This window comes from Polyodon spathula, chromosome 26, assembly GCF_017654505.1.
Source record: "Polyodon spathula isolate WHYD16114869_AA chromosome 26, ASM1765450v1, whole genome shotgun sequence".
Classification (NCBI taxonomy): Eukaryota; Metazoa; Chordata; class Actinopteri; order Acipenseriformes; family Polyodontidae; genus Polyodon; species Polyodon spathula.
The window spans coordinates 17,027,355-17,154,854 of NC_054559.1; the positions used below are offsets into that span (position 1 = coordinate 17,027,355).

General features: G+C 42.5%; 7 protein-coding genes across 17 annotated transcripts in view; 4 read left to right on the top strand and 3 right to left on the bottom strand.

Annotated features, from left to right (window-relative positions):
- LOC121300513 (testicular haploid expressed gene protein-like) overlaps nucleotides 1–2,114 on the top strand; it is a 2,873-nt gene extending 759 nt beyond the window's left edge. The window contains exons 2-4 of the mRNA XM_041229081.1: nucleotides 1,150–1,231; nucleotides 1,533–1,744; nucleotides 1,940–2,114. Of these exons, the coding sequence (XP_041085015.1) occupies nucleotides 1,150–1,231; nucleotides 1,533–1,744; nucleotides 1,940–2,114 (469 nt within the window). The remainder of the gene's footprint in view (nucleotides 1–1,149; nucleotides 1,232–1,532; nucleotides 1,745–1,939) is intronic.
- A 2,695-nt stretch (nucleotides 2,115–4,809) lies between these two features.
- On the top strand, nucleotides 4,810–18,898 carry mier2 (mesoderm induction early response 1, family member 2). Of its 3 annotated transcripts, none has more exons than XM_041230024.1 (13): nucleotides 4,810–5,084; nucleotides 7,660–7,799; nucleotides 8,982–9,107; nucleotides 9,485–9,608; nucleotides 9,936–10,030; nucleotides 10,193–10,262; nucleotides 11,538–11,689; nucleotides 12,084–12,165; nucleotides 12,874–12,968; nucleotides 13,057–13,184; nucleotides 13,626–13,768; nucleotides 14,491–14,600; nucleotides 15,868–15,950. In XM_041230024.1, the coding sequence occupies exons 2-12, from the start codon at nucleotides 7,668–7,670 to the stop codon at nucleotides 14,568–14,570; spliced, it is 1,227 nt and encodes a 408-aa protein (XP_041085958.1). In that variant the 5' UTR covers nucleotides 4,810–5,084; nucleotides 7,660–7,667; the 3' UTR covers nucleotides 14,571–14,600; nucleotides 15,868–15,950. The 3 variants fall into 3 exon arrangements, with proteins under 3 accessions (XP_041085958.1, XP_041085957.1, XP_041085956.1); XM_041230023.1 differs by having other exon boundaries at nucleotides 4,811–5,084; nucleotides 14,488–14,600; XM_041230022.1 differs by lacking the exon at nucleotides 14,491–14,600 and having other exon boundaries at nucleotides 4,823–5,084; nucleotides 15,868–18,898.
- Nucleotides 18,899–43,776: 24,878 nt separating this feature from the next.
- Nucleotides 43,777–48,044, top strand: LOC121301035 (sphingosine 1-phosphate receptor 3-like). 3 transcript variants are annotated; one of them, XM_041230121.1, is made up of 3 exons: nucleotides 43,777–44,067; nucleotides 44,242–44,312; nucleotides 45,895–48,044. In XM_041230121.1, the coding sequence occupies exon 3, from the start codon at nucleotides 46,066–46,068 to the stop codon at nucleotides 47,197–47,199; it is 1,134 nt and encodes a 377-aa protein (XP_041086055.1). In that variant the 5' UTR covers nucleotides 43,777–44,067; nucleotides 44,242–44,312; nucleotides 45,895–46,065; the 3' UTR covers nucleotides 47,200–48,044. The 3 variants fall into 3 exon arrangements, with proteins under 3 accessions (XP_041086055.1, XP_041086054.1, XP_041086056.1); XM_041230120.1 differs by lacking the exon at nucleotides 44,242–44,312; XM_041230122.1 differs by lacking the exons at nucleotides 43,777–44,067; nucleotides 44,242–44,312 and adding an exon at nucleotides 44,338–44,586.
- Nucleotides 48,045–51,595: 3,551 nt separating this feature from the next.
- LOC121301063 (semaphorin-4E-like) lies at nucleotides 51,596–72,595 on the top strand. Of its 3 annotated transcripts, none has more exons than XM_041230172.1 (16): nucleotides 51,596–51,864; nucleotides 54,390–54,476; nucleotides 62,915–63,292; nucleotides 63,692–63,837; nucleotides 64,089–64,151; nucleotides 64,323–64,421; nucleotides 64,735–64,834; nucleotides 65,958–66,068; nucleotides 66,382–66,533; nucleotides 67,233–67,405; nucleotides 67,764–67,920; nucleotides 69,926–70,148; nucleotides 70,291–70,406; nucleotides 71,178–71,344; nucleotides 71,467–71,519; nucleotides 71,742–72,595. In XM_041230172.1, exons 3-16 carry the CDS (start codon nucleotides 63,178–63,180, stop codon nucleotides 72,515–72,517), a joined length of 2,451 nt encoding a protein of 816 aa, XP_041086106.1. In that variant the 5' UTR covers nucleotides 51,596–51,864; nucleotides 54,390–54,476; nucleotides 62,915–63,177; the 3' UTR covers nucleotides 72,518–72,595. The 3 variants fall into 3 exon arrangements, with proteins under 3 accessions (XP_041086106.1, XP_041086108.1, XP_041086107.1); XM_041230174.1 differs by having other exon boundaries at nucleotides 51,596–51,766; XM_041230173.1 differs by lacking the exon at nucleotides 51,596–51,864 and adding an exon at nucleotides 51,896–53,736.
- Nucleotides 72,596–80,151: 7,556 nt separating this feature from the next.
- On the bottom strand, nucleotides 80,152–87,853 carry LOC121300932 (cactin-like). Its single transcript, XM_041229925.1, has 10 exons — nucleotides 87,140–87,853; nucleotides 85,302–86,340; nucleotides 84,874–84,969; nucleotides 84,211–84,356; nucleotides 83,717–83,879; nucleotides 83,360–83,474; nucleotides 82,628–82,820; nucleotides 81,986–82,108; nucleotides 81,386–81,729; nucleotides 80,152–80,941 (listed from the first exon to the last, which is right to left on the bottom strand). The coding sequence occupies exons 1-10, from the start codon at nucleotides 87,610–87,612 to the stop codon at nucleotides 80,451–80,453; spliced, it is 3,183 nt and encodes a 1,060-aa protein (XP_041085859.1). The 5' UTR covers nucleotides 87,613–87,853; the 3' UTR covers nucleotides 80,152–80,450.
- Nucleotides 87,854–89,795: 1,942 nt separating this feature from the next.
- LOC121300967 (secretory carrier-associated membrane protein 4-like) lies at nucleotides 89,796–95,010 on the bottom strand. 4 transcript variants are annotated; one of them, XM_041230007.1, is made up of 8 exons: nucleotides 94,922–95,002; nucleotides 94,202–94,292; nucleotides 93,924–93,985; nucleotides 93,102–93,230; nucleotides 92,664–92,820; nucleotides 92,205–92,306; nucleotides 91,412–91,529; nucleotides 89,796–91,302 (listed from the first exon to the last, which is right to left on the bottom strand). In XM_041230007.1, exons 3-8 carry the CDS (start codon nucleotides 93,928–93,930, stop codon nucleotides 91,093–91,095), a joined length of 723 nt encoding a protein of 240 aa, XP_041085941.1. In that variant the 5' UTR covers nucleotides 93,931–93,985; nucleotides 94,202–94,292; nucleotides 94,922–95,002; the 3' UTR covers nucleotides 89,796–91,092. The 4 variants fall into 4 exon arrangements, with proteins under 4 accessions (XP_041085941.1, XP_041085937.1, XP_041085939.1 ...); XM_041230003.1 differs by having other exon boundaries at nucleotides 93,924–93,988; XM_041230005.1 differs by lacking the exon at nucleotides 94,202–94,292 and having other exon boundaries at nucleotides 94,922–95,010.
- Nucleotides 95,011–96,789: 1,779 nt separating this feature from the next.
- On the bottom strand, nucleotides 96,790–110,018 carry LOC121301064 (nuclear receptor ROR-beta-like). 2 transcript variants are annotated; one of them, XM_041230175.1, is made up of 10 exons: nucleotides 109,688–110,018; nucleotides 103,145–103,230; nucleotides 102,518–102,659; nucleotides 101,704–102,072; nucleotides 100,487–100,608; nucleotides 100,186–100,318; nucleotides 99,657–99,764; nucleotides 99,397–99,507; nucleotides 99,204–99,316; nucleotides 96,790–98,951 (listed from the first exon to the last, which is right to left on the bottom strand). In XM_041230175.1, exons 1-10 carry the CDS (start codon nucleotides 109,692–109,694, stop codon nucleotides 98,790–98,792), a joined length of 1,353 nt encoding a protein of 450 aa, XP_041086109.1. In that variant the 5' UTR covers nucleotides 109,695–110,018; the 3' UTR covers nucleotides 96,790–98,789. The 2 variants fall into 2 exon arrangements, with proteins under 2 accessions (XP_041086109.1, XP_041086110.1); XM_041230176.1 differs by lacking the exons at nucleotides 103,145–103,230; nucleotides 109,688–110,018 and adding an exon at nucleotides 103,023–103,119.
- Between the last annotated feature and the right edge of the window lie 17,482 nt (nucleotides 110,019–127,500).

Consider the following 127,500-nt stretch of genomic DNA (forward strand, 5'->3'; position numbering starts at 1 on the left):
GAACTCAGAGGGGATCGGCCACTTCAACGCATGTTTCCTTTATTTTTTTTTTTTATTATATGTATTTTTTTATTACTTTATTAGCAATACTTTATTACTAATATAAAGAATAGTGAGTTCTTATTAATCTCAAAGGATGGGACACCCTAAATTAAAAAATCTATAAAACATATATATGATTCACAATGTGCTAATCAAATCAAAATATTGTATATAACACAAAACACAGGAACAAAATAAACACGGCACGAGGGACAAAATAAAGACGGCATGAGGGACAAAATAAACACAATATGAGGGACAAAATAAACATGGCATAAGGGACAAATAAACACGGCACGAGTGACAAAATAAACATGATATGAGGGACAAAATAAACACGGCATGAGGGACAAAATAAACACTGCACGAGAGACACAATAAACATGGCACGAGGGACACAATAAACACTGCACGAGGGATAAAATAAACACTGCACGAGGGACAAAATAAACACTGCACGAGGGATAAAATAAACACTGCACGAGGGACAAAATAAACACTGACGAGGGACAAAATAAACACGACACAAGGGACAAAATAAACACAGCGTTAGCCTTCACTACCACGCTAATAAACAATACAAAAATCAGAGCACAAACACTCAGGCTTTCTTTATACACATGTGGCCACTCCCCAATTACCTAATTGTTGAATGGCCACACCTGTGATTGCTGGCAGGGACAGATTTAATCCCATCCCTGCCAACCTTACATTCCCACACACATGCAATTTACAGCAGCAGGGATTCTGCCACAAGGGGGTGTCGTGCCCTGCCGTCTCAAGATCTGGTTTATTGGTGGAGAGTTAGACTCTCTAACGCAGGGAGCATGTGCTCTTCCAGATTACCTGTATTGCACCTAAACGCTCCAATTAAAGGACTCTGATTTTCTTCAGTCTTAGTTTCCATAGTCTGACCTTGCAACCGTCTCAGCTTTTGATGTTATAGCATCGGTTTTTCTTTAAATTTTATATTAAATTGGCCTTTGCAGCTGTTTTGTTGCCTGTGTTTTTTTTTAGTAGTTTTATGTTATAAAAAGGTATCAAGTTTTTTCAAAATGGAAAGCGCTTAGAAATTGGAAATTTTTTTTTTTTTTTTTCACCCGTTAGATGCTCCCCCATATGGAGCGTGAGTGCAGCTGCTCTTAAATCCATGGCTACCAAAAGACTGGAGGAGCTAGCTCAGCCCAAAGCACTGAGCCAGGAGTGGGAGCCAGAGCACTTTGATTACTCACTTAAACCACCATGATTCCCTCCTCTAAAACCTCACTGTAACCCACCATTGTTATTTTGCAGTTATCCTCCATGCTTTCCCCATGGTTTTGCATTCATCATACTTTGCCATGTTTTTTAGTATGCTTTATTAAACAGGGATGGAAATAAGACTCCCATTGCATAGCAGTTTGATCCATTCCTGGTTTTTCTGTGAGTTTAATAAGACACACCTGAGCTTGTAACCTATAGTCAGTGACTAATCAAGCTCGTAACAAAAGCTGGAATATGAGAAACTGCAGGTGAGCGAGGCTGTGAAGAGTGCAGTCCCCAGCCCATGCATTCTCCAGCTGGCCCGGTCCAAGAGGCGATACCCCACTGTGGCTCGTGAGTCTCTGATCTGGAGTCCAGAGCAGGGAATCAGCATTGTCACTGAGGCAGCACGGAGCGCCGTCGCTACTCCCCGGCTCCAGGTCCTAGCAAGTAAGCCATCGTTGCGTTAACTACTGACTTTTTTTCCTTTACAGTAAAATTGAATTTAGCCATCATTTTTCTGCTATTTATTTTTTCATGTTTGAAAACTCTGTTTAGCAAATCCTGCATTTCCTTCTTCTTTTCCTCCAGCGGCCAAAAATGTGCACTCCCTGTTCCTCCCGGAAAAGCCCATGGCGTGACCGGTCCTTGAAAGCGCCATGAAGGTCGTGGCTAGCAATTGTGTCCACATACTGGCCAAACCCAAAGTAAGGAAGGGAATCTTCGAGGGCTACGACCCCTACTTAGTGACACAGACCGCCAAACAGGCCCAGGCGTCTTCAAGGGTCCTGGAGCTCTCCACGCCACTCCCACGGTATAAGAAGATCTAGGAAAGCACCCGGGAAGGGGCACATTCAGTTGCTTGTTTTTACAATAAATTTTTGTATATGAAAAGCCAGGTGTCCAGGCTGTCTCACCTCATGACTGTGCTATACAGTGTTTCAGTTCTCACAGGGCCCCAGTTGGCATTAATATTGGACTACCTTGTGTTATTTTAAGGGTCTTTGAAACCAATGACTAATGTTTAGGTAAATTACTCAGTGCTACTGATACCAGTGCTAATCATGACAATGTGAAACCAACAGTTCAGCTTCAACTAACATTATAATTGACATATTCTCAAATAAAACATCTCTCTTTTTCCAGCCCAGTTTGAATGTTTGTTAAGCAAAGTGACAGCTCTGACAGTGTAAGCCTTTTCTCTGCTCTTTCATAATTTTGATACTGTAACAAAAAAACAAAGAAAAAGTTTGACGGGTAAACATCAATAATCCGTTGCGGTATTCTTTTTTTATTGTTGATTTATTATATCAGCTTGAAACGTCAGCTGTCGTGCAGTGGAAAGCACAGTCAAAGCCTGGCAAAACAAAGGAAGCACGGCAAAGCCCAGAGAGGTGTGGTAAAGCATATTTAAAGACTGGCAAACCAGGGTACACTGTTAAATACACAGTACAACTAGTGGAAAACTGTGCACATTATTTTATTTTTTTTATATAACGGGGGGGGGGGGGGGGGGGGGGGGGGGTATTATTTCACATGGGGCAGTATTATTTCACTTGCTAGTATTAAATAGTGACATGTTGATCTTATCGCCCCATATACACTCTACAATATATGAAATATGATGCATTCAAATTGAACCTGAGAATTCTAGGCTACATCGGGTTTTTTTTTTTTTTTTTTTTGTAGTTTTTTTTTCTTCATATTTTTTAGATAAATAAAGTTCGCCAGTGGAAATCAGCGTGTAACTTTTCACGTGTTCAACATTATATTTTATTTCGGCAGGTACTGTGTTTCAACCTTTGATAAATGCCGTTAGTACATTTAAACAGAAAACACAACCAACCATTTCTTAATTTGCAGAGTTTTAATTATTATTATTAATAATAATAATAATAATAATAATAATAATAATAATAATAATAATAATAATACAACCTCAAGGATTATGATGTGCTATTACTAACTCACTTAAAAAAAGAGTATAAAGTAGCGTACCCTATAAACTTCAACGTCAACTTAAAATGTACCTACACAAATAACACTATTGTTGTTGTTTGTTTTTCTCTTAAAAGTAAGGTGTACCCCGTCCTTTCGCCACACCCTGCAGTGGAACATGCTATGTTACATTATTATAACATTAGTTATCAGCCAAGAAACATCAACGCCTATTGTAGCCCTCTGCTACATCCGGGCATTCCACTCAGCCTGCGTAGAACGGAATGGCGGAGGTAAGTGAGAGGAAAGGCTGGGGGTGAATAATAATGCTATATATTTTTTCTAAAGCAGCCTCGTCTTGCCGGGTCTCAACCGGCACAGGCTGTCAATTAGATGTTTCTCTCCCGGCTTCGAGGGTTCCGGGTGGTCATTTCGGTTTTAGCTGGGCTATTGAAATGAGTAAAGACGGGGTGTTCACAGCGCTCTACTCGGGTCTGTTTTCACGGCGTTCTTTAACACAGCCATCCCCGAGCTGCCACATAGTGAGCCATAAGGAATAGCGGCGACTGGGACCGCGGTGCTGCTTAATAGTGTCCAAGGTGCGCCTCGATAAGCATGCGCTTTTAAATGACTAGATTGTTTGTAAACTAACTTGACTCATCGGGAGAACCAATGCAAATAGCTGTTGTCTAGAGCCAAGCGTCTTTGCAGCCGTTGTGTCATTTAATATGGATTTATATGAAATTTCAGCACTAAGACGCTTGGGATAGCATCAGTAGCCGAATACGTACATCACGTAATTACCAAGACAGCGAGAAAGTTAAGGAGTTGCCAGCGGCTTTAATATGATTATTATTGACAGTTGGTAGCTATATATTACTATAGTTATTAATAGTTTTTTTTTTCCTGCGTATGAAACCTTAAACATATTGTAGTCTTTAAAATATGTTTAAGAATTTGCATTAGATTTTATTAGTTCTACTGTACAGTCTGTACGGCAAAACGACACTCTCTTGTCAATCTCGAGACACTAGCGCTGCGCTGCATGTACAGGTGCTGCTGTCCTAGTGAAGTAAACGCACGCTACGTGTCATCGTGATATACAGTGAAGGAGGCTTCTCCGCTGCTGCTTTATTTTTTAGAGACCAGAAGTTATGTTCCATTGAGTCGTACTGAAAGGTAGAATAATACTAGCAATGTATGTTTGTGAAGCATGGTCAGTACCAAAACATATGCATGTTGGCTTGCCCCTTCCCTTGCTTGTAAGGGGGGGGGGTTAGAGTTTTGGTAGTATTTCCCTACTTTTGTCGTTTTAATGCCAACCCTAACTGATCCATTAACAAAGTTGTTTGCAAAGAATATATATATATATATATATTGTGGGTGATAGAATATATATATATATATATATATATATATATATATATATGTATCTATGTGTGTGTGTGTGTGTGTGTGTGTCTAAAGGAAGAATGTAACTGAAACGAGAGAAGATAGATTTCACATGAAAAGCTCTTCTGTATTGTCAACAATATGAAACATTGGTCCCTATTATTCACAGATCTTCTGTCTTTAAAGTGTATGGCCACAGAGGACCACTGCAGTGGTTGAACTGTATCTTAAGAGAAGGCGTGTGATCCAGACTGGTCTAAAGACAGTTGACCACTTTGGAATGCTTCTCTAGAGAAAACAGTAACAAACGTTCCAGTCCTGCAGGGTCGAATGCTCTGTCGTTATTTGCCTATGTGCTTTCTCCTTTGTATCTCCCCTAAAGACCTCCGTCCGAAGACAGAGCCCCAGGGTAGCGTTGTTTCGAACTCGCAATCCATGTCCTCTACAGAACGGCCTTCAGACTGCAGGAGGTACTGCCCCTTTTACTGGTCTTCATAAACCATGACGTCATCGCCAGCCAATCCAGCGGCTGGATTCTCTGCGCTACGATGTGTACAATGCGCTAAATCATTCTGTAGGGGCGTAAGGATTCACTAATCTCACAGTACCTATTGTGATATGCAGGTTGACTACGATATGCATCGGGATGCATGCAGTGGCCCTGATGGGCTGCCTGTATGATGCATAAGATCAAACGATCACATAACTATAATGTTAAGGCTAAAATGAAATGGTTTGGGAGAGTATGTATCCCTCCCACTTAGGGATGGGACGGTATAACATTTGCAAGGTATGATAAAAACAATACCGTGGTAACCTTAATATCACGGTATACAGTACATCATGCAGGCTATCAAATAAAGGCTCAAAAGAAGAAAGACTAATGTAAATCACTTAAATTACTTGGTGCGTTTCTTTTATAAAGACAATCGGAATAATAATTAAAAAAAAAAAAGTTGTACACTCTCAACGTTATACTACAGCAGTATTAATATCTGTTTTTTGCTCAAAATGATGTGGTGCTGTAGTTTGTATTTTAACATATACAATTAAATAAATAAATACTTTGTTTAGCTGATGGCAAACAGAATTGGAAAATGATCAGTCTTTTGCTTAAAACACAAACATGCACCACAGGTTATTGTCTAAGAGCAGAGATGGGTCGTTTATTTCTTCAACCAGGTAAATAAAATATGTATAGCAAAAAAAAAAAAAGAAGGATTTTGATACTAAAACGTGTTATTGGATTTACATTTACGACATTGCGCAAGCAAGCTTCCTATGATTATTACACGTAGATTTCTACACTTACCTAAGAAAATTGGAATACTGTTACAACTAGTTTAAACAAAACTACGTTGATAATAAGTAGGCTATCCTGCTGCAGTCGCGGGTCTGTGCCAGTTTTGTTTGAGACATTGGTTGCGTTCTTATAGCGCAGATTTCCACAGTTCTGCACATAATCTCAGAGATGCGCTGTAGACGTCATTCAACACCCATTGAAATCTGTGCAGATTCAGCATAGCCCAGCGCAGCGGGAGGCTGGCTGTGGCTGTGAACCAAAGGGACGATGCAAAGATCACGAGTCACCTGCTAATCGTAATGCAAATAACCACTAAAACTACTGCTGCACCTTGTTAGCTGATGCGAATGACATTTTATCATTATACAATGAAGCCGTGAACAGCCTTGTCCAAGCTATATTAAATAAATAAATAAAAAACATAATGTACTAAATCCAAAATAAGTGATGTATAATTTTACAGTAAAGTTAATGTTTATCTATTACATTAAACTGACTGTTGATAATCCAGACAAATGTAAATATAGCACGTTGAAAATGCGGGCTCTGCTGCAAGGTTTGGAGAAGGCGTTTTTCTAAAAGCTGCGTGTGACGTTAGAAAGACAGCAGCTGAGAGCAGCCGGCACAGCAAGCTCTGGGTAACAGAACGCAGCCATTGAAACGTGTATTCTGTGTCGTTGACCGTTTCCTTCAAAACCATTATCAAAATACAGTATCAGTTTACCAAGATCTTCCTCAGACACTTTGCTAAGGCTGCAAGTACCCTCGCTTGATTTTGAAGAAGCGTGTTTGCAGTTGACAAATGCGTTAACCGGTGTATAACCGAATTACGATAATTGCTGTTTAGAATAAAAGCAACGGTATTAATACCGTAATGTACCTAAACCGTGGTAAACCGAAAAACCAGTATACTGACCCATCCCTAATCCCACTTATAAAACCTTCTTATTCTTCATTCAAGAGCACATTGGTGATCTACAGTGAGCTCTGTTGAGATCAGTTGGGGAGAACTGCTTGAGTTATAAAGTCCTAATCCGGTATGTCACCCTAAAAGTTACTGCTAGCAAGCACAATCTTGGATTATAATTGGGGCTTTTCAGTTTTTTATTTTGTGTTGAGTTCGAGGGTGTTTTTTATTATGATTTTGCAAACTCGGTTATTCTCGGTTATTAAAAATAAACAACACTCAAACGCATCAATTTTCAGCTTCAATAATATATTGCGTGTACCTTTTACTAGTGCATATACACACGCTAACTTACTGTGAAGTGAGGATGTCCACATTAGCATTCAAGAGTCACAAGTCGCTCAAATGAGTGTAATTCTGTTATTTAGTTCCGTGATTACATTGAGCTCGATAGCTTTTGAATGCACTACTATTGAATATGTGTTATGAGTACATGGTTACTGCAGACTTTTTATCTGTCATCCATTATTGGCACTTGAAGTTACTCAAATTAAGTTTGCCCTCTGACTGTCGTAAAGGGGCTGTGTGCTGTGAAAATGCACATTCTAACACTGCATTTGTTGAACGCCCTTTAACGAATAGCCATTGGCTCTTAATTACCATTTGGTTGGCGCATAAGGTAAGTTAATGATATGGGCTAAGAAAGTGTGAAAAGCATGGTGGCCAATTCTACCAAACCAGCTGCCGAACCTGCTTGTAAAGGAGTGTCAACGTCCTTGGCTAGAGCAGATTGCAGACGTTGATCTTGTTTTTTTTCTCCTCCACACTCCGCTAGCTGGCTCAATGGGCTCTGATGAACACAGATTCAATCTAGCTGAGATCCTGTCGCACAGCTATGGCTCCCGGGAGCACCAGGAGGAGTGCGAAGCTCAGAAGTCCCTAGACGAGCTGGAGAAGAGCCTCCACGGCTCTCAGGTACTGTGCTGCCACCCCGATTGCTTTTAGCAGCAAGCTGCAAGAGACCGCAGCCACTTCCGCTCGCCTGGAAGCTTTTCAGCAGCTAATGTAGGGCAGCTGATAGGAGACCCGCTGAATTTGGGGAGACCGTAAAGGACAGCAGGTACAGAACCAGAATCAGTAAAGGCTGGTTCACACTGGTCATACGATTCAGACTGAGCGATCCCTGCGTTAGTTCATTCTGATTGGTTTTAAAAAGACAACACTCTTCTGGAGGTTTGGGGAGCCGTGCACACAGAACCGCAGCGCCTCCTTATTATAAACAGCTGGTCCAACAAAATTATCATTGTGTGATTGACAGCAAATGCCACCATTCAGTTTCATGGTAAAATCACTGATATTCGCTCAGACCTTGTTGAGCTGACCTGCTCAATATAACCACCCCACTTTCAGTAAACACTGTACACAGGCTGCTGAGAGACACACATCAAACACGGTTTAAATTCCTGAGTTGTTAGTTTTCATTGTGATTATTTCATTGTGTTTATTTGTGGTACCGTACATGCTTAATTATTAGTTCTTTAGGCATTTTCCACTACGTCTATACAAGTATAATTTATTTCAAATAATAAACTGTAAATTGTATTATGCTTGTAAAATTCTAAAGGAAAGAGAGACATGTGATTGGTTAAACGCGAGTGACGTCACCAACTTGATGCTGAGAAGTTGAAATCTAGCAGCTCCTCCGCATCGTCTATGATTTGAATCTATGATTTGAACGCAAGGTGGTGCGTTTGTAGCGTCCGCCTGAGTCATAAGCCCAGTGTGAACCAGCCTTTACTCTGAAACAAGCATTACGATTACATTACGATGGATCGTTCACCTGCTCTGTACCTTCAAAACAACAGGTTTTTTTAAGATACGCAAGAGTTTTTCTCTTGTTCTGGACTGAATTTTTAAGCCAGACGGGTCAGCGCTTGCAATACAGTGTGTTTTGACCCAGGTGTGGAAATAACTCCCACTGCATAGCAGTTTCACCAATTCCCGGTTTTACTACGAGCCACAGTGTACAGGTAACAAGCTCATGTGTGTCTCATAGTAACCAGGAATGGATCAGACTGCAGTGCAGTGGGAGTGTTATTCCCTCCCTGGTTCCGTCCCGTTGTTTATTAACCCTCTCTGGCTGTGCTTGCTCCGCAGGGAAGCGAGATGCCTCTGGAGGAGCTGCTGGCGCTGTACGGGTACGAAGCCTCCGACCCCATCTCCGAACATGACAGCGAGGGTCACGACCTCCCGCACAGCCTGCCCGACATGACGCTGGACAAGGTGAGCCTGCCAGAGAAGCGCTGCCGTCTGCATTGTCGGACATCGTGACGCACGCAGGGTCATTGATAACAGAGATGTCATCTCTTTGCAGTTAGAGGAGAGAGGACCGAATCGGCAACACAGTGCTGAGCTGTATTAATAAACACCCTGCACGTCCCGGGACGTCTTCTTAAAATGAAGGATTTATGGAAGGTTTAAGACATTGGAAAACGAGGCATAATGTATTAATACTTGTAAATGTGTGTTCAGTGTACAGGATGATACCTCTGTACATTTTGACACAGTGAGACCTTCAATGAAAACCCTTCTTCATTTTAAGGAGACATCTCAGGGTCAACACCTCGTAACATATATCTTTTGTATTTATTTTTCTGTAGGAGCAGATTGCTAAGGACCTGCTGTCAGGAGAGGAGGAGGAGGAAGCCCAGTCCTCCGCAGACGACCTCACTCCGTCCGTCACATCCCACGATGCATCTGACCTCTTCCCACATCCGCTGCACGGTACGTTTTATACACGGGTTTGATAAAGGAGGTAGCTTCTAACATCAGATGATTGTCCGCAGTATACATAGCAGAACTAAAAAGAACTGCTTTTATCATTTAGGCTGTAGAATAGTATGACCTCTATAAGAGATTGTAAAGATGAGAACAACTAATATGTGAACACGTGTCAATATTAAAATGTAATACTTCTTAAAAAACATTTGTATTGGTTTATTAGTTAGCGATCTTTCTGCTTGATCACAATCTCTTACTTGGTGTCTGGGCGTTGAGTGAATGTTTTCCTGGTAAATGTGAATTAACAAGAACCAGAAACTTGTTTTCTAGCAAACTCCATCGTGGACGAGGATAAAGATTCATCTTCCAGCTCCTCAGAGGAAGAGTCTGAGGACAATTCCGTTCCCTCAAACGAGTGCAGGAAGGTGGGTGCAGCCGTCGAGCGTGTTCTTGAGACAGGCTCTAATGCCTTGTGTGTTCCCACAGAACCGTTTCAGCTTTTCTTGTTTCAAAACCTTTATGATATTAAAGCAGCATGCATCACAAAGCGGCTATTCTGTGTTTTGAAGCCTTATTTTCTGCTTTAGGACATTATGGTGGGATCTCTGTACCAGGCAATGATACCTCCACTGATCCTGTACACGCACCAAGAAAGAGGTAAGGCAGTGCAGGGCAATGCGCTAATGATGTGATTCATTGAGCTGATAAAGGCGACTGGCCGAGATCATTAACTGACCAACTGATGATCCATTCACAGAGCCTGGGTATCGTTTCTTTAACTCTCTTCTCCTGCTCTGGATACAGGTGCGGTGGAATTACCTGTTGTGGGCGGGTTTACCCAGTGTGGGCGGAGTTACCCAGAGCAGGTGGGGCTACCTGGTGTGGGCAGGGGTTAATCAGAGCAGAGGGGTTACTCGGTGTAGGCGGGGTTACCCAGAGCAGGTGGGGTTACTCGGTGTGGGCGGGGTTACCCAGAGCAGGCGGGGCTATCTGGTGTGGGCGGGGTTACCCAGAGTAGGCGGTGCTACCTGGTGTGTGCCGGGGTGTGGGAGGGTAGTGGGTGGAGCTTTGGGGAAGGACCAGAAATGACAGCACACAGGAGCCGGAAATGGAGTTTAGTCCTTAGAGCCCTGTACCATCAATGGTATCAGGGCAGGGTTTTATTTTACCAAACAATAAAAATAGAACAGTCCAGTATTGCAAGAAATAAGCAAGAAAACCACCTGGAATACCAGCAATGGTAAACTCAGGTTTGAAATAAAAAGAGTAAACAAAAAAATGTCGTGATTACAAATAACAACAAAGGAAGCACTGGGTTTCTTAGTGCTACTGCGGTGGGTTTCCTCTCACCGCCTCTTAGCTCCCTTCCACAGATTAATGGCCAGTCCTCGGTTTCTCATTCCGGTAATCCAACATAGTTTCCAAGGTTTTCAAGCTTCTGTGGGTAACAGCAGTGAATAAAAGCAACACAACAAGCACAGCATGTGTTTTCAGTTCAGCCCAGGGAGACCGAATGGCAAAACCATACTGCTTAAATACTGCCAAGTCCCACCCCTGCAATCAGCACGCTGCCCCACGTCAGCCAATCAACGAGAACAGCACAGATGATTGCAATGATGGGACCCGACGGCGGCATGGTTCTACCTTGGGCCAAGGTGGCCGCCTGACCCGGAACTTCCTGTATGGTCAGAGTTCAGCCTCCTGATCCAGTTACGATTAACCCTACACAGCACTGCCGGTGGTTGGGAGGGCAAATTACTCCTTTCAGTCCTGTCACAGGGGGTTAATCAGAGCAGGCAGAGTTACTCTTGTGGGTGGAGTTACTCAGTGCAGGTGAGGTGACCCGGAGTAGGTGGGGCAACTCATGTGGGCGGGGTTTCCCGGCATGGGTGGGGTTATCCAATTGTGAGTGCTTGTTTCTCCTACGGGCAGCGTACGAGAGTGAGGACCAACTGCTGTGGGACCCCCACGTGCTGCCGGAGGGGGAGGTGGAGCGATTCCTGTGCAGGGCGGAGAGGAGGTCCTGTGAGGAAGCCAGTTTGGAGAGCCTGCAGGAGGGAACGCTGGTCAGGGACAACGAGCAAGTGAGGAGGGGAGAGGAGAGAGAAGAGGACACGAGGGGATGGGGTGGGGTGGAAGGAGGGAGGAGAATGGGGGGAAAAAGGGAAGGTGGAAGATAAGGAAATGAGGGAGGGAGAATGGGGAAGAGAGGGAGTGACTTTCTAAACCTGACTACACCACCCAGGGCAAACTCAATGCTAGGACATTTTATCAGTAGAGTGTAGTACATTGTATACAGTGATTAAAAGCTACAGGCATTTCAGTGTTCCAGACTTTGTTTGTTTTTTGCTGTATTCATATAAGGGCGATTTACTGTGAACTAATAGCTATGCTCATTAAGTAGAACATCCTTGAGTTGCTGTAGACTTCCATTATCTGCGTGCTCTTTGATGAGAACGTCCACTCTGTACCCCACAGGCCCTGTACGAGCTGGTGAAATGTCATTTTAACGCAGAAGAAGCGATGAGAAGACTGCGGTTCAACGTGAAAGTAATAAGAGGTAACACCTTGCTCTTTTTTTCAGCCATCGTTTACAAGTTTAAAATTTAAAGAAACCAAGTCAAGCAGACAAACGTTTTGGCTAGTGCCTTGTTCGAGCGGACACTGTGACCGGCACCGTGGCCAAAAGGTTTTGTCAAACAGACGAACTTTCCAATATAGTATATAAAATGGACTCTTCAGACTGATCCATCTCTCTCTCTCTCTCTCTCTCTCTCTCTCTCTCTCTCTCTCTCTCTCCCCTCCTGTATCTCCCCCTCCTCTATCTCCCCCTCCTCTATCTCACCCTCCTCTCTCACCCTCCTCTATCTCCCCCTTCTCTCTCACCCTCCTCTATCTCCCCCTCCTCTCTCTCTCTCCCTCCTCTCTCCTCTATCTCCCCCTCCTCTGTCACCCTCCTCTATCTCCCCCTCCTCTCTCTCTCACTCCCTCCTCTCTCTCGCTCCCTCTGCTCTCTCTCTCCCCTCTTCTATCTTCCCCTTCCTCTCTCCCCCCTCCTCTCTCATCCTCCTCTGTCTCCTTTCTCTCTCCCCTCCTCTATCTCCTCCTCCTCTCTCTCGCTCCCCCTCCTCTCCTCTCTCTCTCCCCCTCCTCTATCTCCCCCCTCCTCTCTCACCCTCCTCTCCTTTCTCTCTCCCCTCCTCTATCTCTCCCTTCTCTATCTCTCCCTCATCTCTCACCCCCCTCCTCTCTCTCTCTCTTTCTTCAGATGAGTTGTGTGCATGGAGTGAGGACGAGTGTCGAAACTTCGAGCACGGCTACCGGGTTCACGGCAAGAACTTCCACCTCATACAGGCCAACAAAGTATGTTGATGCCGTTTTGATGCATAATGCACCAGGTTAAGCCTTGCACACGGCAGAGCCCTACCTGACCCTCTCTCTGGCTCCCCAGGTGCGGACTCGCTCGGTGGGAGAGTGCGTGGAATATTACTACATGTGGAAGAAGTCAGATCGGTATGAGTATTTCACGCAACAGACAAAATTTGGGAGGAAAAAATTCAGCCTACACCCAGGGACAATGTAAGTAGTACTAGAAGCAGTGCCCATGTTTATTCGTACTCCCTGCCAATGTGCTGGTGTGATGCTTCAGTAACAGTTTGCACTGACATAGGTGTAACCCCATATAATCAAACCTATTAATTTCTGTGATTTATCCTTCGATTATTATACCGCACAGGACCAGATTTATTATAAAAATAATAATAATAATAATAATAATAAATAATAATAATAATAATAATTAACATGAACTTGGTTTTCTGTAAGTCCCAGTACAGGGACAATGGTAACTACTTCATCCTGGCAGAAGACCATCGTGCAACATGACAGCCGTGGCTCTTGAGGACCAGTGTCACTTGGATCGCCAGCCACACGACTAGAGAAACTAGAAATTGCCCTCTACACTTGTGTCTGTCTGCCTGTCTGTCTCCTGCTGTGACCCCTGCTTTGTTGTCCTCACAGAGACGATGGTGATCAGGACATGGACGCTGGCGAGGGGGACAGCGCAAGCCACTCGCGGAGCTCCCCTCCCACCCCAGTGCCCTCCACCACCAGCCAGCTGGACTCCCAGTTCCTCCAGGACCCTCTCCACTTGGGGGCCACAGGTAAGGGCCGCTGTGCCTGTTGTCAGTATGCCGGAAGCACAGGGATCTCAACCAGCTGGCTCCAGGGCTGAAGTGGCAGCTCCCAGACCACTCTGGTAATTATTCAGGACATTAGCATGTCTGTTCCTTACCCCACACTGCAGCTTCCACGGTTTCCACCAGTGTAAGACCCACACTTTAGCCTTGGGATGAGGCTTATGGGATTCAAACTCACAGCCGTCAGGCTCCGCTAGGTAAGCTAAGAGAGTAGCTCTGGCAGCTTATACTAAATTCAGTTTAGTGACAAAAACACAGTAACTATGGAGTTTGTAGCCGGCATCTTTCCCCGTTACTGTTAAAGAAAGTTGCGCTATCCATCGCAACGGTTCAGTGTCACCTTTCAGTGCACAGTGAGTGGGGCAGGGAGACCCGCAGGTGATGGGGTACGGGAACAACCCATTGCAGAAACGTTTAACCCGCTGCCTACGCTCCATGTGCACATGCAATAATGAACATGCAGGACATGCGTGCCAGCGACGGAAAAAGCGTGCGAGTTTAAATTTATTTTGGTTTATCATTGGATTCCATCTTCAGATGGTTTCTTAATTTCTGTGATTTCTGGAATTTTTGTTTAATCATTGTGTAGTGATTGTTTTGTTTAATGTGTATATGTGTTGTTTTTTTGGTTTTTGTTTTTTTGCCATTTATTTTGTTTTTATGCATTTCATTTATTCAACCAGCAGAAGAATCCTTGAGCTATACATCTCATGTCCAAGGGGGTCGTAGCGGGAGGCGACAAACACGCATACAGTTAAAACCATAACGAGACAGTTGAGCTTTAGCACACATTCAGGTAAACCACACGATTACCGTGCAGGAGCGATCTGATCTGAAAAATGCTTTATGAAGGTTAACGGTGACTGTGCAGGAGCAATCTGACTAATGCTTTGTGAAGAACAGCCAGCAGAAATACAAATATTTCTGCTCTGCTTTTTTAATTTCATTTTATTGTCTAACGCATAGAAAATAAATAGTTACAGCAAAGCAAAAAAAAAAAAAAAGAGAGTAACACTCTCCAAATACATTACAAACAGTTTGAATATTCCAACTTTTGTCCCAGCACCAGGGGTGGAAATTAGACTCCTATTGCATATTGATTAGATCCAGTCCTGGTTTTACTAAGAAAATATTAAACATAACTGAAAAAACTATTATTTTTCATAGTTTTGGATACATAATAAATGTATTAAAGATAACTCACTATCTCCTCACATGAGGTCATCATGCAGTTTTATTCATTCCTGGTTTTACTGTGAGTTTAATTAGACACAACTGAGCTTGTTACCTAGACGCTATTAAAACCTGGAATGGGTGAAACTGCTATGCAATCGGAGTTTTATTTCCATCTCTGGATCACTGTAATGTAACACATGTTATTAATATGGTTGGAGTTCTGTACCAGCAGCTATGCAAGCTGTAGTTGCTTTTGTAGACAATAAACCTGTCTTTTGGGTCATTTTTAGCTGTTGTTTATTAATACATTTGCATCTACTTGTATTCAATTTTTCTTTCTTTCTATGTATTTATGTATATTTATTTATTTATTTTGCACTTGCAAAAGCGTTACACATCAACAGTGAAACTGATTAGCAAAATGAGGACCTTAACTCTTGGGAAAAGAGCTCAAATGTAAAAGGAAGTCCTTGTGTAAGAGTTCTATGTCTGTACAGAACTAGTTTAACAACCTTTTCTTGGCTCACGTTTTCAGAATTACATTTTTTTTTACAAAAAGTTAGTGGCAAACATTTCATGGCAGAAAAATTTGAGTAAATCTAGCGATGTGTTTAATAAAATAAAATTATAATAATATGACTTTACCTGCTTCATGCTTGTGCTCCCCACGTGTCTGATTGCTGCTGGCAGTGAGTTTTGGTTTACACTCTTAAGAACAAATAAAAAAAAAAAATAGAACAACATGCATACCCTTACATACAAAAAAAAAGTGTTATTTTATCAGATGCAAACGCACAGGGGGACATAATACAAATAAAACCTGGTCAAGAACCACGGCCTCTACCCATTCCCGTCTCGAAGATGTAAAGTTTTATCTGTGTTCCCAGATGCAGAGAGACGGGAGAGCAGAGAGTTCATCATGGAGAGGAACACGAGTGAGACCAACAATGACGAGGAGGAGGAGGAGGAGGAGGAGGAGGAGGAGGACAGGGAGCCCTTGTACCGACTTAGCCAGCCTCCCTCCTCGGCCTCCAGCACAGACTGTCCATACAGCAGCCCGACCATGGAGCCCTCTGCTGGGCAGTCTTCCAGGAGCCTTGCCTCCACCAGCCAGGAGTTGAACCTGCCAGACAACGTGTTCTACCAGCTGCAGCTGGACCCCTACACTACGCACACACCCGGGCCTCCCACAGACCACGCCGCTGCCGCCAAGAGGTTAAAGGTTGGGTTTAGCCTCCCTGAAAGTTTCCCCGTGGAGCCGTCCCGATCCGTCTCCCCACCAACGACGACGGGGCAGGTGTCCATTTCCTTGACTACCGACTTTGGACCAATCAGTGTTAGCAATGTAAATAGTTTTCTCAGTGGCCAGGTGCCCATGTGCCCCCCAAGCGCAGTGCAGCAGTCTGAACCTTTATCTCAATGAAATCAAAACTTGAAATATATGTATATTTAAAAAAAAGCTGAGCAAACAGTATTGCAGGGCTGGAAATAAGACTCCCATTGCACAGCAGTTTGATCCATTCCTGGTTTTACTATGAGTTTAAGAAGACACACCTGAGCTTGTTATATACCTATAAAAGGTGGCTGTTCAAGCTCCTAGTAAAACCTGGATGGGGTGAATCTGCTATGCAGTAGGAGTCTTATTTCCATCTCTGTATTGGCTGTGTTAGTCTTTGAGCCCCAGATGAAATCACAAGCAATAGTTCTTCTCAACTCGCTGTACACCTGTCAAACAAATACTGTATTGCCATAGCAGTTGAAACACAAGAGTTTGAGCAACCTGCTACTATTGACTAGACTAACACAACACTAACGTCTTTAAACGACGATAACGGACAGTAGGTATAAGAAACCTAAGTGAAGCACACAAACGTTTCGGCTGCCGCTTTCTTCAGCGTGATTCTGAAGAAGGCGCTCGCTGGAGCGTTTCTCTTACAGCTTCAACTCGGAATTCTGATCCAGCGTTTTACATTTGTTTTGGTGATTTGCCCGGGGTGTGAGAATTCTACGTGATTGTAGCAGGTTTGTTTGTGATCATCAGACTTTTTGCGTGAGCCTGTATGTTTCAAGTCAAAGAAACACATTTTCTTTATATATACAGTATATATTTGTACTTTTTTATATATTTTTTTTGTAAAAAAAAAAAAAAAAAAAAAAACTAAGAAAAAAATGAACGAAACCTGTTTGCTCACTTCCAGCACTCGAGACTCCATCGCTGTGGACCAAAGCACTTAAAGAAAGATAATTTTGTCTTACGAGAAGCAAATACCAGACGCTTCCAAACTGGAATGTAGAGGGCACCACCAGTGTGTTGTTTTGTGGTAGCCTCATGCTGGAAAGCCTGGCCCTATGTGCTTCACGCCACAAGGGGGCAGTCTTATTACGTCACACACTGGGACTGGAAAGCACGGGACAGGCTAGGATTATACAACACAGCAGAGATTTTAAAAAATATAGATATTTAGTTCCTCTCCCGCTACATCATTATTGCAGTACAGCTTTGAGAGACCACAGCAGTATAAGGGCCAGCGGCCAGGTGCTGTTCAGATTCCCCGTGGCTTTACCCTTTCTGTGATGCCTGAGTTTGTAGGTGTTGCAGAAACTAACGTATACCCTGGGTAAGGGAATGATTATTGTTGTACTTTAAACTCAGTACTGAACCCATCTTTCTAAGCTTTCAGCTTCTTTGGTAGTGGCTGTGGTAGATGGATTCACTGTATTCTATGTTGTTAGGGATGTATTTCTTTATAAGGTGCCAGTGCCTTGCTGATGCAAGTCCTGCTTTTGGGACTGACCTGCCTTGTGCCGGGTCCCTGATTTAACAAGAGCAAGTCGGGCATTTTTACACGGTCAGCTCGTTCATGCTATTGTTGTGTTGAAACGTATGTAGTGAATTACAAAGAAAAGCACAACATTCTGCTCCAGTGTCCGTGTCCGTGTTGAGAAGCTGGACTGTGAGACAGCATGCCTGCCAGTCTAAACCCCTGTATGATCTTCTGTATGTCTGTATGATCTTTATTAACGTGACTTTGCATTTGATGTTTGAACGTGCAGACTTGTGTGTGTGTGTGTGTGTGTGAACCACACCAAACCCAGCCAGGATATTGTACTTTGTCTCCATTGCTCCATTTTGTCAAAGCTGCCCCACTCTGTGTTTCCACTGCTGGGTAGAACTGTGCTCAGATGTGTGCTCAGGTGCTTCCAATTCCAAGCTAGGATGCTTTTAAGCACAATCCCCTTAATCTGGGAGGGAAAGGAAGTTGCGCTGGGCGTTGTATAGGCAGTAGATAGAGTGTTGCAGCGCCTACCCATGTGTGACGTCTTTTCCTCCTGTGTGCCGGCTCAGCCTGCATTGGGAACGCTGTACTGACTCCCTGCAGGAACGCTACATTATCCGGAGGGGTGAGGGAGCCGGAGCGTGCCGAGTGCAGTTTCCAGCACAGTAGAAACGCAGTTCTGTGGGAATTTCAAAGCCACTACGAAACCCAGAGTGTTTGCTCAGCTTCTTTTAAAAAATCTATTTATTATTATTATTATTATTATTATTATTATTATTATTATTATTATTATTATTATTTTAACAGTTCCTCAGATGTGGCATTGGTGATGTCATTTATTTATTTTTCAGCACTACTTTTTTTTATTTTTACTGAATAGTTTTAAGAAGAAGAAGAAATATTTTTGTTTACAATTTCTGATGGGATTTTAAAGGGTGGGGGGAGGTCTGGAGATATATTCAGTTTCTTTACTCCACAAAGAAACCTTTTTAAATATTTTTGTTTGTTTTTTATGTATTATAAAAACAGTATATTGAGCCATTTATTGACACTGGACTATTTCTCTCTCACAAACACACATACACTGCAATATCACCTTCTCATGGACAATAAACTTGTAAATCTTTGTGAATACCTGTAACTGATGTGTCTGTTATTTATTGATGAGCAGCAAAAAGATCGCTGTGGATTACTGCGGTGTCCCACAGTAAAAACAGGGATAGAAATAAGACTCCCATTGCGTAGCAGTTTGATTCATTCCTGGTTTTCCTATGAGTTTAATCAGATGCTTGTTACATGTACACTGTAGCTAATCAAGCTTGTAGAAACGTTTGAAAGCAGTGCAGTATTAGCCTCCAGGGGGCAATACTAATATGATAACACCATATAGTAACATATTTCATCTTTCGTCTCCGTGCCAACGAGAGGCAGAGAATGTCCTCCATTCCTTGACTGTTACCCCTGTTTATATTATTATTATTATTTTATTTTTTGAAAGCATCCTGTTCATTTGATCTAGATTCTCATTCTCACGTGAATCTCTACAGTAACCACTTGCTAACTGCACAGCGCTCTGCAGGCCAGCCCCAAAATAACCTGCAGATACAAATTAGTTATTGCTGATTTTTTTTATATCGTTTAGGCATTACCTGAGTTCAGATCAAATGAATGTGGCCTTGCTGTGCTGCTCAATGCATTCAGCTGGAAAGCTTGACTGCAGACACGAGACTCGTCTCACCTTGCAGCTACACCACATCCAGATTGATGGTGTCAGTTTGATTTGTTTCCCACAAGCTTCCCTCCAGTTGCCAGGAATGGGAATGCGGTTCCTGGCACGCACCGTCCCTTTCCGGGATTCAGGAACGCTGTGCAGGGAGCTGGAATTCGCCTCGGACTTCCCCCACTTGCACAGCCTCACAATGGAAGTGGGAGCCGTCTGGTTTCCCTTTCAACTTATCGAGGAGCAGGAGTTAACGGGCTGTACCTTTTCACTGTGTACAATTCTTCATGAATATAAATGAGCCTGGCAAGGAGCTGGGTCATTGTGGAGGGGGTTCAACCTTTTCTGACAGTCCTCGACTACACTGAAGCAAACTCTGAATTGTGTGGCACGTTAATGTACTCTGTGTTGGCTAGTTTTAGACCCCCAAACTAATTTCACTTGAGCCAGATTTGAACCCTGCAGGGTAAGTGTAGGGCACGTTGGGTTATCCAGCTGCCTCCCCTTGCTCTGGATGAACCTCCTGTTGATGGGTTGGTAGGAGCATTTTTGCTGAAACTGGCTTTGTGTGTAAGCTGATTGTGTGGACTGCATGCAAGTGCACCTGGGCTGTGAAATGGTGGAGATAAAACAGTCTGCAGCAATTCAGATGAGCGTGAAGGCTGTGCACGATGGCACGCAGAAAACGCAATACAATCAAGATGAGAGGATAGCGGGAGGAAAGTTAGAATTACACCAGATTACCTTTGCGTGTGTGTTTTTTCCATAATACGATATCAGGGGAATAGCATTTAATTGTTGAGGGGTGGGTGGCTCTGTTGCCCAGGCTTGAGGTGCTGGGAGCTGTGCAGATTAATTAGGAGATGAACGAGGCAGATCCACTGTGTGCCGTGCAGCAGGCATCATTGTCCTCGTTTGTATTGACCAGCGCTCTGCTGCGTTCGCTATCAATTAAAATAGGACGGTTTCCCATCATAATTTCACATACAATTACAGTGCTTGTTGTGTGGTGCGCTGTTCCGTCATTCCTGCTCTCTATTCGAAGCACACTCTGTTGACGGTCCAGTTTGTTAACGAGCAGTTCAAATTCCGTTTCTTCCCCCTCCTTGGATCCTGCTTGTCACTCTTGTCCCACGATCAGGCACGCTGCCGCTGCTACAGTATCTACAGCAGCTGCGCTGGCTTCAAGATAACCTCTACTCTCATGAACAAAATCGGTTTTTAAACAAAACAGGAAAGGAGTTTCATTTTTCCTAGTAGTGTTTTTGTTTAACAGGAATTTTTTTTTTTTTTTTTTTTTAAATCCCCTGTGTTGGTGACATCATTGTTGAAAAATGCCACTTTTGGTCCGGGTCCATTCCAACAATATCAGCTTGGTGTGATTCCCCTGTTCCTGTGCCACACGTCAGCCTCGTGGCTCTGTATTGAGAGGGACGCAGGTTCTATTTAACAACACAGTCCTGCTTGGTAAATCAGTACCGCAGCAAACAAACATCTATAAAATGGAAAATTTTGCTTACAAGTGACGACAAAATATGCAGTATTTATTACAGATGTTGTTTATGGTATAGTGGGCCCACAAAGAACTGGGCAAAAATAAGGAGTCAGTAGACAAGTTCACTTATTCAAGTAGAGCCTACGGTCATCCTCTTTCAAGGCGAAATAACTTTCACAGTAAATGTTTCATTTGTGGTTGTTAAAATTCCCATCTCGGAGACCCTTGTCCTTGGCAGCAGCATTGTGACAGTAAAGGGAGAATTGAAGCCGTTTCTTGCAGTTGAAACTTGCAGCCCTCCCTCGGAGTGCAGACGTGCTGGGCACGCTGGTTTGCATGTCTCTGCAGCTGCACTCCCGTCGGGGGCGATGCAGTGCACGATAGCAAGCCCGATCGCGCCGTTTCAATCTGTTCCAAGTTTAAAGGATGTAATTATGTTCATTTGCTGGGCATTGCACTGGCTCCTTTCCCAGACTAACTTGTTTCCAGAAACATGTTGATGTTGGACTCCTAGCTTCTCCTGTCCGCTTTTTTTAAACGCGTCGAGTCGGCCAGTCCCATCGGTTGTGATGCAGGAGTGGCAATGTGCCGTTTAGGGGAAAGTATTTGTCAGGGGGGCGCTCCTTCAATAACATTCCCAAGTTATGAAGCACAGGCTGCCTTTGCCAAAATAGAAGTGAAAACAAACTGAAGATTAGTAGTGCTCAGATCTAACAAAATTTACGATCGAGCTCCACCGGTTCCTAGTAGTCGATTGATCCTTAAATGTTGTCTAGTTGGGTGTTGATGGAGCCCCATGATTCAGCATCAGCACCATGGCTAGATGCCCTCACCACTCCCTCTGTGAAGAAGCGTCTCCTTCCCTCCGTCTCCACTTCCAGCTGTGTCCTCTGGTCCTGTTGTGAGACGACCGCGTGTTTTACTGCTCTTAACCAGAGCAATGCAGCAGGGCTAACAAACGCAATACATTGCATTTAAACAGATTAACATGCTGCGCTGGCACAAGCAAATCGGACTTCGGATATGTCTGTCGTTTATTTGCAAGTTACTTTTCAATGGAGGGGCTGTGCCAGACCACAGTCACTTTAAACTGAGGGAGCACAAACTGGTTTTCAGGCCACTGCATGGCACTCCAAGAGAGCCTGGGTTTCCTGGAGCCAGGTTTCAGGCCACTCCTGAAAAAAACGACTTTATGTTCCCTCGGTTTTATAGAGGGTCCCGGCTTGAAGGAGGGAGTAACTTAGCAGTAACTTTTCACAGCTACACTTTTCTAAATCTGCAGTTGCAAAGCAGCGGATGGAATTGTGCCCTCCTCCTAGTGGAGCTGGCTCCAGCTGGAATATTCTAAGCAGGATGCTCTCAGATTGAGCAGCATCGATGAGCTGACAGCGAGCCTCTGTTTTTGTGTGGGGTTTTTGTTTTCAGAAACCTTGCTGGCATCTTTGAGTGCGTTCGGTCATCCGTGCTGCGAAACAATCCACATCCAAGTCAAAACAACGTCACTTTGAAAAGAAAAGAAATTCTTATCTTGCCTCGTTGTTGGATAAGGTCTCTTGTTTTGTGTTTAAATGGATTGTATATATATATAATATATATATATATATATATATTATATATATATATATATATATATATATAAAAATGTTTGTTTTGAAGAAAGAAATCTCTCGTTAAACAGATTCGAGGAAGTGGTTTAGAAACAATCCATCAGAACTGTGGTGCGTGTATATTTGTGTGTGTATGGTGTGTGTGTATGCGTCATTTACATAAGAACAGAAGAAAGTTTACCAATGAGAGGAGGTCCTTCAGCCCATCAGCGCTCGTACAGTTCAGAGCAGCTGACTGATCTCAGAACTTTATCAATCGGAGTCTTAAAGGGTCCATGTGATTCAGCATCCACAGCGTGACTTCACCTCTGGCCAAAAATTCTATCAGGGGGTGGTGCTGTGTGCGTGTCCTTTAAACCATACATGTGCGTGACGTTCCCTGTGTTCATGACTCCAGCTCACTTTCCTAAACCGTTCCGTGCCGTTCCTCGCGTTCCCAGTTTGTGATGACTCTCACATGCGATGCGTGGCCGGCCCGCGAGATCAGAGCCTGGGCAGGAAGTCTTTAGGAAGCCTGGCTGTGTGAGTCACAGTCTGACCTTTCCAAGAACAAGGGAAAACCTCTCGGCCCGGAGGCTCAGCGTGCCCCGCTCCCGGGTTTGCATCTGGCTGCTCAGGAAACCAGAGAATGTTACAGGTATCCTGAAGTGTAATTCACTGTAACTGAGCCACCAGACAGAGTGTAATCAGAAACCAAACGACACACAGTTCAGCTGGAACGGATTTCAATATTTGTGTATTTGAGCAGGGAATGAAAAACGGAAAAGATTTTTTATTTTTTGTCTTTTTTGGCATCGCTCCCAACCTTTGTTTTGACAAGGACAAGCCGGCAGCTTTTATTGGCCCCGAAAGGATTACCCACCTTTATCCAAACAAGCCCTCTGTTATATAAAGGCCGCGGGGTGGTCACACTGACAGGGGGGTGATGGATAGCTCTGTGTGTGTCGCTAGAGCCCTAGACTCTAGTGGGTGGAAAGTTCTGAACACCTGCAAACTTTTTCTGTCTCGTGATTCTTGTGAATCATGGTGCTCATACAGAGAAGATCCCCATAAAAGTTTACTATATTATTTCTGCATGGCATTTTTGCATTTTTTACCATCCTGTTTCCCATAGTTTACCTGGTTTGCCATGTGTCTTTTGTATACGTTTTTACCTTGCTATTCATTGCAAACCTTGTCTATGCTTTGTTCTGCTTTATTACACTTTGCTATGCGTTTACTATGGGAAACTTTTATAAGGGATACACAGTGGGTAATGCAAAACTAATCAACGAGTAGGGAAGACATAAACACAGCGAGCCATGGGGGAAACAAACACCATGGTGATAGAATTGAATTGGTCATCTATTTTAGTTTTACAGAGTAGACATTGCTGCTCCCATGAGGAGCTCTGAATTCAAACCTTGTCCTTGTTGTGACGCTGCTACAAGTTGGCTGTTGAAATATAAGCATGCTTTGGACTATGTATAGGAGAGGTGGTGAGGGACAAATCACTACCCCTCACAGCTCTGCAGCCTCTCCTGACCTGAGCTGCCCCTCAGTACGTCCTGTCTGCCACCAGTTAGTGAAAATAGGAAAATGTTACCCATGCTGTGGTTCTGCTGTACGAAAAGCAGCCTCGTCCCAATGCAGCTGCCCATGTGCTGCTTCAGTGCAGAGCCATGTCGCTAAAGATGCAGTGCTCAGGACTCTCTCTCTCTCTCTCTCTCTCTCTCTCTCTCTCTCTCTCTCTCTCTCTCTCTCTCTCTCTCTCTCTCTCTCTCTCTCTCCAGAGCGGTCTTATCATGTTCTGTGATGTAGATGAGATGTTGTACTGTAGTCACAAACCCTGCAAGGTACAGAGAATATATAGATGACAGGCAGTGTATTATTTTCACACTGTACTATTATAGCTGTGTATTATTGCATCAGCAGGGTCTTTGTCATTGTCTTTTTAAAACCTTTGATTCTATATATCTCAAAAGACACTGTGTTCAGCAACTGCTTTTACAAAGACTTTACAAATATGTATGTTATGGGGCCGTGTTGAATCAGATTTACTGTGGGCTTCGACAGTCACATTCAATTCTATTTCATAATGGTTTGAAGGTCATAAATAGGACTGACGTTAACAGTGGAAATAAAAGAAAACCCTAACATTGCCCACGCTGTTCCTGCAGAGTGCAGAGCTCAGAGCCCAGGAAGCACCCAACTCCTCCGCTCACAGCATTCCTGAATGTGTCATGGAATAAAATGTAAATCCACATCGGAAAATGATTTCACAAGTGCGGTTAACTACAGTCTTTGGCAGCCAGTAATTTACAGCGATTCTTCAAGAAAGGAAATATTTTTCTTTTTTTACCTTAAATATACCAGACCTCAGAAGCTTCCATTTGCTCCCTGTGTTCTGGTTTGTGTCTCTCCATGCTGTGATTTGATTTTCTGTCCGTTCAGCAGAGCTTTGTCCCAGGGCTCAGGCAGGTCAAAGGTCGTCAGAATGCAGGTCTACTAGACTTCTTTCTTTCATCTTTCTTTAACTTAGCAATTTTACATTGTGGGTTATTCTACACTGCAGTTTGCTTTACCTTGCAATACCACTTATCAGAAAATGAAAGGGTTCTGCTTGATTTGCATAGCCAGCATTTAAAGCAAAACAAAAATTATATAAAAAAAGAAATAAAAGAAAAGCGTTCACTTTCCGTCTGTACATCTTTCCATCTGTACATCACATTTGAGATTTTCTGGAAAACTGCATTTGAAATTGTGCTGAAACTTGCAAAGTTATTGGGAGTATCAGGTGGTGGTTAAGACAGAGCCGCAGTGTCTCTGTCTACAGCGGTCCTGAATCTGGAGCACACCTGGGAGGGAGCGATAGAGATGAGCTCCTTCACAATAACATTCTCCACCTTGCCGCAGCCTCCTCTGAAAGGACATTGTTCCACTGCCTCCCGAAGAGCGAAGGCTGTTTATTTTCACGGAAAACGAAAGAGCCAGCCGCCATTCCTTGGATGCCTGCGACGTGACCTTTTGAAAATTCCTCTTTGTACCGAATTGATTCTGTATCAATAAACAGCGGGGCGAGGGGCGAGGGGGAGCGGTGAAAAAACTTTCTTCATCAACCATGGAGGCCTGCGGGCTCGATCGGATCAGGACGGTTCTGTTGCTGAGCCCGGCCAGATGTGGCATTTGCACAGGTGTTGAACGCAGTGGGGTGTTACACCGGTCCACAAACCATGACTGGACGTGCAACCCTGCGCTGTGAAGCATGTTGAGAACATCTTGCGGCACAGTTTTGATGAGCCAAGGCGAGCGTGTGGAAGAGTAGCTCTGTGTACAGGACTTGTCACCAAGATGTTATTACCCTGAAGAAGTGCGGTCAATCAATCATTACAAAGGAATGAACCAAGCAAAATTCCTCTATCTTATCTGGCTTACAGATGTCAATCCTTGTACAGAACACTGCGGCACGAATCTAAGGTTAACACCTCTATGTTTAATAGTAGATCATTGGAGATCTGGGCTTATCTATGAAACTAAAGGATCTGCTGTATTTTCTCAAAAGTCTTACCCAAGTATAGACTCACGCATCTATAATGCGTGATTATAGAGTACTGCTCTTGATCTCGATGGGGTCAGCTGTATCTTGCTCCATGGGTAGACTGTGCCCCACAGTCCCGGTGTCCCTTTTCCCTTTCTCTGTGGAGCTCACAGCTTTATATCATTGATCCTATCTTTCTGTTGACTCCTGGCAAGTACACACAGACAATAGATTGTATTCAGATGAACGAATGGGGTATTTCAATGAGAGGCAGCGGGCAACAAAAGCACGTTCTCATCAGCTTGGAGACATGGAATAAGGTACAGCAGGACATGAATCAGATTCTGAGCCGAGAACTAATTTTACCAACTTGTTATCCAAACTTATGAGTAAGTTCCCTGTTCTCTAACCTTGTTACCGCATAGCTACAAGGTCACATCCAATTGCATTAAATACACTACATTTCCAAATAATTATGTGGTCGTTTCTATGTAGCATATGCCCTGGAACTAAAAGACTTTTTCCAAAGTGCAGCTCTGGAACCCTCTTCACTACAGCTATGTCACTATGTGTCTAGTAAGCACCCTGTCTGCAAAGTCTGATGGAACTCCATAATGACTCTGCAGTTTTAACAAGCAAGCTGAAATATCTACCAGATGTTTACACAGAGTGTGTGGAGGTGGTGGTGGTGGTGGTGGGGGGGGGGGGGGGTCTATATGATATGGGTGAGAATCCTGTAGCTCTAAACATATGGAATCAATTAACCCACAGAATTCCACTTTGGTATTTTGCCTTCGGCGCAGCAGTCTGTTCTTGTTTGCATTTTTGTCGGGTCACTGACTGTAGGGTACGTGCCTGTGAAGCTGCGGCCCCTGTGAATGGAACTCCATTCTGGGGAAGGCTAAAGCACGGACTGTCTGTTATAAAGCCAAGCGAGGCACGTCTGCCATTCGACTGCCAGGGAGACTTGGTCGTTCCATAAAATTGTTCTGAGAGACGGTTTGAGTTTTATGATTTCCCCCTTGTAATTTTTTCCGCAGGTAATGGGTAACTTGTAATAAGTAGTCTTAAAAAGCGACCACACACTGACTGGTGGAGAGCAGGATAGAGAAAGTTTATGTGTGTGTGCCAGGCAGAGCACATTGTTTACTGCTATAACAGAGAAGTCAACAGGAAACAGATGGGATGCGATCTCCAGTGACTGAGTCACCAGCAATGAGGTGCGATGTACTGGAGGGGGAGGGGGCGACACGGCTCTATCCTGCGCTCCCTTTACAACATGACCCAGATAGGGAGACTGGAAAAAGGGGGGCGAGGACCAATTGCTCATCTCCCTAGGGAAATAATTAGGAAAGACATCCAGAGCCACAGACTTCATCTGGATCGCGAGGTTGTAGTTTGAATCATTTAGGAGAAATTTGCTGACGTTCTGGGAACTTGTCTCTCTTATCTGTTTTGCTCAAATGGATATAGTTTGCCCAGCCAGAGGTGGCTTCACTCAGCTCTTAACCCTAGTAACCCTGTTACTGTATTGGGAGCCACAACATTTCATTTTAGGAACTTTGTCAATATGAGAGACTATTTTATTGTAAAAAGGTTGAGCCTTAGGAAATACTGAATTCAGTCAAATGAAATGCGTATGGGACACAGAACACAGACTTCCAATTGCATCAGTTAGATGTAAGGCACCCTACAGGTATGCTTAGGATAGTTTTAAACATTCAATAATAATGCAAAATATATATTAGAGCTCCTGTCTGTGTTCCAAGGCACAATAAAAGACTCCCATAGCAAATTAATGACGTAATCAACTCACTCAAGTCTTAACTAAACAACACAATCCACAGCGAATGGAAAAAAAAAAAAAAGAAATGCAGATGTGAGTTTCCGACCGAGATGATTTCTCTTCACAAGTTTATAGAACTGGATTCTCCAGCTGGCCTGTCATTAGTTTTTTTTTTACAAGGCTCTATGGAACAGACTCATATTTCATTCTGCACAGTATACAGTCAGACATGTAGAACTTATTTTTCTAGTCTACTCTAAAAACAATCCTTCACCATTGCTTTACAGTATATTGTCCAAACTTTAAACAAGTTTTGCATTGCTGTCTATATGCTCTTTGGTCACTGTGTGTATTATTAGACTATGATAAGTTTCCTATCTACACTGTGCAGTATAATGCATATCTGTTTTTCCGGTGAACTTCTCGTACCCCATAGAGTTCACATAAAACGTTAAAAAAAGATTCTAAAATGACGAATAAGAGTTGCGTGTGGCCCTTGATTTTAACAGGCATGGTTTAGCAGAACACCTGTAGAACCACTTGTTTTTCCAGCCTGTGATTTTACAAAATAAATAAATAAAAGAATGACTTATGTTTATATTTTGAAAAGCTGTGCTTTTGAAATGTGGCCTACGGAAACTTCATCCAGGGTTTGACGCGAGGGCACTTAAACTACGGGCAGATTCCCACAAACCCTCAAGAGATAGATTGTCCCGGGAATGGGCTATTTCGTCATGTTGTCGTGGCAGAATCGCTTGGATCCTTTAAGACCCTCGTTGACAAAGTTCTGAGATCAATCAGCTGTTAGGAACCGGACCAGCTTAGATGGGCTCCTCTCGTTCGTACATTTTCTTATGTTCTTATACATTATTCAGCCTGCTAGTCAACCCACATTCCTCCAGATACATCTGGAGATGACACGTCTACACAGCGCTTCCTCCTCACAACTGAGAGACATCCAACCCAGTATGTGGCGCTAAAGACCCATATCTGTTGCTCAAAGATACAATAACCAGTTTGTAAAGGATAATTACAATTTTGTTTTTTTTTTAAATGTATTTATTTATTTACCTAAATGCAGTTCATTAAATTTCCCCCGGCTCTTAATTTAATGAGTTGGCTTCAGTTCAGAGAACAAAAACTTCTGGTTGCAACAGGGTGGAGGCTGGGAGAGTGAACTAGAAATCCATAATGCATGTGAATCACACAACATGAGTAAACTCTCGGCTCATGACTGGGGCTAAGTGTGGGTGGTAATTGGCCTGTTGATCAGGCCCCTCTGGTAGATGATAAACAGCCCTTTATATTCTTCTTTGGAGAAATGCGATCTGAGGGCACTAAATAATTAAGAATAACCCAGAGTCTTCTCTGAAAGAGTGCTTCAGGATCTGTGTAGCCGGTGGGGCTGCAGTCTGTTTGAAATATTCTCTCCGTCGGCTTTCCAAAATCTTGTATTTCCACTTCATCTCAGATTTGTAGGTTTGTTCCACCCTACCCCTAACTATTGAGTTTCTACAATCATAGGTCATCCGCTGCCTGTACAAAGAAGGCCAGTCCATTAGTGCTAAACTGGATACTGTCAGACTACGTTGATTTTATGAGATCTTCTATAATTTCTTGCTTTATTTGGACTGATGAGCGACGAGTCCTGACACACTACTGCAGTAGACTAGGAGGAGGGGAGGAGTCCACTGTCGAACCTTCATTCCTTCTGGGCCGATACACACAGGACACTCAAATCAGCCATTTCAGATCGAGAAGAAAGCACAGAATTGGGCAGAATGCAACATCTTGAAAAGGGACTCAAGGCACCAGGTGGCATCTTTTCAATTTGGTAAGTCAATCAGCAGCAGAGCCTAACTGCATTGAATAGTGGAAGGAAGCCGAGTCTCATTTTAGGATGAACCCAGGCTGTGCTCTGTTCAGATCTCCAGACTCCCAGGAGCAGGAACACAGCTTCCAATCTGGGAACACAGGAGTGGATGACAAAAAACAAATAACAGAGCAGAAGAGCAAAGCTGCCCAAAGCCATACCAGCTTTCTAGCTAGATGAAAGCTGACTGTTCGGTGTGTTTGCTATTTTTAGTTATTATCGAAGGTTCAGTATTTCTATTTATATATAAAACCTCTCTCATTGACATCAGTAAGCTAGCAGGCACTGGGGGTACTTTTCCGATACCTGGATTGGTGAGGGGACAGTTCAGTCTCCATGCCTCAAGCCTGCCCTGGACTGGAGGGAGTACCCTTTCTCTTAAGGGGGCGAGGGAGGGAGCGGTTCAGTGTATATATTTGTGCAAACTGTGCACTGAAGCAAATGCCATGTAGATCAGACCCATTGAAACTTAAACTGTATAATAGGAAGCTGGATCAATAGCAGTGTGTGGCAGAAGCGAGGTCAAGGTCTCATCCTGACTCCTCTCGCTCTTTGTTTCCCATTGCATTCCAGCCCTATGGTGTCACAACCAATGCAGACAGCTGTGGAAGGGGGCGGGGCATCCCTGAACTGTCAAATCTGCAAATAGATTCCCATACTTTTTGAATGCGTTGACCTGAATTTATCAAACGTTAGAGCCCCACATTTAGGGCATTTGTAATTTGTTCAAACAACAGTAAGAAAAATAATAATGAAGATATTGAATCATAAAAACCATTTAACCAATCTAAATACTTGATGTGATGCCTTTCTAGGCTTGGTGGTCCAGTGGTTAAAGAAAGGGTCTTGTTACAAGGAGGTTCCAGGTTCCATCGCAGCTCAGCCACTGACTCACTTGTGTGACCCTGAGCAAGTCACTTATCCTCCTTGTGCTCCGTCCTTCGGCTGAGACGTAAAACCACGTAACGTAAGTGACACCAGCTGAGACACCAGTTCACCCCCAAGTCTCTAAATCACTTTGGATAAAAGCATCAGCTAAATGACTAATAGTGTGTTTTTTTTTTTTTAAACTTAATCTTTGAGAATAAAAACTTTTGAAAATAGCTCCCCATTGTTTCTCCGTCCTTTTCCCATTATCCCCAAGCTATTCCTGGTGTCCAGGCTGGCTCCAGTAACCAGGTCCCAGTTGGTTACCAGGTGTGGGGAGATGAACAGTGACAGATGAGCCACCCAGATGCGATTCATCGGCTAATTGAAACACGACAAGGGCCAGCCAGCTCCGGTTGTCACCCTTGAAACGATAAAGGCCATTGAAACTGTCACAGGAAGAAAGAGAAGCCACGCCACACAACGTCATGAAACACTGTGTCAGAGTAGCAGCTTATCTGTGCTGCTTCCTGTTTAGATTAAAGGCAAAACATCCTGCAAAAAAATCTTCATGAGGCTTTGAACAGGACAATAGGACAGTAATATACAGCTATGGCTAAAAGTTTCGCATCACCCTCTATAGAATTAACCAACGTTACTTCATAAAGCTGAATGAAACCTGCTGAATAATGTTACATTAACATATTGACTTGCGTACCGCTTTGTAGTTTCCCATATACTTAACAACAAAACTGACAAAAATTGAAATATGTGACATTTTGAAATCTAACATGAAATACTGTACTACTATAATGGCTTCTGGTAGACTTCTGCAGCTTATTTGATTACACGATGTCAAATAAAAGATCTAAATTATGTTCATAAAGGAAGAGGGTGCATAGTATACAATAGGACCAGTTCTGAGTGTATCCAGAATAAAAAGGGTTAACAGAGTCAGCTCTTCTCAAAAGTCTAGGGATGGAACATATGGGGTTCTAGAGCTTTGAACTGAGGTCTTCATTGTGTTCCAGCGCTATGATAATCCAGCACCTACCAGTGCATGGTGTGAGTCTATCACAATATCTCCAGAGCTCTTATTTTTGATGGTTTAAGTAACATCAGCATTATGCAGCCTGGAGCAGAGTTATTACTGCTGTTCCCAGTGTTACTTATCCCTAGAGCCCCGTCTGTTACACTGCCTTCCTGACGCAGCCTGCCCATCTCCTGAACCAGTGCAGGCAGCTGATAGGGGCTGAGGGGGCTCCTGTTTTAATTCACCACAGTGTCTGCTAATCACCAGCAAGATAAGAATTCCTATCGTACCAATTCACATGTCTTTTGTAATCTATTTGTAGTGCAATTCACGGCTATTTTTAGTTGGCTGTAGCCACAGCCATGCCAGCAGCGTTGAGGAGTCTCTAATTGCTCTGGTCATGTAGACAGGAACTCAGCAGTTAACATCCCTACCATCACTTAGAGCTTTGACGCAGTGGAACTCGCTTTGTCTCTTTCTCAAGGTCCAGAATTATTGAATTGAACTTCTAACAAGGTTCTGGACTGGAAGGGATTGATAGAGACACCCAACGAGAACCTCAGCTAGCTGAACTAAATTTTATATAATATATATATATTATATATATATATATATATATATATATATATATATATATACAGTAAAAACCACTTTATACAACAATCGGTCCTGTGATTATTCTCTACCATACTACATACCTACTTGTCCGGTGCTCTCCTCAGAGCTGGAATTCCTACAGGACTCGATGAACGTTCATGGGGTATCATTGTATTCCTGTACATAACTCTCGAGTTTAAGCTTTCAGCAGTGAGCAGGAGCCAATACTGTAACTACAATGAAGACCTGTTTGCTACTTGAGTCTGATCGCTGTTGTCAAAGGGGGGGGTGGTCATGTCCCCGTTCCGGCACGTGGTTTAGACGTCTGCCCCCCCTCAGGGTCTCGTGTGCTTGTACTTTAAAAAAAAAAGTTTTCTTGGATGCTCTAGAGGGCGCTGGGATTTGTAGTGTCAAAGCTGCTTCCTGTCGCCCTCTGAGTCACTTCACGGGGGATCAGCCCGGATCACCGAGGGTATTTCCTGTCGCGGTGGGAATTCAGCGAGGATCAGCACTGGATTCAAAGCCAGGGAAAAAGAAAGAGAACATGTCTGTTAATCCTCTGCTAAGCGCAACACTTTGCAACCTGTCTCTGCTGTGGAACTCACCTGCCAGACACTTCCCAGTAGAACAAAGCCCTGGACAGCCCTGGAAGCACCTCTAAGGGCAGAGTTGGAACCACTGCTCCTGCCTGGTTCAGCGGGTCACCAATGGGAAGCAGACCCATGAGGAGAGCAGGTGTCAAACCCCCCTCACCTGGAGATCATTTGAAAAGAGCCAGCATCCGGAGATCCTTTGGCATGAGGTTACCATCAGCCAGTGACAACTCGATTCTCTCAAGGAAAGAAAACCATGCAGCGGAAATAAATATTTGCTCAAGGGCGCTGTTCTTCAAGGCACCTCCTAGCCTTGGCTGCACAATGAACAATGCTTTCATTCTTACAGTGTTGCCCAAATGTTGGCAATGACCTCCCACCAACAGACTGTGAACGTTAGGAGAAGTATCAACTCTTCAGAGAGGCAGTGCCACACAGCCCTGCCAATGATCTGATGAACTCTGTGTAGCACTAGGGACCCTGCAAGAAGCTAACACTACAAGTCAATGAGTGCCAATGTGCTCACAAGAGGACACTGTCCTACCATAAGAGACCATGGGCTCGATTCTCAAAACTATTAGCTCCTAATCGTCATTAGCACAATTATTTTCTGAATGGAAAGAAAAACAGCAGTTAAACCTCTAAAAGGAATAAGAGACAATTCCAGCCACTGAATTAGACGTCTTAGTTGTTTATTTCTGGTTTGGTAACTTTAATTGGTGGGTTTCTCCTTTCTTCAAAAAATTGTACTAATGATGGATTAGGTCAACCGCACATATGAACTTTTCTATAGTTTTTAATCAGTTTGTAGTCTAGCCTGCACGGGACGACACGTCTGAATATTCTGAAAGCTGGCGTTTTGATTGGTTGACTGTGACAGAATATGTAATGTTACTGTGGCTATGATTGCAGTTAGGCATAGTATAGAAGTGGCAGAAGTAAATAAGCAGTAGTTTCTGGTAAAGGGTTTAAATATCCCTAGTTCTGTTATAGCAGATACTGCTTTGGTAAAACCGGACAGTTGTGTATCACTCCCTGGGTGCTCTTCTCGTCCAGCTTCTGATCTTAACTTGCATTTCCTCTCTCAGTGACAGTGGTTGGGTCTTCGAGTATCTCGCTTCTAATTTCCTCACCTCTTTGCTGATAAGACCTCCCAGCCACGAAGCACGCGTGTTAGTGGCTGCACCCAGCACTTTGCTTTCACATCTCGTAATGCTGAACAACACACCGAAGACAGAATCGGTTTAAAGTAAATACATGCCTTTGTTTCATCTAGAATTGATTATTGTAATGCACTTTTTTCTGGTGTCCCAAAACGTGTGGTACCCTGCTTGCAGCTTGTTCAGAATACCGCCGCTAGAATTCTGACTACAACCAGGGAAAGTGAACATATTACCTGTTTTGGACTTTATACACTGGCTCCCTGTGCAGTATAGAATTGATTTTGCTGGTACAAGGACCTGAATGGATTAGCACCTAGTTATTTGCAAGAGTTACTGACCCTGGAGGGCTTTTTCTTGTAGCGCTCCTCAATTATGGAATCCTCTGCCTTCGTTTGTCATAGAAGCTGGGACCATTAATTTTCAAGTCAAGGCTAAAAATGCTTTGTGATGGTGGTCCATTATGAAAGGCGCTATATAGAAAATGAAGATTAAGACGCACTTTTATATAATGGCTTTCTTATCTTAGTGGATTTTAATGTAACTTTAAAATTGCTGCTTTTGCATTATGTGTATACTGTTTAAATCTGATTTTAATGGGCTGAGTGTGGCAGTGGTACGTGTGACATGCTATATAAATGTATTGTGGTTCGTTCTTTTTTTCTGCTATGTACTGTCTAGTGCTTTGCGATACTTTTGTATAAAAACTGCTATATAATTGCAGTAAATAAATAAAATAAATATAAAGATGGGGCTTCCATTAAGGAATGGGGGCAAAGGACCAGAGCAAATAAAGATAAATCCACATTGTGCACAAAGAAGGAGCAGTTATATTTCTAGACTGCGCCATGCAAACATTGTACGGATCCCTTGGGCAACAGCAATTACGTCCTTCAAAGTTTAGTAAACATTCCAAGTGGCTGTACATTCCTCATGCAATAAAGCACTCTGACTGTAGATCTGTTTATCATTACAGTGTGACACTCCGCTGGGAAAGACTGCAGAAAAGCATGTATAAAAAGAGCATGAAAAAAAAAGTGCATTGGTGTGTCAGTGTGGGAAGATCGTTCTGGGAGATTACTGTACATGCAGATTGAAAAATGGAAGTCAGGGCCCAGGCTATAGTTATCCCAAGAACCAGGCTGGGTGATCCCTTATTAACATGCCCCGTGGTTGAGACCCCTTAAAAAAGTTTACTACAGTAATTTTTCAGTTTCCCCCCATGCGTTTCCCATGGTTGTACAATCCATTTACCTTAGTGTACCATGCTTCACACTATTTTTAACATGCTTTACCATACCTCTCTGGGCTCTGCAGTGCTTCCCTCTGCTTTACCATACCTCTCTGGGCTGTGCAATGCTTCTCTCTGCTTTACCATACCTCTCTGGGCTGTGCAACGCTTCTCTCTGCTTTACCATACCTCTCTGGGCTGTGCAACGCTTCCCTCTGCTTTACCATACCTCTCTGGGCTGTGCAACGCTTCCCTCTGCTTTACCATACCTCTCTGGGCTCTGCAGTGCTTCCCTCTGCTTTACCATACCTCTCTGGGCTGTGCAATGCTTCTCTCTGCTTTACCATACCTCTCTGGGCTGTGCAACGCTTCCCTCTGCTTTACCATACCTCTCTGGGCTCTGCAGTGCTTCCCTCTGCTTTACCATACCTCTCTGGGCTGTGCAATGCTTCCCTCTGCTTTACCATACCTCTCTGGGCTGTGCAACGCTTCCCTCTGCTTTACCATACCTCTCTGGGCTGTGCAATGCTTCACTCTGCTTTACCATACCTCTCTGGGCTGTGCAATGCTTCTCTCTGCTTTACCATACCTCTCTGGGCTGTGCAACGCTTCCCTCTGCTTTACCATACCTCTCTGGGCTGTGCAACGCTTCCCTCTGCTTTACCATACCTCTCTGGGCTGTGCAATGCTTCACTCTGCTTTACCATACCTCTCTGGGCTGTGCAACGCTTCTCTCTGCTTTACCATACCTCTCTGGGCTGTGCAACGCTTCCCTCTGCTTTACCATACCTCTCTGGGCTCTTCAATGCTTTACCATGCTTTCTCTGTGCTTCATTGCACTTTGTTGTGCTTTAACTTTAGTATATCTTTGTAAGAGTTGCCATGGTTTTGGTTTGGTGCCAGATGTTTGTTTATTGCGCAGTGGGTGAATGGTGGGAAAGGGGTGATGGAATAGCTAAGAGGTGACTGGAAATCTTTAGCCTCTCTGTCCCACGGAGTTGAAGTATCTTCTTTCCCTGTCATTTCCCACCATCTCTGACTCTGTTTAGAGCAGCAGACAGACAAACAGACACACCAGGCTCTTTCTAGCCACATAGTTTAAAATCTCCCCTCTCCCCTTTAGGCTCTGTGACTTTGAAACAGTGTTTTCGTTCGTTAATATGCTAGTTTTATACTGGTGTAGAGGCTCTGTGGACGGTGGTTAAAGCAAAGGGTTTGTAACTAGGAGGTCCCGGGTTCAAATCCCAGCTCACTCACTGTGTGACTCTGAGCAGGTCACTTAACCTCCTTGTGCTCCATCTTTCAGGTGAGACGTTGTTGTAGTGACTCTACAGCTGATGCATAGCTCACACACCCTAGTCTCTGTAAGTCATGATGGATAAAAGTGTCTACTAAATAAACAAATAATAATATGCAACATCTGTGTGACTGGCTATACTGTTTTTCTTTTTTAATTGACGGCAAGATATCTCTTAGAAAAGTCTGCCGCAGTAAAAGCACTGCAAAGTGAAAAGCACAGTGAAAGCATTGTAAAGCATGGGCAAGAACTGTAAAGCCCAGATAGGTATGGTAAAGCATATTATAAAACCAGCCAGGTAAACTATGGTAAATGCATGGTATAACTAATGGCAAAACTGCAAAATTACTGTGGGAAACTTTTTAAAAGGACTACCTGTTCTCAAATATAACATACAGGACCTAAGAGCAGCTGTAGCAGTTTGTGTCAGTGCTAGGAGTGGAACGATCCCTTGTGTATCCTAGATGTGATTTATAGTTGGTATGAATACACGATCGCCCTTCTTTAACTTCTAATAGTCCATCATCACCGTGCCCTTATAAAAGTTTACCACACCATTTTTGCACTGCATTTATCCCATGCTTTTCCTGCTCTTATACTCTGCATTTACCGTTGGTTTATTAATATGCTTTACCGTACCTTGCTACTCTTTACAGTGCTTTCACTGTGCTTTATTACACTTTGCTGTGCTTTTACGAGGGGGGCTTTTTTTAAAGGATATTACAGCATGCTCATGTTTATAAATGTATTTATTTGAATATGAAGTGCTGTATATTTTGTTGCAGCATCTGCCCTGCGGCACCAATCTGTCCTGGAGCAGGTACAGCTCACCACACAAAAGGAAATGTCTCTAATCTGCCTCTGTAAATACCTGAAGCTCTGATTGTTTTGTGAGAGTGAGAGAGCGAGAGTGTGTGTGGGTGTTAGGTGTTAGGTAGGAGGTGAGGGGTGTGCTACAAAGTTTGCATGCAATCCATTGTTTCTGCCAGTAAATAAACCTGCATTTGTTTTCCAGCTGTTGGTCAGCTGATCTCTAAACACATACCACTACATTACAATTATCCACTTCCTGTGTTACAGGTAATAGGGTCTCCCCTGAACCTTTTCTGCGCTGCAGAGGAAATCGATCAGAGGTGGGGTCCTATTAGCTGAGACACAGGAAGGAAGTGAATGGGGCGAGAAGAAGTTCGACAGTTTATACAGTTGGTTTCACCTGCCATCATAAGGTAACATTAGGTAATAAGGTACAACTATTGGAAACCAAGTCAAGTAAATATACTAAGTCCTAAAGCACATGAAAGAAGGCACTAGCCGAGGTTTACTTTGCTTCTTGTAGTTTCACCTTAGAATTCTGATTTAGCCATTTGAAGTAAGATCAGTGTTAAACGGCATAAGTGGGGAACCAGCTGATAGTTTAGAAAAACCGGCTTGGCTCAAGGTGGCAAAACTGGAAACAGGAACCGAGAGTATGCTAACGAGAGTGAAGCAACCACCTCTAACTGCAAAGGCTGCAAGTCCCAGCATGATGGGGAAAGTCATGGCAACCCCCGCCAGTACAAAGAGTAGTTGCAGAGTTACCCACAGGGCAGACATGTAGCTCATGATAAAGAGTTAACCCTGGCCACCAATTTACATCCTGTTTGCAGAAGCACTGTTTGTGTGCACATATAAAACACACCTTCCAAAAACACTACCAAGCTCCATAATGGACTACAGTATGTACTACAGTACTACAAACAACTGTTGTACCTATAGTGATATTTTTTATATAGGAGGCTAGACTCAAGAAAAGTGGAGGCAAGGACAAGACAGCAACAAGAACAACAACAAACATGCTTTTTTTTGTAATTTTTACAAATGCTGAGCAATGCAAATGCACGCATGGCAATACAGGGGTTCTGTGATACCACTGTGGGAATGTTTGCCTGTGGTGACATTGTACATAACCTATCCCAGCTGGTAATCCACTGCAGTACCGTGTTTGTAGCTCAACTGAGCTTGTGTTACCAATCCATTCTTGCTGTAGCTGGCAATGCTATGGTCTGCCTCCCTTATAAAAGGTATTTTTGCAGTTTCCTTCCATGCTTTCCCCATGGTTATACTTTGCATTGCCCATAGTTTACTCCTGCTTTGTGTTTTGCTGCTGCGTTTTCTGATAAATGTTCTGTGTTTGACATTGGCCAATTTATATTATGGACTGCAGTAAACAACGGAATCCTGCAATTAGGCAATTATAACCCTTAGCAAACAAGGTCAGGAAACAGACGTCACGCCAAACCACCTCTTATACTGGGCTATTATGGCGTGGGGCTCGTCCAGCTGGTTCGTGCACTGCATGGTATGTGGGTTTGAATTAGTTTAACACTCACAAAAGCAACAATAACAACAAAATATATGGACGGAAATGTATTATTTAATGCAGACAGGTTCATTGTTCACAGTAGACATGGTGCCTTTTCAAAAGCACTAATGCCAGCTGCTTCTCTTTCTAGTAATTGGTGCTCATGATTAACGTATCATATTCAGAGCATGTACAGTGCCTATAGAACATTTTTTTCATTTATCTACACATCCTACCCCACAACTTCCAAGTGAAAAAAATATTCTAGAAATTTGTAGAAAATCAATTAATAATAAAAACTGAAATAGCTTGGTTGGATAAGTGTCCACCCCCCTTGTAATAGCAATCCTAAATTAGCTGAGGTGTTACCAATCACCTTCAAAATCACAGACCAAGTTAAGTGGTCTCCACCTGTGTTAAATTGTAGTGATTCACATGATTTCAGGTTAAATTCAGCAGTTCCTGTAGGTTCCCTCTGCTGGGTCATGCATTTCAAAGCAAAGACTCAACCATGAGCACCAAGGCGCTTTCAAAAGAATTCCAGGACAAAGTTGTTGAAAGGCACAGATCAGGGGATGGGTATAAAAAAATATCAAAGGCCTTGAATATCCCTTGGAGCACAGTCAAGACCATTATTAAGAAGTGGAAGGTGTATGGCACCACCAAGACCCTGCCTAGATCAGGCCGTCCCTCCAAACTGGATGACCGAGCAAGAAGGAGACTGATCAGAGAGGCTACCAAGAGGTCAATGGCAACTTTGCAAGAACTACAGGCTTTTATTGCCAAAACTGGTCAAAGTGTGCATGTGACAACAATATCCCAAACATTCCAGTACCTGTATGGTAGGGTGGCAAGAAGAAAGTCATTACTCAAGAAAACCCACCTTGAATCCCGTTTGAAGTATGCAAAAAAACACACAGGAGATTCTATATCCATGTGGCAAAAAGTTTTGTGGTCTGATGAAACAAAAATTGAACTTTTTAGCCTAATGCAAAGCGTTATGATTGACGCAAACCCAACACAGTGCATCACCCAAAGAACACCATCCCTACTGTGAAGCATGGTGGTGGCAGCATCATGTTATAGGGATGTTTCTCATCAGCAGGGACTGGGGCACTTGTCAGGATAGAAGGGAAAATGAATGGAGCAAAGTACAGAGAGGTCCTTGAGGAAAACCTGCTGCCCTCTACAAGAAAGCTGAAACTGGGACGGAAGTTCACCTTCAGCATAACAACAACCCAAAGCACACAGCCAAAGCTACACTGGAATGCCTAAGGAACAAAAAGGTAAATGTCCTTGTTGCCCAGTCAGAGCCCCGACCTAAATCTAATCATAAATTTGTGGCATGACTTGAAAATTTTTGTCCATCAACACTCCCCAAGGAACCTGACAGAGCTTGAACAGTTTTGTAAAGAAGAATGGTCAAATATTGCCAAATCTAGGTGTGCAAAGTTGGTAGAGACCTATCCCAACAGACTCACAGCTGTAATTGCTGCCAAAGGTGCTTCTACCAAGTATTAACTCAGGGGGGTGGAGACTTATCCAAATATGATCTTTCAGTTTTGTATTTTTAATATATAATTTTTTCTCAATAAAACCTTTTTTCCCCTTAACAGTGTGGAGTATGGTGTGTAGACAAGTGGAAAAAAACCCTGATTTAAATGCATGAAACTCTGAGGCACTGACACAGCAAAATGAGAAAAAAAGTTCAAGGGGGTGTAGACCTTCTATAGGCACTGTAAGTAAAAGGTCTGACACACCCCCATGTGGGAATACACGGCCAGGGTTTAGCGATGGGAACTGCTTCTTTGATTAAAGCTAAACAGTTTACATTCGTGACAAATGACAGTGATTATTTATGTATTGAAGCCTGACTCGGCCGAGAAAGTCACGTGTCGAGGCTGGCTGTGATGCTCCACTCTATTCTGGTAGGATCGCTGGCGATGGTGGCAGCGCTTTGACTGTGTGTTTATAAACCTTCTGTTAGGTTAAACAGAGCTTTGAAAAAAATGTGTAGAAACTAATAAACCTTCTTCAAAGCTGCTAAAAGGGGGGTTTTCTGAACTGCAAACTTGATTTAACTAAATAAAATGGATGTTACCTTAATAAAGTATTCCTTGTAGTTTTGTGAACAGGGACTGTTTTTCTTCTTAAAACCTGCTTGAAATTAGTACTGCAAGCAAATGTTCAGAAACAAAAGCTCCAGACACACACTGTTCTGCGTATCTACGGGGTGAGGTCTTAGTGACTTTGCAGATTATTAATGACACAGCATCTCCTGACCTGACTGACAGGCTTCAGTGTGCTCAACCTGCTGGCCCTGGTTGATTTGATTTTGAGGTGCCTGGACCTGATCTAGGTACGGTGGCCTGCTGTGTACCCAAGAGCACCTGTTTGCAAAGTACACTGAGCTGCTTCTGCATGAAATGCTTTCAAATAAAGCGGTCTATTCCGTTGCATTGCGTTGTCTTGTATTGGTGTGCATTGCATTGACCGAGTTAACCCAAGCTAATTGTTTAAACACAGCACAGAATCCAGGAGGACCGGACACAGCATAGAAATGAATTGGTGATTTAGGACAGAAGGCAGGAGACGTGTCTTCACAGAGAGAGCGGGGAGGGGATGGAATGGGTTACAGAGCCAGGTTGTTGTTGACACTGGGATCCATCAAGACAAGACTTTGCAAAGTGTTGAGATTAATCAGTTATTTTTGCAGTTTTCCCATGGTTACACTATGCCTTTACCATACTTTGTTATAATTTGCAATGCTTACCTATGATTTACCATGCTTTCACTATGATTTATTACACTGCTATGCTTTAGCCTAGGTAAAGTTTTATAAGGGATGACTAAACTGCACTAATGCAGATCATGAAAGACACTGTGTAACACGATGCTGCTCCGTCACACACACAAGCTCTTTATCCCCGATGGAAACTTAACTATGATGCTGTGCAGCAGCTATCGTGTCAGGGTACCAGGGGCGGCTCCAGAAAGAATTCATAGGCGGGCTTAGCCTGTGGGGAGTGAAGCCAAGGAGAACATGTTGGGGTTAAGAAGCTCAACCCAGAGCAAACTCATGTTTGCTGCTGTTATCTCTGAAGTCATTATCATGACAGAGCTATATTGTAAATACATGCATTGCTAATGTAGCTGACCCTGTATAGTGTGCTCTGTTCCTGTGAGTGTTTTATCAGAAATAACTTTAATCAACACATGCAAAGTTATGCCACACAAGCTACACATGCGACATAAAAAGACATCATTTGTTTTACAGCAAAATTAAATGAAGAATAAAACTAATCTGTTGTGTTTAAAAGGTGTACAAGTACACAAAAATTGCGTTGGGAGTTAAAAATAAAATAAAAATAATTATAAATAAATCCCTGATGCCTGATTTTAAGTGTTGAGTAATAAAGCTTCATTTAATACCAACTGGGTGTAGGCTCTTCAAAACAATAAAACATAATAATAAGCTTTGGGTAAAACTGTTATACATCACGTCCATTGTAATAATCAGTTTTCAGAACATCTCTGTAGTAAATGTCCACTAATACTGCCAAAACGTAAGGTGTAATTTCACCAAAAACGTAAAGTGTTTCAGCACTAAAGAGTTACGCTACCCTAGGATAATTAAATACACAGTATCCTTACTGTGGGAAACAGCCACAGATATATGCACAGTATATTCGATCAGTTTACTGCTATGTCATTTTTATTTTTTTATTTTCTATACAGTGTTGAAAAAGTTCAAACTTCGTCTTGGGGCCATTGTTGCAAACTGTGCTTCATTAATGCTGGCCCTGGAATAAAAAATAAAATTAAATTAAAAAGGGCACATGTTCTGTGTTTTGCATTTTCAATAAAAGCATTACAAGAACAGCTTTACGTGACCTTGCCTACGTCGTTCAAAACGATTCTATCTAGCGATACAATGCATTACACACATACAGCTTACAAATCTGATTCGCGACTTATTTAAACATAATGTAAATGTATATATACTCACTGATTTATCTACATCCTGCAGACGTTGACGCCCACACGCTGAATTCGAACCCGGATTTTTTCACGCCGATGTCACAACCTAATGCGCTCACCCCAGGCTAAAAAGCATAACATAAATGTCACGGGGTGAGAATTATCCTGGACAAAAAATCACAGGGGTGACACGTAGCCGGGCTGAGCACGGAAATGACACCTGTCCCATAATTTAGAGTGCTCTCTCATTGACTACTGGTGATGACGTTAGAATATTTATACATTACCAGAGAGAAAAAAATACTGGTCTCTCTCTCTCTCTCCCCCTTATGGAACGAACATATTGAAATATATTGATAAATATAATGTAATGTATTACAAAATATATTATACAATACATGCCAACATACTGAAATAGATGTTCGTTCCACAGGGCTTGCTAGCCTGTATTTAGAAGTAACAGTAAAGATGTGACAGTGCAGAACAGGAAAAGCTTTGAAAAACGAGTTGATTATACGATTGCGATATGCATTGTTCAGGACCGCCCCTGCACCGCACGGGTTTGGGGTTGTTGGCTCTCAATGGCCAGCAAGCAGTTCTCATGGTTTAATATTCCGAGGCAACTGGAATGTCTCGTTCTGCCAGTTTCACGCCCAGTTTGTGTTTTCATTAAAGAAAAAAAGAAAGAAAAAAAAGAATAACTGTCATTGTCAGCATTGTATGTACTGTACTCTCCCTTCACTGGTGAGCTGCACATTATAGCACTTTAAATTCGCCAATGTTGTTGTGTTCTTTTTGTTTTGTTGTTTCTAAATGTAGTTTTAATAATTTAGATCGGATTCATCCTTGTCCAATCTCTGGTTGGTGGAATGGCTTGCCAGTCCGAGATGGCCACGCCTCCCGACTCCTCCCAGACCAGCGAAATAATGCGCAAAGTTTGGGGAAAGTTTTACAGAGCGAGTCGGGACAGTGAGAAGCGAAGGGAATGCCTGGGAGCCTGCATTAGCACATGAAGAACGACGCCGTTATCTTTAAACATTCACGAATAAAAGAAGCATCGCGGAAAGGAATATATTTTATTAACCGACCAAGCAAAAACCTTTCTGGAAAGAATACAGAATGTTTTATTATTATTTTTTTTTTACGTACAGTAAATAGTAACGTATGAGTTTTTTTAAAAGTATATTGGAAATAAATATTACACAAAAGCAGGTATGTATATTATTATTATTATTATTATTATTATTATTATTATTATTATTATTATTATCTGCCATAATTACTTTTCTCAGCCCATATTATATATGGTGATATACGGTAGATTGTATATACCATGGTGAAGTGTAACAAGGCGTGTATTAAGTATGGTGATCGCCGTTTTTCCAGCAGATCGGCTAAAATGTTTTAAACGATGGTAGAACATGGAGTCGAGGACTGGAAAAAACACCGGGAATTAGGTTTGCAAAATACTGTTCCTTTTATACGGGAGCCAATACCGTTTTAATCTTTATGTATCATAGATAACATCGTTGTGAACGCGTGTTGTGCTGTGATTAATAGTATGTATGCGTATACCCACATGTACATGTAGATATCTCTGCTTTCTTTTCTTCTATTACAGAACCCGCTAAATGTTTTTTTCTGTTATTACTGTGTTTTAAGGGAGCAATTATTTAACACGCCTGATTCCAGTGCAGTCAGACTTGTATTGGAAGGACAGCCTTACAGAAGGTACCAATAATAAAAGCGCAGCAAAGTGTGATAAAGCACAGTGAAAGCACGGGGAGCTGTGGTAAATGCACACCACATCCATGGGAAAAGCAGGGAGAAACTGCAAAAATACCTTGCTAAACTCTTCTAAGGGTAGGAGTGGTTCTCAGTAATATAAATTCATTCGCCTGTGTGTAAAGATGACAGTATAGAGACCGTTTGAAAAGTAAGTTTAGTGTTAGAGTGAACTTCAACACTCTTAGACCAGTGGTTCTGAACCCTGGTCCTGGGGACCCCGTGTCTGCTGGTTCCAACGGAGTTCTCAGTTACTTAACTAGACCCCTCATTGAACTGACCGTTTGCTTAATTAGACCCTTTCCCCTGTTTTCAGCTCTTAAACAGTTGCAGATTTCAGGTTAGCTGTAACACTTTATCACCAGTTCTGGTTTTGTGTGGTTTTTTTTTTTTTTTTTTTTTTTTTTTTTTTTTCCCATGCCTTTCCCATGGTTATACTGTTTATTAATATTTACCATACTTCACTAATCTATACAACACTTTCCAATGCTTTACCGTGCTTTCACTCTGCTTGATTACACTTGGCTTTGCTTTTGCTATTGGAAAACATTTTAAAAGGGAAGGACAACCAAGATACTGAGAGCTCCTGATGGCTTGAGCTGTAAGGGCAAATTATGATAATTACAGATTATAACCCTGGATCAGAGACGGTTAGGGTTAGGGTTAGGGTATGTTTAGGGTTAGGGTAAAGGCTATGTTTAGGATTAGGGTTAGGGTTAGGTTTTTCGAATCCCAAACACTGTTGGCATGCTGTCCCAAGTCAACTGTTTCAGTGTGGGGCCACAGGATGCAAATGAAGGCAGAGGTTCAGAATAGAAAATAGGGAGGAAGCAGTTTGATTTGCACTGGGAATGCATGGTAGTTCTTCACTACCCATTGAATGCATTACAAAAAAACAGTTTGATTCTGCCCTGTGCATTTAGATGGGTAAGAGATGGTAAGAGACAGGTTACTGTGTAGGTCAGGTGAGAGCAGGGGTGGCCAATGTTGTCCCATCTTCTCCTGGTCTTGGTTCCAGCCCTGTTCTAAATTGTTTAATTGAACCAATCCAGACCCTGAAGTACTTTATGATCTAATTTTACCTGTTAAACCTGGAGTGGAATTGCCCTCCAGGACCGGGATTAGACAGTCCTGACAAAGCAGGTGTTTTTATTCTAATTCTGCCTACTTGATGCATTCTGTGTATTAACAGATAATTCAGTTTAATTCTGTACTGACTTGCTGTTTTCTTTATTTAATTTTTTATTCGTACAGATAAGCTCCTGAAAGGTTTTACCGCATTGCAACATGTGGACATTCATTTCTTAGAAAAGGTTTCGCATCAGTGTGTCAAGTGCGCCCTTGTGTGTATGAGAACGGGACTGCGCTTAGAAAAAAAAGGGGTGGAAAGTTATGGACTGAAGAGAGCGGAGCTGGAGCTGCAGAATGCAAGGGTACGATAACCAGAGCGGCATGGAGATCGGCATGGACCCGACCATCGTCCTCCACTACAACAGCTCTGGGAAGTGGGGTCGGCAGAAGGACGTGGACACGGGCAAGACTGTAGTGCTGCTGGTCATCTGCTCCTTCATCCTGCTGGAGAACGTCATGGTGCTCCTCGCTGTGTGGAAGAACAAGAAGTTCCACAACCGCATGTACTACTTCATCGGGAACCTGGCCCTGTCCGACCTCCTGGCTGGCATAGCCTACGTGATCAATATCTTCAGCTCTGGACGGCGTACCTTCTTCCTGACGCCCACGCAGTGGTTCATGAGGGAGGGCAGCATGTTTGTGGCCCTGAGCGCCTCCACGTTCAGCCTGCTGGCCATTGGCATCGAGAGACACATGACCATGGTCAACATGAAGCCCTACGGCGCCACCAAGAGGTACCGGCTCTTCGTGCTGCTGGGCGCTTGCTGGCTGGTCTCCGTCTTTCTCAGTGCCCTGCCCAGCCTGGGCTGGAACTGCATAGGGAACCTGCCGTCATGCTCCACCGTACTGCCCCTATACTCCAAGAGCTACCTGGCCATCTGCATCACCATCTTCACTGGTATCCTCCTGGCGATCGTGATTTTGTACGTGCGCATCTACCGCCTGGTCAACTCCAGCAGCCAGCGGGTTGCCTCCAGGCAGCAGGGCCGCTTCTCCGAGCGCTCCATGGCGCTGTTGCGGACCGTGGCGATCGTCCTGGGGGTGTTCATCGTCTGCTGGGGGCCTCTCTTCGTGCTGCTCATGCTGGACGTAGCCTGCAGCCCCCAGCAGTGCCCGGTCCTCTACAAAGTGGACTGGTCCATCGCCCTGGCCGTCCTGAACTCGGCCCTCAACCCTCTCATCTACACCCTGTCCAGCCGGGAGATGAGAAGCGCCTTCTTCAAGCTGCTGTGCTGCTGCGAGCTCAGAGCGAAGGAGGTCAAGAACGTGACGCTCAGCCCGACTGTGGACAAGAGCCAGAGCAAATCCAGCAGCGCCTGCAGCCCCCCCAAACAACAGGAGGACACGGACTCCCCCCCTGCCGTCGCGCTCATATCGGCCGTGCTCGTCAAAGCCAGCGGGATTTCACCCCAAAAGGGCAAGTTCTGATGGGACGTACAGTGTCGTACTAACTAATAAACTTGAATTGGAAGAGCAGCCCAGCCAGGCTACTTACTTGTGAGATATAAAACTGCCTGGGATTAAATACTATTCAGAGAGACAAATGTAATCAAATAGATTACAAATTTGCCCTTTTGTTTTGGTGATGTCATACTGCCATAACAATGTGTTTTTTCTTGCAGATAAAGTTTAATTAGTTTTACCTTTTAACCCCAAATAACTATTTCAAAATACTTTGCCTCTGAAAAGAGCAGACCCCGTTGCTATAATCTCTTTGTCTTTACACATTTGTGCAACCCTTTATACTGCCTGTAAATGTTGGCGGATTATTGATTCTGAATTGGGATCCACACATGTATATAAGATGTATATATGAATGTAAAAGTTATTTGTTTTTATCAAATTGTAATTTATTTTCCAACAGAAGAACCAGCCGCAGTATTATTGTTCACGAACATTCTGAGACTGAATTATTGGGCTGCAAGACAGTCGGGGGATGGAATTATGCATGAAAATGGATCTTAAATCATTGGTTAGCACTTATTTAAAATGAAATGACATAAACATATTGCAGTTAAAAAAAAGTAATAAATACAGAGCACTCTAGCAGAAATTATTTTTTGTAAAACAAACAGAGAAAAAATGGGGATATTTTAACCACAGAAGACAGTGTTTTAAATAAAAAATCTGTCAAGTACGACCGCAGCATCTTTTTGTGTTGTTATCACAATAGTCTACGTTGATATCTGTGTACTGTACATATATCTTTCCAAATAGAGCACTTTAACAAAAAAACAATGTGATCAAAATACAAATTATAATATTGTGTGGATGTGTTCGTTGCTTCTGTGTGGTTTTTTTTCTGACTCTGAAATTGGCTGATTAATAACTTTCAGTCTAATGGAATGTAAAATTCATAGTCTTAGAAAGATACAGGTTCACAGGGACAGTTTACAGGTCGATGTGCATCGCAGTGCATTATGGTACTTGTAGTCCTGCATCTCTTAGCGTCCCAAAGGAACCTCAATGCACTTGGGGGGCGAGTCAAAAAAAAAAAAAAAAAAAAAAAAAAAAAAAAAAAAGGCGGATGTGTATTCAGCCTAGCACAGAGGTCTCTTGGTTTCTGCTCCACCTCAATTACAGTTCTCAATTACTTAATTGAACCAATTATTTTCTTAACTGGTCAACACTGACATTTTTCCTGGTCAGCCATTGAAAATACTCAGAAAACCTGCAGGATTGTGGCTCTCCAGAACCACCTCTGGCTTAACACATTAGTTAATGCTGGCGAGTTTCTCAGACTGTGATTTGGCCAGCAATGTAAAACACAGTACACTAAGGGAAAGTCACATCAAAACAACTCCCATTTGGAGTTGAGTTTTTGAATCTACACTGGGAACACAAGCAGTCCTGTATGGGCCGATTTAATTGATGTTTAAATATAAAATGGTGAGGCTTCCAGCCCTGCAGCTGTGCACCTGAGCCTGGAGTTCCAGCCTCCGCTCTGGGGTCGAGGTTCTGGGTAGACATGGGTCTGAATGCACCTGAACCTGGAGTTCCAGCCTCCATTCCGGCGTTGAGGTCCTGGGTAGACATGGGTCTGAACAGCTGGGGATTGTCAGTTCGGTTGTAAACGAGGTGCCTGCCAAGACTAAACAGAATTGTGCAATATGCATGGCAGGGCTGCTGTAAAAACATTGGGTAGTGCAGGAAACCACTATATACCTGTACACCCTTGTAATGTCAAGTGCTTAGTTTTGACATAGCTCTAATAAAAGTTTGCCATGGCAATTCTGCACTGCACTTTTGCAGTTTTTTTATACTACAGTTATACTATGCATTTACCAGAGTTTACAATGGTTTGGCATGTTTTTTTTTTTTTTTTTTTTTTAAGATGCTTTACCACACCTGTCTGGACTTTTCATTGCTTACCTAATCGTTACTATGCTTTCACTGTGCTTTGTCACACTTTGCTATGCTTTTATCCTGGAAAACTACAATATATTTACTGAACATGATAACTGTAGTTATTATATGACTCACTATTTACAATAATCACATATATAGATATATTTACCATTACTGCTCATTGCTCTATTGTTAGTGTGATGGCATTGTCTTAAAAAGCACTTATCTAAAAAAGTGGAAACAATGATACAGTTTCACTGCCACCCTAATCATTGTGCATTTAAAAAAAGAATTCCCCAGTGGTGTAGCTTGTGTTCCGTGGAGAGGAAGCAAGTCTATAGTGTTGTGCCTTCAGAGACATTTCTAAGTGAAGTCAGTAGTCAATAATAATGAATCATGTAATAATTTAGAAGTGTTTTCATTTTTTTTTTTTGTTTTACATGCATGCCTGTGTGAGAGTGCACTGGAAGAATATCCTCAATATCATTCGCTCTGTTTCCGGTCTACCCTGGGGCACGGCTCCCCTTCAATAAAGCAGCATCGCTCGGCAGCGATGTGGAAGCATCCTGCCTGTGAATCTGCGCTCTGTTGGGTCTGCTTGAGACGGGGACACATTTAAACACCCTTCACTGGAGCCACTTGGGGAACTCTGGTTACAAAATGTTTTAATCCACTGGGAGGAATGGTTGTAAACATTAAATAGTTGCTAGCTGTCTGGCATTCATACCCTCTTCCAGGGTATCCAATCCCGGTCCTGGAGGGCCATTCCACTCTAGGTTTAACAGGTAACATGAGATATTATTGCTTCAGGGTCTGAATGGACGTTAAATTGGTTCAATTAAACAACTTAGCTCAGGGCTGGAGCAAAATAATGCACGACGAATGACATGAATCCGGTGTTTTGAAAGAGTGCCGGATGAGACACCAGTCATTAACTGAGTCATGCACGGATTATATCTTGTGGATTACAGCTTGGTTGTTTGAAAAACAAAGTAAAACTGACGAGGACTGATAATTGCACAACAAATGTACCAAACACAAAACAAAGCTACACTTCCAATACCTGCTATGAACTTCCACATTCGCAGCATGTTTGGAACCTGGAGCATTTCAGGAATGCTACCGCTTTCACTTTGGCTCGAGTCAATTTTTTTAGAAACATCGCACTTCCTGTGCAACAGGCAAATGGACCCCCCACGCGAACTGACTTATTAGTTATGTTTTACTGTATTGCCTTGCCTACTTATGAGTCTGAGGTACATTGTTGCCCAGAAGAATCCTGCTACACTCATCTGCCACAGGACAGTAAACTGGAGAAAACATTACCTCAAAAACAAAAACAAACAAATAAATAAACGTCAGCAGTCTAAAGAACAAAACCAAGTTTTGTCATTTTGAAAGACAAAAAACAGCCAATATGTTTTTTGACAAGCGCCTTTCGTTATATATATATATATATATATATATATATATATATATATATATATATATATATATATATATATATATATATATATAAGCTTATATATTTAATTTAAAATTTCTGTGTTTAATAAACAATGTGTTTGTCAAAAACAGCTTGTGGTTTCCCTAAAGAAAAAAGTTTTCGGAATTTCTTATCAAGCCTGCAGAAAGTTGTATCCATCATCCAGTGAGGCTCCTGTGATCCACATATATACCCTGATAAGCCTCAGATGGATTTTTATTATTGTACTTTACAGAACTGGAGGGCTGGGTTGCATCCCTCACCCATCTATGGGTATCCTGGGAACAGCACTAAAAATAAACGGTTGCCATAAACGGTGATTCCCCAGTGTTTAAATAAACGGCAGCCCTGTCTCCCGAGACTGCGGGAGGGTTAACCCAGCAGAGGCAAGCCGAAGCTGTCACTCGCTGAGCCAGTTTTGGAAAACCAAATGGCGACCCTTACAAGGCCTTGACCTTTCGAAAGCGCCACAGTATCCTGCAAAATGAGCAGCAACGCCGACTACTCACCCCGGCACTCTAATTAAATAACAGACCGACAGCCAAAAGGAGTTTGTCCGTCTTTGTTTGCAGTTATCGTTTGTCATGCATGTAATAGTTAAGTGTGAATTGAAATACTGCGGTAAACTCTTATAATTTCAATCTGCCAGCCCACTTCTATGTGCAGACTCAACACCTTAGTAAAGCAGTACAGTCTTGCGTTTGCTTTTTCACATACTGTTATTCCAATGTTTTTTTTTTTTTTCCCATAATACCCAGCCAATTATTATGTACTGTGCTTTACCACACTTTTGCAGGTTTTATTAATTGTGGTACACTGGTTACACAATGTTTTAAGTTAGTTGTTATTTGTTTTCTATGGTGTGTTTTGCCTAGTAGCGCTGTCCTGTATTACGTATGCATGTTGTTTGTGTGTAAATAAAAAATACTACACCTGAGCTGCAGGGGAGCCGAGGGGCGCTGCGTGACGTGACGTTCTTAACCGTCACTGCCTCAGGTGGCGCTGATACTGTTTTCTAAGCTTAAAGCGCTGTGGGAAATATTGCGAAATAAATGTGTTTTTTTTCTTCGACTTCGATATTTGTTGACTCATAGCTCAGAGCAGTCACTTTTCTTTAAATCCTTTCGCGACGGATATTTGAGTAAAAGTTATAGAGACACGGTAAGAGTGTGTGTGTGCGCGTTTACATCGATTATGTATTTGGAAATTCAAGCAAGGATAGGAGACCAGCAGACCCGGACTCGCTCGGAGCCACAAAGGTGTGTGTGTGTGTTTAAACTGAAGCAGCACGTCGTTTGTTTCTGGAACTAATACGTTTCTTATTCGTTTTTTTTGTTTTTTTGTTTTTTATGTTGCCTGAGTGGGAGTATATTCTATTGTAAAGTTACGCTCATTGACTGCAAACAGTGCCGCTTACTCGTTTGGACCATTTAATCATTAGTGTTTGTGACTACTTTCAACATAATCATAATCTTATCGCAGTCAGTGGGTTTTTTTAATTATAATTATTTATTCTGAAAGTAGTTATGTTTATTCGTTTTAGTATATCTTTCTATTTGTATAGGGCTGTATTAAATAAATCCGCACCCGAGATTCAAAAGCGCCTTTCTGAAAAACGTCATATGTCGGTAGTCAGCGCCTCACACACTGATTTTGCTGACACGTTTGCGAGTCAGTTTTACAGACCACGATAATCCTCTTTTAATTTTGTTACGTGATATGTGGCTAAATATAAGCAAAATACACAAGGATAGCACAACAGGTATGTTTTTGCCGTGAATCGGTTGCATTGCAATGCCACGAAACCCCAGACCTCTACATAATCTCTGAAGGCAAATGCAGTTGTGCAGTATAAGTTTGTGGAAAGATTTAAGCCCTGTTCACACTTGTGTCGCTACGATACTAGTACAGTTTGTTTCGGTATGGAATATACAGGTATGAAACCACTTTCTGTCCTAACTCACTTTTCAATACCGCACAGTAGCGATACAGTTGCGATATACCTGTCCACAGTAATGTGTGTTCAAATCGACAGTGTTCGGGTTCTGAACTCGTTTCCATGACGACTGCTGTCACATCTGTTAGAAATGGATCCGCTGGAGTGCAATACAGCATGTTTTTGCCGTCCTGTCCGTGTGCAGTATTTTGTTTTGGTGTTAAATCATTATTAAGAGACGAGCAGAACGTGAAAGGATGAGACGGACAAAAAGGCGAAAACAATTAACCGTCTTTAAAAGCCCGAGGTTGCAAAGACAGCGGGCTTGCATCACGACTTTGGGAATGCGTGCTTTTTTTGTTTTGCTTTTTGATATGCCCTCACAAGGGATTTTAATTTTGAGCGCCACTGCTCTGCAGCACGCTTTACCTCATAGTCATCGTCACTAATTGTGTGGAGATTATTTTGGCATTTTTGGTGTAGCCATGATAAAGGTACTGCTCGTAAAATGTAAAGCTGTTTAAGGTATTTAAACTGTAAAGCAAGCGGCGCGCCTTTTCCTGAATATTGACTTACCTGTATCGATACCGTGTCGGGTTACCTGTCCGCACTAAACTGTTCCGAGTCGTATTGAAATAGAACCGGTGCTAAACCTGCTCTTTTATGACTCCAGTCTGGACAGGTGTTTCGGTACGGTTCCGCAACGGTACCGGTATAAACATGCTAGTGTGAACAGGGCATAAGTTTAGGTTGAAGTCAGAACAGTGTAGTTTTCAAACTTAATTTAAGTGTTTGGTTTTTTGTGTGTGTGTGTGGCAGATCATACCGTAAGGTTAATATAAAAAATGGATGAAGCTCTCCGTAATTATTTAAATATATTATTATTATTATTATTATTATTATTATTATATTATTAAATGAACTTAATGGGACCTGAAACTGTCTGATCAAGTATGTATTTGTTAGAAACGTCATGTTTGGAAGGAGAACCCTTCTCAGTTTTTATTTGTTTTGCTTCTCTGAGCTACTGTGCCAGTGGGGCTTGTTGTGGCATTTATACCTCTTGAAGCTGCAGGTGGGAGCAGGGGCCTCTGTAGTTCAGAGGGTGACCAAAAAGGTTTCAAGGACATGTGAACAAACTGGAAAGTCAACCAGGCCTGGTTGGTTGTGCAGTAAACTTCGAAGCTTCAAAATGGTATGCACAGGTTCTGTATATTTGCAAACCGTTTTTATTTTTGTATGAAGTATGTACTTTACTGTAGGTGCTTAGTCATACTAGTTGTCAGGCTATCATTTTAGGATTTTCAGTCTTGCCAGGGCACGTTTGCTTGAATTCATTTTAGAAGCCAGCAAAGTTGAGCAGATCTCTTTACTGCGTGTGTTAGGAGTAATTTATGAAAAAACGATTCTACCTCTGTGACTTTTCTATTTTCTTTGTAAAAGTTTGTTTCGGTTCAGTAAGGACTGGCTGCATTATCAAATCTTGCATCAATAAAGACATTTTACAGTACACAAGAGAAGGGGTGCATTGTTTTTTTTTTTTTTTAGATGTAACTTTAACTTTGAACAGATTGGCCCAAAAGTTCTGCTTTTCTCTTGGTTAAAGTTGTTTATTAAAATGTAACATACACTCTACAGGTTAATTTTTAAGACTTGGGACAAAGTGAGTTGGACATAGCTGTCTTAGCTAAGCTGTCCTATGGACAGTTTGTGTTTAAGTATCTGGAGTTCACAAAGAAACTACTGAAATTGATCTTGCTTTTTTGTTTTTGTCATCTCAGTAAATCATTGAACAAGCTGTCCACTAACGTAAGCAGTCTTTTTTTTTTTTTCTTTTTCCTCCCACAGAGTCTAAGTCAACATGGAATATATTAAGCACTGGACCTGTGACCGGTAGCAGAATGTTTGAAGACTTGTCGCCAGTTTGTCTAAAAGGTCAGTAACTGGTAAAACTGGTGTTTCTGCTGTTCTTTCTCAGCCCTAAATGTGAACACAGTGCAGATGTATCTCATTAGTCTTGTACAAAAAGATAAAAAAAAAAAAAAAAAAAAAAAAAACTTTTGAGAAATACAATTTCCACCCCCCCCCATGGCCATTTTTTCCTTTCTGATATTTTCTTCCGGTTTGCTATTCAGTGTGTATTCGCCCCCAGCAGCTGTTCTGGGTGAGTTCTCGTTTTCACATTTTCATATTTAAAGCAAGGCAACCAAGAACCATATTTCTATAGTTCAGGACAACACTACAGATAACCTCCAGTGGGTGAATAGTTGTGCACGTTGAAATGTGTGGCATTCGAGACCTGCTTTTAGTTTTTAAAATTACAGCCAGCTGCAAAGGAGAGGTGTAAGAACAAATGCACTGAGTGCAACAGATTTTTTTTTTTTTTTTTTTTACATTTATTTAACTGCTAACCTGCTGTGCTGTCAAAATACTGTCCTGTTTGATTAAACTACTTGCTGTTTTTGTTTGATTGCTGCTAGCTCCAATTTTTCTGTTAAATGGTGGCAGCTGTTCACAGCTTGATGGCATATAAGCAACGCCTTGCTGTTGTGTTTTTTTAATGCGAGGAAATTCTAGAGACATTTAGCACGTCAGCTGAATAGACATAGTTCCTTTTACAATGGTACACAGTAATGGGGCTGTAAAGAATGAGTAATCAACATGTCTTTGTTGTTTTTGAAAACCTGCAAATGTATTCAAGTGTTGAACAACCTGGCATTTATTACCGTCTCTCACTGCTGTAGTAAGGTATTGATGGAAAGAGATGATGCAGAATGGCCCATCGAAAACCACTGAGCCTGATTTACTAAGCATCTCCTGAGTGATTTACTCCTATGTGCATGTCAGTTGGTACTAATTTCGAAAAACAATTTAACACAGAAAAATTTGCACTGAAGCAAAAGCTTACTGCAGCAGAACCTCAAAGTTATGGACGCATCAGGAGCAGAGGGTATTCATGAAGCTGCAAATGTGTGTTACTCTGAAACCGTTTAATGTTTGCAGTGATATCACTTATAATATTGGTACTGTCTTTATGTTTAAACTGAGGAGTAATAACAGCAAGACAAAAAAAAATAATAAGCTAGGAGATATGTATTTAACTGGTAAAATTCTCATTGTGTGCTCCTCAAGCCTTTAACAGTAGGCAGGAGACCTGTTTCCAGTTTCAGTTGGTATTTCGGGTAATCGCAACAGAGAGTAATTGAGGGGTTCGTATCTTTTGACGTTCTACTGTAAATCTGTCCCATAGTGGCTTTGCATTACAAGGGAATGCTTTCCTTTGTTAGCAGTGGGGGACGACAGGAATGAGGAATACAACTGTGACACCTGTAAAACAACAACAACATTAGAACTCACAGCAGCTTCTGGTCTTAAAATACCAAAGGAGCTCATGGAATCATTGGCATGGCACTGATAAAGAGGTGACGGAGAGCTGCCAGACTTGTCACCCTGTGTGGGGCCATTTGGTGACGCATGCGGTGCTGAACAAACATAACTATATACCAGTGTCTGCTAGGGAGGGGAGGCAGGGATTTTAACTGCTCCTCGTTTCAATCTCACAAACCGCACAGAAGATTCCTAGATTGCTTCCACGTTTCTAAAGCAATTGATATAATCTGTATGATCAAAATGCTGTCCTTTAGTACATTATAATATAGCCTTCAATGCACCCCCTTTGTTTCATCCATAAGTATAAAACGTATAGTTGGATATGTAGTAGTAATACTAAAACATTTGCAAAGTCTCTTTTATTCCCTATACTACGACTACTGTCATGTTGCAGTCAGGGAGCAGACAATATTTTACATTCCTTTAGCCGCATTGAGCCTGGTTCGCTTGCCCTTTCCTGTGAAACCTGCTTGCCATTTGAAATGGTCCCTCAACTAAAGCTTGCAATCTACTATAAGGTCTGTTGTTTTTAAACAAGACTATTGCAACTTTTTTTTTGTCAATAACATTTTGTATGAAATACCTGTGAGCTCAGCCTACATTTAAAGCATGCGTGGAAGCAGGAGTCATTCCAAGTTTTACTGCAGGCTTAATTAATTGCACCTGAACCTGTAACTTGTTTTTTTTCCTTACTGTCAGGTGTAACTAATAATCACAGCTTGTAAAACCTGAAATTTCTCTGCAGTGCGAGTTTCTTTCCCTGTGTCAACCTTTTAAAAATGTTGAACAAATTATTCAGGTTAAGGGTCCTATCAGAGGTTTTGTTGCTGTCCTTTGCTCTCTTTGAATGTAGTTCAAATGGAATATTCAGTACAGGTGAAACAATTACTAGTGTGTTTTAGAGCAGCCTTTCCCTTCTCTGTGATACTTGAGCTCATAACTGTTAGGAACCATGCCTGTGGGGTTGCTCTTTACACAGAACTCATTTTGTTGAGCACTAATAATCCTGTTGCCCTGCTAACTGCAATTGATTGTGTTTCACTGATCTCATATTAAATCTGTTTATCTGTACAAAGATTTCTTTGTTTCATTCAGCATGCATGCCCAGATTTAGAAATTGAATGCCCTTGCTGTGTTTTTTATTGCAGTTTTTTCTTTACTCCAAGGGGGAGGGTGGGGGGAGTAAACTAAACAAAATGAGCATTTAGCAGTTTTTTTGGTGCCGATCAGGAATACATTTTGTTTTTGAAAATGACTTAAAATCTCTGATCACCTTCCTAGTTCTGCATTTCCAAATGGAAAGTAAACACTTGTCCAAACTTTTAAACATTAACCAAGAAAAGTTAAAGTTAAGGGCTGTGCCCCACCCCCCACCCCCAAACTATTTGAATGTGTTTCTATTATTTACCAAGGTCATTTGCATAGTTTTCATGATTTTATTTTGGAAGAACCGCAGAAAGCAAAGGAGACTGCCTGCTGACTTTTCAGTGTAAAGTTCAGTAGCTGTAAAGTCAGTCCATTGATCTGAAAACCTGGTAAATAATTTGTAGTATTAGTAGCAATCCATGGTCCTTGCACTGGATCATCCCATCCTTTTCCCTACTGATTTGATTTTGTGTTTGTAAACAAACCACAGTTGCTCGCTCATTTATAACGAGCAACAGGTTATAAGGCAGTATGGTCCCATTTGACCTTGCTATGACCCTACACTAGTACCTGTGTTTTCTTTACCTGTGTGGCAGAACACAAATTGCGCAGTTACCCATGGCTCCTGACTGCAGCACTATAAAGGGGGAGCGCACTAATCGAATGGCAAAGCCATTGTTGGCTTAGCGCTGTCAGACATACGCAAAAGAAGAAAAATTGTTTTTCCCATGACTAGTGGCTGTTTGTGATTCATCATTAAGCCTCTGGACCTCCATGTGGATTATGCAGATGGCTTCGAGTTTCTGGGGTGTGGTTGTATTTCCTGGCACTGGTCTGTGCCCTGGAGTGTTTGTTTGCATGCTGAGATTTGCAGTAGGAAAGCGTTCCTTGTATTGATTGTAGATTTAAGGTGGTGCGGTCGGTGTGCCGTTGAAGGAGCCAGGGTGAAGATCTTCTTGCCTTACAGTATGCACGCCACCTTATTTGAAATCTAAGTGTTTTATTGTGTACATTTAATTTTGATTCAATCTTTTGAGTTTTCTCCAGCCCTAAAATGTAGCATCAGCAGCTTGAAAACCATGAAGTATTTATTTTGCATTCAGATCTGTGCCGCACTCTTTTGTAACTGCTGAATTTTTCTTCCCTGGTTTTAGAACTTGAACAGTAGAAAGCATTTTAACCAATCAGTGAAATATTTAGAAAAGTGTAGTGGCAACTGTCAATCATTAATGTTAATGCTGTAGACATTGCCACTTAAATTATGTGCACTGCATACACAATATACAGTGGCAAGTCTAGATAAATCATGTGGTCTCCCACAGGATAGGAATGAGTTTTTGTGCCTTCTCAAACTCTCTGAATTAAGTGTTTCATCTTTTTCTGTAGTTTCCCACACAATCTTATCTTCAAGCCTATTTGTTAATATTAATTTACTACTGGGTGTGCAGTTTATTAGTTTTTGGTGAAACCCAGCGTTTTGACTGTACTGTAGCATGGACTACAGGCTCCACTTGCATAGCTGTTCAATCTTTAAGCTTAATATGTGTAAATACATTAGCCGCACCTGAATGTGTTGACTCTTGAAGATGTCTGATTTACCTTCAATGAGAGTGCAATCTGACTCCTACTACAAGCTGTTTTTGTCTCATGGAAAATACTTTTCTGGCTGTCGCAGTACAGGAGTAACATTACACGATTAAAAATCTTAGAACTGCCCTGAAAAACAGATCTGAGATATATGCAAAACCTTGGATCCTGACTTGTTCAAGCTTGTTGTTCAAGGGCTGTCCAGCTCAGCAGGATTTTCAGATTCTGAAACGTTGTGAACTAACAGACAGTTCAGTACTGGAGGTGTGTTGAGAAAGACTAAATGTTTGTCTGCTGTATGAAAGTGTTCTTTAATAAACACTTCATTTTCTCCAAGTTGTCATTGGTGCAATTTCTGTCTGAAAGGAGAAAACACCAAAATCAATAAGAAACCACTGGAGACTACCTACAAGCCCCCAAGTTAAACGTCTGCGTTGTTTAATTCTAGCTTAGTAACTTTATTAAGTGTGTTTTTACTTAAGAAAATGTGCTGCTGATGATTTGGAGTAAAAGCTATGAAAATCTATCCCTGTGTGCAGTAATATGTGGAAAATCACTTTTCTTTGCTTTACTTTGTGTATGTCTTTACTGTGTCATCCCTTTCTCTCATACTTACGTAGTATTAAGTGCCATTGACTGAAACTAGTATTTTAATAAGCAGGTGGTCTTCACATTTTTCTTACAGGGTATATAACATTACCTGTAGTGTTTAAGGTGACAAATCCATGCAATACTGTAGTGAACGGTCTGAGCACATGTGATAAGGACTGTAACGCAGTGAAATCCCCTCTTTCTGACATTACCAGCCTACGTGTACAATACAGACTTTGCTGTTGTGTATGTAATAGATCTCAGGCAGAGTATATTTTAAGCCTGAAATAAATGATTCAGGAAATAAAATGTACTGACCTGTGGGGGGTGTTGTTTAGGGTCTGGGTCCCGGGTTGTTCAGGGGTGGTGGGGGTTCACTGGGCACATGCACTCAGCGTCTCTGTAATGAGGTGACTATATGGCTCCGTGTTCACCAGGACAGTTTGGGACAGTTCAAGCTTTAAGTCACAACCCAATGCATTCTGGTACGTTTTACCTGTCTCAGGTACCATTCTTTCCTTTAAGAGAAGCAGGACTACACTTGCCAGAATGCATTGGGTTGTGAGTTGAAAAGCCTGGAGCCATATGATCACCTTATGTATAAATGAAGAACTAACAAGTAAATAACAAATATTTCATTAAATAAACATTATTGGAAAGCATTGGGGAAGAACATATGACAAAGTACAGCTACGAAACTTGAAACAAAGTTTGCTTTTACTTACTTGTTGCGTGCTCTGTGTGTAGCCGGAGCACTGTAAGGGTGGGCATGTGTGCTGTTTCACCTGATCCTTGACTTCATTCAAAAAGAAAAGGAAAGCTAGCCGAAAGGGACTGGGGTGTGGTACCTTGCACTGCAACATCTTGTACACCGGTCGCTCACAAGGACATTGACTCGTCGACTCCCAGCCAGTTCATAATCAAAAATCAACAACTGTTCTGGCTTCTCTGTAAATTTAAGTAAAAATGAAACTGCCCAGTGGTGCAGTAAGCACGATGTGTTTTGGCTTGTTGTCTGCTAGGAAAGCTCTTCCTATTGCAGCCTTGCAGAACCTGTTGTTGAGATTGTTTTTCCTTATACACTGAAATTTAATCTCCATCTATTTCATTTTAAGTTTTTATAGAGAAGAAAATAGACATGTTACACATTCCCAGTTAGTTCATTCCTAATCGATTCAATTAGCCAACAAAAGTTGTTTGTCTAGCTCAGCTACAAACCTATAGTTAAAGGGGAAAATACACTCCCTAAAAGGTATATAGCCAATTTGCAGTGCCAGGAGCTTAAACACACCTACACTTTCCCTAAGCAGGTATGTATCAGCAAATGTCCAGCTTTTCTTAGGAAAACTGCAATGCGTTCATTCTGGATAGAGAAAATGGCAGTGAAATAATTCCGGCTTTCTGCGCTACGGAAGTGCAATACACTGTTTAGTATCTTTCGGGTGCTTTAGATACGATTGTGTTTTAACTGAAGATTTCTGTTGCAGCTGTAGTGTCTGGTACAGACAGTGATGCTTTCAGAACCAGTATGTAGCTAAAATGATGTGTGGTGGCAAGTAAAGGGTTAAGAAAACAGGTCTCAAACAACATGAACCAAACTAAGAAACAAAATAACCGGCTCAAGGGCCAAAGTAAAGGTTCAGACAAAAGACTAAACAGTTGTAGGCTGGGCATTAGCCTTCACTACAGAGTTTCAATATAATAACATCAAACACTCGCCCAACTACTTCCTTCCAAACAAAGGATTTCCCCCTCGTAAGTACCATGTAGCTGGAGCCTAATTAACCATTAATCATTCAAATAAGGCTCCAGCCACATTCTTGCATGTATTTGGCAGGGATAGGAAATTAACTACATCCCTGCCAACTACTACCACCACCACCAATACATAAACCACACTATTTACAAGCAGGGCCCTGCCCTGCCACAGGGATCTTTTACCTTTCACTTTAGCTTTTTATGTAGGTCCTAAATGTTACCTGGAGTTTTATCATGACGTTTCTGTTAATGCAGGAAAAGCATGCTGTATGTTGAGCAAAATATTGCAAGAGACAGCCGGTGATCATATATGACAGCATGTTTACACACTCAACTACGTATGAGCTGCATGTAATGGTTACTTTAATACACTGTATTTTGTTGTGCATATAAATTACCCGTGTATATACAGTCAAACCCAGAGTCTTTATGCAGTATATGCCTCTGTATGGCAGAGCAGCTATAGGGTGTAAAACTGGAAGCCAGACCACCTTGTACTCAGATCTTGGCTCATGTAAGTTAAGCGGCATTGGTCTGATCCTGCTTTGTATTTTCTGGCTGAATCTCCGTTCACTTTATAGATGTCATCCGATACAATATGCTGCCTCTTTTGCCCATGAAGGACCTAAAATATCTCTCTGCATATTGTGAGGTGCCTGCAAGTGCCAGGTTTAGTTGCTTTCTGATGAAGTATTGCTTCAGCTACTGGTATTAAACATGTATTACATAATGCTGTTTGTTTGCAACAGTGCTAACTCCTAATATTTCTTAAACAAAATAATAATGATGATGGTGGTAATACTACCTTTCTGTTTTTAGTGCAGGACTGATCTCCTGAATTATCTATCTGCTATAGAGTAATTCTAAGCTGGAGGTGAATATCTGTTGGAAGCCTAGATTTTAAAGAGGTTGTTGTGTGTCAGATAATCTTTATAGAGGGAAGGCTAAGTGTAGGTAAGTGTGTGAATGGTTATCTTGGCATGGGCAAGTGTAAAAAGAATTAGTTATGGAAGATTAATGTGTGTCTGCCAAATGAAAAAATAAATAAATGGTGGCCTGCCTTATTTCTTTAAGAAGTCATTTGTACAATTTACAGTTGGTTTAGACACACGCATCTGTGTCAGCATGCCCAGCCCCTGTGTTAAGTGTTCGCTGTATTTGCTCTCGAAGAGGCTGGCAAATCTGTGTTGGCATCCCTGTTTAAAATCACACAGCATGCAGGGGTGCAGGCAGTCCAGCTTTCTCACTATCCCAAAGCAGGGTGTGAAGGGACCTAGGTACACCTCCCTCCTGAGCTACTGCACTCTACACAAGCCCTTAACTACAAGTTATCCAACAGTTCTGCAAGTTATCTGCTTTCAGAGCTGTCCATTGAGATGCTAGAGTCTTTTCTTTTTGTACTTCAAATTCCCAACTCCTTTTAAAAAAAAGAACAAAACAAACTATATATATATATATATATATATATATATATATATATATATATATATATATATATATATATATATATATATTTATTTTTTGTTTTTTTGTGCAAAAAAAAAACAGGTGTTCGGTCAGGTTCCCCATTAGACCACTTGCTCCACACACACACATTGAAATGTATTTTCATTCATTACTGTATATCTTTGTTACTTTGTATTACTGTAGTTATGTTTTATTTGTTTCTCCTGATACACGTTATTGAATTTTCGTACTGTATTGTATTTTGATTGAGTTTGTGTCCATTCATTTCCTTTGTTTATTTGAAAAATGTAAAAACAATCCAAATAATTGCTCACAAAAAAGAGGCACCTTCCCAGTGTTTCTATATGTTTAATACCTTTGTCAAAGGAAAATGTATTTGGTTTTTGAGGCCACGGTAACTACACTCACTTATTTCTGTTTAAATCTGTTTTCAGATAATGGCTGCACCAGCTTGTACAGTTTAAAACAAGAAGTCTTTTATCCCAGCTCTAAATGTGTGGCACTACTGCGATGGATTTTCAGAAGAGGTTTTCAAGAGGTTGCAGGCCTCTGCACCAGAGACTAACTCCGACCTAAGACTCATTACTCGGGTGGGGGAAACTGACAAAAGCCTCTTTCTTTGAACATGTTTGCCAGTACTGGCACTTCATCTGATTTTAACTTTTTTAAAGTGTACATAAGGACCTGAAAGTTGAAAATGTTTGGCAGTACTGCGCTGGCAGCTGTGCTCTGCTTGCTACTGTGTGGATTGAATCGAAGGCTCGAAGCCTCCGTGTTAAACTGCATCCCCAGGAAAAGTGTGCTCCACCAAAGTAAGGGCTTCTCCTGTTTTATTTACAAAATCTGTCAGCAATACTGTACTTTACTGAACGGAAATGTTTGGAACTGCAGTGGTAGCTTAGTTCTGACCTCACCTTTTGTCTGTGGGTTACCAATTTCCCTTTTAAAATTCCACTAACAAAAGATGATAATGATGGTGTTAAAATTGGGACTTTCCCAGGCGAGGTGGGGCAAGAAAACAACAAATGATTACTGCTTACATAGTAATAGTTCATAATGTTTTTAATTTTAAATTATTAGTTACACATGTTCTACTAGAACAAAGAGTATAAACCATACAAGGTTTGAAACTTATTGTATAACTTCTATAACTTAGAATATTTTTTTTCTAAATGTATTTATTTGTTAATTCATTTGTTTATTGCTTGTAGATGGTAGCATTAAAACTTTCGAAGAGGAGGGATTCTTCAATTATTCGACCATGCTGGTTAGAGAAGACGTTAACACTCTGCTTGTGGGAGCCAGGGAAGCTGTCTATGCCCTTAACATGGATGACATATCTGAGAGAATATCTACTGTAAGCTTGAAACAAAACCTTTTTGCTGTACTCATGTAGTCAGTGTTCAGATGTGACTTTGTTTGTAATTCTTTTTTTTATTTTCACCAAGCTGAGTTGCAGATGTAAAGACCATTGTGTTTCTGGGTAATGCAGAAAGAATGGGACTAATTTAGCCTGAAAAACACGTGTGGTTTGAAAAGCGTTGAAGTCCGGGAATATTTTCAGCTTACTCTGTCCTTACTCACTTGCCTTTTATATTTGTGTTGCAGGTTTACTGGCCAGTTCTGGAGAGCAAACAGCAAGAATGTACGAACAAAGGAAAAAACAAAGATGTGCGTTTTTAATGTTTTTACATGTTTTTTTTTTTTTTTTTTTTACCAACTTGTTATTTTTAAACATCTTGACCTCAAACTTGTTGACACTGGCTTGGCAATAGTTACCTGTTTTAAAAGCTGATGAAGATTGCAGTGAAAGTATTAATGTATGTGTGTTTTGCGTTTCAGACAGAATGTCGGAACTACATTCGTACCCTTAACAAAATAGGGGATGCCAAAATGTATGTTTGTGGGACAAATGCGTTCAGTCCTACCTGTGCCTATATGGTAAGTTGTAATAAATAGTTCTAGTTATATAACACAAAACTGCTAGAGTTACTATTTCTATGAAGCAGGGATGTCAGTAAGACTCCCATTGCGTAGCAGTTTGATCCATTCTTGGTTTTCCTATGAGTTTTTAATAAGACACACCTGAGCTTCTTACCTACACACTGTGGCTAATCAAGATCATAGTAAAAGCTGGAATGGGTGAAACTGCTATGAAATATGAGTCTTATTTATGTCCCTGCTGTTAACAAAAGTGAACTGCGTTTTATAAAACTAAATCTTGTGTGTCTGTGTTTTTTTTTATTTTAAATAGACTTTCAATAAAGGACAGTTGCTACTTGAAAACAATTCTGAAGAGAGTAAGGGCAAGTGTCCTTTTGACCCCTTCCAGAGGTACGCCTCAGTTATGGTTGGTATGTACAGTATCAGTTTTTATCTTCTTTTTTTTTTTTCAAAGATAATTGAAATCAGGCCTGTTTGATGGGTTGCCTGAATGCCTATTCCCATATTCATAAACCATTAGCACATGGTGCATTAGCTGCAGTGCCACACTGATTGGGTGCTATTTCACAGCGCCTTTTTCCACTGTAAATGTCTTCAGATACCTGCAGGCTGTAGGAAAGTGAACTTGCAGATTAGCAGAAAGCGTGCTGCTCTGTAACTGCCATGGCTGGTGTATATAGCCATTAAAGGAAATTTATGTATGGATGAAGGCTATAGTTGCACCCTGAGCCATTCGAAAAAAAGGCATAATACCACAGTAGTGAGAATTCCTCTAGAGGAAAATATACTTGAACTTGGACCAATTTTGACTTCTCGAGATAATCACTTTCAATTCAAACACAACATGTCTTGTTTTCAATCACTCCACAATACCCATAGCCCATAACCATAGTACAGAAATGTTCATGAGTGATCAACAAAATGAGAATACGTTTTAAAAAATAAATAATAAATTATGTAAATCTGGTACATTTGTATCTCAGAGAAACTTGAAATTAAAACAAGGTAAAGGCAATCATCCAATTAAAGCTGAAGCACTAACAGATAACGACATAGAACGTCTGTGCAGCACTGAAACACTACGTTAAAAAAAAAACAAAAACAAACAACCCAACTGTACAGCTGAACCTTGTTAATATTAACATCACAAGGGTATTTATGTATTATACAAAATAATAGATGAGCCTCTTCAGTGAGTTGCAAAAAATCCAGCTTGGGTTTTTGTGACAGTTTATAAATTACTCTACCTTTGGTCTCATAATTTAGAGGAGAGTCCACATATAGAGGACAGTCCTGAAGTTCTCATAATTGAGTGTATGTGGACTTTCCTCTGTTCACCTCAGTACATATTCCCTCCTCAGCTGAGAAGGAGCAGAGACAGCTGTGGACTGATGAGGGAGTGGCATTGGAGTGCCTGTAAAGAGTGAGGGCAGGGATTGCAATACTGCCTGACAAAATTTATTTTTCGTTTTTTTTTTGTCAATACTTACCTGTTTGTTTTTAACCAAGTGTTAACTCTGTGTTCAATTGCAGAAGATGATCTCTACGCTGCGACTTCCATCAATTTCTTGGGCTCAGAACCAGTGGTCATACGCAATTCAGGAAACTCCCTCCGGACCGAATTCAAGGACTCCTGGCTCAATGGTCAGCACTGTTCTTCACATGCACTGCTATAATAACAGCGTGTTTACAGCACTGCTTTTTCCATGCAGATGAAGAAGGACTTGCAGTCCAAAACATCCTGATATAATTGATTTTTGTGTACTTATATTACCTTTTTTTGTGGGTGTAAATGTTTATATATATATATATATATATATATATATATATATATATATATATATATATATATATATATATATATATATATATTAGTGTGTGTACCCGTTTCCTATCAGCTCGCACAGACTGCCTTATTTTTTGTTTTTGTTACCCATTCTTGTTTTTGTTTTTTCAGAACCCAACTTCATTTACATGGACGTGGTGCAGGAGAGCCAGAATAACGCAGATGGAGACGATGATAAAGTGTACCTGTTCTTCAGCGAAACTGCTGTGGAGTACGACTTCTACAACAAGCTCCTGGTGTCCAGGATTGCTCGTGTGTGCAAGGTTGGTTTCACAGGAACAAATCAGCATTAAAGAATAACGGTGGAAGTACAAAGCCTGTCTTCTGGAGGAAAATGATCATTTAAATATAACTTGTGAGTTATCAGTATCCCAAATGCTGTAAGTGGCTTGTGTCATGTGCCAAGGTATCAAACCTGGATTTGTAGTACCTAGTCAGAAGAACAGTCTGGTAACTCCTAACGCAATCGCATCCTCTACAGAAACTTGAATTGCATAAAGTGTGGTACTTGTCAAATTTGCTCTGGTAGATTTAATACGAACATAAGAAAATGTACAAATGAGAGGAGGCCATTAGGCCCATCTAAACCCGTCCGGTTCTTAGCAGCTGTTTGGTCTCAGAACTTTGTCAAGTTGGATCTTAAAAGATCCAAGTGATTCTGTCTAAACAACTTGACTAGGTAGCCCATTTTATACCCTCATCACTATCTGTGTGGAGAAATGTCTCCTTCCCTCTGTCCTAGTCTCTCTTCACTTAGTTTCTAACTGTGTCCTCTGGTCCTGGTTTCTGTACTGTGCTTAAAGTATTTGTTCAGGTTAACTATTTCAATTATTTTAAGATCTGAAATACTTGCTTTAATTCCAGACCAAAAGAAAAATGAATACCTAAGTGTTTTTATTGATGCTGTTTTTATGGAGAACTGCATTTTATTTGGTTTCTCCTTGTACCTTACAATTAAATAGGGTGATCTAGGAGGCCAGAGGACACTGCAGAAGAAATGGACGACCTTCTTAAAAGCCAGCCTGGTCTGTTCTGTCCTGGAGCTGAATGTGCAGCTCATCGTCCAGGATGTGTTTGTATTGAAGTCGAAGGACTGGAGAGATACCATCTTCTACGGCGTGTTCATCCCGCAGTTGTGAGTGGACTTCGAATACTGAAGTGAAAGTACCTTACAAAAATTGGTCTCATGCTACCACTGATTTGGTTACAAATGTAGAAGCAACTTTCTCAGTTGCACAGGCACTTGGTTTGTTTTTATGGTACATAAAAACAAAAAAAAATTATTGTTTCAAGGAAAACCTCAACTACAGTTTATTTGACATGTATCACATTTATTAAGTACACATTTCAACTTTCAAGAAATGTATAAATGATGTATCTGTGCTAGCAGTGTTAGCATTTTTGTTTTTATTTATTTTAGTAGGAATACGCAAAAATGTGACGCCAACATGTAAAGCAGTTTGTCGTAACTTGTTTTTGTCGATTTCTTATAGGGGGGCGCTGGACATCTCTGCAGTGTGTGCGTACACCATGAACACGGTTCAGGATGTTTTCTCTAAGGGAAAATACAAAGCTCCTGTCACAGTGGAGTCCTCTCATGTGAAGTGGGTTATGTACAGCGGAGAGGTGCCTGTGCCCAGGCCTGGGGCAGTGAGTATTACTGCTTCAGTATTATACACCCTCACAACCTTTCAAACCAGTCAGATTTCAGGAGTGTATGAAATGGAACTAGTCGAAGCTGTCAAAAATACAATAAATGGCAAAAATACCTTGCACTTATTTACCGCCTCACCAGAATTTGCGCTACAGTTTAAAAAATGGCAAATGAGAGCTCTATGTGATATGTGAGATGTAATATATTAAAAAAACAACTCATGATCGATAGAGCAGCTTGAGCCTCTGTTTTCAAGTTTTTTAGACAGCAAAAAGTAAACAAACCAGATTATGCACGTGCATGCGTGCATAGTGATCTCTATGGAAGGCCATCTGGGTCAAAAACGCATTGTGCTGCTTTAGAGCGAGTCAGTCTCATGGGACAGAAAAAAAGACAAGATCTTCATTCTGAAATGCTGTGCTTAAACAGTGCCCTTGCTGGAAATTGAGTAGTGATTTTTATATATTATACATTTTTGTTTGCAACTTTGTTATGTGGAGTTTAATAAACAAGAACCAAAGTTTTTTTTCCCCCTTTGTTTTACAGCACCATTTCCACGTTTGTTTTATTTGAAATGTTTAAAGTTAGATTTCAGTTTTGTTTTGCTCGTTCAGCTACAAAAAGGCATACTTATTTCGGGAATCAACAAAACAGTGTTTAACTTGAACTGCTTTTTGACATCCTTTGTTTTGTAGTTAATTCACTGGTGTAAAGTAAGTCCTACAGAAAGTATTCTTTACTCCTGGGAGATCTTTCTATTTTAACGTGTTACATATTGTAAGGTCTTGCTGTAAAATAAAGGCACACACACAGGGGCCACGCCCCCTGCTCCTGCTGCTATGCTGTCTCTATCTGCATTCAGAGCAATGTAATGGCTTTTATTACTCCTTGAAAATCAACGAATATCCAAACTAATATTTACATTGAGCAAATATCCAAACATGGGAATCATGTGTTCATCCCAGCAATAATCTATCTATCTATCTATCTGAAGTAAACATTCAAAATTCTAAAATTAGAGTTCAGAATAAACAGCGTGTTGCTTGGTTACACACCTGTTAATCAATTACATCAATTCTCTTACCCCACAAGCAAGTGAATACACTGTGGGGGTCTGAACTAGAAGTCGTTAGTGTGCGTTTGAGAAATAGACTTAAATAGTATTGCTTAACACCAGCATGGTTTCATATTTCAGCTTTGCATATTTCATTTTGAAATGGTGGTGCAACCGTGGTATTTTCCTTGTACTGACCTGTAATAAATAACCTGATAAAAGTGGCTGACATTGATACAATAAACAAAGACAAGTGTTAACATTGAGCAGCAGTTTGTATACCCAAACGCTCTTTTAAAATTATATTATTTAACCCTTAGCGCTCCATTTATTCAGCGCTTGTCAGGCGCGTCGGGTCATTCATTTTCACATTCATTTTTTGGAGTAAAACCGGTTTTTGAATTGCACAAGCACACTCAGAACTGTATCTCCAGCCAAGCCCCACCCCTTGTTCGCTGCGTTTTTCACATACCTCTTTATAGACGTCCACTCCTGATCACTCGTTTTATCAACAAACTCCTCAATAATGCAATCCAAGTCCATTATTTTATTACTGTAACATCTCAGAAAGCTCTGCAAATGTCTCTTGATATTCTTTGAGCGCTGGATGAAGCAGCAGCTACCCCCTTTGTTTATGTCCATGTTATCTCTGTGGTGCATGGGGCTATCAGATAGGCCATTTTTTTTTTATGTATTCATTTTTTTTTGCTCCTATCGGTCTGACTCGGGCATCGAAGGTTTTCTTGGCTTTTTCCGGAGAAAAAATGACTCGAGACCTGTGCTTTACGTCTTTGATGTCAGACAGGGTCCGACATTGGATGGAAAGGAAAAATTGTAATGTCGGACCTGGTCCGGCATAGGACCGCAAAAAGTTAAACACTGCCAATTAAGTACATAATTTCTGCATCTAGCACATGTGCAAATGTTTTGTTTGTTTTTTCCAATAGTGTATTAATAACCAAGCAAGAGCTATGGGTATCAACCACTCCCTCGACCTGCCTGACAAAACGCTGCAGTTTGTAAGAGACCATCCTTTGATGGATGATTCAGTGACCCCCATCGGCGGTCAGCCCAGACTGGTGAAGAGGGGGTCCCTGTTCAGCAGGATCGTGGTGGACAGAGTCACAGCGCTGGATGGCAAACCATACGACGTCATGTTCATCGGAACAGGTGAGCCTCCTGCTTACATGAGCTGTGTCTGGGTCATTGCTATGGGGTGCTTTTCACTCAGTGTCTTCTACAATTCTCAAAGATCGGTTTTAGGCAGTGTCCAGTGAACCTTATTTATATTGTTGTTATTTCTCCTTGACAGAGAATGGGTTCCTGCAGAAAGCTGTGAACTTTGACGGGGAGATGTTCATTATTGAAGAAGTCCAGCTTTTTCAACCACCTGAGTCAGTCCAGAGTCTTACTCTTTCTTCTAAAAAGGTAACCTTTATATCAATTCAAATGCTAAAGTGAACCAACCTTCACTTTCTAGAATGTATGTATGTATGTGTGTGTGTGTGTGTGTGTGTGTGTGTGTGTGTGTGTGTGTGTGTGTATATATATATATATATATATATATATATATATATATATATATATATATATATATATAAAATATTAGTTATTATACCTTATGCAGTTATACATTGATACAGTAAAACCTTGATTTATTCAAAAACATAATAGAACATGCTCTGACCAGCCCAATGTATTTGGTATTTGGTATTTACAGAACAGTGCAGTACTGTATGTTCTGTATTTAAAAGTAAGTGGGTTGAATTGTACCTTTTTTAAGAGGTTTCTTGATTGACAAAAGTCATATAAACCATTTCACAGTTGTAATTAAATTATCTGAACATGCCCTAGTCCAAGTTAGAAGTTTTTTTTTTTTACACACTAATTTAGGTATCTTTAGGACAAGGAACCTTTTTTGTCACATAATTTATAACATGAGCAGGGATGGGAATAAGACTCCCCTTGAATAGCAGTTTTAGCCATTCTTGGTTTTACTAGGACTTCAGTAAGACACACCTGAGCTCGTTACCTACACACTTGGGCTAATCAAGCACATATTACAACCTGGAATTTGTGAAAGAGTCTTGCTTGCATGAGGATTGGATTAATTTTTGCCCTGTGAATTTCCTTCTCGTTCTTAACAGAAGTGATTTTGTGTGTGATAGATGGTCCTTGTTGGTTGTGTGTTGGTGCCAGGGTCAGGTCTATGCCGGGTCCTCGTCCCGTGTAGTGCAGATGCCTTTCTCAGTGTGCAGACGGTATGACACGTGTCTGGGTTGCGTGCTAGCAAGGGATCCATACTGTGCATGGGACCTGGCTGTGAATCGGTGTGCTGCTACCGCTGGTAGGACTGCTGCACCACAGTAAGCATTTCATTTATTATTTTTTCTATTATAGTATATCTTTTATTTTTAATTGCCTTTGGTTCTCCCTTTTATAGTTCCTATTTTTGATCCAAAACTTTTTTTTTCCCCCCCGCTTACAGGAACTTCATCCAGAGTGTAGGAAAAGGAGATGCCTCTAGCTGCCCAGAGCTTGGTGTGTGATTGATTTTGATTTTAGTTATAAAAAAGTTCACTGGGAGGCAAACTCTAAATTCCACCTTGTAGCAGTAATAATAAAAACATTAAAATCAAAACAATTGATAACAAATTACAAATACAATTTCATTCTTGCTGTCTTTTTATAATCTGTTTTTCTTTAAAATGTTTAAAGAACAAAAGCCGACTTCCCATATTAAATATATTGTTCTCCCCCCAGGAAACATCAAAACAAAAAAGCGCACATTTATTCCTGGGAGTAACATTCAGCTCAAATGCAGTCCCATATCAAACCTGGCGCAGATCCACTGGACTCTGAACGGGAGCTCCATTCAGCTGAGGAACCCCAAGTACTACGCCTACGACGGCGGGATTCTTCTGTTCAATGTGGCAGTGGCGGACGCGGGACAGTACACCTGTCAGTCTGTGGAGCAAGCGAACGGGAAGCAATACCAGCAGACGATGGCCGTTTACAGCCTAGAACCAGAACAGAGCCAGGGGCAGAACACTGAGGTTGCAGTGACCACCCAGTCCCCCGGAATCACCAGAGTCACGCCCACGCCGCCAGTAGTTCCAGATGTATGGAACCCGAAAATAATGCTGCACGCGGACGACAAAAAGGTGCTGTTTTTGAAAATTTTTGTCGGCATTTTAGCATGCCTTCTGGTTTGTTTGCTGACTTGGAACTTGTGCAAGGGACACATGCCGCTGCCTTGCGTGAAGCCGAAGATGAAGGAGGCGTCTGCCGCTACGCCGAGGATGGTGCAGATCGGCGGTGTGGACACCACCGCGCACCAGGTCTCCTTCAATGCCAGAGGAACCTTTGAGGCATCCCCCATGGTTAACAGCCAGACGGGAACGGGTGTGAACAGCTGGATTACCAACAACAATAATGCTGCTCAACAGAGCAAGGACCTTGTGGACTCTTTCATGATACCTTCAACGTTATTGGGAGTGGACGACTTCAGATATATTGATGAGGAATCTGAAATTTGATATGTGGTGGTGTTTTTTTTTAACTAAGGCAGCTAACTTTTTTTAATTGATTTTCTTATTTACTTCCCAAAAGTGTTAATTTGTTAAAATGTTTTTCCAATATTACAACAGCAAGAGAACATTCAAAGAGGAGATTAAATGTTTAAGAGATACAAATGGCAAAATCGTAGAGGAAGAAAAAAAAATAGCAAATATGTTAAATGATTACTTTTCACAAGTTTTTACAAAGGAAGATACTGACAACATGCCCCACATGTCATCCAGTTCCTATCCAGTTTTAAATAACTTTAGCATAACTGAGGCAGAAGTGTTAAAGGGACTAGGAGCTCTTAAAATAAACAAATCCCCTGGGCCGGATGAGATCCTCCCAGTAGTACTCAAAGAAATGAAAGAAGTTATTTACAAACCGCTAACCAAGATCATGCAGCAGTCTCTTGACACAGGGGTGGTACCGACAGACTGGAAAATTGCAAACGTAATACCGATCCACAAAAAGGGAAACAAAACTGAACCAGGTAACTACAGACCAGTAAGCCTGACTTCTATTATATGCAAACTTATGGAAACTATACTAAGATCCAAAATGGAAAATTACCTTTATGGTAACAGGGTACTGGGAGACAGTCAACATGGTTTTAGGAAAGGGAGATCGTGCCTAACTAACTTGCTTGATTTTTTTGAGGATGCAACATCGATAATGGATAATTGCAAAGCATATGACATGGTTTATTTAGATTTCCAGAAAGCTTTTGACAAAGTCCCGCACAAAAGATTAATTCTCAAACTGAACGCAGTTGGGATTCAAGGAAACGCATGTACATGGATTAGGGAGTGGTTAACATGTAGAAAACAGAAAGTACTGATTAGAGGAAAAACCTCAGAATGGAGTGTGGTAACCAGCGGTGTACCACAGGGATCAGTATTAGGTCCTCTGCTATTCCTAATCTACATTAATGATTTAGATTCTGGTATAGTAAGCAAACTTGTTAAATTTGCAGACGACACAAAAGTAGGAGGAGTGGCAAACACTGTTGCAGCAGCAAAGGTCATTCAAAATGATCTAGACAAGATTCAGAACTGGGCAGACACATGGCAAATGACATTTAATAGAGAAAAGTGTAAGGTACTGCACGCAGGAAATAAAAATGTACATTATATATATCATATGGGAGATACTGAAATTGGAGAAGGAATCTATGAAAAAGACCTAGGAGTTTTTGTTGACTCAGAAATGTCTTCATCTAGGCAATGTGGGGAAGCTATAAAAAAGGCTAACAAGAGGCTCGGATACATTGTGAAAAGAGTTGAATTTAAATCAAGGGAAGTAATGTTAAAACTGTACAATGCACTAGTAAGACCTCATCTTGAATATTGTGTGCAGTTCTGGTCACCTCGCTATAAAAAAGATATTGCTGCTCTAGAAAGAGTGCAAAGAAGAGCGACCAGAATTATTCCGGGCTTAAAAGGCATGTCATATGCAGACAGGCTAAAAGAATTGAATCTGTTCAGTCTTGAACAAAGAAGACTACGTGGCGACCTAATTCAAGCATTCAAAATTCTAAAAGGTATTGACAGTGTCGACCCAAGGGACTTTTTCAGCCTGAAAAAAGAAACAAGGACCAGGGGTCACAAATGGAGTTTAGAAAAAGGGGCATTCAGAACAGAAAATAGGAGACACTTTTTTACACAGAGAATTGTGAGGGTCTGGAATCAACTCCCCAGTAATGTTGTTGAAGCTGACACCCTGGGATCCTTCAAGAAGCTGCTTGATGAGATTTTGGGATCAATAAGCTACTAACAACCAAACGAGCAAGATGGGCCGAATGGCCTCCTCTCGTTTGTAAACTTTCTTATGTTCTTAATGTAAATTAACTCTTGATTTACCTGTACTCCCCCTTTTTTTTTTTATTTTTTTATTTTAATTTTTTTTAATTCTGTTGGCTGTCCAAGCGATACTGTTGCCTTGTATTTCAGAGCAGCAGTGTGCTTTGTTTTTTGGGATAGTTCATTGGCCAACCTAAATTGTTGTTAAAAAGGAATCTGATCGCTTGCAGCTAGTGCCTATTGAATTATTATTTTTTGTATAGAACTTGATTGTGCATCACGTGGTGCCTCATACCTGGAATCAGTGCAGTTCTCTTTCAAGAACATTTCCTTGGATTGAGTCGTAGATTTTTTTCCCCAACTGTGGTATTCTCTTCACAAGCGCACTCAATGTTGGGCTCATGAATAATTGCATAGTTTTCTAGTTTCATTGCTGTTGTCTTTCTTACTTAACAAAACCACCTTTACATTCCCAAGTATTTTGTAAATATATGTACATTGTTGAAGCAATCTTAAACTCATTTTGAATAGCTGTAAAACTAGTATTGTCACATTTAAGAATGTACCTTTTTTTTTTTTTTTTAAAGCTAAACACAAGTTTTGTTGAACAAATGTGCGGTGCTGGAGATGAAATATAATAGATTTGTTTTGTATTTTTTAACCTTGCATATTATCTATTTCACTACAAAATAATTCAGATTTTCAGTTGGATAGATAGATAGAGTGAGTTTTGGTACTGTCAGTGATGCTTGTTTTAAGACCTTTTAAAATAAATGCATTGTAATATGGATCATTTAACAGTTACAAGGAGAACACATCTACCTGTTCTCCTAATCAGTCTGTTGAATCCTCGATCAGAGAGTTTTGAAATGATTTGTTTCGCGCATTTACGGTAAAAGATTCTGTACACTTTATTCCAAATATCTTGATTGTCGAGGTGTAAAAACCTAGTTACTTCAAGCACACTCCCACCCCACAATACCACATGCCTGCTTGTGTACGTCAGGCTGCTTACTTGGGGCTCTACAGCTCTGCTGTAGCATTCCTCTTGCCAACCAGCAGCTTTTGCAGTGAATCCAGAGGTGAGTTTGGGAGGGCGTCATCCCTACATACTTAAAATCATGGCAATACCACTTCATGAGCTGTTGAATTTCATGAACGGTAAGGAGACAACAAGAATTGTACGCTGCCCTGAACAATGAAGGTATATTCAGATGTGTGCCTTTTTATATTAAGCATGTGTATACAGCACCCATTGGTACTCATTTCCAACATGCATAATCCATGCCAGGCCTGCGTTATGTGGGTATCGGCGTGGGCAATGGGAACCTATTTCCCTACATAGACTGTAGTGCACTTGCACATTAACATCAACTTGAGGCCAGTTTTTGCTGTGGGGAGAAAAGTTAGGTCTTCTAGAACGCTTAACATAGCCCTTTCTGACTATCTTGCAACAGTTTGGAGTAGTATATTACATTTCTGTAATTTGTCACTTTAGCCTCTAACCCTTTTTATTCTGGTTTTCTAAGTAGCTGTGATGCAGGGATGGAAAAAGTTGGCTTGTCCAGTCCTGGACTTTGGTTCAGCCCTGTGCTAAATTGACTAATTGGAACAATTAAACTGCCACCCAGACCCTGCAGTAATTCATTACTGTATTCCTTTCAATTTAAGATGCACTTTCTGAACCATTTTTTGCTTCTCAAAAAGTTCAGACCCCTGTATATTTTGACATTCCAAGCAATACCACAGTCCAGAAAACTGAGAGTAAAACAGGTGTGAGTACTCAGGACTGGAAATGAGAAGCAGCATGTCACTGATAGCAGACAGCCACAAACTGCCTTCATATGTGTAACTGAGGTTGTATCTTTGTAAATGCATATTTATGCATATTTTTCCTCGCATTGAGGGTGGGAAATTTGGACTGCGTCTTAAATTTGAAGGAATACAGTATATAGTTCACCTGTTAAGCTGGAGTGGAATTGGACACGCCTGCTTTAGTGTGTCTTACTTGCACAATAGTACTACTTGTAGGTGTGCATCTTGATTAAAGGACAAAGAGCTACAATTACTATATATTGGCCACAAAGAAGGTGGTATCCAGAGTATCGCCTGATCTCAAGAACCAGGAACAATGAGGCAGAAAACAACATGGGCCTGCAAGCAAGTTGGCAGCCAGCTCCATTGAGCAGTAGCAATGAATCTCTGTCAGAGCCCCGGAGCTCCGACCCATTCAGAAAGCATGCCAACATCACAAAAAGAAAATAAGATTACCTTAAATTAAAACTGGAATTTGGGGAAGTGCTGAAGAGAAATGAAAGACTGCTAATAAAAGCGGAGTTCAGAACTACAAATCAATCCTGTGTGCAACAGAAGTTAAACCACCAACTGCAACTGAAGGGATCAAAATTAGTATTTTTTTAGGTTGAACCGTAGAAGTTCAAAGGCTCGAGGTGCTGAAGGACCAGTAAATACATAATGAGATGGTGTGGCAGCTGCCTGGTCGTTAAATATCTAATACAGGATTTGTGTGTATCTTCTGGGTGCATCATTCAAGGCATTCAATGTACAATAGACAAGGAGGACATAAAAGGGTTTCAGAATGAAATGTGACTTTCCATACTGCACACGTTTCCACAGGTAGTAACAGTACAAATGGCTGCTCTTCAAATGCTATTTCAAGTCAGTCCACTAGGTGGCACCCTTGTACACAATTCTATACCACAAAATATACGTAGGTTTTGTTTCAGTAAGATTGAAGCACCCCTGTGGTACATACCAGAGCATAACCATTAATCTGTACACACACACCCTTAACCAAAAGTTCAGATTTAGCTAAATACATAAATGTTAACAAACACATTCAAATAGATTTATTTTTCAGATACATTTATTTTATTTATTTTTTTATTTAATTATTGAGATTTAATTGCTGAGAAATAATGTTTTTCAGATGTATCTGTTAGGTAAATGTTGAATCGCTAACTTTAAAAAAAAAAAATTAAGTTAAATATATTTTTTCACAGATTTATTTGTTAAAAATGTTAGCTAAATGTTGACTTGCCAAGTGTAAAAAAACAAACAAAAAAAAGAAATTCACAGATTTATTTGTTAGAAACCCAGATTTAACATGTCAGCTAAATGTTAACTCACTAAGAAATAAATAAATAAAATAAAGGTTTGTAGACTGATTTTAAATGTTGAATTTGTTATACGCTTATGTATTTAGCTAAATCTGGACTTCTTGGGGTTTACATCTAGGAAAAAATATGCGATTTACATGAAATTTTGGATTAAAATACCTGTTAAAACATAAAGGTAAGTTCTAACATTTTAACATTTGTCACCGGGGTGGGTGGTGTGCAACAAATTATATGCTAAAAAGAGGGCCGGTATTAAAAGAGTGTGCACCACTGCAGGGGTTCTTAAACTTTTTGGCTGAGCCCCCCTTCCTCTTGTCTATGGTACTTGATGCCCCCCCTACACCCCACCACCCAACACACACACATATTACCTATATGGTAACAGGGTCCTGGGAGACAGTCAGCGTGGTTTTAGGAAAGGGAGATCGTGTCTAACTAACTTGCTTGATTTTTTTGAAGATGCAACATCGATAATGGATACATGCAAAGCATATGACATGGTTTATTTAGATTTCCAGAAAGCTTTTGACAAAGTCCCGCACAAAAGATTAATTCTCAAACTGAACGCAGTTGGAATTCAAGGAAACACATGTACATGGATTAGGGAGTGGTTAACATGTAGAAAACAGAAAGTACTGATTAGAGGAAAAACCTCAGAATGGAGTGTGGTAACCAGTGGTGTACCACAGGGATCAGTATTAGGTCCTCTGCTATTCCTAATCTACATTAATGACTTAGATTCTGGTATAGTAAGCAAACTTGTTAAATTTGCAGACGACACAAAAGTAGGAGGAGTGGCAAACACTGTTGTAGCAGCAAAGGTCATTCAAAATGATCTAGACAAGATTCAGAACTGGGCGGACACATGGTAAATGACATTTAATAGAGAAAAGTGTAAGGTACTGCACGCAGGAAATAAAAATGTACATTATAAATATCATATGGGAGATACTGAAATTGGAGAAGGAATCTATGAAAAAGACCTAGGAGTTTTTGTTGACTCAGAAATGTCTTCATCTAGACAATGTGGGGAAGCTATAAAAAAGCTAACAAGATGCTCGGATACATTGTGAAAAGTGTTGAATTTAAATCAAGGGAAGTAATGTTAAAACTGTATAATGCACTAGTAAGACCTCATCTTGAATATTGTGTGCAGTTCTGGTCACCTTGCTATAAAAAAGATATTGCTGCTCTAGAAAGAGTGCAAAGAAGAGCGACCAGAATTATTCCGGGCTTAAAAGGCATGTCGTATGCAGACAGGCTAAACGAATTGAATCTGTTCAGTCTTGGACAAAGAAGACTACGTGGCGACCTAATTCAAGCATTCAAAATTCTAAAAGGTATTGACAGTGTTGACCCAAGGGACTTTTTCAGCCTGAAAAAAGAAACAAGGACCAGGGGTCACAAATGGAGATTAGACAAAGGGGCATTCAGAACAGAAAATAGGAGGCACTTTTTTACACAGAGAATTGTGAGGGTCTGGAATCAACTCCCCAGTAATGTTGTTGAAGCTGACACCCTGGGATCCTTCAAGAAGCTGCTTGATGAGATTCTGGGATCAATAAGCTACTATAAACCAAACGAGCAAGATGGGCCGAATGGCCTCCTCTCGTTTGTAAACTTTCTTATGTTCTTATGTTCTTATGTATTTATAAGCAATTAGAAAACAATCAAGTCTGAACAGCCAATCAGCTTCCAGATCTAGTAGGCTTCTATTTTGCATAGATGCCCACTGGAACGCTGAAGTGTAACTGCGAATTACATTTTAAAATCAATCTGCTTAATACAGGCTTTTTCCCTTAACATTGTAATCTATAGCTAATCTGATAACATAAAAACTACTTAAACATACTTTCTGACGCTGATCTAGAGGCAAGCAAAATCATGTCTGTGAAAGGACACCGTAAAGAAGGCTTAATTCGCAGCTACTGGACAGTAAATCAACAGGGAAGACACAACTGGTCGACAATTCTGTCATCGGCTGGATCCAAACAACACCCTCCCTCAAAACCAGCCAGTCAAACTGCCAACCCTGTTTGTTCTTTCGGCACCAGCCAATCCACTCCCTGCCTGCTTGAATGATGCCCCGCCTCCAACAACAAGTTTCGAGTCAGACTCAATTGTGCATGTCCAGATAAATTCTAGTAAGAAAGAGTACGACCCCAATAAAAAAATATGTTAGCAATATTAATAATAATATTTTCTCTGTGTATGTCTTTTTCTATTCTAATTATGTTAGGGACTATTTTCCTCAGCAGAATGTTAACTGGTGAAATATCAGAAGTTCAAGGGAAAATAGTTTTTACAGGTTTTTTTTTTTTTTTTTTTTAAAAAGAGAAAAAAAAAAATTAATTGTTTTCTAACAGCGATAGAGCCCTCTCGATGCGGCTCTACCGTGTGGTATATGACCTTGACTTTATAACTCCAGTCGTGGTCGTCTACCACACGGTAGAGCCGCATCGACAGGCTCTATCGCTTAAGTAGTTTTATTCTTGTTATTTTAAAATCGCTTTTCTAGCAACATTAAATATCATTCATGGACCCTGTCACTGTATAAAAATAAATTATAATACAAATTCTGAATAATCTGTTACCAAAAACTGGTTCCTAAACTCTGCTTTGAGGAGTTTTAAATGTCAGTATTCACAAGACGCTGTGCCAAAACAAAGATTTCATTTAGTTCTTTTTATTAATAATAAAAAATTATTAATAAAGAAGTCCAATAATGCTTCCAAAAAACCGTACAACCTTACATCTGATCAGACGGATGCAAGTCACAAAATGAAAAACGTGATTCTCTATTTGGAGATGGCATCAGTTTCTGATGAAAAAAAAACATCAAATCACCGCTTCAGCCCCTCCCCGAGTTAAATCAGAAGTCAGCAACAACTGTGGATGAACCGCGAATATCTATCCCCCACCCCCACCACAAAACCCCAGCAGTTGCCCTGCAGAGTCCACGCAGGCGCCTATCTCCTGTAGCGGTACCTCTTGAAGTGGAACCAGAGCTGGAAGATCCCGTTGGCAAACTGGCAGCGGAACCCGTGGCGGTGCGAGTACTCCCACTCGCGGTTGACGATCTTGAACGCGATGTCCTCGTAGGGGGGCCCCGCGTGGAAGCGCAGCACCCCAAAGTCACGGTTGTCTTGGGAGGGCTCCAGGAAGTACTGCGGCGTGGAGCGCTTGTCGATCAGGTCTGGGTAGAAGATGTTGAACTTGTAGCCCTGCACGATCTTGGGCGGTGGGTTGTCGAAGTCGTAGTGGGTCTGGTTGTACTTGTTCCACTCGAAGCCCGTGTGGACCCGGTTGAAGAAGCGCGGCTTGCGGGGCCGGTACTTGTCGGCCCACAGGTACACCTTCCCCGTCAGGGGCATCTCCACGCTGAACTGGGCCTCGTCTCCGCCCATGCCCTGCCGCGCCCTGCGCACAAACGCATCCTCCGCGCTCTCGCTGGCATCGCCTGTGTGTGTGAGGGGGGAGAGAACAGCACACCTCCATCACACATCACAGACCTACAGCTGGCTCCTACCACCCATGTGCCCTCATCGTTGCCCGCTATACCAGTGGCACTTCATCCATGCAACGCATTTACAGTTAGGTATGTATGCGTTTTAAGTTTTCATATTTTTCCATAACTGTTCATATCTGTCTCTAAGCAAAAAGGAAGTTCAAATAATTTTCATGTGTGGCCTCCCAATTTCACTTAACACGCCTTAACATATGATACTGCCTATGAAGCCTAGCCTATGGCGGGCCCTGTAAATATATAAATAGATGCCTATATTTTAGCAACGGCTTTCTTGTATTGCACAAGAGAGCGAGGTGGAACTGACCAAACTACAAAAAGTGAACCCCCCTCACAGACACACGACACAACCCCACAGTGAAAAGCCGCCCTGCTCACCTGTGACCTGCATCTGCTTGCGGGCCACCTGCAGCCTGGTCAGGTCCTCTTCCGGCTCCACCAGGTGCGTGTCGAGGGGCAGGTCCGAGTTCTGCAGGAGGCTCGGGCTGTAGCGCCCGGAGTCATAGTCATCTAGACTCTGCTGGATCAGGTCTTCCTCTGTGAGCACAGCCTCTCCCTGCCCCTCAGCCGGCTTCTCCTCCTGGTTCTCTCCCTGTCCCTCATCTTGCTTCTCCTCCTGGTTCTCTCCCTGCCCCTCACTCGGTCCCTCTCCCCCAGCTTCCTGCCCTCTGGTGGAAGAGGAGGTGCCTGGCACCGCTGCAGATTCCCCGTCGCTGCAGGACCTGGAACACAGACACACACACACTGTACATCCAGTAGTCATGCACATCACCTTCGACAAAATACAGAGCTCAACCAATTCCAGGTGCCCTTCTCCCCAGCTCAGTTAAATCCACATGTCCCTTCCCCCAGGTAGGAAAGTCATTGAGCTCCCATACTAATTCGATACCATCTCTGTGCCAAATGTAGCTTGGCACTTGCTTAAAAATATTTTCATCTCAAACCAGACCATTTCTTGGATGCTCGGTCAGCACTCACTGTGACTCTGGCGAATGGGGCTCCTGCTTCACAATGGGGAACAGGGGCTCGCTCTCCACCCCCTGCTCCTGCTTCAGCTTGTACAGCTTCTGCCTCAGCACGTCCTGGTGCCTCTCCCGCAGCCTGGAGAAGAGACAATGCAGGAGTGAGTCCAGCACAGTATAGCGCTGCAGATCTGTGTAGCACAGCCACTGAAGTACACAGATAAAAGCACTAACCAAACTACAAATAACTTCAATCATTTTTAAAACTCGTTCAGACCAAGTGACCTTTCCGGCACATCAAAATGGGCAATTCTGAAAACTCCTCACCTTGTGTTGAACAGCTCTTCTTTAGCACACACGACCTGACCTACCACGATGGAACCCTTTTCTCCATCACATGTGGTTTTTCATATCACCAACCAGCCACAAATGAAGGAAACTAGGCTTCAATGACCCCCCTAATGACAATGCAGTACATCCTGCATCTAACTAGGCCAGTACAGTCTAACACAGCATATCCCAGCACAGTCTAGCCCGTACAGCCCTCCCTGCTCCTACACATCCTGACGCCGGTCGCCCATACTGAAGAAGCAAGAAGCCTGTGCATCTCACACAGTGAAAGGCTGGCAGGCTGGCAGGCTCCCCTCCCCAGACACACCTCGCCCGGGCCATGTAGACCTTGACCTGCTGCATCAGGGACTCCCAGTAGCCGATGTCCAGATTGGAGCCACCCCCGCGGATCTTGCCCTCGATGTTCTGGTGCAGAGCCTGCAGCTGGTTGTAGGTCTTTCCCTTGAAGACGGTCTGGACGTCGGTGCTGACCGAGGTGTTGATGCCCTCCCGGCGATCCCCTGCGCCAGCAGACAAAGGATTATTATTAAAACCACACCATCATCGGAACCATAACTTCAAAGCGCTCAGTTGAAATTCTTAAGGGTGAAACTATAAGAAACTAAATCAAGGAGTCAGTTTGTATTCCTACGTATATGAGCGTAGCTTTTGCTTCACAAGCGTGTAGGGGAGAACTGGCATGGAAATAAGACTCCTACTGCATAGCAGTGTCATCCATTCCAGGTTTTACTATGATCTAGATTAGCTACAGTGTCTATGTAACAAGCTCAGGTGTGTCTTATAGTCACTCATAGTAACTCCCACTGCTATACAGTGGGAGTCTTCTTTCCATTCCTGTTTCTGTGCAACCATTTTATAATGCAGATTTTTTTTTTTTGTTTCTGGCAGGGCAACTTAAACCCTGGTTTACCAAAAATAAAAATAAAAAATCTGCTCTAACGGGCATGTGCAACCCAGATGCTGTATATACCCAATCCCGCCCCCTCCTCACCCCTGAGGCCCGTTTTGTGTGCAGCACTGTAGGAGTGCAGTCTCTTACCAGGCCCCCTGCCCGACGCCTCCAGCTTGCGCAGCTTGCTGATCTCGTCCTCAGTGATGATGGTCATGTCCCTCCAGAAATCCCCGTTCTTCCCCTGCTCCAGCTCCATGTACACCTGCAGAGGGGCATTGTAAACCGGGTCAGAAACACAGCAAAACAGAAGGAGGAGCGCGCAGTGTTAGCGCTGCTACAAACTCCCTTTCCTTTACGTCTCTCTTTTTTTTTTTTTTTTTTTTTACCAGTTACTGAAAAAGTTGAACAAGGCCTTGGTCTCAATGTGTAAATCCCCCGGGTTTGATAAATAATCGCCCCCCTGCCGCCCCGGGCTGTTCTCTGTGTCCGAGCCCCGGACCCCACCTTGATGTCCTCCAGCAGATCGTCCATGTCGTAGACGGTCAGCCCATTGAGGAAGGTGTACGGCTCGTGCATCTCCACAGCCAGGTCATCGTCCTCCGCGCTGATGTACTTGGCCAGCAGGTCGATGGGCTTGGCCCGGCCGTCCCGGATTCGGATCTTCGAGCTGCGGGCGCACAGGAGATGGGTTACAGAGAGCAGGGCTTGAACACAGCCAGACCCAGGGATGGAGATAAGACTCCCACTGCATAACCGTTTGATCCATTCCAATAAGACAAACCTGAGCTTGTCACCTATACTCACTGTGGCCAATCAAGCTAACCTGGAATGGGTGAAACTGCTGTGCAACAGGAACCACGGCAGTCACGTTTCACCCTCCCCAGAGTTTGCGAGCTTAAAGCCCACAGTATAAACTGGTTTAACTTTGTTAATTAATGCTAATGCAAACCCAACCACTGGGTGGCAGCAGTGTATTCCCCAGGGTCCCCGTCTCTCACCGCAGCTTGGCCTGGTGGAGGTGGAAGTTGTCCTCTTGCTCCGCCCATGTCTTGAAATGCTCCGCCTCCTTCTCGCGCTGCAGCATTTCCAGTTCCTGTTCCCGCATGGCCTTCTCGCGCTCACGCTCCAGACGCAGCTGCTTCACCTGCACAGAGAGAGAGAGAGAGAGAGAGAGAGAGAGAGAGAGAGAGAGAGAGAGAGAGAGAGAGAGATGATTTGTGAATCAACTCCTCAAACAGGTAGCTGGAAGCCCATTAGACTGTGTCTATAAATGAGCCACACATTCAGCACTTTTTGCATCACTATCCTAAGGTTTCAGTCTCCCATGAAGCCTAATCTTATCCTACGTGTATTATATTCTACTCCTGTTAGGTAAGGTAGCAGAGATCAGTGTTAACCAGGTTGTGTGAAACCATACCTTGGTTTCTCTCCGCAACTTTTACAGAAAGGCACAGTTTCTGAAGAGCTGTCATTCCCTGACAAGGGTGTGAATACTTTACAGTTTACTTTATACTTTATTTGTGTGAAATATAAATGCTGGCCTTATACATTAGTGGCTGTACAGTTAATGTATGTATAGTAATGTATTTGCTCACAGTCTATTCCTCATACAAAGAAGTGTTGGGTAACGTTGCTCGCCCTCGCCCCCTGTGGCCACTCACTTTCTGCAGCTCCCTGCGGTTCTCCTCCTGGATGTGCTTGTTCCGTTCCTTCAGGTCCTTCTCCCCCAGGTGACCGATCCCCTTGAGCTCCAGAGCCTGCCAGCAACAAAACACAGGCAGCCGGGTTACACACAGAGCCAGGACAAACCAGGGAGAAACTGGGCTCATGGGAAAGCTCAGCACCAAGTGAAATCCAATCCCAAATTTACTGAAATCACAAACACAAGAGAAAAAACTTACAGTAAAGTAACTGGATGCTGATGAAGGCATAAAATCACAAATATAAACTAAAACTCCTCCTTGATTTAGTTACTTATACCTTCAAATGATTTTTAAATATTTGCCTGTAAAAGAAAATTTAAAAAAAAACACAAGAAAACTGAATAAACGTTAATCGGTTCTCAATTCAGGGAGCCCCAAGTTTTCACCTTCTGCCACTTGAAGGTGCCCAGCAGGTTGTTGTCTCCGAAGGGGTTGTCTGCGTTGGTGTAACCCATGTACTCCTCGCTCCAGCCCATCTTCTCCCTCTTCTTGCGCTCCTTGGCCTCCTTCTTGGCCAGGCGGCGGGCGCGCTTCTCCTCGGGCGTCTCCATCGCCTTCAGTATGTCCTCCCGAGCGTGACGCTCCTGCCGAATAGAGCGAGGGTCCTTGGCTCTGGTCTCCTGCTTTCTCTGCTGCTGCCCCCTGCTGCCACTGCCACTGCTGCTGCTGCTCCCGGGGCTGCGAGACTGGGACTCAGAGGAGCCCGACGTAACCGAGGACCCAGACGGAGAGCTCCTGCCTACTCCTCTCTTCTTCTCCCTCCCCCTCTCTGGGCGTTCTCTCTCCCTCTCACTGCTGTCACCTCTCCCCCTTTCCCTCCTCTGTCTCTCACTGCTGTCACCGCTCCGCCTTTCCCTCCTCTGTCTCTCACTGCTGTCACCGCTCCGCCTTTCTCTCCTCCCTCTCTCCCTCTCACTGCTGTCACCTCTCCCCACTTCCCTCCTCCCCAGGCTTTCTCTCTCGCTGCTGTCACTGCTCCCCCTTTCCCTCTTCCCTCTCTCTAAGCACGCTCTCTCCCGCTCGCTGATTTCACCACTCCCTTTTTCCCTTCTCCCTCTCTTCTGTCTTTCTGGACTCTTTCTCACACTCCTCTCCCCATCTCTCTTCTCCTTGTGGTTCTTCTGCTCGTGGCTCTCCCTCTCCTTTCTCTCTCTCTCCCTGCTTTCTGTTTCTTTCCTCTGCCGCTCAATGCTCTCTCTCTCCCTCTCCTCTCTCTCCCTCTTCTCCCTTCCTACACGCTCCTCCTCTCTGCTTTCTGTTTCTTTCCTCTGCCGCTCACTGCTCTCTCTCTCCTTCTCCCTTCCCTCTCTCCTCCGGTACTCTCTCTCTGAGTCTGAGCTCCCAGACCGACGGCTCTTGGTCTCTCTCTTCTCACTTTTGTGCTTTCTTGCTTTCCTCTTCTGCCGTCTGTCTCCAGATCCAGATCTATACATAAAAACCAAAAGAAAGGTTTATCAGTTTTTTTTCCTCCCTACCAACCACTTCAAAAGCCTGTTTCACACTGGTACTCCTACCCATGTCCAGATCCAGGTTCTGGCTATCCGGGTCACAATCTCACGTAGTGTGAAACCCCCATACCTGGGTCGTACCCGGTTTGACCTGGGTCCCAGCGACCCACCTCAGGATGTGGGTCGACACAGTCTGACCCGGGTTGAGCTAGACAAAATACACGATGGCCGTTCGTGAGCCGACAAAATAACAAACAGCCGTGCATGTGTGAAGGTTTCACTTCCATAAGGAACGTTTCAGTTTAGCTACATTTTTGTTGATTGTGACACAGCATGAGCTAGATTGCAGCAGGGATGCTCTAATCAACACGTGGGCGAAGGTTCAATGCAGTGAAGCTTGGATGACGTCAGTAACAAGCTGCTTCTGGAGAATTGAGAGCACTTGTGTCTGTCACCCAGGTTGAACCTGCTTTATCAAAAGCAGTGTGCAACCGCGTTGCCGACCCTCAGGGTCTGACCTGGGTAGGTTCTGACCGGGGTAGAGCATGCCAGTGTGAAAGGGGCTAAAAAATGATAAACAATACAGCCTCTCTATCACACATCATCGATACAAGGACACATGCAAAGCTGACCCTGTTTTACTTTTGTTACCGTGTAGAACAGAGTAAACAGACTGATAGGAATTATTTTTCTGTAGAAATATGAAAGGCAGGTGTTACTCTACCAGTATGATTTTTTTTAACTTGCAGTAAGTCTGTTCACACAGACTGGCTTACCGGCGTCTTTCTCGGGTCGGTGAGGCTTTCTTTCGCTCCCGTCTCCAGCAGCGGCTTCCCTCGCTCTTTCCAGAATCAGAGTCGGATCGGGACCCGGAACGTACCCTCGAACTGGACCGGGATTGGGAGCGCTTAGCTGGGCTGCCTCTTGATTTGGATCTGCTTCTCCTGAGACCGTCTCTAGATCCAGAACTGGACCGCGACTTCCTCGCAGAACTAGATCTGGAACGTCTCCTTGAAACCGAACGGGATGTGGACCTTCTCAAACCAGCGGAACCCGAACGGGATCGAACCTGCCTTCTCGCGGCTCTGTTTCCTAACCCCGTTCCGGATCGGTGTCTGGACCCGGACCGGCTCCGCTCTCGTCGTTTCTTTCGCTCTTGTGAGCGGCTCCTCCTGGAGCCGTGCCGGTCCCAGCTCTGGTTCAGATCCGGAGACACCGACCTGGACCTCCTCCGCGATTTCGCGTTCATGTCGTGTTGACCAATCTTCTCAGATTGAGATTAGGACTTTCCACTATCTTCGTCTCATATATAGGTGGCCTTAATAATTTACTGTATTAAATGTCTGCATTTGTTTTATTAAATATCTTGCGTGCACTGGTGTGTAAAGTATACTTTATCAAGAAAAACGTGTAATGAAACAGGAGGGTAAAAGACTTGGGTACATATTAAGTTGTTTGGTTTGGTTTAGGCGGCGATAAAGACACTCTGTTCTGTCTTCTACCCGTCGGGTGCTTTTATTTTGCGTCCTGTTTAAAAATATCATGTGACTTGGTCAGCCCTCATAGTCACGTGGGTTGTTGGACCATATTCAAAATACTAACGAGCGCTGTTTTTTAATTTGAATTTTGTTTAATAATTTGGGTGGGGAGAGTATGTATACATATTGTCCCGTTCCACCAGATCCTCGAGAATGTATTTCTTACTTTTTAAAGGCGACAGTATCGGGTTCAACAGAGATGCTAATATCAATGTGAATTGCTCTAGCGGCGCTCAAACAAGGTTTTAGGTGACATTTTCAAATGTTGTATATTTGCTACAATGCACACGCAATATATATATTGTTTTAAATAGGTATCATGAACTAAGCTCAATGCTGTTTAGTAAAGACCCATCAATCTTTCTTCTATGCCTACCATTTAAACCGGTTTGTTTACTCTAGCTAATCTGCAGTAGCAGCACCGTCAGCCAGTTTAACTTTACTGCTGCGACCACCGCACTGTTCTGCGGGGGAAAAAATGAACTTGCATCTGCTAGTCAGCGCAGCACAGAAACCAAGTCCAGGAGACACAGTCGAACATGAAATTGTGACTAGGAGAGAGGGGAAGGGACAGTGCTTTACACAGTGCTGAGGGCATGGGACAGGTGACCAGGTCGTGTTGTTCATACTGAATCACTGGGATTCATTTTTGTCGATAGCCACAATAAGACAGCGAGAGCCTATGATGCTGGGACAAAGGAATGTTTATTGAGTGTAGATCCAGTACAGCCAGTCAACAATACAATTTAACTCAACAATCCCACCTTAATGCAGATTAAGAAAATACAATATAACACTCTGTCAAGGCTCAAGTTAAAAAACACACACACGGAAATGTCAGTTAAATATAAAAATCTATATGGAATAAATTATAGCAAGCAGAGAGAGGTGATTAGTTTGTTAGCATCCCAACTTCACTTATGTAGCAGGTACAGGAATGCACTGTGGATATTAAACATTTAAAATGAATCCCCTGTTATATTTGCTGGTTCTTGCTAAAGTTTACTACTTCATGTGCACTACTTGTAGTTGTTGTTGTAGCAGTGTTTCAGCACACTAAGAAGCAGCTCAGCAGGAATTAATCAGCACATTTTGGCGAGGGGGTTTGTAGTCTATGGGTCGGGGAAGCAGCCCAAATCAATTTATCACTCCAGTGTGTTACACTGCTTTAAATTAAGACATGTGACGAAGGCACATGTAGTCAAGACCCAAACCCGCTCAATTCTCAGTCATGTCAAAAAACCAATAAAGGAACTAAAATTGCTTGCAGATGAGAGTTACGTTTTCAGAGCTACAAAAACAAAACCAGTTCAGGTTTGTGCATCACCCTGCCTTCTTTTGCAGGGATTTAAAACCAGTACAGTGTGGACTCTGCAAAGCACTGTACAAAGCAGTCTGGTCCCTTACTGATCCACCTTGTGTCTCAAGTAGAGGGGAGGTTGGAGGAGTGTTAGGAAGAAGGGGGCTGTACCTTCATTCCCAATAATTCACTACAAGAACAATGCCATTCAAGCTGCTGGGAGCTTTGATTTCCTTCAACAGCCCAGTAAGACAGTAATAGAAGTCTATTTTAAAGCTCGGGACAGGGATGGAAATAAGACTCCCACTGCATAGAAGTCTGATCCACTCCTGGTTTTGCTGAGTTTAATAAGACATGCGTGAGCTAGTTACCTACACTGTGGCTAATCAAGCTGATAGCAAAACCTGGAATGGGTGAAACTGCTATGCAACAGGAGTCTTATTTCCATGCCTGTGCCTGATCAAAATAAGTGCTAGTGTTTTCCACCTGTGTGATTTATTACAATCAATATACAGCTGAGAGTGATCTGTGTTAGTGCTCCACGCTGTTCAAACCACTGACATGTTTACATTTGTAGAAAAAAAAACCAATATGTATGCACAGCAAGGTTTTATTATTTTACCTACACTATCCCACACCCAGAGTCAGACAGTTCAGTTTTATAAAGCACACAGGTATCTCTTTTGGGGGCAGCAGGTTGGCTCTGGGGATGAGATATAAACATGGCAGATATAACTACATTAGGTCCCCTTTAAAACAGATCAGCACAATAAAGCCTAACTGGTCCCGTTGTATTCTTGCAAAAGAGAGCAAGCAATGATTTAAAAGAAAATAAGTCAAAGGCACTAACGTCTTGCACTTTTTTTTGTGCGGGCCAAAAAAAAATAGGTGGTGGCAGCTGCAGTTTACATTAGAAAATGAGATGCTATTCAACATACTGCAGCACTGAGGTGAAAAAACTAGAGACATGCACAAGCAAATGCCAGAGCATGCATCTCCAGTGCTATGGTATGAAACGTAAACCATTTGGAAAGAAAGTTATCAAACAGAATTAAAAATAATGCCACTTTCTGGGTTTTTTTGTGTTTTTTTTAATATATATAACAATCCGAGAGTATCCAGGTAATAGATTACTGTTGCATAGCACTGGAGCCATTCCAGACTTCACTGGAAGCGCATGCAATGTTCATGCCACCAAAATTCAGAACTGCGAATGGTAACGATCATGCCTTCTGCAGACAGTGGACAGGGTCTGAGTTACTGCAGCTCAGGTGTGACAATACTCATTGCAAAGCCTGTAATGTTTTAAACAGACAGCAGTCTGACAGCTGCTTTCACAGACCCACATTAGCACTCCTCTCGGGCTGCCTTGTCTAATCGAACAAGTCTAGTACCAATCAGGGGCTGTCAACCTGCCCCTGTGTCTCTTACCCCACTGCTGGGGCTGTAGATTTGTGTTTTGTTTGTTTTTTTGCAGATACAGCCCCCTTGGTCCGGTTCTGGGAAGGTAAAGCTCATAAAACTCCGGGGCAACTTTCTTCTTGCAGCTCAGCAAGCGGTTTTCGTATTACTATTCTGTTAGTGTTTTTCACTTTTTACAACAGATGTTAATTATATGTCGTCTTGGCTGAGGTTTGGGGATTTCTTGGCCAGGTCACTAACTGTGAATCAGAACAGAAAAATGGAGAACTATTTCTTTTTTTAACCTGGTTAAATAGTGGAATTGAGTGATTGATTGATTAAACTTGTTCCACGTGACATTTGTAAGCAAAATATTTTCACCAGATTTTAAAAGAATCTCAATTTGGGCCGCTAAGTGGAAAGTGCTTAAAAACGACCCGTTTCGGGAAGCCGCTTCGTAAGCTGCAAGAAAGCATTTGTGTCTGGTGGTTCACGGGGTATAGGGAGGGGGTGTGGGTGTTTGGGACCAGTCAGTGGGGTAGCCCGGGATGGGAGTGGGATACTGTGGCAGGGTGTTCCCCTCCCCGGTCACGGCCTGGAACCCAGCCTGGCGGACTCGCTCGTTCTTCCACGCGCCGCTGCTCCACTCCTCCTGAGCCTTGTGGAAGCTACCGCCCCCTCCACGATACATCCTGTGCACCTGGAGCAGAGGGACAGGGACAGTATCAGGGACAGGGGCAGGGGCATGGGGAGGGTAAAACTGCTACTCAGTGGGAGTGGAATCTCCATCCCTGAAAAATTAGACTTACCCTAAACAGTGCCACGCCCATCATGACGGTAACCACGGTGAACATGATGGCCGACACGAGCATCACTACGGCTGAGCCGATATTGGTGCCAAAAAACATGACTGCAGCAATCCACCCACTGAGAGAGAAGGGAGAGGGGGAGGAGAGGAGGGAGAGGGGGTGAGGAGAGAAGACAGGAGGGGGGGAGAGGAGAGAAGAGAGGCGGGGGAGAGAAGGGAGAGGAGAGCATGTCAGTACATCTGAACCATGATGCAGGTTGCTAACAGGGTTGGGTCAATTCCTGTTTTTCAATTCTAATTCCTTTTTAAAATCAATTCCAATTCTCTCGACCTAATAATTGTTGGGATTGTTCAAATGCTTTCATTTGAAGCCAATTTAACTGACTAACAGTGACCTCCATTTACAGTCATTTGCTGCCAGAATACAGCTAATTGCAATTCTGATCAAAGATTTGGAATTGATTAAAAGGGAATGGGCATTAGGAACGGACTTTACAAAGGAACTGGAATTGACATGAATTGCCTCTCTTCTTGGTTGCTACTTGATTGTAGTCTCAAGGTTAAATTTTCTCATAAGAAGCTCTGCATTCACAGCAGAGGCACGTGGTTTGGATCTGAGTGGTTATTCTGTAGTTGGATTTGAATGCAAGGTACCGTAGATCCCAAAGTGAAATCAATTATAAAAATGAATCTTACTCTGCAGCGTTGACTATGAAGAACATATCTCAGGGTAGATCTTTCAGCACTTGTATAAAGAGCTTTGAAGTGGACGGGGGATGCTCACACACACTCACCAGGCTCCCCAGCCAGAGATCCCCAGCGCCTGGATCCCTGCCAACACGAATTGCGCCCCGAAGATAAAGAAGAAGGCCATGAAGTTAAAGGAGCTGTCAGCCCTGCAAAAAACAGCAACAAAAACGACAGTCAAGAAATAAAAAAAACAGACGTGTCACACACATACCTCTACATACAGAAAGACATGTGGGGCTGTGGCACTGTTTATTTATAGTTCATTATCTTTGTATTCACTGATAGTTAGATACCAATGTTCTTGTATCCTTAATGCTGAGGACTTGCATCCTAAATGAAGGCTACTTAAGCAGGGATCAGAACTTGGGGTAAAATGTTCTAAACGTTGACAGATCTGACTTGTGTTTATCTGCAGAAATGTTTACCTAGAGCATCAGTTTAAAAGATTACAGAGATTTTCTTTTTTGTTTTTTAATTAGACAAAAAAAAAACACAGCACTCACCTCAAAGCCTTGTAGAGCGGCCGGAACCAGCAGACGTAACTGCAGGGGCTGAAGAGGATCAGCCACACGAACGCCAACCCGAAATTAGCTCCACTCCCACCCCCGATCCACCAGGCAAGGCAAGAGACAAGATTCATGCCCAGCGTGATTGAATACACTGCCAGGGAAAGGGGGGGGAGAGAGAGTTTAAGCTGCAACACGGACGGAAATAAGACTCCTGTTGCATAGCAGTTTCACCCATGCCTGGTTTTACTGTGTATTTAATAAGACATACCTGAGCTTGTTACCTATACACACTGTGGCTAATCAAGCTCGTAATAAAAGCTGGAATGGGTGACACTGCTATGCAGCAGGAGTCTTGTTTCCATCCCTGCTGTTCCCAGCCGGTGCTGCCTTGGTTCGGCGTGGAGCGCGGGTTGCGTTGCGCGGTGCACTTACATATCCAGAGGTAATACACTCTCCTGACCAGCTGCTGGTGGGCTGCAGGGATGTCCTCCTCAAAGTCCTGATAGAAACAGGGCTTCAGTGGGATAAACTTGGGCAGCGGGGGGAAGTTGTTAACCCTTTCTGCAGGAGCAGGTACAAAAACGAGAAATGAGAAGCCAAACAGGGATGGACATGAGACACACACCCCCCCCCCCCCCCCCCCCATTGCATAGCAGTCCGATCCGCTCCTGGTTTTATTGTGAGTTTAATAACACACACATGAGCTTGTTACTAAGTGGCAAATCAAGTTTGAGGAATGAGTGTAACTGCTATGCAACAGGAGTCTTATACAGTATTCAGTAATTCAGCACAGTTCTGTCTGTGTGTGTGTGTGTGTGTGTGTGTGTGTATGTGTGTGTGTGTGTATATATATATATATATATATATATATATATAAAATGTATTGTTAGATGTTATAAAACAGAAATACCATACTGATAACAACACGTGTTTGTGTGTGTCTTACCTCCCTCTAACGTTACGTCTATGTGTGAATGTCGAAAATTACATTGTAACGGTATATATATATATATATATATATATATATATATATATATATATATATATATATATATATATACGCGTTACATTAAAAGCTGTAAGTGTGATCGCATCCTTCCCTCGCCTCAACACTTGTTAATGGAGGGGGCTAATTGAGATTATGACAGGATTCATATCCCCAAAGCTGTCAGGGGTTTTACTCGTTTTGTGACCCCATGTATCTGCATTGCAATCTCCCTCCATTCTAGTGCAAAGAATCGTGTCGCTGCTCACCTGTCATTTCTGTGAACTCTGCCCCCTTCCGCCAGTCACTGACCTCACACTCCGTTCTTCAGCTGCTAAAGTAAAATTAAAAATTAAAAAAAAGTGATCACACCTTGGGATCCCCGTCTGCGTGGTTTGAAACTCGCACTAGCCCTGCTGCACCCAGCCCCGGGGATCAGAACTACTTTCAATTAAGCAGATCATTGAAATATCCAGGAGCTTTGTGTTAAATAAATTGTCCGTCCATTATAGTAGGCTGCATGAATAACTAATATCAGTAAGCTTACAGACTCGGGTGTGGCTTGTCATGCTGTGACGAGACGTGTGATCAGTTCAGAGCACTTCTACCAGGGGCCCGATTGCTCAAGCTCCTCGTACCTGTTGATTCAATAATAAGCATACTAAAGAAGTTATAAAAGTCCTGCTGACCCCCGTCCCCGTCCCGTCCCCCGTCCCCGGGCCCCCCGTCCCCCCGTCCCCCCGTCCCCGTCCCCGTCCCCGTCCCCCGTCGGCCCTCGTCCCCGTCCCCGTCCCCCGTCCCCTGGGGGCAGGGGCCCCCGTCCCCGGGGGCCAACGGCATAAGGGGTCCCCCCGTTTACGACAGGGGTCCCCGGGGCCCCGTCCCCCGATCTGCGAGTTGTAGTAGATACAACTCTAAATGTGGCTTGGGTACGGTCGATCGTAACCGACCAACATCTCTATACACACAACGACTTGCTGTAGCCGATCTCGTCCGCGATATAAAACTTAAGCCGGTTGTAGAAACAGGACGGTAGACTGGTCGGACGACTTCACAGTAGAATCTATCGTACTACGTAGACCGTCGATGTTGTAGTACAGTAATGTAATGCTGAGTAAGGCCCTGGCTGCGAACTTAACTGCATAGCCATGCTGGGGTTTTTGGGGAAGCTTGTGATTACCGGTACAAACAACGATTTTAAATAACAGGAGGCTAATAATGTTAATAAAAGGAAACACAAACCGCGCTGTTTTATTCATTTCGTTACCTGAAACCCGCTATGATCAATTCTTGGTGAGCAGAGTCCAGCCAGGTAACCACGAAGCTTGGGTTTTGGGAGCTGTAGTTCTCTTGACGCACCGTGCCACGTTTAGTAAAGCAACAGCCACGGCATTCTAGACTACAAATCCCAGAGGGTGTTCGTGAGGGCGAGTTGCAAGCATGTGATGTCGGGAAATGATTGACCAGGCACGTCGAGGTTGTGGTTCAAGAGTTGCCAAGTCCGTTAGAATAAGATGAGTCGCGGTTGGAACATGGATTGTTTTGGCCTTGTTTGGGACTGTGGGGATTGAAGAAGGAGGTCACTTTTTTTGTCAGAAATGTGGCAACGTTGCATGTGTTACTGTTGAGTTGCGTGATGTGACGACCAGATGGATGCAGAATTTTAACTAATGCCCGCGCGTTTGAACATGAATGAACGCAGGGCGTTTCACATTCAAGTAATATTAAAAACGCGAAAAGTATATCCACGATGGATGGAACACATCACAACGCTTTAAAATGAGATAAAAGGGAAGTCCTAAATCCGTTGCTCCTCGTCTCCAGAATTGAATGTTTTGTTAAACTTATTATCCTTATAATAGGATGGGTCATCATGCATTTGCGTTTTCTATATGTCCTCATATAAACACTAAGAGAGAGATTTGTTTTATCAGTCCCCTTATGTGGTCGCCAAAAAAAGAGAACATAACATGGTGTCTGAATAAACCAGTGGCAGAACAGACAGAGAAAAGATGCAGAGCAGAGGGAGAGAGATGCAGACGAGAAAAAGATGCAGAGCAGAGAGAGAGAGAGAAACTTTCAGACAGAGAAAGAGACGAGGAGCAGAGAGATGCAGAGACAGAAAAAGATACAGAGCAGAGAGAGAGACCTGCAGAGACAGAAAGAGATGCAGAGCAGAGAGATGCAGAGACAGAGAAAAAGATAGAGCAGAGAGACAGAGACCTGCAGAGAAAGAGATGCAGAGCAGAGATGCAGACAGAGAAAAAGATGCAGAGCAGAGAGAAAGAGACCTGCAGAGACAGAGAGATACAGAGCAGAGATGTAGACAGAGAGAGATGCAGAGCAGAAAGAGACCCGAGTAGAGAGAGACATAGAGAGAGATGCAGAGCAGAGAAAAACCTGCAGAGACCTGCAGACAGAGAGGTTTGCATTGTGAGGGTACAGGTCAGGTCCGTCACTCGCCCGTACACACAACCTTCAGTGCGGTCAGTCTCAGAAGCCACACCCTAGGGAAGCCTTGTCTGGGACTAGAAGGCTATCCGTCTGGCACATTTGTATATCCTCCTCCTCCATGCACACCCCAGTTTTTGCAATGCCTGACCATGTTGTGCCACTTATGAATCACCCTGTAGGCGAGTAACTTCTCTTAGAAAAAAAATGTATATGTAGTTTTAAAAAGGGCATTTTTAAAAAAAAAACTGATGACGTTGCTTGGCACAGCAAAGGGCTGTAATGCAAGGGAGATGTGTATCAGCGTTCAAGACAGTGTGATGAGGGAGTTTGGGTGCTTTTCTGCACACCAGCGGGAGTGCCATTGCATGTGCGTGCATGCATGTGTGCACAATTGTGCATGTGCCTGGGTGTTGGCATCCATGCAGGACTAGGATTCGGAAAGGGGATGCCACAGTTTTAGGTTTGTTTTGTTGTCAGGCGTGTTACACTTACACACACAGAACATTCTTACACACATGTGGCACACAGCCAGGACTCCTGTACAGGGACACAGCCTGGCGTTGTCTGTTCAAGCAGATTGTTCAGACCGCCTGCCTCCCGCAGTTCCAGACTCTGGTCACTAGATGGCACACTCGTGACCCACGACAATCCATCACAGCACATTATTCATAGACGATTTTCTATTTTAAAAAAGTATTTTATTACATTCTTAAAACCACATTTTCAATATACAACAATATACGCTTGTTTTAAAATTCTTTAAACCATAATAATAATAATAATATTAATATATTATATCATTTTCCTTTTATTAAAAATCCAAATTCTTTTTTTTCTTTCTTTTTTTAAATCCACTTTCCATTTTCTGTCTGGTCAACTTCAGCATCAACGGCATCACAGAATCGTTTTTTTTTTATTTTTAAAAAAATAGAATTATAATTTTACAAGACAAAAAAAAAAAAAAAAAAACATCGGGCACAGATAACACATTGAAACGAAGACTAGAATTCTAATAATAACATCAATCAACATGTTTTATAAGCTTCTTAACTTTTTTGCTTTGTTTGCATTTACAGACAAAAAAAAAAAACTTAGATCTGTGTATAGCTTTTTAAAGGTCTTTTCTCCTCTCCCAACATTCACAAGAAAACCTGTTGCACAGCGTGATGCTGGTTTTCAGAATGCTACTCTGAGCCAGACCTCAATAACTCTACACGCTGCTCAGAGCGCTGGCAGAGTTCAGTTCTCACCCTCTGAGGAAACCATCTGGTACAAGCATATAGACTGGCCAGTAAACCTTAGTCCTTCCAGTCCAGGTCTTTGTTCCAACCATGACCTTGGTTACTAGATAAAAAATAAACTTCAATTCAGATCCTACAAAAGTAACAAATACAGCGTTAAACTTTATATAACGTTATGCCATTTTCAAGAGTTTCTGTTTTGGCAATCCCTAATTATTCCACTAGAAGGGGTTAGGGATCTGTCTTGAATTTTTTTTTTTTTTTTAAATACAGAATGTGGTGCCGGCATGGTTAGGACCGCCCTGATAAACCGATAGTGTACCCATGGATAGCTGTCTGCCCGCCCGCCTGCCCGCAGTGCCACACTCACATCACTAGATAGCACACATGAACTTTAAAATCGATACTATTGCTGCAGTCAAATATCTGCATCAAACACTGAAAGAGGGTAGCGTAGTCTGCGTCCCTCTGTATGGTCCTGCCCCCATGTGTGGCATTCTGTCCCATTCAAAGGTAGATAGCTAGTACGTTCATTTATAAATCATGGCTTGAATGCATCTTGTATCCCTTCACGTTTACATGTTTGCAGCATTGTCGGTCAGCACCAATGTACACACAAAAGAAGACAATACTGACCTTTCTTTTTACAGAAAGAGCTTCTAACAAAACAAGTCTGAGTTATTTATTTATTTTCAGAGGCCTGGATACAAGCCTGGAGGTGGCAGTCGTAGCCAGGGCTGTCTTGCTTGGACTACATTGAGAGATTCCCTCCAGCAGTAGGGCCAACCGTCATACTTTTTTTCATTTCAAATATATATTTTAAAAGTCCAGCAGGTGGCGCACTTCTGCAGAGCGGATCATTACCATGGCTACGCAATGACAGACCAGGCAGCTGAGTTTTTCCGTCTTGAAGTCAGACAGCTGCAGGCTGTCAGGCTATCAGGTTTGGCGTTATCAGAACATATATGCTATTTATATATGAAATTTAAAAAGCATGTTTAAAAAACCCTCTAATTCTATCCAGCGCGGGTGTGCAAGGAAAAGTGGGACAGTGGCGTTTGGGTTGAGTTCCCACTTTGGGGCGGAGTGCGAGTGTGCGCTTGTGGGGAAGGAGGATGGAGGCAGGCTGGGGAGATGGGGGCTCCATCTGGGGTTGTCCCCTTCGTTTCCTTGCTCCCTTTTCTTTGTTTCTTAAGGAAACTCGAGGATGGGCTGGGCTGCAGCTTGGCTTGGCTCGCCCCTCCGCCGCTTCTCCAGTGCACTGTTCTGTACATTCTCTGGACTGGAGCAGCTTGTCTGTTTGGTCTCCTTCGTGGTTTGTCCAAGGAGTGGTACATTCAGTCACTCATTCATTCAAGTGCTTTTGTGTTCTGCTTTGGGGTTCGGGGCTGGGGGGGGGGAATGCTGTGTCAGTGGATTTTCCTGGGGGCCCCCCCTGGCTTAGCGCTCGCTGGAATCTGGGTACTGCACCTCGCTGCCGAAGACCTCGCGGTACAAGGGGGGGAAGCTGTAGGCCGTGTCGGGGTGCACGAGGCTGAAGAACTCCAGCTTGTCCATGTGCAGGTTGCAGATTGACTTCATCAGAGGCAGCTTGGAGACCATCTGGGTGACCGAGGGAGAAAGAGGGGATGGGGGGGGTTAGGGTCTCAGTCTGTAAAATTGCTCCAGCTCTGCCACACACAGTGCTGTTTCATTTGACAGTATATTTTTTTCAAATGCTATATTTTACTGTATTCCTTCTGTAAGTTTTCAGTGTTTCATGTTTTTTTGGACTGCTGTATATTAAAAAGGCTGCGATCCCACTTCCCCACCCTCGCAGACAGACAGACAGACAGGCGTACGGACGCCGGGTACCTTGGTGAGTTTCTCCTTGCTGGCAGGTCTCCTCTGCAGGCAGCTCTGCAGGGCTAGGTAGACGCGCTCCTGCAGCCTCTGTACCTTCTGAGTGTCCGTCAGCCAGGGCCGGTCTGGAGGGGAGGGAGGAGGAGTTAGTGACCGGGGTAGCGTGGGGGTGGGGAGGGGGAGGGGGTGTGCAGTGTGAACTCACCAGGTGACAGCAGCACGGCGGCACTGAACAGAGCCATCTCCTCCTCCGTCAGCTGCAGGCGGCTCAGCCCCTTCGCCAGCTCGAACACGGCGTTGATGAGGTCATCGCAGCCTGAGCATGCAACAAGAGGCATGTCAACCGGTGGCCAACCGCTTCACTCATTCTCACTCGCTCACTCTTTCATTCTCCCACTCTAGCACTCTTCCCAACTCTCAATCACTGTGTGACACTCTCTCTCTCTCTCTCTCTCTCTCTCTCACCGAGGGATTTGAAGACTGGAGTCCCTGCGTACTTGCTATCGAAGAGCAGCGTGTTGTTGACGGGGTTGAAGGCGTGGCACGAGCGAATCAGCAGCACCTCCAGGCACCCTGGGAAAGGAGAGGAGAGGAGAGGAGGCTCCACCATCCCGGGTCAGACACGAAAAACATTGAATTCCAAATCAAGTGACACAAAAAAAGGATTTGAAACGTTTTCATTGAAATTGTGTTTTGGACATTTTGTACAATAACATCAAAAAATATTGAGAAGATATGTAGGGAGGAGGAGGGGAGACAAAAACAGAAGAAGGCCAAATGTTAGAGCGAGCATTGTTTCGGTATTTCAAACAGGTTTTCAAACTAACATTTCGACTGATCAATCAGTTTGATTTATTATTTGTATTTACAAGATACAATTCCCAACTTAAGTGCCATACAAACTCAGCACAAGATAGCAAAATTGATTTAGCCAACAACTCATTCACTTTGCGTTCTCTATTTGACTGCAGCGCTGTTGGCTGTGGATACTGACCTGCTTTGAGCAGAATGATCTGGTCGTTCTGGCAGAGGTCCATGAAGCCGGTGATGCGTTTGGCAAACTCCACGACGTACTGGATGGCATTGGTGAGTTGGTGAGTGCAATGCTGCCACATCGCTTCTGTGGACTGTGGGCAGAGGAGGGAGACAGGTGGGGTTACACACTGCCAGCAATATACCTGTTTATAAAACAGCGTCTGTAGTTTTGCGAGCGGTGCCCCGTGCCGCTGTAATGTCTCACTGGATCTACGTTGCCTGCGTGCTGTCCTGGGGCGGGAGTAGGGTGGCGGGATTACCTTGCTCTGCAGGGTCCGGATCTCCTCTTGCGTGTACAGAGTCCAGGTGAGTCTCTTCAGCTCCTCTGCTGTGTACCGACACGTCTCCAAGTGAGACTTGACAATGTTCTGTGAGACCCGCTCTGAGAGAGAGAGAGACTGTCAGAAACCTGCTAGCTACAGCGCAGACCCTTTTAAAAGATCTCCGTCTATTCAGCTGATGCAAACAGCTACGCAAAAGAACATGAAGTTTCAACAGAAGGTTAAGCAGTGCTGATAGCTTTTTTTGACTCCCGTCACTCAGGGGGTGCTACTGGCTAATCACAGCTAATCACAGTACTGCCTCTCTTGTGGCTGTACAGGTTTCCAGGGCAAGCCACTCCGAGCTTTCCTTTTTATGGATTCCGCCAGCACCCCCTGCAATTCAATTCCAGCCTTCCCCTGGCTCTGCCAGCTCCCAGCCACGGTAATTACAGCTGACCTTTCCAGTGAGTGCTCTGCTGGGAGAGCGTACAGCACAAAGGCTGCATGTGAATCAGGGCCCGGAGCTCCAAGCAGCTCTTAATCACTGTCATTGATCAGCCTAATGCAAAGAGATAAGTGTTATGCAACCTAATTGTTTTTAATTTCTCATCTGTTTGATGCTTGATGCAGCGTGTGTGTGTGTGTGTGTGTGTACTATGTGATTCCCTATATTTAGTTTCTGCTTGATTTATTTGCTTGCTAACTATTCCAACTTGGAATGCTTCTGAAAAGACTCCCTGTGGCTGATTGCGGGGATATGCACAGTGCCGCACAAAGCTTCACCCATGGGTTTCAGCACATAGCGTAATGCCAACATGAATTGTGGGGGTTTGACCCTTCTGGGGAAAAACCTCAGATTTGTGAGCTACTTTTTAGATCACTTTAAATGTAATGTGGAGATATCGCTTTCATGGTAGAGCTCACAGTGGATCAGAGTAAATGCATGGTCTGCATAACAATAGCTATACCTCCCTGTGATAGTCTGAGTGTGTGTGTGTGTGTGTGTGTGTTTGTGCAGGGATGGAAATAAGACTCCTATTGCATAGCAGTTTCACCCATTGCAGGTTTTAATAGGAGCTTGATTAGCCACAGTGTGTATAGGTAACAAGCTCAGGTACAAAACCAGTAAAAGAAACCAGCAAATGGATCAAACAGCTATGAGCCTCATTTCCACCCCTGTTGCGTGCATGCGTGTGAGGGAGACGAGCGCTCACCGATCTCCTGCATGGAGGTGCCCTCTGGCAGGGGAGAGAAGAGGCTGGGCTGGTACTCCTGCTTGATGTGTCTGGCGTCCGAGAGCTCCGTGCTGCACTGCTCAGGGGAGGACTGTGCCAAGTCCAGCAGCTCTGCGCTGTATTGGCCAGCCCCCTCGGGGGTCAGCGGGAGGTCGAAGAGCAACCCATCCGGCAGGGCGCTGATGTCATCGAGGTCGCTCAGCCCCGCGCTGGAGCTGTTGCTGTAGGACCTGCTGTGGCTCTCGGGCTCCTCCTTGGGGACGGCCAACTCCTGGCTCTGCTGGTGCTTCTGGACCTCCGCGTACAGGCTGTCCCGCTGTTTCTTGGACATGCGACCGAACTTCACCGCTATGCGGGGAGACAAGGAGGGACGCAGGTCACACTCAGGGACAGTCCATACATCATACATACATAAATACATACATACATATATTCTGTTTTATGTATTTATTTAATCTTTGTTTAATAAAACCCAGTTGAGATTAGATTCTCTTTCCAAGGGAGATCCGATCAAGAAAATCAATACAAAAGGGTAACGGACAAAATAAAAACACATCTCCCATATATGTCAATTTTTTAAAACTCCTTTAAAGGTCTCAAGACAGTAAGTTTCAATTCTTCCTGAAGTTTATTTCCAAGACCACGGAGCTAGAGAAAAATTAAATATTTTTGTTTTGGTCCCTAAATTGTTTCTTGCAATCTTAATTAACTAGTTTGTGCGTCTTATTAGTAAATCCAAGAACGGATGAATGCGCTATGCAGTGGGAGTTTCGCGTCCTCCCCTGGGACTCACCGTCCCGCGACATGCCCAGCGACAGGCACTTCTGCAGGCGGCAGTGCTGGCAGCGGTTTCGGTTGGTGCGGTCGATCAGGCAGCTGCGCTGGCGAGAGCAGGAGTACATGGCGTTGTTTTGCTGACTGCGCCGGAAAAAACCCTGGAATCACAAACGAGACAGTCGGTTAAAATCACAGGGCATAAAACACACTGCGCTAAATTCTCGCAGGTATCCCAACCGTCATTGGCACCTTTTTCAGGTTTTTATGTATCAGAAAAGAGAAACGCACCCAATAAAGTTACCAAACCAGAAATAAACAACTAAGTTAATTCAGGGGTTTGAATGGAGTGTTCAGTTGCTTTTCTTGTTCATTCATTCAAAAAAATATATAATTATTATTATTATTATTATTATTATTATTATTATTATTATTATTATTTTACAATACATTGAAACTGCTGTTTTCTTATAGGAAATCCATTATAAAAATAAAAATGACCACAGCAATTTTGCACGGCTTACCTCCATGCTTTTCCCTTGGTTATACTATGGGAATCCTTTTAAAAGAGGGGACTAAGTTGCCTGTCTGGTGTCATTAAAGATGCTGTGGGGTATGACGCTGCCCCCTTGTGGCCCTCGCTCACCTTGCAGCCCTCGCAGGTGATGACGCCGTAATGTATTCCTGAGGACTTGTCCCCGCAGATTTTACACGGGATCACTTCGATTTGAGCTGGGAAGCAAACCGAGAAGAGAGAAAGGAGACCTCCATTAATCACAGCACAGGATTACAAAAAAGAAAAGAGATTCTGTTCCATGGTGGAGAAAGAATCAGTTAATGTAGTATGACAATAAGTAAAGAAGGCTCTTAGCTGCCCCTGCTAAAAATTCCCATACTAAAAGCACAGCAACATGTAATAAAGCATATTAAAAAAAAAAAAAAAACATGACGTGGTAAATGTAGTATTGCAGTGGGAAAACATTGTCCCAAATATGAATCCTATTTATGCATTCTTCTTGCATTCTTTTTGCATTCGTCCCTTTTCATTCACAGAACCAAAATGGATTGGTTTTACAAGTCGCATTCATTAAGATTGAACTACGTTTTGGTTCAAGGTAGATTCTTTTTGCATTCATTAAGAATTGCATGCAGTAACAGTTTCTTCCAAGATAATTTGCTTCTAGTATTACGGTTACCTGTCATGCATTTTTGAATGATAATTTCCCCAAAAATCTATTTGGCATTCGAATTCATTTTGAATCCCGAATGGCCACCCACCAGTTGAATACCGTGAATGCATGACTACAAAAACTCTTCTGACATCAACTGTGAGTCAGCAGGGCTAGCCGTTGCCATGGAACCTAATGACGGTACGTGTTGTGTTAGAACTATAACAAAGCCTTCTGGTTACACCCTTGTGAAAGACTGACATGGTAAATTCCCACAATATACAGTATGTCGATACAATGCCTTTACCAAGCTTTACCATACCTCTGAATGCTTTCTTGCTTGCCTATGCTTTACCGCTGCACTTTGCTTTACAAGCTATGCTTCTGCCATGGTATACAACAGTTGTAGTTAAATGAAATACATTTTTTCATTACATCTTGTCTTGCGTTTATACAAATCCAGCTCCACAATGACTGGACAAATCACACTGTTCCAGCCGAGCCTGATTTAAGGAAAGCCGTTCTCTGGATTCTGCAGCTCAGGGTTTAACATGCTTTCTTTTTCATACGCTGTACTGGCTATACAGAAAGGAATACTCCACGACCATAGAGTGCTGTGTTGAATTCACTCAGGCTGGTAAACAAGCTTGCAGGACTGATTGAACATGCCTCTCTCTATGCATGGAGGATTCACCTTGAATGTTCATAGAGGACAAGTTACTCCATGCATGAGGACAGCGAAATAACCCCCGAGCCAGCCTTGTGAATGAAATGCCCACTTCACTTTAACCCTTTGTTTGAAACCTAGATTTAACAGCTGATCTCTGAATTGCTTTCCTGCTGAGCAAGGCTGTTTGCCCCGTCCTCCTATCACTCCACTTGAATGAATGCAGCATGGATTCTAAAATTAAATCTGGTTAGAAACGTGCTCGCTCAGGACCGCTGGATATGAAAAAGTTGCTGGGTCTCTCAATGCCTGTTGTATCGACACAAACCTCCTCTGGGAGACTGAAGAGACAGCGGTGACCAGGCGCACAATTCTTGTGCTGTGTATCCCCGTACCTGATCAAATACTTGACTAAATATAGGATCTGTGGTTTGATTCAATGCTTAGAGCGTCACATTTTAAAAAAAACAACTGAGTGGCATTCAGAGAACATCAAAGCAAGCTCTTAAATGAAGCCAGGGGCAGCATGATTACAGCCGTCTGAAAACTGATTTTGCGCATTTTTTTATTTTTTATTTTTTTGCAGAATTATTAAATAAAACTACAGAGCAGGGTTGCACAGGTAGCAGCCGTCCTCAGACACTTCATAGAGGAGCCTTTTTTATTTTTACATTGTTCTGGTTCCTGTCACCAGTCCCCTGACCCAGACTTGTGGACAGCTTTGTCCTCATTCTGCACTGAGCTGTGCAAAGCCCATACACTGCCTTCTATTAATATCTGCAGCCTTGGCAGCTCTTGGTTGTATTATGTTATTCAGACACTTCACTTATTCTAGAAAAAAAAAAAAAAAACAGCTGTTGGTTTTTTTTTTTTCTCAGTTTCACTATTGGGAATCATGTTTTTTTTTTTTTTTTTTTTTTTTTTACAAACTACAGGATGAGGTGCGACATTAATCCCCATCAATGCTGTTTCAAGCCGACAAGAACAGCGCCTGATCACATTAAAGCAGGGGAAGGCGTTCTCAGGAAAACATTTTAATTTTCCATGTTATATGGAATTAAAGGCTGTGCCGGCACTGCTGAAGGTAATCAGGTCTTTCACAGACACTTCTCACCCACAGGCCTGTGTGAGTCAGCAGTGCACACTGATTTTACCCAGGCTGTATTACACACATTAGGACATGGAGCTTGGCCAAATAAATTGCTCAAAAGTGCCAACTTCTCAATGTTTAACATGCCTTTGTCAAGGGGAAGTGTGCTTGAAAACAAGCAGTGGGGGTGCTTCTTATAGGCCTTTGATGCCCTGGTAATGGTCATTCGTTTTCTGTTCATTTTTTGTGGTTGAGCAACTGGTTCATTTACTTTGTTTCTCATGTTTGAGAGGTGATTCTGCAATCTTAAATAATGCTCTACCTGCCTCTCCTACAATTTTTTTTTTTTTTGCTACATTTTTGGCAACATATACTACAAACAAGGGTGCTAGTTTTACATGATGGGTTTCTTATGAGTTTTCAGTTTATCAATTTTCCTCGTTAAGTATTTTTAGTGACTGATGAGTATCCTGTTGGCTCCTGATTCTCTTTGGATAGAAAGCAGTTTGCTGTTTTGAATTCTCAGTACCACATTATTCCATATATAAAATACAGTTTCTAGTGTCATACAAATTGTTAGAAGTCTACTCTATATATAAACAGAAACTCTCCGCTATGCGCGTCTGTGGAGTGCACAGTGAAAGCTTTTGAAATGATTCATTTTTTCATATTTCCTTTCCATTTATTAAAATGAAATTGACTGTCAGTCAGTGATCTGGAACATGGGAACAGCTGTTGTGGCTGGATTCGACATAAGGTTTTCTTTCAAAAGGCAGTCGCTGGACTTTCCTGCCCTGAGCACCACGTTACTGGATCCTCAGCGATTGCACTATCCTTGCACTATGGCACGACTATGTGACTATTATGTCATTGTAGATACTAGACTGTGTATTTAAATATTGTTTTTGCATTGTAACCCTGTACTGCCCTGTAACACCTGTAAGTCGCCTTGGATAAAGGTGTTTGCCAAATAAACTGATAATAAATGCAATGGTTGTGACTGCTGGGTTAATGTTCAAAGCACATGTGGAATTTGCCCTGCTGGTCTACTATACGTGGTGCCGAGTTAGGCACAGCACTGCGCACTCAGCACACAGCCCGGTTTGTTTAGCGCGGCTCAAAGGTTAACTGTAGAATTTAACCTTCATATTCCATACGCTTGAGAGTTCTGGTTTTCAGCTCTTGAATTGTACTGGGGAAAAAAAAACAAACAATGCGTCACATAGCTGTGTTGTGCTCAATTCTGTTTAGTAGTTCTTGCATATATTTTTTAAAACTGTGAGTTTAAGCAGGTGTATAACTTTTACTTGTTAGCTGTAAGAGGCAGGGTTGGGGTCTGATTTGTTTTTGTCTCGAGGGAGTGAATTGTTTATTTCCTACAGCGTGGGGCAGGTTCGTCTGCCTTTTTCCTCCCATAATAATAGTTAAAGCACATGGTAAGTGAACAGCGTGGGAAAAGAGTGATAAACATCCAAATCAAGGCTCAAATGTACTGTGCAGAACAGCCTCCAGTGGATCAGTTACACAGTGCTTAAATTAACACCCATTCATACCAAGGGCTGGGCAGCTCCTCAATTAGACGAATAGCAAGCTTGTCTAAGGCAGAAACAAGCAGATCAGTTTTGTTTCTTTTAAAGGCAGTACGTTTGTGGGCCAGTGAATTGAGCATCCAGACTGCAATTCTGCTGATGCCAATGCTAAGCCCTGGATGACTGCCTGCTTCCTTGCAGATGACTGTGAAACCTGAAGACTGGGTTTTTAACAGTATCACGGAATACAGAAGCCCTCCTGTACACCAGGGTTAACATGGTGTCTTTGCACTGAGCATTATTCTGTGCGATTTGCAGTTTACTATGACTATACAGGGATGGAAATAAAACTCCCACTGCATAGCAGTTTGATCCATTTCTGGTTTTACCTTATTAAACTTTACTAGTTTAATAAGACACACCTGAGCTTGTTACCTATACACTGGGGCTAATCAAGTACACAGTAAAACCTGGAGTGGGTGAAACTGCTATGCAATAGGGGTCTTACTGTATTTCCTCCCCTGCTAACTTGTGGCAGTTTGAGCTGCAAGGTTTTCTCGTGAGTTTTAATCAGTCACCGCTCTGTTTTGTATGATTTTAACCCCAACCAGGGGTACCAACTAAAATAAACCCTGAGTTAGGTGTAGAAGGGCCAAAAACAGCAGCTATAGGGAGCAACAAGAGTCCACACTGAACAACGAATAGCTGGGAATGCTTAGTAAGTGTGGGATTCTCAACCAGCGACGGGGGAAAGCAGACAGATGCAGTTCAGTCATACAGCCTGCTACAGTCCTTTCATTTGAATGAACGAGCGGACGGATTTGACAGGGTGCTTTCCTACGGACACAATTTGAAACGGACAACTTAAAAACAAGAATGCACGTCGGTCTGGATTGCTGGGCAGCCAGGGCATTAGCGCCCGGCACGTACTGATTGAGCTGCTATCTTAAAAAGGGATAGGCCCCCCACCACCACCACCACGAGATCCGAAGGGCTAATGTCACTAGAATATCTTCCACTTCGGTGAGTGTCTTTTCACCATGGCAACCCTTCCACCAGGCCGCGGGGGTCCTAATCCTGACTGCAGCGTTCTCAAACCCCCTTCATCGGCAACCCCCTCCCCCCCAGCTGTGCGCCCCGGCCCGGAATTCGCTGCTCAGAGATGGCCGCTCTGCTCACAAAATGGTCTCCTTCCCTGACTCGGCGGCAGGAAGGTTGGCCACAGTAAATCTGCCATGTTTTACACAATGCATTTATCATTCTTTACCGTGCTTTGCTCCGCTTGTTTTTTGAATATGCTTTACCTCACCTCCCGGTGCTTTACTGGGCTTTTTATTTTACACTTTGCAGTGTTTTTTACTGTGTGAAACTTTTATTAGAGAAAGCTGGAATTTCTTGCTGGAATTCCCAGCAACTCCACTAGTTTGCAGGTGAACAGCAATAGGGACTTCAAAGGCACATTTACTAGTTTCTTGGTTGCTGAAATACACACACAAATGGGTTATTAATGTCGCCTCACTTCTCTACAGTTGGGAATACCAGTTTACAGAAATAGATACTTTTGCATGTAATACTCCATCCACCCAATTAATTGCAATTGATGCCTTCTCTTCATTTTATACTACTGTAGTTAAACAAATACTATCAGTTTATGCCCTTCCCCCTCAATCACCATCTACGTTTACCAGGGTAAATTTGCACAGAATTGATCAAGGCATACTTTTAGGGATAGCTCATACGTGCCTCTCTATGCTAGTTCCATAGCAGCCCCTTCTCCTCCCTGCCTCCTGTCCCAGCGCGGTGCTATCCCCGTCTCCGCCAGCAGGAGTGCTGTGACAGTCTCTGATACACATGGAGGTACACATGTCGTCTAAAGTCCAGCCCCCTAGCTCAGGTGGATAAGCCACAGTGACAGAATTGGGTCAGTAGGACTGGCTTATTCTCTCACACGTCGTCCAGCACGCTGGTAACAACACCACCCCACCACCAACAGGCAGGCAACACTAAAACCGCTACACGAAATGATTACACAATCACCGGCAAGAGCAAAAACACAAGCAATCTGTGCAAAACTTTTATAACACACTTTTAAACAGCTGAGAATGATTCCTTAAATTATTTCAGCAATGAAATACACTGATATATTTACTTTTTTCAGTCTTCATCCCTGTCTTACACAACACAGAAATTAAAGTGAAAATGTAATAATCCTTTAAACGCACTATTCTCGTCCAGTTTTCATTTAACGACAGCTATAAAAGCAGAACAGATAATTAGCATGCAGAAAGATAGTCAAGCAGCGATCAAGCGAGCACCAATAGCTTAAATACACACCACAAGCACAGGAAAAACACAGGCAACCCAGTTAATTGCTTTGACACTTTGTGGAATAAAAACTCAAAGAACAACTTTTTTTCCTGCAAAACAAATTGCTCAAAATAGGTGTACTTGCACCAAAACATGACTTTAAAAAACTTCATAGACGTGTAATAACTGACAGCATGACTGACAAGGCAGCGCTGTGAATTACAACAGTAATTCCACGCAGACTGTTAGACACAGAACGAAATGCAGAAAAAAAAAACTCATACAATATTTAACTTTTTGAAATATGATTTTTTTTTCATGGCACAGCACCAAACAGCTGCATAGGATAAGCCCTTAATCATTATATATATATATATGGAATTCATAAAACTGAGCAAAGTCACCCGTGTATATTTTTGCAACTTACCTCTCATATTTGTTGGTTATAATTCCACAGTCATGTAACTCCAAAAAGAAAAAAAATCAGATATCTATTTTTTTTTTCGTTAAGCCCCAAGGAGCTCTGTTAAAATGCTTTTTTTTTTTTAAAAAAAAAAAAAAAAAAGGTGCTCTCGGTTTAATAATGTTTCTAGTACGTCTCGTCTTGCGTGTTTGTTTCTGTGTGTAAATACAGAGTATAATTTTTTCCCTTGCTGCGTAACTGAGTGCAGAAGAGGTGGTAAGAGAGTTTGGTGATGTAGTTGCTGGCTCTCCGCCTCTCTGCTTCTTTGCCTTATTTCTCTGCTAACCTACTTTTAGGCTGGCTTTGGCTGCATGTGAAAGCTCACATGATCCCGGAGCCGGAGCCCTGCCCACTGCCCGGGGCAACGCTCCAATCGAACTGCAGCACTCTTAAGGAGGACTGGAAGAGATGCCAAGCCTCTACTCAGTCTACGAGAAAGCATAGGGATGGAAGTAAGACTCCCATTGCATAGCGGTTTGATCCAGTCATGGTTTTACTATGTTTAATAAGACACCTGAGCTTTGTTACCCACACACTGTGGCTAATCAAGCTTGGATTAAAAGATGGAATGGGTGAAACTGCTATGGAATAGGAGTCTTATTCCCATCAGTGTAGCATGGCAAAGCAAAATCAGCATTGGAAAGAAAATCATTAAACCTGGTAAAGCATAGAAATTTACCAGGGTATATTTGCAGGGACCCAGGGGTAAAATGCACGTGAGAGGCTAGTGACTTAGCTGTGCCTGCCCCATGTCGCCCTTGTAAAGGTTGCTCGATTTGCACAGTAATTATGCAGTTTCCAATGCTGGTGCCGTCCCATAATGTTTTGCTATTTCAGAGTGTGATTCTAGTTCCTTTATACAAGTTGCCTGATAAGTTTCCCACTCTTAAGTTTTTCAATTCTGTGCATTGCATGTTTTGTTTTTGTTTGTTTTTTTTTTACATGCCTTTCGACTTTGTAAACCGCATTTATAACTGAATATATAGAGTTGGCCAATCAGCCATGCTGCTGGGTGAAAAAAATCTAGTGTCAAACTAGTAAAGGTACCAAACAGTGATTTGCAAAATCATCACCTGCAACTGTTACTGCATTAATTGCCAAGCACCATATAGAGTTCTCACAGGAAGACTTAACACCTCTAACAAATCACACCCCTCCTGTTTTTTTTTTCCATAGTTGTATAATCATCGTGTTTCTCAGCAAGTTTGTAAGAGGCTGTCTCCGCTTGTATCCTGTTGTTGAAGAGTGATTAATACCTGTGCTAGTGTGTGTGTGTGTGTGTGTGTGTGTGTGTGTGTGTGTGTGTGTGTGTGTGTGTGTTATTGTGTTTGTGTGAACCCACTCTTGTGTATTTACAGCACATGTGCCTCAGTGTGAGTGTGCACACGTGTTTATGGATCTGTCAAGTATTTATGTACATTATTCAGTTCTGCTGTGTTTATGTTCGACTTGATTCCTTAAGGATTTGCTTCCTTAATTAAAACAAAGACTTTAGTTTCCAGAGGATTCATTGGGCAGTGCCTGCAACTAAAGCACACCCAGTGTCTTCCAGCTAATGGGATCACTGGGAGACTAAGCAGTGCATCTATTTCAGGGTAATCCTCCCAGCCCCTGACAAACTGTGCCTCCCGGCAGATCAGTGAGTTCCTGCAAGGCAATGCCATCCTAAAAGCTCACCCTGGTGATTTGCATGGTCATTTTGCAAGCGTGCCATCCCGTTTAACATAAGAACATAAGAAAGTTTACAAAAGAGAGGAGGCCAGTTAGTAGTTGTTAGTAGTTTATTAATCCCAGAATCTCATCAAGCAGCTTCTTGAAGGATCCCAGGGTGTCAGCTTCAACAACATTACTGGGGAGTTGGTTCCAGACCCTCACAATTCTCTATGTAAAAAAAGTGTCTCCTATTTTCTGGTCTGAATGCCTTTGCCCTTTCAATTCTTTTAGCCTGTCTGCATATGGCATGCCTTTTAAACCCAAAATAATTCTGGTCGCTCTTCTGTGCACTCTTTCTAGAGTAACACAATCAGAGTCAGTTTTCGACTTATGTCGTCTTATGCAGTGCGGTAGCTTGTCTTCAATAAAGACACAGAGAAAGACTTCTCGGTTAAATGTCTGTCATTGAACTTAATAGGTTTCCTTGCAAAAACAGAAACAGCTAAAGAAACTTGCAACATTATAGAAAAGTTTCAGGAATATCAAACTCCAAGTTTAAAAAGTTTGTACTTTGTAAACAGTACATAAATATTAAAGCTGTCTATCAGACATTCACCAGTGCTGATCAGAGTCCTTTCTTGTCGGTTGGATAGGGCCCTCTCCATATCAAAGGATTTCCAATAAGCTGAGTTTGCAGTTTTTTTTCAAAGAAATCAGAGTCTGAAGCGGGCATGTTCCTGCGCTTTCACGCGGTGATCAAACAGCAGACACCTTTTTATGGCAGCTATATGGAGTTTTTTTTTGTTCAAGGTGAAATGCCTGACGATCTTTAATGTTACTGTAGCGCACAGGAATAGCTGAGTAAACCACATCTCGCCAGCACAGTAGGCCCATCCTTTGAAACAGTCTGATCCTTTTCGAGTAATTACTGTTAATTTAAATATCAACTGTATATTAAAATGAACAGAAGTTTTCGGGGAAACAAATCAATTAAATATTAAAACCAGAAAAGGCTTCATTAGGTAAGTATTCACCCCCTTTGCTATGAAACTCCTAAATAAGCTCAGGTGCAACCAATTGCCTTCAGAATTTACACAATAAGTTAAATGGAGTCCATCTGTGTGCAATAAAAGTGGTTCACATGATTTCAGATTAAATACACCTGCCTCTGTAAGGCCCCACAGTTGTATAGTGCATTCAGAGATACTACCATGAAGACCAAGGAGCTTTCAAAACAACTCTGGGATAAAGTTGTGGAAAGGCACAGATCAGGGGAGGGGTATAAAAAGATTTCAAAGGCATGGAATATCCCTTGGAGCACAGTCAAATCGATCATTAAGAAGTGAAAGGTATACGGCACCACCCACAATCTGCTTAGAGCAGGCCATTCTCCTGAAATGAGCAGGCGGGTAAGAAGAGCATTGGTCAGAGACGCCACCAAGAGGCCAATGACAACTCTAAAAGACCTACAGCGTTCTATGGCTGAGATGGGAGAAACTGTCCATGTGTCAATAATAGCTGAGGTACTCTGCCCTGTATGAAAGAGTGGCAAGAAGGAAGCCATTTCTGAAAAAAGCCTGTATAAAATCCTGCTTGGAATTTGCAAAAAGGCATGAGGGAGACTCTGAAAAGATGTGGCAAAAGATTCTGTGGTCCGATGAAACAATAACTGAACTATTTGGTCTGAATGCAAAGCGTTATGTCTGGCGCAAACCCAACACAGGACATCACCCAGGTAACACCACCCCTACTGTGAAGCTTGGTGGTGGCAGCATCATGCTATAGAGATGCTTTTCATCACCAGGGACTGGGAAGCTTGTCAGGGTACAGGGCAAAATGGATGGAGCTAAATACAGGCAAATCCTTGAGGAAAACCTGCTTCAGTCTGCAAAAGACCTAAGACTGGGACAGAGATTCACCTTTCAGCAGGACAATGACCTCAAGCAGACAGCGACACTGGAGTGGCTTAAAAACAAGAAAATGAATGTCCTAGAGTGGCCCAGTCAAAGCCCAGACTGGAATCCTACTGTGAATCTGCGGCAAGACTTGAAGATTGCTGTCCACCATCCAACTTGACAGAGCTTGAACAATCTTGCCAAGAAGAATGGACGACTATTGCATGATCCAGATGTGCAAACCTGGTAGAGACTTACCCCAAAAGACTCACACCTGTAATTGCTGGCAAAGGTGGTTCTACCAAGTATTGACTCAGGGGGGTGAATACTTATCTAACCAAGACATTTCAGTTTTTTTTTTTTAACTGTTGTTTCAGAATAAAAATTATCTTGCCTCTTCAAAGTGTTGAGTAGTTTGTGTAAATGAAAGGGGAAAAAAATCCCATTTAAATGCATCAAGATTTCAGGTTGTAACACAACAAACTGTGAAAACATCCAAGGGGGGTGAATACCGCTTACATTGTGTAAATCTGCTTGGTTTTAAATTCAGCATGCTTTTCCATGCCTATATGCATTTACTGTGCTTTTACCATTGCAAGCAGTGATTCACCACGTTGGCACTGTGCTTTATCATGCTTTTACCACTGTATTACTGCAGTAAACTCTTCTAATAGGTTTGCATTGCTAAAATGGCCAAGCAAGCTGTGTGTTTCTGGTGGTTTTGCTCCTGCAATTAGTGTAAAGTGGGTTAGTGGAGCGGGGTGCTAAGAGACCGCTGACTGCTAACTCTCCCAGCAACACTGGCTTTGAGTTCCCTATCTCCACTCTCTCTTTCCATAGCAAGAGGATTAGTGCTTTATTATTATTACTACTTTTCCAAAATACAATTTATGATTGATTACAAAAAGTACTTAACAGCAATAATAATAATAACAATAATGATAAAAACAGAAAAAAAAAAAATTACATAACTGAATCATAATATCCGATTATAAAAAACGTTATATAAAACTGGATGTATTTGCTTTCGTTATTTCAGAGCCTCTAGCAGCTGATCCCATGTTTTTAGCTGCAGAATCCTGTGCAGTACAAAAAGATATTTTAGCACCTCAATAAAAGTAGCCTACACGTCATCTTGAATTATGACAGAGCCCAGTTACTTCACTGTCAGCTTGAAGAAAATGTAAATCCATGCAATAAAACAAAGTGGGTGTAAAAGGATTTTGGTTTTGGCACTGTATTGCTGATGTGAAACTCTGTTTCCAAGCTAAAGGTTATAATTGAATTGAGGGATAAGTGTAGGAAGACGGGCTTCGCTCTTTACCTGGTGCAGAAAAAAACGGGCCAATGTAAAACTGCACTGTGTTCTTTAGAACACATGCAGAGTTCTCTTTGAACCCGACCTTATCCTGACCCTCACCAAAAACCTAACCCTACTTACGGTATTCTTGAGCTCAGTATTCAAATTCTCTCAGCCTACCCGTCGTAGCCCGTCTTGCTACACCTAAACCGAATCGAACCTAAAGTCTTGTGGTTTAATGGTTCGGCAATGAAGTGAAGTTTGGTGCCTGTCGGTCAAAGTGTTTATGGTGTTATCATAACAAACAGGGGGACTTACCTGTCCCTGTGCCTGTGGGTTCAATGAAGTGTCTGTATGTGTCAACAACAAAAAGCATTTAGAGGTCATTATAGACTGCTAAATTTCTTTCTTTCGTTCTTTCTTTGTACAGTATAGTGCAAAATGAAATACTGTGTGGAGCAGCGTTAGGCTTGTTAGCCAAGCAAAGACCCACTTCACACGAGCCCCTTGAAAAGGGAAAACACTCGGCTATCAGCATCTTCCATTACATAAATACAGACACATACTCTTCCAGCACAATTAGAGGCAATTACAGTGCTTTACAAAAGAGAGGGCATTTTCACCTTCCTGTTAACTCTCTCTCTCTCGTCCTCCCTGTGTGTTTCTACCCACACCATTCTCTCTTTCAATCCCCTTCTCTCCCCACCTCTCTTCCTCTCTTAGGAGATGGATGTAAAAGAAAGCAGGCAGGCCTTGTTTCTAGTGTCTGCTGAATCCAATCTTTTTTGTTGTTGTTGGTTTTGTCTTTTTTTCTCTGCCTGTTCTGGGCTGGTTTGATATGAGACTCCGTGCTTGGGTCTTCGCTCTAAATATATAGGGCCCGATCTTTGCCCAATCCCCTCGCTAAATTTGTGCCTCGCAAAAAAATAGTGCTTTGGCACAAAATGAGAGATATTCCAAAACAGTTCCGAGACATTGGAATATAGCGGTTTTTTGAGCAATTCGCAAATCTGTTTGTTCCTCGCAAAAGCATCTGCGCATTCACTACCAATATAGCAACTGCACACAACAGCCAAGCGAGAATGCAGAACGATGGACAGTCATCATTACTAATGGCATTTTTTAAGTAAAATAATAATAATAAAAAAGCTTTGGATACTGTCTTTTTTTTTAATGATTTTTTTTATATATAAGTAGTGCCGTGACAAAGTCTACTGTGGTAGCACATGCTCTGGTTTGTAAATGTAACGAGTTCATTCACCTGCAAAGTATTCATTCTACTCACCCATCTGAACATCATGATTAAGACCCGTTTATAAGGTTTTGAGTTAATTTTTTTTCGTTATGCCATTTTTTTTTGTAAGAATAATAACTAATTCTAAATACGCTTCTAAAATGTTAATTGTAGCCTACTATGATTTTGAAGTAAACTGCATGATTTCGTGACTGAGAGTTGTAATTGTTATAAATAGTTGACTGTTTTTTTTTTTAGGTTTGTTCTGACCAGGTCATCATGCAGCATGTGACACAGATGAGTCAGCATGTCTCGGTCGAGACGATACCTGGGCACGACTTGTTCATTGCTGAGCTCCTCATATGTGTGCCGAGGCCGGTACACCCTTTCAGCACATCTTCACCTGCGTCGGGGTTGCTGTTGCTGGGTGTGCTTTGCATCATTCACATCCACATGTCGACGGTCACGCTGCATCCTACCCACGTTTCCCATTGTTGCCTGTTTGTAGTCAGTGCTGGAATGGTAGTGTGCGCGGAGTTAACGCAGTCCCTTTCTGCGCGTCACAAACCTGTTTTTGTGCTTGGCGCATAGCTTCGAATATACCAGGATCACGCATATTGTCGGCCACTCCCCCCATATTGCGCGATGCATACATTTTATTTCTGCAGTGCAGAATGGATTGCGACGTGCATACCCCTAGGCGCTGTGCGCAAACCTTTCAAAGACTGGGACCCATGGTCCCTTATAAAAGTTTACCAGGATATATTTAGCCTGGTATTTTTTGCAGTTTCCTCCTGGTTATATTCTGTATTCACCATAATTTACTCTAGTTTGCCATGTTTATCAATATGCGTTATCATACCTCACTGTACTTTACAATACCTACCTATGCTTTACCATGCTTGCACTGTGCTTTATTACACTTTGCTGTGCTTTTACTATGGGAAACTTTTATAATTGCAACCCCCCCCCCCCCCCCCCCCCCCCCCCAATTAATTCAACCCCCCCCCCCCCCCCCCCCCCCCAACTTCCCCCACCCACCCCCCCCCCCCACCCCCACCACCCCCACCCCCCCCCCACCCCCCACCCACCCCACCCCCCCCCCCCCCCCCCCCCCCAACTTCTCTGAAGGAAGACACTAATCATCGAGGAATGATATTATTATTATTATTATTATTATTATTATTATTATTATTATTATTATATTCTGAGCTACTCATGAGTACTTCACATCGTTAAGAAAGAGGACTTTATTTCTTCATTTTTATTTTTATTTTATTTTTTTAAAACAGCATATACGCAAGCACAGAGCGTTGCGGCTAGATGCCTTCCTCAAATTCAATTTAGTGCCCGTCATTTTAAATCCATCACTACGAGTTGCCTGCAGCTACCGTCTAATTAAAAACCCTGCTACCGGTTTGTCATGCTTATCGCAAACAGCCTTCGCTTTCTGTAAAGAGCAGCAACTATAGATCCCATTTAAACCCATTTTTTAAACAGCTGCTAAGACCTCGGAGTCGCGCTTAACTAGCGTGTCCTTTGAATGACCTACACAACATGTTTTTTTGTTTTTATCCCAGTTAATATAATAAGTGCCGAGCCGCATCGATCTGCAGCTGTAAGTTATATCATCTGTGATGCATCTCTTACAGGTGAAAAGGTGCTTCCTGAAACAATGCAGAAAAAGCTGCTACATACAAGTTTATAGAACGGGGGGGGGGGGCTGTTGTGTTGCATTGAGGTGCTTGGGGGTCTCGGGCAATCCAGAAATGACCGGACGAATCGCTCTGTTCCAAATGACGCTGTGTTGCTAAGCAGGTGTGAAATGTGATCTTAGGAAAGTACAGTTTTCACTTGTTATTAAGGTCCATGGTACAGCAGTGGCAGTGTGTGCTCCACACAGTAACAAGCGCCAAAACCTATTTCACTTCTGATCCAAGAAGCCGGATTCGAACCCCGACTTCCGACAAGTGAACCTGCTGCCCCGCCGCACTTCGGAGTCCGTCAGTAAAGAGGTCCGGTGGGGGATGTTTGCAATGAAGTTCTGAAAAAGGAAGAGAGGGCGGATTTCATTCGCGTGAATTACAATATGTAACACAATTTTTGTTCCTGGGTAGTAAGTGTTATTTCCTAATTGCTTATGCCTCAAAAGTATAGAAAATGGCTATTATTCCTCACAAACTTTGCTTTTGTGACCAGGACAGTGCTGTGTATCAGTATAATCGTAAATCTCGAAAAACTACTCACTTCTAAATCTTTTGTAGTCATTTTTGTATTACTTTAGTATAAATACATGTTAATTTGGATTCATATGTTGTTTTTTTCTGACTTTATGTGAACGAAAAGACACACATTTGTCCGTTTTCCCATTGGAAATAGTGATATTTTGAAATATCACTGTCCTGGTCCAAAAGCAAAGTTTGTGGGGAATAATAGCCATTTTCTATACTTTTGAGGCATAAGCAATTAGGAAATAACACTTACTACCCAGGAACCAAAAAAAAAAAAAAAAAAAAAAAAATGTTACACGGTGTTATTGATCCCTCTCGCTCTCTCCAGTTTGACTGTGACCAGGCAGAGTTTAATATTGTGCACGTTTGCCACTTTGAAACTCGATTTGGATGAATTTGGCTTCGTTTTCAGAGAGGCTCGGTCCGGGGTTCGTTTAAACGAAGGAGGAATAGAGGATGAACTCGAGCAGTAGTGGTTTTATTTGAGAGAGAAGTGACGGCAATATAAGTGAGTCAGTGAGTGACTGTTATCCGGATTTGGTATTAGCTTTTTATAATTAGACTTGTATTAGCAGCCCGATACGCTGTAAAGCTGTAAAACACAATCACTCTCTCTCTCTCTCTCTCTCTCTCTCTCTCTCTCTCTAATCTTTAGTCTATTAGATGTTTACTGATTGGACCCCACACCTCACTTCTATATAGCGCAATGAGATCTGACCTTTTTTCTGGAATATCATGACTCTGATCTTTTCCAGATTGGCTGCCAGGGACTCTCCCTCCCGCTCTCTTTATTTATCCCACCTTCATGTGTTATCATCCATTGATCCTGTCTTCTTCTATACTGTAATGCTGCGTTTGGTTACGAAGCTAAGGGGCCTTAGCAACGCTTCCAAGCATCGGAGAGGTTTGGCCCTGCTCTGCAAACTAGGGGCAAAGAAAGGAGAATGGTAACGAGAGAGAGAGAGAGAGAGAGAGAGAGAGAGAGAGAGAGAGAGAGAGAGAGAGAGAGAGAGAGAGAGAGAGAGAGAGAGAGAGAGAGAGAGAGCGCACCGCGGCCCTTAATCGAGACAGACAGTAAACAAAACCCAATTTAATGCCAAATTAATGCAGGAGAGGCTTTATTACAAGTAACGGGACTTAAAGCCGTGATCGCTGCATTTAAGGATGCCGTGTAAAAACTGTGCTTAAGCTCATATCTCTACGAAACCTAAAAGCTCATAAAAAAAACATATTCCAATCGCTATGTGTCTATTGAAACTGAGTCAAGACAAACATCTTGGCTCAAAGCATTGTCTTTAACGTCTGTCTGCTTGACTTCAATATAGGGCCCTATTCACAAAACGTTAAGCACTGTGTTTCAAAAACGTCACGTTGATTAATTCAAAGACGTCTACGGTTCGCAAAAGAGGCTTTATTCGTTTATGTTCATTTTTTTTCAAAGCACTGTTAAACCTAAGAGAATTTATATTTTTAAAAACAGTCTATAAAATAATAATAATAATAATAATAATAATAATAATAATAATAATAATTTAGCCTTTAAAAAATGTCTGCCTAAAATTGTGACTGCAAGAATGATTCAACTGTACAGTACTGACTCCACCGTCTTAATCTGCCAGCCCAGCCCCCCAGCTCGCTAAAGACCATTTAAACACGAATCCAAAGCCACTAATCCACGGGCATCTGCCACCCGCAGTGACAGGAACCACTGGGTCAGTGTGCCGCAGCAAGTATCCAACACTGCAGGCTAGGCTATAATTTTGAATATGATTTTGTTGTGTTCACAAAATAGCATCAATAAATGAGCACTTCATCTGTGCAATAAACAAATCGCAAATATCAGCCTACGCTCTCCGGTACCAGCATGAGGGTAACATGAAAGGGTGAGCTGGTTTAAATAAATAACGACATGAAAGTACCGCTCTCAAAATAGTTTTTATTTATGTTTCAGAAAAATAAAAGGTACAGGAGATAAATGAGTTCATACATGCCGTGGTAAAGTATAAAAAACGCTACATGGTCTGCTTAATTCCTTCACGAAATACTGCCCTACTTGCATTATAATAGTCTCCCAATTTTTCTTTTTTTTTCGGGATGTTCTGGAAGGTTCTGTTATTTTACATTGAACAAAAATATAAACGCAACATGCAACAATTTCAAAGATTTTACTGACTTACAGTTCATATAAGGAAATCAGTCAACTGACATAAATTCATTATGCCCTTATCTATGGATTTCACAATAAATTAATTATGCCCTTATCTATGGATTTCACAATAAATTCATTATGCCCTTATCTATGGATTTCACGTGACTGGGAATACAGATATGCATCTGTTGGTCACAGATCACAGATACCTTAAAAAAAAAAAAAAAGGTAGGGGCGTGGATCAGAAAACCAGTCAGTATCTGGTGTGACCACCATTTGCCTCATGCAGCGCGACACATCTCCTTCGCATAGAGTTGCTGGATACTGGCTGGAACTGGAACACGCTGTCGTACACGTCGATCCAGAGCATCCCAAACATGCTCAATGGGTGACATGTCTGGTGAGTATGCAGGCCATGGAAGAACTGGGACATTTTCAGCTTCCAGGAATTGTGTACAGATCCTTGCGACACGGGGCCGTGCATTATCATGCTGAAACATGAGGTGATGACGGTGGATGAATGGCACGACAATGGGCCTCAGGATCTCGTCACGGTATCTTTGCATTCAAACTGCCATCGATAAAATGCAATTGTGTTTGTTGTCCGTAGCTTATGCCTGCCCATACCATAACCCCACCGCCACCATGGGGCACTCTGTTCACAACGTTGACATCAGCAAACCACTCGCCCACACGGCGCCATACACGCTGTCTGCCATCTGCCCGGTACAGTCGAAACCGGGATTCATCCATGAAGAGCACACTTCTCCAGTGTGCCAGTGGCCATCAAAGATGAGCATTTGCCCACTGAAATCGGTTACGATGCCGAACTTCAGTCAGGTCAAGACCCTGGTGAGGACGACGAGCACGCAGATGATCTTCCCTGAGACGGTTTCTGACAGTTTGTGCAGAAATTCTTCAGTTGTGTAAACCCACAGTTTCATCAGCTGTCCGGGTGGCTGGTCTCAGAGGATCCCGCAGGTGAAGAAGCCGAATGTGGAGGTCCTGGGCTGGCGTGGTTACACGTGGTCTGCAGTTGTGAGGCCGGTTGGACGTACTGCCAAATTCTCTAAAATGATGTTGGAGGCGGCTTATGGTAGAGAAATGAACATTCAATTCTCTGGCAACAGCTCTGGTGGACATTACTGCAGTCAGCATGCCAATTGCACACTCCCTCAAAACTTGAGACATCTGTGGCATTGTGTTGTGTGACAAAACTACACATTTTAGAGCGGCTTTTTATTGTCCCCAGCACAAGGTGCACCTGTGTAATGATCATGCTGTTTCATCAGCTTCTTGATATGCCACACCTGTCAATTGGATGGATTATCTTGGCAAAGGAGAAAAGCTCACTAATAGGGATGTAAACAAATTTGTGCACAAGTTTGAGAGAAATAAGCTTTTTGTGCATATGGAAAATTTCTGGGATCTTTTATTTCAGCTCAGGAAACATGGGACCAACACGTTACATGTTGCATTTTATTTTTTTGTTCCGTGTAAGTACTAGATGAGTAACCCACGCTATGACAGCAGGGAATGATTAACCAGGGGCGCAACTAAAAAGCACCACTATTAAAAAAATTAATTAATTATTAAAGAGCTCGAGGTTATGCAAATCAAATGTCATGCATATTAGCCTCTTTTAGTTGGTTTCTGCCTGTAAAAATGTGATGGCAATGCTTTTAATGCTTTAAATGAAGATTGTTTTTAGATCCGCTGCTGTTGAAATCAATCAGACAGACCGTGATGGCTCTTTGATCTGGAGAGACCAAGCATGAAGAGTGGAAAGACGTTTGTTTGTTTTTTTTTTCAACCGCGTCTCTGCCTCCTCACTTCTTACTTAGGCGGTTTGTCCTACTAGCCCACAAAATGCGGGACTTTTCTGTCACGATAATCTGTTCTGCAACGTCTTCTATCTGGTTAGCGAAAGCTCTCTGTGGTAATCCCACACCGTTTCCGGTTTCTGGAGGAGTGAGGGAGAGCGAAAGAGACGGAGGGACAGGGGTTGGGAGAGCAAAGGGGAGAGGGATGGGAGAGGAGAAAGTGGGAAGGAGGGACAGGGCAAAAGGAGAGAAGAGAGGGGGAGGGTGTGAGGGAAGGGTGTGGAGAGAGGGACAGGCAGAAAGAGCTGGAGCTGGACAAGAGAGCAAAGAGAGTGTGACAGGAGAGGAAAGGAGAGAAAAAGGGTAAAATCAGAAGGAGGGATAATAGAAAGGACAGAGAAATGCATGGGCGGTGTCCTATTTACCCATCCTCGTGCAACAGCCCAAACCTCAGGAGTCCTTTCTCTATTGCAACCTGCTGAACTGCCCTACTAACTTTGTGACCTGCATGTATACACGCTGTGTGCCTGGTCCTCAGCAGTCACGTCACATTAGCTGAATACTGCCCATGATTCTTGTGTGAGAGGCATTCTCCTTATACAACTGGCATGCCCTGCTATGAAGTCTGGCTGTTCCATCTGTAATAATGGATGGAACACAAAAATATACCGCAGCATTGCTGCTGTAAACAGCAGTTTACAGTTAAAATTTTCAATGATGTGAAACACAGATTTGCCACAATAAATCTGCCCAACCATTAAACATGCTTTCCTCAAAATTCATTCCATTATCGACATTTTTAACCCCTTCGGGGACACAAGGATTCGAGACGGTTCTTCAAGAGGTTTCTTTTTAAACATTTGAGAGCGATTCAAGCATCACAAGGAGGAAACTGACTGTTTGGATGAGCAGATCCACCCTGGATAGCATCATTTCCATACCTCTTACATCTGGTGATTATTATTATTATTATTATTATTATTATTATTATTATTTATTATTATTATTATTATTATTTATCCAATTTTACACTTTATCAATTTTTAATTTTTTTTTTTTAGCGCCACAGATTGAAAAGTTGCTGCTGTTGCTTCCTGGTACCTAATCACTTCCTGCTGTGTTGTAGTTCAAACTCACTCCAGCTGAACTCTGGTCATGTGATCCACACTAGGATGTTGTAACAGTTGATATAGCGTTTTAAATCTTTAACCAAAAAGGAAAAAACCTGAGGAGGGGAGAGGGCAGAAATAATGTTAATAAAGCTAATAATAAATAAAGATGTTTGACAAATAAAAAAAATATTAATAAGATGTAAGAAGACATATTTTCAGAGCCATGGTTAGGGCTCCTTTAAGCATGCTAGTTTAAAGGGAAAGAAATCATTTAAATAGCTCCTAGTTAGCCTGGTCTGTAAGAAAGCAGGCTTACGTCAATGCCCTTGTTTGCAAAAAGAGATCTCGGGCCACTGTAACCTGCGTCAATACTGGACCACCGCAGATCTTTTGTCTGCTTTCAGTCATAATGAAAGAGGATTTGACATTCAAAGCATCAGTAGCTCAACTATCACATCTGGTTGTGAGTGTGCAGAAACTCTCAATGGAGGGTTAAGGAGGTGTCTGTCCCGCAAGCAGGAAAACAAGAAATTTAGGACCCTATTCACAAAATTAAGGACCTTTTTTTTTATAAGCATTCTCTAAGGTTTCAAGAAGGCGTTTTAATCTTGTCTGGTTGAAAAACGAACCGCACGCTTGATTAATCAAAACGAACGCCCTTAACAAAATCTTTCTCAACACAGTCCTTAAAGTTTTGTGAATAGAAATCAACACACAGTTATAAACATGTTCTCCTAGTGTGGCAAGAGAAATGTCTTATTTGTACATTTTTTTCATGACACTTATTCAATTGAATGCACTTTTACCAAACAGAGACGTTGTGCCTGTATTGATGCCTTTGTGACTGTGCTAGCACAGGACACTTTGCATCCAACCCACTGACCCAAACCTGGCTCCCATCCTCCTGTACTCTTACCACAGTATTTACCCCATACTTTTTCCATAGTTATACTATGCATTTGCCTTAGTTTGCTATGTTTATTAATATGCTTTGCCACACCTCGCTATTTTTTACAATGCTTACCTATGCTGTACCATGTTTGAATGGTGCTTTATTAGACTTCCCTATGTTTTTACTAAGGTCAGCTTGTTTAAGTGTGCTCCTCTCTATCACACACACACACACACACACACACACACACACACACACACACACACACACACACTCCGTCTCGCACTTTCCGCTGTGCTTCCACAGTAAAGGGGGTTTGCTTGTTGGAGAGCCAGTGAAAGCTGGCTGCCTCTTTCTGCATGGCCGATGGCCGTCGATGTGTGGCTGACCTACTTCCAGTGCTCAGCTAGCCTTGGCCATAAATTGCTGCACTGTAGTCACCTACATGCAGCTAAAGCACTTCAAAATAAGCACAGCGCATATGAGGAGAGGAAGAAAAACAAGAAGAATGGGAAGAAGAAGAAGAAGAAGAAGAAGAAGAAGAAGAAGAAGAAGAAGAAAAAGGAGGAGGAAGCGCCATCTAGATAGCGGGGATGTTACTGAAACGATAGAGGGAACAGGCTGCAAGGTGCCCTTAGAAAAGATTCCCATAGCAAAAGAACACCAACAAAGCACAGTGAAAGCATGACAAATCATAGGTAAGCTTTGTAAAACCCAGAAGTATATGGTAGAGCATATTAAAAACCAACTAAAGTAAATGTAAACGTCATCCGGAAAACTGGGAAAACTACCTTGCAAATTTACCAAGCCATTCAACTCCAGGCTTAACAGGTAAAATGATATAATGAATTACTAAGCTTTACTATGCTGGGCTGCACTGTCTGTCTCTCTATGGGGCTCCCCTGGGTTCAGATTATGTAAGAGATGCATTCCAGCAGCGGAGTGTCTTGCATAATGTTGATACACATTCCCTCTCCTCACGGCTTGCAAACCTGGCAAAAAAAAACCCTAATCCTTGCTGAACAGTTTCTCAAAAAACAAAAAACATAATCACCAAGAAATTGAAGTTACCCTTATAAAAGTTTCCCATGGTATTTTTGCACTTTTCCCATGCTTGTACTGTGCAGTTACCATAATTTACCCTTGTTTGCCATGTTTGTTTGTAATATGCTTCTACCATACCTCGCTGGTCTTTGCAATGCTTGCCTATACTTTTCCATACCTCACTGGTCTTTGCAATGCTTGCCCATGCTTTACCACACCTCACTGGTCTTTGCAAAGCTTGCCTATGCTTTACCATACCTCGCTAGTCTTTGCAAAGCTTGCCTATGCTTTACCATACCTCGCTGGTCTTTGCAAAGCTTGCCTATGCTTTACCATACCTCACTGGTCTTTGCTGTGCTTTTAACTGTGGGAAACTTTGCTAAGGGTATGGCCGTGATACTACTTAACATTGCACAGCATGACTGTACAAAACACAAAATATCTTTCAACTTGTCTAGGGGGAAAAACAGGCTGGTTTTGTAACTGTGTATATAATAATAGCCCAGTGCATATATGATATGATCAAATTGTGCATTAGCAACAAAGGTTTGTGGCAATCATTTTACCAGTAGATCAGTAATTAAAAATGGTGCATTTCTCAGACTAGTCGTTTTTTTCCATTGCCACCCTCTCTCTCCCTCTCCCTCTCCCTCTCCCCTCCACCCCTCCCCCATCTCTTGCTTGTGTGGCCTGGTGGCCTAGATCTGCCATTCCACATGGCTTCCCCTCTGTTACCTTCCAATCACCCCGCGGGCTGGCACACTAGGAGACACGTACATTCTCGATCACTCTCGCTCTCTGCCGGGTGTCTCGCTGACTTTGCCATTAAAACATCAAGGCCTGCAGCAGTAACTTTTAAAGATTGATTGCGTGGCCTGTAGTCAGCTTTACTTTTATTTTTTAAATGTAGTGCCCAATTATTTTACCCCGTTTTCTCCCCAATTTAGAATGTCCAATAATTTTTTTTCCCCTCACCGCAGCAATTCCCCACACGGCTTAAGAAAACTGAAGGGTCAGTAGGCGTCCTCCGATCCTACGACCGAGCCAGCTTCCTCTTCTACACCCAGGAACTCGAGAGCGGATGTCAGCGAGCTACCGGCCAAGTGAGCCACCCAGGGACCCAGCCGTCAGCTTTTTGTGTAAAAGAGAATAAAAGAGAAAATGGGAGGAAAATGGGGAGGATTCGATTTTTTCAAAGCGTTTCCTCTCATTCTAAATCACTCCTATGTTTTTAAAAGGAGAAAGGCATCCTGTTCATTTTTAGCCGTGGCAGTGGAGTGTGCAGCACTGTGCAGGAAGGGCAGGGTACCAGCAGTAAACTGCTTACATAAAGATGGCATACTAACCCTAAGCACGCTGGGGTAGCGGGAGAACAGTGGCTCTCAAAGGCTTTATTTTAAGCCAGCTTGAAGCTGCCTCTCAGGGTTTGCTGTGCGAGGGAGCAGGGAGGCTGACAGAACCAGGGGCGATTTCACAATCTTTGTCCTCGCCAGCTAGCAACCCTTATCAACGTTTCCTATAGCAAAGGCATAGCAAAGTGTAATAAAGCACAGTGAAAGCATTGCATTGTAAAGCCTAGAGGTATGGTAAAGCATGTTAAAATGAATTATAAAAACTGGCAAACCATGGTAAACCATGAATGCATATTATAACCGTGAGGAAAGCATAGAGAAAACTGCAAAATCACAGTGTAAATACTACTAAATCATCCAAATATAGACTTTCTGATCTGTTTAAAACCCTGTCAGGTGTTTTCTGTGTCATTCCCGATCGCTGTTTCTGCAAATTCCAACAAAAAAAACGACCTCTCGTCAGCCTTCTGAAAAGACTCCTAGCATATGAATTTCAGAAGGGATATTTACAATACATATATCCGGTCATGCCTGGTATTGGTTCTGGAATGCCATTTATGTATTTCTATTTTTATTTTTAAATGAAGGTGGTAGTTTTCCTCCACCGTTGTAATAAGGCTGATTGGAGACGTGTTTGCAGAGAATCGCTTCCTATTAACCAGCGGCCGGGCCGTAGGCGAGGGACTAGGAGTCTCCCGGTGCAGCGCTGATCCCCTGCATGCCTGAGAGAGCTTTCAGCGCCCAGGCGTGAGGAACTCGACCCGACACCACCATCTCCGCACCCCGCACCCCGCACCAGAGACAGGAACGCCGACAGCTCAGCCAAACACAAACCGCTTTTAATCACACTGCAACGGTAACGGCAATGGCAATGCACAAATACAGCTTTACCTCCCTCTTTATTTGGCAAAATAAGAGTGTGGAAATACTGAAAACAAGGAATTAGGAAAGGACCCTTAAACACTAAAATAAAGCACTTTGGCCCCTGCACTGGAGCACCCTTTCTTACCAAATATTGAGATGCTGACTCAACAAATATAGCCCTTAAATAAATGCTAATTTGCTGTAGTTGCGTTTATTGTAGTAACTTAA

Excerpts from the sequence above, each read along its gene's own strand:
- mier2 (XM_041230022.1), top strand. The coding sequence starts at position 7,668 with ATGGGCTCTGATGAACACAGATTCAATCTAGCTGAGATCCTGTCGCAC. Across the intron at positions 12,166-12,873 it reads CAACGTGAAAGTAATAAGAG|ATGAGTTGTGTGCATGGAGT; the intron begins GTAACACCTTGC and ends CTCTTTCTTCAG. Across the intron at positions 13,769-15,867 it reads TCTCCACTTGGGGGCCACAG|ATGCAGAGAGACGGGAGAGC; the intron begins GTAAGGGCCGCT and ends CTGTGTTCCCAG.
- LOC121301035 (XM_041230121.1), top strand. The coding sequence starts at position 46,066 with ATGCAAGGGTACGATAACCAGAGCGGCATGGAGATCGGCATGGACCCG.
- LOC121301063 (XM_041230172.1), top strand. The coding sequence starts at position 63,178 with ATGTTTGGCAGTACTGCGCTGGCAGCTGTGCTCTGCTTGCTACTGTGT. Across the intron at positions 63,838-64,088 it reads TATCTGAGAGAATATCTACT|GTTTACTGGCCAGTTCTGGA; the intron begins GTAAGCTTGAAA and ends TTTGTGTTGCAG. Across the intron at positions 64,422-64,734 it reads GTCCTACCTGTGCCTATATG|ACTTTCAATAAAGGACAGTT; the intron begins GTAAGTTGTAAT and ends TATTTTAAATAG.
- LOC121300932 (XM_041229925.1), bottom strand. The coding sequence starts at position 87,612 with ATGAACGCGAAATCGCGGAGGAGGTCCAGGTCGGTGTCTCCGGATCTG. Across the intron at positions 84,357-84,873 it reads ACCGCAGGGAGCTGCAGAAA|GTGAAGCAGCTGCGTCTGGA; the intron begins GTGAGTGGCCAC and ends CTCTCTGTGCAG. Across the intron at positions 80,942-81,385 it reads CAAGCAGATGCAGGTCACAG|GCGATGCCAGCGAGAGCGCG; the intron begins GTGAGCAGGGCG and ends TCACACACACAG.
- LOC121300967 (XM_041230005.1), bottom strand. Across the intron at positions 92,307-92,663 it reads CCGCTCTACAAGGCTTTGAG|GGCTGACAGCTCCTTTAACT; the intron begins GTGAGTGCTGTG and ends TGTTTTTTGCAG. Across the intron at positions 91,303-91,411 it reads TGGGCGTGGCACTGTTTAGG|GTGCACAGGATGTATCGTGG; the intron begins GTAAGTCTAATT and ends CCTCTGCTCCAG.
- LOC121301064 (XM_041230175.1), bottom strand. Across the intron at positions 102,660-103,144 it reads TCACCTGCGAGGGCTGCAAG|GGTTTTTTCCGGCGCAGTCA; the intron begins GTGAGCGAGGGC and ends TTGTGATTCCAG. Across the intron at positions 102,073-102,517 it reads GCTGGGCATGTCGCGGGACG|CGGTGAAGTTCGGTCGCATG; the intron begins GTGAGTCCCAGG and ends CTCCCCGCATAG.